Source organism: Delphinapterus leucas, unplaced genomic scaffold (genome assembly GCF_059928025.1).
Source record: "Delphinapterus leucas isolate spDelLeu-1000000601 "Yukka" unplaced genomic scaffold, BTC_Dleu_Yukka2 spDelLeu_asBTCV2_sq25, whole genome shotgun sequence".
Taxonomy (NCBI): Eukaryota; Metazoa; Chordata; class Mammalia; order Artiodactyla; family Monodontidae; genus Delphinapterus; species Delphinapterus leucas.
Window position 1 is genome coordinate 645,868 of NW_028322234.1, and position 139,933 is coordinate 785,800.

Here is a 139,933-nt window from a genome sequence, read left to right on the forward strand (position 1 = left end):
AAAATTGACCCTCCCTTTGGCTGTTAGGTCAGAACTACTTCCAGCAATAAAGAACGATGTCCTGGAATTGAACATGTTGCCAACAAGTACTCTTGTCCCCAATTAATGTTCCTGCATTTTGCCAAAAAGGTGAGAACTAGCCTCCCACTGGTGGTGCTTTGAGCCCTGACCCATGGTGGGATCAGCTTCCTCATGCCAGTCACCAGATTTTCCTTCTACACTCTAGCCACTTCTCAGTTTCTTTTTTTCCCCCATATTTTCTGTTGAGCTATAACTGGCATATCATAAATTAACCTACCCACTTACAGTGTACAATTCAATGGTTTTAGCATATTCACAGAGTTGGTCACCATAATCTCAGTTTGGAACACTTTCATCATGTAAAAAGAAACTCCTAACCTGGCCATTCCTATCCCAACCCTCCCTCCAGCTCCCACAACCACTAACCTGCTTTTGTCTCTATAGATTTGCCTGGACATTTTATATAAATGGAATCATATAAAATGTGGCTTTTTGTGTCTGGCCTCTTTCACTTAGCATAATCTTTTCAATGTTCATCCATATTATAGTGTGTATCGGTACCTCATTTCTCTTTATTGCCAAATAATTTTCCACTTCTTTTGCTGGTTCCCTGTCAGAGGCTGAATCTCAAAATGTTGAAGCACCCCAAGTCTCAGTCCTCCTCCCCTCTTCATCTCTATCTACTCAGTTCCTGGGTGATCTCATCCAGTCTCTTGACACAAAATACCGCCTATATGCAATGACTCACAAATCTATCTCTCTGTCCGGCCCTTTCCCATGAGCTCCAGACACACAGGTCCCACAACGTCTTCCACATCCCCCTCCACTTGTCCATCTCAGGCATCAGGCTTGACACAACCAGTACAAGAGAACCAGTCTGAGTTCAGTTATGGGTAGTGATGGAAGAATGCTAGTAAGTGTAAGCAAACACAATCTAACAGCACATTAATAATAATTTTAAATCAACAAGGAAGGCTTATTCCAAAAAGACAAGGATGGTTTAATATTAGGAACTCTGCTAATATAAAGCACCATATTAATAGAGAAAATGAGGGGAAAAGTCTTATCAATATATATTAACAGGGCAATTGATAAAACCCAACACATATTTTTAGTAAACATTCTTGATAAAATAGAATAAGGTAAACATTTATAAAAACAACCCAAACACCATCTTCCAGAAGCACTTTCATTAAAGTAAGAAACAACAAAAAGTTGTCTTCTTCCATCATTATTTAACCTTTTCTGGAGGTACAACCAATGCAATTGGACAAGAGAAAGAAACTAGAGGTATAAAAACAGGAAAAGAGTAGATAAAACCATCATCATTTGCAAATAATATGATTATAAACATGGAAAACCCAAAGCCCAAAACACTATTCTAAAGTATAAAAGAAGTCAGTATGGTGGCTTTTGTATATGCCAATGACAATCAGAAGATATAAAAGAAGGACCTAAAACACCTAGGAATATACTTATCAAGATAAAGATGAAGAAAATTTGAAATATTGAGCACATAAAAGATCTGAGCAAATAGGAAGATTCAACATTAGGAAGATGTCAAAACCTCTCGTAAACAGTGATAAAATAATTTGTTAATGCTATCTTAATAGAAACACCAAACATTTAATAGGAACACTCTCCTACTGAAAAAAGCAAGGTGCAGAATATTACGCATAGCATGCTACTTTTTCTATAAAAATGGGAAAAGCATTTGTATATAGACAAGATATGGTCTATCTATAGAAGGCGAGGTAGGAAATGGGTCTCATTGGTTGCTTCTGGTTAGTAAAATGGGTAACTGAAATAGGGGTGGGAGGGACACTTCTCACTGTATAACTTTTTGGTATAATTTTGAACCATGTGAATATATTACTTATTCAAAAATTTTTAAAACTGAAAACAATCATATTTCTATTTTTAAAAAATATTTTAATGGCTCTGTGTTGTCAGCAAATGATTTAGGTGTCTAAAACCTTCCATAACTGGGCTCCAAATAGTGGTATTGATGATAAAAGGGAGGTGAGGATAGGGGAAGCCGCTGCTGCCACCACCAGCACCGCCACCACCATCCAATCAAGGAATTACAGTGAGCTACATACAGCCCATGCACCAAATCTAGCCCGCTGTCTTTTTTTTTTTTATAAATAACTTTTTTTAAATTTATTTATTTATTTATTTTTGGCTGCGTTGGGTCTTCGCTGCTGCGTGTGGTCTTTCTCTAATTGCGGCGAGCAGGGGCTGCTCTTCATTGCGGCACGCAGGCTTCTCATTGCGGTGGCTTCCCTTGTTGCGGAGCACGGGCTTTAGGCGCATGGACTTAAATGTAGTTGTGGCTCGCAGGCGCTACAGCACAGGCTCAGCAGTTGTGGTGCACGGGCTTAGTTGCTCCACGGCATGTAGGATCTTCCCAGACCAGGGGTCAAACCCATGTCCCATGCATTGGCAGGCAGATTCTTAACCACTGTGCCACCAGGGAAGTCCCAGGGCATATGTTTGTTTTTTGTTTGTTTTTGGTTTTTTTTTTTGAGGTATGTGGGCCTCGCACTGTTGCGGAGTACAAGCTCCCGTTGCGGAGCACAAGCTCCGGACGCGCAGGCTCAACGGCCATGGCTCACGGGCCCAGCCGCTCCGCGGCATGTGGGATCTTCCCGGACCGGGGCACGAACCCGTGTCCCCTGCATCGGCAGGCGGACTCTCAACCACTGCGCCACCAGGGAAGCCCTCAGAGCATATGTTTTTGGTTTTTTTTTTAACATCTTTATTGGAGTATAAGTGCTTTACAATTGTGTGTTAGTTTCTGCTGCATCACAAAGTGAATCAGCTATACGTATACATATATCCCCATATCCCTTCCCTCTTGCGGCTCCCTCCCACCCTCCCTATCCCAAAGCACCGAGCTGATCTCCCTGTGTTATGCGGCTGCTTCCCACTAGCTATTTATTTTACATTTGGTAGTGTATGTATGTCCATGCCACTCTCTCACTTCGTCCCAGCTTACTCTTCCCCTCCCTATGTCCTCAAGTCCATTCTCTGTCTGTGTCTTTATTCGTGTCCTGCCCCTAGGTTCCTCAGAACCTTTTTTTTTTTTTTTAGATTCCATATATATGTGTTAGCATACGGTATTTGTTTTTCTCTTTCTTACTTACTTCACTCCTATGACAGTCTCTAGGTCCATCCACCTCACTACCAATAACTCAATTTCGTTTCTTTTTATGGCTGAGTAATATTCCGTTGTATATATGTGCCACATTTTTATCCATTCATCTGTCGATGGACACTTAGGTTGCTTCCATGTCCTGGCTATTGTAAATAGTGCTGCAATGAACATTGTGGTACATGGCTCTTTTTGAATTATGGTTTTCTCAGGGTATAAGGGCATATGTTTTTGATTCGTCTCTGGGTATGTACCTAGAATAGAATTGCTGGGTCCGTGGTAACTCTTAAGCTTTTGGGGGAACTCCCAGGCTGTTTTCCAAAATGGCTGCACCATTTCACATTCCTACCAGCAGCGTACAAGTGTTCCAATTTCTCCTCATTCTCATCAATACTGGCTGTTATCTGACTTTTTCATTATAGTTATCCTAGTGGGTGTGAAGTAATATCTCACTGTGGTTTTGATTTGCATTTGCCTGATGGCTAATGATGCTGAGCAACTTTTCATGTGCTTAATGGCTGTTTGCATACCTTAGGAGAAATGTTTACTCGCCCATTTTTAAATTAAGGATGAGTTTTTAATTGACTTTTTATTTATCAAGCTAGATGCTTACTCTAGGAGCTGAAGTTCAAATAGAAGTTCAGTTGCCTTAGCGGCAGTTGGTATCTCCCCAAAAGTGAAGCCTGAGATTTCAGAACAGAGGCTAAGGAGAGAGGGATCATCAAGTGGGATTCCAGAGGATGGAAGCTTCCTCAAACAAAACTGCTTGGGAGAAACCTTACTGTGTAAAGCTGAGGGCTTAGAAAAGTCAGCTTGGCTCTTCAGAAAGTTGGGTTTCTATAGCGTCAGGATTTTGGCTTTGGAATTTAAAATGTATTATTTTAAAGGTGATAATATTTATGTTAAAAACATTTTCAGATAGTACACAAGAGTATAAAGCAAAAGTTAAACGTCCTTCCTCCCTAACACCTCTTCCCAGATTTAAGCTCTCCAGAGATATTCACTATTAAGTTTTCATGTATATATGCAAATATATACATATATATTTGTTTGTTTATGTACATTAAATAACATATTGTTCTGGCAACTTGTTTCCACTTATCAATATAGCTGGGAAATTTTTCTACTTTCACCATAGATAGAGATAAATCTTATTCATTTAATGTGTTGTCATATCATGTTGTATGGATTTCTATAATGTATTTAACCAGCCCCTACTGAAGGACTTTAGTTTTAGTGTTTTTGCTATTTTGAGCAAGTTTGCAGTGAATCTTCTGCACTATCTTTGGTACTTTTGTGAGTCTCTCTGGGGATAAATCCCTAACATTTATGTTTTGATGGATGCAGTATGGTCCAATTGTCCTCTAAAGAGGTGCAGTTTACACTTGTTCTAACAGTGTCTCTCCATCGCTTTCAAAGACTGGGTTTTAGCAACCTTTTTTCAGGGGGAGGAGGTTGTTGTGTCTGTTTTCATTTACATTTCTTTAGTTCAGAAGGAGGCTGACATTTCATATTTTTATAGGTCATTTATGTTTCTTTTTCTGTGAACTTTCTGTTCTGTTCTTGTCCAGTTTTTCTATAGAGTTGTCTCTTAGTGCTTTGGAAAAGCTTTTTGTATTTTAAGGAAAAATTTCTAGTGCTTTTGTGGTTTTATTGTTTATATGAAAAATTTTGATCATCAGTTTTACTGGCGAGTGTGAGCGACAAGGCAGGGCTCCAGCTTTGCTTTCTTCCAGATGGCTTGCCATTGTCCTGATGCCATTTATTGAATTCTTTCCCTTTCCATCCATTTATTTAAAATGCCTTTGTGATATACTAGATTCTAATATGTGTTTGGGTCTATTTCCAGCCTCTCTATTCTTTCTCTAGTACTAAGTTACTTTGATGGCTTGTTTTTTTTTTTTAATTGTTTGTTTTTAAACTATTTTATAAGGTTTTGGCAGTTTACCAATTAAACCAGGTCTAGGGAAAAGCATGTTATATGGAGAAAGGAAGTGTCTGGGAGTCAAACAGATCAGGATTTGATCCCAGATATATAGTTTATCAGCTTTTTAGCCCTGGACAGATTCTTCAACTTTACTGTGCTTCAGTTTTTTCGCCTTTAAAACAGAATGAGGATTGAGTGAGATGCTGCCAGGAAAGCGCTCCCTGCTGCTGTTAGGTGCATGCTGGATGTGTGGCTGTTCACTTCTGGGCCTGAGCTTTAGTGGGCCGGGGTGAGGCATTTGCAAGATCAAGGGGGTGTGTCCCCCCACCCCCAATCCTCCAGGTGCAGGAATTCCCTGCCCAGTCAGCCCTGAGTCCATTACTACTGCCTGCCCAGACCTCTCCTTCGATCTGCTATTCAGAGAGAGAGCTGTCCCTGAAGGGAGGCCAAGGTGTGTGTGGGGGGGGGGGGTTCGTGGACAGAGTGTGGGTCCCTCACTATACAGAACAGGGTGGGACGGATAGATGGAAATAGAGGAGGAGGGAACAGGACTCCATCCATGTTCTTGCCCTGAACCCTTCCAATCTGAGGGGTGGGCCTGCTTCCTTTTCTGTTCCCTCATGATGATAGATTGGGGTGGGGAGGAGAGGTATTCATTTGTTCAATAAGCATATCCTGGGAACTGGCTCGGTGTGTTAGTTTCCTAGGGCTGGCTTGGCTTAAAACAATACAAACTTATTGTCTCATAATTCTAGAGGCTAGAAGTCCAAAATCAAAGTATCCGCAGGGCTGTGCTTTCTCTGCAGGTTCTAGGGGAGAATCTGTTCTGTACCTTTCTCTTAGCTTCTGGTGTCACTGCTATCCCTGGTGTTCCTTAGCTTGTAGACACATCTCTCTAATCTCTGCCTCCATTGTCACATGGCATTTTTCCTCTTCTTATAAGGACACCAGTCATATTGTATTAGGGTCCACCTTAATGAGCTCATCTTTACTTGATTACATCTACAAAACCCTATTTCCAAATAAGGTCATGTGCACAGGTACCAAGGATTAGCACTTGAACAGATAGCTTTGGGGGACACAATTTGACACTGGGAATGCTGGCCCTTAGGAGGGTTAGGGTTAGGGTTAATGTAGGGCATCAGCACTGACTCTCCCTCCTTCCCACTTTCCCAGCCAGTGACCTGGGGCGGCCAGTGGCATGTGGATTTGATTTCTGGCAGGGATAAAATTAGTGGGGAGGATGATATTTTTAGAAGTCCAAGGGACCCTAGCGACCACCTAATCCAGACATTTAACAGATGGGAAGCTGAGGCGGTTCCATGGGACACTTTGTGTTATGGTTGGGCACTTTGTGCCGAGGCAGCTGCTGTGGGCCATGGACTGTGGCTCCAGTTGGTGGTGGGGAGAGGGGGAGGGTGGCCACTGAGTCTGTTGTCAGCCCTGGATCCCCAATTGCAGCCTGAGGCAGACTCTAGTTTGGGCCACCAACACCTACTGAAAGCCCGTGCTTTTCCCAGATGGGTTTTTTGTCTGGGGCTGCCTGGAGAGAGGAGGAGGTGGTGCGGGCCGGTGCTGCCACTGTTTCAGTTCTGACTCCCACTCACACAGTCCCGGGGCCTGTGGGTGCCCTGCAAGGCAAGTTCCCTCTGCAGTGCCCCCGCCACCCCCGAAGCCTCTCCTGGGCTGCAGCTCTGCCAACCCGCTTCATCTGCTACCCTCTTCCATTGGCTTTGCATGCACTCAAAAATCAGGGAAATCTCTCCTCTGTTGGAGACTCTCCTGTTTTCTTTGCTGTTTTGGTAGAAGTTGGTGATGTGTTGATGTGAGTGTGTGTGTTTCTGTGTGCATGCACGTGCATGCAAAACCTGCCCTGTCTCCACAGTGCCAGCTGCCTCCCACTGCTTAACGGGATTCTTGAGCATAGTGCTTGATGGGCACATTTTCTGTTCTTGTGCCCAGAAAATCTCATCCTTCTCCCTTGCTCTCCTTGGACTTGACACTGGCATGCCTGCCAGACTTCGTGCCATGGAGTGAGCTCTGGTCCTGAAATAGCTGATCCCCAAGCAGCAACATCCTGGGGCTCCAGCTGCAATTTACAGCTAAGGCCAGGGCAGAGGATGCCAGCGTAGGCACCCATGGGCTAGAGCTCTGAGCGGCTGGAGTTTTTGCTGCCAGCATTTTCTGTGGAGTTCGCAGACCATCAGGAGTAGAGAAGATGCTGAGGAGGTTTGTGTCTCCACCATTGCCTATCGGACTCTCCATTCATTCCAAAAAATGTACTGAGCATCTAGTATGTGTCAAACACCGTGCCAGGCATCAGAGGGAGCTAGAGAAAGACCTTGCCTCCCCAGGGGTTCCAAATGAACTCTACTGCTGTGTTCCATGACTGGGAAGCATCAGGAACTCTAAGAACTGGAACCTAGGAAGAGACCTGGGAAAAAGCTGCTTCCTACTGAGATTTGTGGAATGGCTGGGGGGAGGGGGTGCTGGTAAAGCCTGGAGGTGAGGAAGGGGGAGGGCAGGGCTGAAGACAGCCTGGTGGCAGGGCCCAATAGAATGGCCACTCTCAGCACTTACCGCAGCCATGTTCATTGTTGGGGTCCCTCCGTCTCACAACACAGAAAGCTCCAGGAAGACAGAGACTGTCTGTGGAACTGGTACCTGGCAGGGAGTCAGTGCTCAGAAAACATCTGAATGAATGAACTTCACAGAGTTTTCTTTAGATCTTGAGGCTACTGGGGAGCAGGAGTTTAAGTTCAGGTTCACCTGGTTAGTTTTATGATTTTGGAAGATCATTCAGGCAACTGTGGGAAAACAGGGGAATGGACAGTATGCCTGAGGAGCTTCCTCTGCTGTTCGCTGAAGGGGAATCAGATTTGAACCTAGCACCTGAAGATGGAGGAGGCCACCTACAAGGACCAAAGAGCAGCTGTAAGAAGCTGAGAAGGATCCCTGGCCAATAGGAAGCTAGGATCCCAATCCTACAACCACAAGGAACAGAAACAGGCCAACAGCAGGAATGAGCTTGGAAGAGGATCCCAAGTGCCAGATGAGATCACAGCAGTTGGAAACTTTGACTTTTACCTTTGTAAGCACTGATCAAGGAACCCAGCCATGCCATCCTGGACTTCTAACCTGCAAACCTGGGAGAGAATAAAAGGATATTGTTTTAAGGCACTAAGTGGTCATATATTACAACAACAATAGAAAATGAACACACCAATTGCTGGAATCATTCACTGAATTGAAAACACAGGTAGAGGGGCAGGTCAGACAGGCTAGCTGAGAAAAGACACCCAGGAGGAGTTGGAGTTGATGATAAGCATCCCCACCTCATCAGGTTGTGGAGAGGATCAAATGCATAGAAAGTAAGTGCTGGATAAACGTTGGCCACTGTGGGTGTGGCTGGAACTGTGGGGAGACCTGGGTCCCAGATGTAGGTGGAGATCTGGGAGTTACTGCAGAAGGGCCGCTGCCTCCAGACACTGAACCTATCCCATAGTTGTTGATTCCATGGGATGTGATAGGATGGAGAAAGCAGGTGACATTGCCACTGCCCAAGCTCTGCTGTACCCCCTGGGCCTGGGGTCTGTCAAGTGGGCTGGTCCCAGCCCTGTCTGACCAGGCGCACATCTCCTCTGCTTTGAGTGTATGCCTACCCTCTGGAGAAGTGAGGAATTACCAGGATTGATTGTGGCCAGCTACGGCTTATGAACTTTTTATTACCGTGCTCTGTTGACAGCTGGTTTCTTGCTTTGCCTTCGGAGAGGGGCATGGAGGTCATGGTCCTAGTCCTAGAATGTGAGAACTGGAATCATCTTTGGGATCTGTCTATTCCCTCTCCTCTGGTAACAGGAGGGGAATGATGAGGCTTGGAGAGGCAGGGACTTCTCCCAGACCACAGAGCAAACCAGGGACCAGGCTTCCCTCTCCTTCAGTCAGTCTTTAGCTGGGGGTGGAGAGAGGTGGGATTCAGGGAGCAGCTGGTGGTCCCCTTCCTAGTCCTGTGCCCCCACTGCTGCTGAGGAGGAACAGAAACCTGACCATACTCGGTTTCATCTGGGCCTTCCTTTTCTACACATGGAAGGAGGAATCTATTTTTCTCTTTCTTCAAGAGGGACAGAGAGGAGGGCAGACAAGCTGGAGTGGAGCAGACTCAGGAGGAAACTGGGTTGAGAGTGTTTGGGGCTTGATAGGGAGAACTTGGGTGTCAGAGTCCATTTGATTTAGATGAGTCAGCAAACGTTTTCTGTTAAGGACCAGATAGTCAATATTCTAGGCTCTGTGGGCTACACAATCTCTGTTGCAACTATTCAACTCTGCTGTTACAGTATGAAAGCAGCCATGGGCAGTATGTAAACAAATGGGTGTGGAGTTTCTGATAAAACTTTATTTATAAAAAAAGACAGGGACTTTTTTTAGAAGACCCAATGCTGCCCACCAAAATTAATTAATTAAAAAAACCCACATATGCCCACATGAAAACTTGTACATGAATGCTCACAGCAGTACATGAATGTTCACAGTTTCCAAAAGGTGGAAACAACCCAGTCCATCAACTGATAAATGGATAAAATATAGTATACCCATACAATGGAATGTTATGTAGTAATGGAGCACTGACACATGCTACAACATGGACAAACCTTGAAAACATCTTAAGCAAAAGGAGTCAGACACAAGAGGCCACATACTATATGATTCCATTTCTGTGAAATGTCCAGTACAGGGACATCTATAGAGACAAAGGGGAGATTAGTAGTTACGTAGGTCTAGGGAGGATGAGGGGGTCAGAGGTGATAGCTAAAGGGTGCAGTGATGAAAATGTCCTAAAATTGACTGTGGTGATGGCTGCACAACTCGGTGAATACACTAAAACCAGTGAATCATATACTTTAAACGGGCAAATTGTATGATACGGGAATTATATCTCAATTAAAAAAAATCATCTACCCCAGTTTTCTAAAAGAAGGGACCTTAGTCCATCTAGGTCTAACTTTCTCATTTTATAGATGAGGCACTGAAGCCCAGAGAGGTTAAGTGACTTGCCCAAAGTCATTTGTCATTTAGAACCCTGATTGACTACCCATTAGCCATTACATTCTCACCCATTCTACCCTGCTTCAAGTGAGTGGGAGTGGCCATTCACACAAAATCAGTGAAGTCACACAAACCACCTTGGATCTGGCACAGATCTCTGAGACTGGTGTTAGAAATACACGGTGTGGTTTACTGAGGACAGATTTGTTCTTGGCACTTCACTGTCTTATGGCTCAAAAAATTGACACTTGTGACCTGGCCAAGCCAAGATTCCCACACTTTCACTATCCAGCCACATTTCACAAACTTTGAGCTAAAGTTGAATACCGAGTCACAGGAGATGAGCAGAGCGTGAGCTTGGACATTAGCGGACCAGGATTCAAATTCAGCTTTGTGTGAGCTGCATGAAGCTATTACCTTTATGAGCCTCAGAAAATTGTGAATAATAAAGGTATTCTTTGTGAGCACTGGATGAGATATCACATGTAATGTGCTTGGCATATAAATGTTAATTCCTTCCTCCTTCCATTTGAGAACTGAGAGGTCTTCATAACTGAGACCTTGGTGAGGTCAGTCAAGCACATTTGCTTGAATTGGGTTTCCTGGGGATGATAATTCTCTGTGGAGTTCATCATGCCCAGTGCACACATCTGGGAGCACCTTTCCCCTTTGCAACACTGACACATTGTCACCCAACCAACAAGGCTAAAAGAGGAATAGAAAACCACCCTGCACCCTCTTGCCCCGTTGGTAGGAATGTAAACTGATACAGCCACTGTGGAGAACAGTATGGAGGTTCCTTAAAAAACTAAAAATAGAATTACCATATGACCCAGCAATCCCACTACTGGACATACACCCTGAGAAAACCATAATTCAAAATGACACATGTACCCCAAAGTTCATTGCAGCACTATTTACAATAGCCAGGACATGGAACAATCTAAATGTCCAACGACAGATGAATGGATAAAGATGTGGTAAATATATACAATGGAATATTACTCAGCCATAAAAAGGAATGAAATTGGGTCATTTGTAGAGATGTGGATGTACCTAGTCTGTCATACAGAGGGAAGTAAGTCAGAAAGAGAAAAACAAATATCGTATATTAACGCATATATGTGGAATCTAGATAAATGGTACAGATGAACCTATTTCCAGGGCAGGAATAGAGACGCAGGCATAGAGAATGGACATGTGGACACAGTGGGGGAAGGGGAGGGTGGGATGAATTGGGAGATTAGGATTGACATATATACACTACCGTGTGTAAAACAGATAGCTAGTGGGAACCTGCTGTATAGCACAGGGAGCTCAGCTCGGTGCTCTGTGACGACCTAGATGGGTGGGATGGGGGTGGGTGGCAGGGAGGTCCAAGAGGGAGGGGATATATGTATACATTGTACAGCAGAAACTAACACAACATTGTAAAGCAATTATACTCCAATAAAACAAAAAAAATACTAAGATTGAAAAAGAAAAGAAAACCACCCTGCAGAGCCCTGCCAGCTGTGTGTTCAGAGGAGCTCTGCTCTCACAGCCTCACGTGCCACTTGGGGAGGGCTCCCTAGAGAGGGCCAGAACTTCTACTGCAGGACCTAGGGGGAGGGAGAAGGTGGGGAAGGGTTTGGGGTGAGAAATGGTACAGCAAAGTGGTGGACAGTAAGGCAAAGCTGACAGTAGCCACCAGTCCTAAAGCTCAGGAGGGACTATCTTTTCTCAAGAAATTCCAAAGTGCAAACATTTAAAAGGTCAATTTTTGGTTACATTGTGCAAACAAACTTTGCTTATTTTCAAATTATTTTTTGTTGCTTATATAACTATTCTCATTGTTCAACTGATATATTTTTCTATTTGTGAAATTATTTGGGGTCTAAGTTTAGTATGGATTGCATCCTACCTTTTCTTATTAAAATACTAAGTTTTTTAAAAGCTACTTGTTTTTTATGTAACGACTGCACTTGGTTACAGGGTTAAAAGGTCAGTTTTCAGCTGGCTTAACTGCTTTGTGCTGGCAAGGCCACATGCAGGCTTCTAAAGTTCCACTTTCTGGCCTGTTTGGCCACCACAAAAATGACGAGACTAATTGACAAATTAGTTGCCTTTGTCAATCCTATAATCAAAGGCAACTAATTTGTAACAATGATCTAATTAATATTCATCCAGTGTTCCAAGACAGGGTACATGAAGTAAGTCAGAGGTACAAGATCCACCCCAGTCTAGGCCTGCTCGCCTCCCCAGCGTTACAGTCCATTAATCCTCTAGAGTTAACTGCAAACCGGGCGCCTACTCAGATCTCTCCCCCACCACACCCCGAAGTCTCAACCCCAGTGTTCATGCTGTCTTCCCTCTCAGCTCCCGCCAGCTGTCTCCGCCATGCCTTGCGTGGGCGTGATGCCGTGCGGCGGTAGGAACTACAAGGAAAACAGAGGGTTAGGGGATACCGTTGGGAGATCGGCGGGAACTGCAATTTTAGATACTTTGGTCAGGAGAACCTCTCCCGTGGTAAACATCTGAGCAGATTCCTGCGGGAAGGGTGGGAGCGAGCCACCGGCTCTCTGGGGAACAGCGGTCTAGACCGAGGCAATTAGTGAGTGAGTGGGTCCATCCCTTGCCAGGAAAGAGAAAGCAGAGTGTGAAAAATCGTGCTGGAACGAAGGAATCGTTAGCAGTGTCAGGCTTTACCTTAACCTTGGCACCTAGGTTACACCAGCCAGGACCAGTTCAGGACCCGGGACCTGACCGGACTAGGCACTGCCTAAGGGATCAGATTCTAAGGAGGTTTGGAATCACACCGAGCAGACTTCCCATTCTTCCAGTCCGGTCGCAGACCCCGCGCTTTAGGCAAGGATCCTGTCGCCTTAAATGTGGTCATGACCCTACAGGTACAGCCTCCTCCTCCTCCTCTTCCTCCCGCCGCCTATTCTGCGACGCCGAACTCTCAGAAGAGCCCAAGCCTGGGTCCCAATGCCTCCTCACCTCCTCCAGGCCCCGAATCCCTCAGGGCTCCGCCCCTTGCCTCCTGAACCCTCTGATTCCGGCCCTAATCCACTCCGCCCCGCCCCGCCCCAGTTATGGGAGTGGCCCAGCCCCTACGGCCGAGACCCCGCCCCTCCGTGCTGTATATTTAAGAAGCTGAGCGTCAAGAATTGGTCAGAGTCGGAGACCTGAGTTCCTAATTGGTTATGGTGTGCTGCCTGCTTCCCGCAGAGCGGCATGACCCGGAAGTGATTCCTGAAGCGCCGCCGCGTGGATTAGTACTTTGGGCACTCGGTTGCCGCGGTCGCTGTTATGACCAAAATAAAGGCAGATCCAGACGGGCCGGAGGCTCAGGCGGACGCGTGCTGCGGAGAGCGCACTTACCATGAGCTGCTGGTGAATCTGAACCCCATCGCCCAGCCTCTGGCTTCTCGCCGCCTCACGCGGAAGCTCTACAAATGCATCAAGAAAGGTGCGGCGGGACTTTCCTGGTGGTCCAATGGTTAAGACTCTGCGCTTCCAGTGGAGGGGGCATGGGTTCGACCCCTAGGTGGGGAAGTTACGCAAGCCGCATGGCGTCTTCAAAAAAAAAAAAAAAAGGTACGGGTGGACGCCGGGGTGAGTCGGGGGACAGGGCGCGGGTGGCGGTCGGAGGTCCCCTCGACCGACTCTTCTGTCGTTGCAGCCGTAAAGCAGAAGCAGATTCGGCGCGGGGTGAAGGAAGTTCAGAAATTTATCAACAAAGGCGAGAAAGGGTAAGAACCCCCTCCCGCCAGATTTTGCATTTCTAAACGATGACGAAGGTATCCCTGCTACTTAGTAGGTAGTCGGTAAAAGAGCTATGACTCCCCCTCATGTGCAGAAGGTAAATTCCCTTCCGTACAAATGCTGATACATCACTTACACGAGCGCAAAGGGACAACATGGGGAAAGTGAATTCCAGGGGAAGCGAATCGTATAAGCCAGCTCACTTAGGGTAGATCCCAGCTTCATTCATTCAGCGACTATTTACTGACTCCTCTTTTTCAGGCACTATACTATGGCGAGACAATGACAGTAATCAAATACACACAAAATTACAAGAGTCATAGGTAACCATAAAGGAAAAGTACAGGGTGCAGTGAGAATGACTTCATTATCCTACATCTTTTCTTTCTGGCATTTATCAGAACCTGAAACTTATTTGCATTTTTATTCCCTGTATCTCCCACTAGGGCCAGAAAGTAAGCTCTTTGAGAATAGGAAAAAGCCTCTCACTGCTTTACTTTCAGAAGTGTCTGGTACATTGTAGGTGCTCCAGAGATAAATAATGCTGGGGGGATTTGATGCTCTATGGAGTCTGACCTAGGTGGGGTAGCTGAGGTCTGAAGATATAGGAATTAGTTTGTGGGCTGGGGGGGGAGGGGAGACATTCTGCCAGAAGAAAGTGGATTTCAGGGCAGAAGAGGGTAGTAGTGGACAGAAGTGCTAACTTCGCATGGGGTTTTTGTAAGCCATGGTAAGTTTAGTTTTTGTACTCAGAGCTTTGGAGGCCACTGAGGGGTAAAGCCAGGGAGTGACATAATTATGTTTACACCTTAAGATTTTTCTGGCAACTTTGGAAAGGATCAGAGGTGGAAGAATAGATGGGGAAATTGAGATAGGAGGCTACTGTGGCATAGAAGAGGCGAGGGCAATTTTTGATTGGGTTAGTGATGGCGAGATGGAAAGAATTAAAGTGGATGGATGAGAGGACTTTCCGATATGGAGTGAAGAGGTGTGGATTCCAGGCGAATGGACAGAGGGCACACTCACTGAAATAGTGAATAGTGGAGGGAGCTGGGTTTGTATGGGAAGATCATGAGTTTGGTTTTAGACAAGTTTTTGAGGTGCCTTTTAGACATATGAACCGTCTCCCTAGCAGAAATGTCAAACAGGCAGGTGGCTATAAGGGTTTGCAGTTTGGGAGAGGGTCAGGCTGGAGAGAATAGATTTGGGAGTTGTCAACACATAGTTGGTGCTTGAAGCCTTGGTTATGGATGGGGTCAGCTGGGGAGAAAGTAGTGACAGGGCAGCCAAGGACCAGGCTGTGGGAACAGCAGCATTTAAAGGCTACTGAGGAATTCCCTGGCGGTCCAGCAGTTAGGACTCCGTGCTTCCACTGCAGGGGGCCCAGGGTTCGATCCCTGGTTGGGGAACTAAGATCCCGCAAGCCGTGCGGCACGGCCAATAAAATAAAATGAAGGCTACTCAAAGGAAGAGGAGCCTGCAGAGGAGGAGAGTATATGAGGCAAAAGGAAAACTAGGAGTGTGGATGCAGTGCTTTGAACCAAGAGCTTTTTCCTTGTGTTTTCCTCTCACTCCCCACGGGAACAGACTCTTCCCTCTGTGTCATCAGGGCTGCTGAGGCCCTTGTCCCAGAACCCCAACACTTTGCCAGCTAAGAGCCCTAGCTGGGGATTCTCTGGCAAGCTTTCATTGGATCTGGTTCCCTGTCACTCTTGGGAATGATCCTGGAAGCACTCAAGGCCCTTAAATGTGACTAGTTTTTCTAGCCGTCTTGTCTGCCCCATCCCCATCCTGGACTCCAAAGCCATCCCTGGCTCCCCAGCAATAGCCAGCCCCTGTGTATCTGGTATCCTTCTGATTCTCTTGACCTTAAATGCTTTCCCTGTCTCCAGCCCCTCCACGGGCTGCCTGACATGTTCATCATTCAGCTTTCCTCTCAAGTATCATTTCCTGATTCATTTTTTGATCTTCCAAGGAGAGCTGAGCTGTTACTCCTTGGCATCTCTCTCATACCTCATCTGTCCCAGCGCGATATGCTTTGTCACACCTGGTGGCATTTACTTGTTGCCAAGCAATAGAGATTACCTCCCCAGAGGAATGCACTCACCAAACCAACCTGCATGAATTTCTAAAGGTTGGGAGACACACATTAATAATTGGACTCTTTGAGGTCATGGGGCATTTTACCCATCTCTGTACCCCCAAGGCCCAGCTCAGAGGCAACACTTACGACTGAAAGAGGGAACAAGCAAGCTGGAAATGACAGTGGTTTCTCTTATTTCAGGATCATGGTTTTGGCAGGAGACACATTACCCATTGAGGTATACTGCCATCTCCCAGTTATGTGTGAAGATCGGAATTTGCCGTACGTCTATATCCCCTCTAAGACGGTAAGGAGCACGTGTGCCCGATCTTGGTCAGCACGGGAGGGAGGGTGTCTGGGATCAGGTATGTGGCAGCAGGCCATAGTGGGAAGGAGCATGAGCTTTGGAGTTAAGACAGGCCTGGATGGATTCTTGGCTCTGCTGCTTCCTAGACGAGGGACTGCACATAAGTTACCTCTCTGCACTTCCATTTCTTTCTTGTAAAATGGGATCCCCTTCTCCATGGACTATGGGAATGAAACAGAAGGTGAACTTGGATATGTAAGTCCTATTAGGTGGGTACAGTTTCAGAGGGGATGTTCTAGGGACCTGAAGCTGTCCTTACCCTTACACAGCAGAGGCCAGGTCTGGGGTCCAGGGAGTGGGGGATGGCAGAGACCTGGAAAGCATAGGCACTGCCCAAGGGGACAGCCCCTGCTGGGCTGGAGCCCTTTCACAGTTGCCATGTGAAACTGTAGGCCCAGTGTTGCTGGACCACAACTCGAAAGTTTGCTGAGTTTAAATGGTGGCAAAATGTTAACATTGACTGACTAGCACATGTCTTAACATTGACACTAGCACTAGTCTGTGGGCTGGATTAGGCTGGTGGATCATCAGTTTGTGACTCCCTGGTATACAGGTTGTGCGGCCTTCTTTCCAAACAGCCCTTCTATTTCCTTCTCTGCAGGACCTGGGTGCAGCCGCCGGCTCTAAGCGCCCCACCTGTGTGATAATGGTCAAGCCCCATGAGGAATACCAGGAGGCCTATGACGAGTGCCTGGAGGAGGTACAGGCCCTGCCCCCGCCCATGTGAAGGACTTAGGCAGCAACCTGGGCACCTGCTCCAGAAGCTGTTGCATTGGCAGCGCACCAGCTGGCAGCCCTCCTGCTGCCCACATTCATGGCATCTCTGTGGTACCCTGAGGCACGTGTTCTTCCCAGGTGGCTCCAACAGCTACTTCACGGCAACAAAGCCAGCATCTTCTCCATCAGTGCTATTTTCTGTTGAGCTTCAGTGAAGATGACGTGGGAGAAGTAAATGCTAAAACTAAAATGTGCTGAGTCTGTGGGTGTTTTTTTAAGCAGCAGCTACTGGTGGGGCTGAGGAGTTGGTGGGGAGGAAAGAGCAGAAGCAGCCTTTCTCCTCAGAGGACCCGAGGACTTCAAGAATGTTCAGTGCTAGTGCTTGGCCACCAGAGCCAGTGCTAGACTCAAGCTGAGAACGGACCCTAGTGCCCACCCTGAGCTTTCCACTCCCGCTTCCAGAGTAGCTGGGAGCTGCAGGGCGAGCCAGCTGAGCCCAGGCCCCACTTCACCTAAGCCTGTAGCTCCTATGTCGGGGACACCCCCATTCCTCTTTTCTTTTTCCCCAAGAGACTTAAATGCCACTGGGAAGCTGACAGAAGCAATGTACCCACCCACACAGTAAATTTTAAATAGGTATATGAAGTTAATTGCAGAACCCCAGGCCATCTCTCCTGCTTGGCATAATGGCCCCATAACCTAATCCCTTCAAACATTTTAGACTTATGGTGCCTTCCTGTTTTCAAAGGCCCAGCACAGGACCCAGTACACACAGCAGCCAAGCTTCAGGCACCCCGGAATAAACTGGAAGGACCTTGGGCTTGAGGGTTGGATCTGGTTTAAACTCCAAGCTCTCTTCTTGATAAGCTGTGAGCCTTTTTGGGCAAGTCATTTCATCTTCCTACATCCCTTCACACTCATCTCTAATAAGGAGGTAATACGATTTTATATGTGTATATGTAAAAGCACCTTGCCCAGGGTCTGCCATCTCCTAGCTTTTTCTCCCAATCAGATGCAGGTTGGGTTCTTTCGACTGGGCTCTGTGGCTGCCATGCTCCCAACCAGCAGCAATAGTTAGGCCATGTCCAGTACCTGTGCGCAGTGGGCACGTGGTAATTCTTTGCCAGTGAAGCTAAAGGTGGGCAAAGTAAGGAGAAGGCCTGTGAATATATTTGCTCAAAGTTATAAAACAACGGCATTCAGTTCTGTCCCAGACTATTTACAGTGGGAAATTGATGCATACAGTTGTGAGGCTGTACAGTGGGAGGAATGGACACAAGCCTTGGTGTGGCAGTAAGAGACCTGGCTGAGGGCAGGATGGAGGACATCTGCTGTGCCCGCCAAGTCCTTTGCTTCTCTGTCAGTTGCTACTAAGTCAACAGCAAATATAATGAAGGGGAGACAGAGCAGGAGTACAGAGGCAAGAGTCTCCCTGCCCTTAGAGCCAAGGAGCCAGCTGCCAGATGTAGGCTGCTTCATCTCCCTCCTTGGTCTCTGCCACAGGGCCACTCCAGCCCCTGCCTGTGGTGGCACTCCTCAGCCAGTTGCTCTGAAATGAACCACAGTCCACAGAAGCCAACCACCCCCACGGAGACAGACCAAGGCTCATGGGTGAAAAACCTCTTTCAGCAAAGTTCCTCCCAGGCAGGAATCAGAATATGATGCGTTTCCCATCTGCTGGGTTCTGCTCCATGGGACAGTAGGGACACTTCAGCCTACAAAGGGAGGAGAACCAAGAATGTCTCAGGGGGCCAGCCAGCAGAAGGATCAAGCCAAGGTGGAGCAGAGCACATGGAACTTACTTTCCTCCGTTAATGAGCTTGTTGAGTGCATCTCGGGAGATGACATGGCCACAAATGAGCTTGATGGGAGGGTTGGAATCCGACGTCTGCTGGCGGAGGATGGGGCACGCGAACACTGAGTGGTACCAGCACTTCATACCTAGTTCGATCTCAATCTGGGGAGGCCAGCAGAGGTGTGAGTCCCACTTCCCATGGCGGCTGTCCTCCCCAGCGCCTCCTGCTGTACCTCCCCCTGCCAGGCCTCACCGGTAACTCATCCTTGTGACTCCAGACCCCAGTGCACTGCCTCTGCTCGATCACAGCTTTAATGTTCATCAGCACTGGCAGCGCCACACAGCCAGAGGCAAAGCTGCAGAACAAAGAGCAGGGGCTGGAGTGACCCTGACCAAGAACCCAGCAGACAGACAGAAGGACCAGCACATTGTTGGAATGTGACTTGGGACAAGGTTTCAAAGTGGCACTTGATCAAACCGGTACTTAAAAGTCTCTCAGGTAACACATAAAGCCACATATGTAGTCATGCGTCCAACTCTCAGAAGTCATTCTAATGCACCCCAAATTTGAGAATCTATAATAAACACAAAAGGAAAATCCAGGGGACAGATAATCTGTTCATCCCAAGCACTGATAAGTCCTTGGTGTGACAGGGACAACGATGTTTGGAAGGGCCCCATCCTGCCTGTCTACCCCATTCCGTTGTCACAGTGCACCTCTGTAACTGCAGTCAACCAGGGCACTTAGATACGGGAAAAAGCACATTCAGTCCTCACAAGGATTGGGCGGGGGGTGGGGAGCCGACTGGCTGGAGCCTTGGGTACCAAACGCCTACAACACGCAGGGCAGTTGTGCGCAACAGAACCGTCCTAAGGCACCGGTGTTCCCACTGGGAAAGACTGTTCTATAACCAGAGTCTGTGGTAACGAATTGGAGGGTGGAGCCTATCACAGTGGGGCAAGGCGTGAGATTCCACAGCCAGCCTAAATAAAATACACCACTGTGGTGCGGTATGTGGTGGGGTCAGGTCCAGGTGACCTTTAGTCCCTGTGAGGCCCTTAGGAGCCTGTTTTCTCATGTAAAATGAGGATAACAGTACCTCTAACTCCTTGGTTCGTTGTGAAGCCATGAGAAGAATATTAACTATAAAGGAGTCTTCTGAGTGAAAGCTCTCAGCACATGTGACTCAGCCACTCAAGTCTCCCTGAAGGGAAGTCGTGTTTGAGAGATGAGGTGGCAAGAAGGCCAGGCTGTCAGAGGGTCTTGTGATAATCCAGGGGTGAGGTGCAGGAGACACAGACCTCACTCAAGAGACCTTATAAAATGGGAACCTTGGGCTTCCCTGGTGGCGCAGTGGTTGGGAGTCCGCCCGCCGATGCAGGGGACACGGGTTCGTGCCCGGGTCCGGGAGGATCCCACATGCTGCGGAGCGGCTGGGCCCGTGAGCCATGGCCGCTGAGCCTGCGCGTCCGGAGCCTGTGCTCCGCAACGGGAGAGGTCACAGCAGTGAGAGACCCACGTACCACAAAAAAAAAAAAAAAAAAAAAGGGAACCTTGACCCTGCCATTGACCTTGTGGTGATCCCAGGCCACAACTCTTTCTAAATCTGTTTCTCCAACTGTAGAAAGAAAGGTAATTCCTATCTGGAAGAATGACTAAGACAGCCAGTTTAGGTCTGTGAAGGCACGAAGCACCATCCCTGGACGTGGCAGGGCCTTGGCAAATTGGGTTTCCCTCAACCCTCCCACTTGTGCTGCCCCCACAGGGCTGGCTGTACCTGACGCTGAGGGGTGACTCCACAGAAAGGCCCAACAGGGAACAAGCATCGCGCGTAAAGGTCTCACAGATCTCGGCCCAATGGCTGTTGTCCAGGAGGTGGCAGTAGGGTGACTTCTCCAAGCCCAGCCGCAGGTATACCAGACTGCCCATCATCACCTGGATCTCTACAAGGCAAGGGGGAATCAGGGTACAAGGAGGCAGCCTTTTCCCAGGGTTCCGCATCCAGCCCTGTGGTGGCAGGGCTGCAGAGGCAGTATGAGCCCCATGGCTCCCAGGCCCGAGACCTGACAAAATGGGGGTTAAAATGCCCTCTGGCAAAACCAGTTTTCCCTAAAATCCAGTGAGGAAGTGGGGTCTCAGGCCTGCTTCTGTGGCAATCATGACCCCACAGCATGAGGTAGGGAGGGGTTTCAGTTTCCTTCCCATCCTTTCAGCTGCATCAAGGAGTGAGCTCAGGCCAGCGCTCATGTCTCTATTCTCCAACACTAGCTAATCCCCCCACCCCCCGCCTTTTTTTTTTTTGGCCACACCTTGCGGCATGAGGGATCTTAGTTCCCTGACCAGGGATCAAACCCATGCCCCATGCAATGAAAGTGTGACGTCCTAACCACTGGACTCCAAGGGAATTCCCTAATCTCCCTTTTTAAAAAGCTTTCAGGAGGCAGCAGTATCTAGCTAAGATTTCATAACATTGCTGGGTTTTCATGTTGTTTATCTCTAAATAAAATGTGAAGTAATAAATGTGAGGGGAGCTAAAGAAAAAAGTTACTAGTAGTCGGGTGGTTACTAATTGTGAACATCTGGAAGGTGAGGCTCAAACAACTGAGGTTTGGAATTCCTACTGTGAGGCAGAGCAGCATGAGGGCACGCGTGTCGTGGGCAGGCCTGGTGAGCTCTGGGTGGGGGTGTGGCACGTGGCTGGGGACCAGAGGTGGTGTGAGATGAAGTTAGGAGGGTATGGCAGAGGCGGTGAGGAAGGGCCTTGAGTTTGTAGTTCACCTGGGCGACAGTTGGGGAGGGGTTCCGGTAACATGCAGCCCCACGTGGGGCAGGGACGGGCAATCCCAGACGTGATGTCCGCCAGAGCCCAGCACTGCCCACCCTGGAACTCGGGGCACGTACCCCGCTGGTGAAGCCGAGCAAAGGGCTGGAAGTGCCGGGCGTAGCTGAGGGCCTCCAGCTGCTTCTCAGGACCACCTGCCAGGAGGCGGATGAAGTGCAGTCGGTGCAGCTTGAACTCCAGGGAGCTGTTGAGCTCGAGCAGACGCTGCCTGTGGGAGACGGCCCATCTGGGAAGAAAGGGGCCAGCTGAGTGTGGAGCTGGTGGGGCGAGAGAAGGGGCCCTGGAAAAGCCTCCAAGAGCCTATGTGAGGCCCGTGAGACAGAGCTGGAGACGTGTCAAGTATGCTGAGTGAGGTGAAGAGCACAGACAAGCCCTGTCCCCCACGGGCCCACCCAAGGGCCAACGTACTCCAATGCTGGCCCCAGGTCTTGTTCATGCAGAGCTTCCAGGATTCGATTCAACTCCAGGAAAGGCTGCTTGAAATCCAAATCCACATTCAGTGTTGATTCCTAGAGGGAGAGAGAACAATTCACCACTGGAGGACAGCGTTTCCAAAATTCTCTGCTCTACACCTAATAAAACCTCATCCACCAAAGACAAGCTAGAGAGGGCCAGGTTTTACATGAGAAGCCATGGTCTCTTGCCAGGCACCTGGACCCCTCTTATTCCCAGTTCAGTTCTGGGAGGCTGAGTGCTACATGCTGGCCTCCCAGAGAGCAGACTGCAAACCCCACCCCATCTGCTGGGGTACTGGAGACCCACACTGAGTAGCGTGGAGAGAAAATTATTCCTTTTCAATCCCCCTAATTACATTAAGGGAAAGTATCCTTTATTTTCACTTCTAGTGTGTCTTTAACACCTAACAAGTGCTACTTTGTCATTTTACTAATCTTCCTTTTTAAGAAAGGGATTACCAGGCACTCAGACCTCTGGCTGGCAACCAACTCTACCTAGAAATTAATAACTTCACTTTTCATTGTATATATATATATTTTATATTTTAAAATTTATTTTATTTTATTTATTTTATTTGTGGCTGCGTTGGGTCTGTTGCTGCACATGGGCTTTTCTCTACTTGAGGCGAGCAGGGGCTACTCTTGGTTGTGGTGCGCGGGCTTCTCATTGCAGCTTCTCTTGTTGCAGAGCGCAGGCTCTAGGTGCGCGGGCTTCAGTAGTTGTGGCATGCGGGCTCAGTAGTTGTGCCTCACGGACTCTAGAGCACAGGCTCAGTAGTTGTGGCGCACGGGCTTAGTTGCTCCGCAGCATGTGGGATCTTCCCGGACCAGGGCTTGAACCCATGTCCCCTGCATTGGCAGGCGGATTCTTAACCACTGCGCCACCAGGGAAGCCCCCCATTGTGTGTGTGTGTGTGTGTGTGTGTGTGTGTGTGTGTGTGTGTGTGTGTGTGTATGTGTGTGTGTGTGTATATATATATATATATTTTTTTTTTTTTTTTTGCGGTACGCGGGCCTCTCACTGCTGTGGCCCCTCCCGCTGCGGAACACAGGCTCCGGATGCACAGGCTCAGCGGCCACGGCTCACGGGCCCAGCCGCTCTGCGGCATGTGGGATCTTCCCAGACCGGGCACAAACCCGCATCCCCTACATCGGCAGGCGGACCCTCAACCACTGCGCCACCAGGGAAGCCCCATTGTATATATTTTTATAGCTACTCTCTTTTTATATCAGGGGCACTGATTTCTAAAATTTATTTAAAGAAGCAACAAAAGCAAAAAATAAAAAGCAGGACTACATCAAACTAAATTAAAAGCTTCTGCACAGCAAAGGAAACCATCAACAAAATGAAAAGGCAACCTACCAAACGGGAGAAAATATTTGCAAATTGTGTATCTGATAAGGGACTAATATCCAAAATATATAAAAACTCATATAACTCAATAGCAAAAAAAAAACCCTTAAAAAATGGAGAGAAGATCTGAATAGACATTTTTCCAAAGGAGACATCAAAATGGCCAACAGGCACATGAAAAGATTCTCTACCTCAATCATCAGGGCAGAGCAATGCAAATCAACATCACAGTGAGCCATCACCTTGCACTTGTTAGAATGGTTATTATCAAAAAGATAAGAAATAACAAGTGTTGGCAAGGATGTGGAGAAAAAGGAAACTTCGTGCACCTTTGGTGGGAATGTAGATTGGTGCAGCCACTATGGATAACAGTATGGCTCAAAAGATTAAAAATAGAGCTACCATATGATCCAGCAATTCCACTTCTGGGTACTTATCCAAAGAAAATAAAAACACTAACTTGAAAAGATATCTGCACCCCCATATTCATCACAGCATTATTTACAATAGCCAAGATAAGGAAACAACGTAAGTGCCCATCAATGGATGAATGGATAAAGAAGATGGGGTGTGTGTGTGTGTGTGTGTGTGTGTGTAAAATGAAATATTATTCAGCCATTAAAAAAGTAGGAAAATCCTATCATTTGTGGTAACATGGATGGACCATTATGCTAAATGAAATATGTCAGACAGAGAAAGACAAATACCATATGAACTCATATGTGGAATCTAAAAAAGTTTTTTTAAGAAAACCAAGCTCATAAATACAGAGAACAGATTGGTGGTTACCAGAGGTGCAGGGTAGGGTGTGGGAGAAATGGGTGAACTGTTTTTGTTTTTTTTTAGTTTTAATAAATTAAATACAATTTTTAAAATAGCTATTAACCCATTTAAGGAAAGAATGCATCAACAGAAAGGAGCGGGTCTACAATGGAAGCAAAGTTAAGGGGCGATCTTAGAGGAAACATTGGACTTCCCATGTGCAGTCCAGAGGGGAGGATGCCCTGCCAGGCCAACTGTCCACTGGAAACAGGTCTCTGGGAAAAGGTATCCCTATCAGACAATCAGAGCTGATGACATACATATTTGAGTCATGTAAATAAGCCGACCTGTCTGGATACAAGAAAAAAATAATAACGGGGTCCTAATATAAAGAAAACTACCAAGTAGAAAGCAGAACAGGCAGGTACCAGTGCCTTCCCAGCGGGCTCGTTACCTGGCACAGCTCCTCAGCAACACTGAGCATGCCCTGCTGGTACAGGTGCTCCAAGATGGCCATCTGCAGGATCTGCTGCTGCTTCTCCCGAGAGTCCCACACTGCGTCGGAGACTACACCGCAAATCTCAGAGTCAAAGTTCTGACGAGGATAAGAGACAGGGCCCTGTGACTCAGGGTCTCACTTCTCACACTGGCTTCCTGAGAAGCCCTGCTACACACTAGCAGCAGGTGTTCCCGCCCCCAGTCCGGGGCCACCCACATGCTCACCCTGTCAATGGCTTTGCCCACTCGGGAGACACTGCTGTGAATGTCCTTGTGGTCTGAAGCCAGTTTCTGCACGGTGTCTTTTATCTTCCGGCAGCACTGAGACATCACCAGGGAGAGGGTGGCTGAGAGAGGGGTCCCTTGGAGGGCTGCAGAGAAACACTGGCAATGAGTCAGGACACAGAGGAGAAGACCTTGTCCCTGCCTCCTTATTCTAAATGCCAGCATGGAGGCCGGGAAGCAGCCCTGAACTCCAAAGTGAAAGCTTCTACTACAGGTCCTGCCACTTTTTAACTACATGACTTGGAATTGGTCAAGTGGGACAAGCCGGTTCATCTCTCAGAGTCTTCATTTCCTCATCTGCAAAATGGGGGTGATAGCACTGGCCTTGTAGGTTGCTGTGAAATGAAGATGATTTGGCACTTACTGTGGGCAAGTATTTGGTTTTAGCTCATTTAATCCTCACCACCATTCTATGCAGTGGGCACTGTTAGTATCTTGTTCTACAGCTGAGGAAGCTGAGGCAGTAACTTGCCAGATGTCACAGCAGTGATCTGAAGCCCAGGCTCCTCACCACCACCCAGATGGCTCCTTATTATCTTGAGGGAGATACCCTGTGGGAAGGCTTTGAACCGTAAAGTATTGTCCCCATGTTAATGCCTCTAACTAACCCAGAGGACACCAGGCAGGCCCGGGTCCTCCAGGGAAGCACAAGGACATTTCTGGCTCAGGATGCCTGGTTTACAGCGGTTTCCACCCCCTATGGCTGGATGAGCCACACGAACTACCAAGAGCACGTGGGGCTCAGAATAGAGAGGGCAGACAGGGCACGGGTCCCTTCTTCCAGCCCAGCATCTATGTCCCTTCTTTAGATGGCAGCACCTCGGTTCAGGGAAGAAAACACAACCCAGGGAAGGGAACGTGACCCAATAGGGCCAGGGAGTGTCTCAAGCTCCGAGACCAGAAGCCCTGGAAGAGAGAAGCATTCTGCCAGGTTGCTAAACAAACAAAAGTGAACTGGAGTTGCTGGAGCACCATGGCCACCTCAGGGGAGCACTGCTCTGAGAATGAAGCCAGTGTAGATTGAAGGTATCACATGAGCACTTAGATCCAACTGGGCTGGACCTTTCAGTTACCTGAATCTATAAATCCAGCAACCATACCCCCTTTGTTTGTTTAAGCTAGTCTGAACTAGGTTTCTGTCACCTGTAACTGAATGAGTCCTGACAAATACAAACAGGAGGTGGTGGCTGGGCCTACTCCTACTAGGATGGCTATAACCAAAAAGACAGGTGATAGTAAGTGTTGGTGAGGATGTGAGGAAATTGGAACCCTCATACATTGCTGGTGGGAATATAAAATGTTGCAGGTACTTTGGAAAACAGTGTGCCAAACAGTGTGCACACAAAACAGTGTGCCGACATTTTCTTCAAAAAGTTGAACAGAGAGTTACCATATGACCCAGCACATAAAAAAATAATGAAGTACATGGTACAATAGGGATGAACCTTGAAAACACGCTAAGTGAAAGAATATAAAAGGCCACATATTATATGATTCCGTTTATATGAACTGTCCAGAATAGGTAAGTCCATAGAGAGAAAGTAGATTAGTGGTTGCCAGGGGCTGGGGGAGAAGGAGAAATGGAGTGATTATTAATGGGTGGGGGATTCTTTTTAGAGAGATGAAAATGTTCTGTAATTGGATAGTGGTAAAGACTGTACAATTCTGGAAATATACTAAAAACCCACTAAATTGTACACTTTAAAAGGGTGAATTTTAATGTGAATTATAGCTCAATCAAAAAAAAAGGACATAGGAACTAGGGGTTACCTCTGGTCAAATCTAAGACAATTTGACCATCAAAATAAATAATAACGGTAATGGATTATAACCCATTGAATAATATAAGAATTTATGGGTTATGAACTTGGAAGGAAGGAAGGAAGGAAGGAAGGAAGGAAGGAAGGGGGGAAGGAAGGAAGAAAGAAGGAAGGGAAAGCTCCTTTCTTACAGTTAAATGCCAACTAATAAGTGTATAGGGAATGATAGACCAGGAAAAATCACCCATGTTGCAACTAACTTTGTAATGATTGGTTCACGCAAGAATAATCAATGAATGCTAAAACCAGTGGGCAGAGTCTGATAAAACACAGGAAATTTATATAGTCTCAAAGTACCTCCCCACAAATTACTTATTGATTAACTCTAAAGAAAGAAATATTAACCTTAGGGTGTAGGAACCTGGCAGACACCATCTTAACCAAAGATCTTGATCAAAGTTAACATCACCCATAATGGAACAAGCTGATACCTTGTACCTCCTGATGTGATGCACTGAGAAACACATCACTTCTGAAGTACTCTTGCCCAAAATGCAAAAAAATAATAAGGAAACAGCAAACAAATCCAAATCGAGAGACGTTCTGCAAAATCACTGGCTTTAATGTTTCCAAAATGTCAATGTCATGAAAGGCAAAGGCAGGTGGAGGAAATGTCCCAGATTTAAAAAACTAAAGATTAGACACAAGAAACTAAGTGCAATGCTTGATCTTGGATTGGATCCTGGACTGGAAAATAAAATTTAAATGTTTTACAAAAATTATTGGATAGTGGCAAATTGAAATATGAGCTATATTCATTAGGTCATAATATTAATGTCTAACTTCTTGATTTTAATAATTATACTGTACTTACGTAAAAGAATGCCCTTGATCTTAGGACATACACACCAAAGGATTAGCTGTGTGATATCTGCAGCTTACTTTCTAATGGTTTTAAAAGTAAGAATATGCAAGAAAACTGATAAAGCAAATACGGCAACATACTAGCAATTGGTGAATCTTGGTGAAGGGTATATATGAGCTCTTTATACTGCTCTTAGGACTTTTCTGTAAACTTGAAATTATCTTAAAGTGTCTTAAAGATTCAAAATAGAAAAGCAAATTGAAAACAAAACGTAAATGAAAATAATCTCAGGTAAATTAATAATTTCTGTTGGGCTTTTTGAAATAGCTCAGAGACTTCCATTGTTCCCCTTCGAAGAGGCCTAGGGATCCATGTATCAATGCCCTAACCATCGTCCTTCCAGAACCCTATTATCAAGCAGCCTTGGGGTCTCCTAGGCCCCAAGGGAGGCAGGTGTGGGGCTCTAGTGGGGGGACACCCACCTGCGCTGGCCAGCTCAGCCCGCAGCTGGCCCACGTAGTGCAGCAGCTCCTCCAGGCTCTGCTCACAGTGCTGCCCATAGGTCAGGAACTTCTGCAGGACCTTGTCCACCTCTCTCTCCACACTTGCACACTGCTCCATGGCAGCCACTGTGTCAGGCCCCACCTGGGCCAGAGGGGCACAGTGAGGAGGGCTCCCAGATCCCACCTCACCATTCCCATATCATGTATCAATGCTTAGAAATTCCCAGCTTAACATATCTGTACACAGCTTCCATCACCTCCAGCCAGGGTGCCCACTGGAGGTGCAGGTAGGCATGAGGACGGGTCTTCTGAATCATGGTGAGAAAATTACTCTGTTTTCAACTCTTCATTAGAATCCTTGTTCATCTCTTTTTTTAATTTTTTTTGGCTGTGCCACAGCATGCAGGGATCTTAGTTCCCCGACCAGGGATCGAACCCATGACCCCTGCAGTGGAATCGCGGGGTCTTAACCACTAGACCACCAGGAAATTCCCCTCATCTCTTTTTTAATCGGAAAAGAGAGCAGGCCTTGCAGAGCCCTCAGCAGGCAATACTATCTATGCTATCTAAGTAGAAATCCATACATACATCGCATATTCTAATGTTTCATGTATTTTCATATGTTCATTATGGCCACCTCTTCACTTAGTGGACTTGGTTTTCCATGTACTATAGTGATAGAAGCCATGAAGGCAGTCCTTGTATGGCTGATGCTTGAAAGCACAGCCTATGGAACAAATGCTGACCACAATGGCCTGAGAGGCCTTGCCCACCACTCCTACCTCAGCCTCCCTGCCACTTGCCCACAGACAGGCAGCTCATATTCCCTTGTTCCTTCACAGCTCCGTGCCTTGGTATGCTCTCCATCACCCCTCGCTTCCTGGACTACTTGAGAATCTGGCCCATCCTTTCCAAGGCAGCTAAGAGGTCATCTCCTTCTGCAGCTGTCCCTAGCCTGCTCTCACCTGGCTCCCTCCACTCTCACTTGGCACCCTTCTATTTCAGTTTTGATCACTGGGTAACGATCTGTTTGAGGGCTTGCCTCCCCCACTAGACTAGAACATCTCTTGTTGTAAAACTCTTCCTCCTTATGGTACCATTGAAGAAAGTTGACTTTTCTTGTCCCACCTTTCCTACCACTAAGGTCCCATTCCTAAGTCCCTTCAACACTGGGCCACTGCTCCCCTCCATTTCAGAGCAGCCTTTGACACTGAACACATGGACAATCCTTAAAATGTTGGTGATAGAGTTGATTTCGCTCCCCATCTTTCCATCTATGGGATTTAAAGTGAGAGGGCTCTGTCAAATGCATCTCTCAAACGTTCAAATCTAGCCAGTTGTTCATTCTCTCAAAGAAGGGTACAGAGTAACATCACAAAGAGAATTCTGTGTCCAAAGTGACCATCGGGATTCTCCCAGTCTCACCAGCCTCTCTTCCCATTCCAACCAGTACTGTTAGCCCTGGCCCCATCATCTTGGCCCAACCTGTAGCCACTATCTCCTTATCAGACAGGGGATGAGTAATGGAGAAATGGTACCCAGGGCCTTGAGATGTATTTATGCCCTCCCTCCTATGGTTGACACTATCACAGTAGAATTTGTTAATCATGGTATCTAGAAGACATGCCCCCCTTTTCATGCCCCCTGAGGAAATACCCTATAACTGGAATATAACAACTACAGGCAAAATATAACAGGGATACCTGTTGGAAATAATATAATAATAATTATTGCTATGAATAGTTAATATTTTATAGGGGCTTATGATGTGACAGGTGCTGTTCTAATGACTTGGCATGCATTAATTCACTTAATTCTTACAAAAGCACTATGAGGTAGGTACAATTATTAGACCTACTTTACGGATGAGAAAATGAAACTCAGATTAAATAAATTGCTCAAGGTTACATAGCTGGGAGGTAGAGGACCTGGAACCGAAGCTGGGCAGTCTGGCTCCAGGCTCCAGAGCCCTTCTCTGAAGCACAGTCCTCTCTGGACCAGCTTAACAGGCCACCATCTCACCAGGAAAGGAAAGCAGCCAATATTTGTGGTTGGAATGAGTGTACAGCAATGATTAATGATGACAAGAAACAGGAAAGTAACCACAGAGCCTGTGAGAGGATCAGCTAGGAAAGATGGCAGTACAAAAGAATGTTTGCCAAGAGTGGGAACCAGAATCACAATTTACTGAAAATAAACACAGCTCAAGAAAGGTTACAACCTCACCAAGGTCAAACACTATGGCCCTGTCAGACATCAACTAATACCAGGATTATCAAAGGGAAGCCCAAGTCAGCATCTTGAAATTGTATTAAAAAGCTGAGGGAGGAGATGGGTACAAGAATTTTCATCCCAGTGCTGTGTTGTGGCAGGGAGTTTGAGACAACCCAGGGGCCTACGGGAAGTGATAAGTCAAGTAAAATGTGGGAGATGCACCTATGGAAACCTGGGTAGCACTGAGAAACCATGTTCCAGATATACCCACAGCAACATCAGTAAGATCCCAAAACACGGTACTGAAGGGGAAAAAAAGAAACAAAATGAAGTCCAGGCAGAATACCACTTATGTTTTTAAAAAATATATGCATACAACCAAGGACACACGCAAATAAAAGGATATGTACCAAACACATCAGAGTGGTTTGCTGCAGTTGGGTGGGGGGGGAGGGAATGGGGAAAATGGGGATAAAAGGGAATATGTAAATAAATGCAAAGGAGAAAAAGGGCCTGTGTGGACCAGTTAAATGTACACTGAACTGATAAATGTGATTACCTCAATAAATTTTTTTTTTATAAAATAAACGAGATGGGAAAACAGAACTGCTTGCAGGTATTCCATCCGAAAAGCCCAAGAGGCCAATTCGGCCTGTCCAGGGTTAGCCACTCTCCCTTAATCACAGCCGGTCATCTTCACCAGGCATGAGGATGGATGAGTGTGAGTTTGTCTTCAGGATTAATCCAGGGAGTTTCATTTCCATTATCCTAAGCCCTCCTCCCCAAGGTCTCACATGGACAGAAATTATCTACCAGGGTGATCACCCCAATACAACACATCAGATCCTGTCACCCCTTTACGCATCACTGCCACGGTTTGACATAACATGCCCTTTGCAATTGTACATTCACTTCTTTGCACAAGCTATTCCTGTGTATAGAGTGCCCTCCATGCTTCTCTGCACGGAGAACACAAGATGCTGTTTAATCATGAAGCCCATGAAGCTCTCAATGAAATCTCCCTGCCTCCTCCTCTGCTTCACAAACCAAACCTCTGTGAAGGGCGCCTATACCACACACATCTGAGTTCTCAGCACTGCGGCACAGTAACCTGCCTATTCACACGTCTGTCTCCCCGCACTAGACTGAGCTGCTCAGGGCTGGAGTCCAATCTCATCCTCTGTCCCCTCAGTGCCCAGCCCAGGGCCTAGTCCACAGGGGGTACATCCATTTCCTAACTAGGGGGCCCTGAGCTCAAACTTGTCTCAGTTGGGCAGGAAGAGACATGAGTGAAATACTGAAATCCCCACCAAGGCATGCATAGGGGTTTTGTCCCCAGTCTTCAACATCCTAACACAAGAGGGCCCCTTCTGGGGCCAGGGGAGAAGAAGGGAAGTTTGCATAAATCACAGAAAGGTCCCCTTTGCCTGACACAGAACTGGACAGCCTCCACCGACCCAACACTTAATCTTTTCACCCCCCATCTCTATCCAGTCTTCACCTGACACAGCACTCCTCTGCTTAAAACCCAATAGATTTCCACATACTCAGAATAAGTATGGGAGATGGGTCTACAAGGCTCTATGTGAGTCAACTCCCAACCACCTCTCCAACTTCATCTCCTACCACTCTCTTCCTTAATGGCCATATTCCAACCACACTAGTTTTCTTAATATTTCTTGAACATCAGTTTATTTCTACCTCAGGGCTTTTTCCCTCTGCCTGAACACTCTTTCAGATCTCCCTATGACTGGGTCCTTGTTAGGGTTTCAAACGCATTTCTTCAGAGATTCTCTCCTAGACCACGGTATCTAATGCTGCCCCCTCTGCCCTACCCCGTACCTATTAGTCTATCATATCACCCTGTTCCTTTTCTTCATTGCACATCTTTATTTCAAGTTTCAAATCTTTCTTCTGTCATTAACCAAACATGGAAGGAGGAAAAAGCCCACCAATCTTCTTGGACTACAGCCCCTGCTGGGAGTTTCACCTGCATTAGCATGCATATTACTGGCAAACTCCTACTCATCCTTCAAAAGACCTTAGTCGAATGCCCTGCCTGGCTCCCACGTCCGCAACGGGTTACCTCCGGCTCGGCAGGGTCGCAATAGGATGGGACGTGTGAGTTCGAGCCACTCCCCAGGTAGGGGCGGCTCCCCGAAGGGTCTTTGAGAATGTAGGAGTCCAACTCCCGGCCCTGGCCGACGTCTGAGGAGAAAACAAACCCAAGGGCGGGCTGGTGAGGGGGCTTAGTCCCGAGGCTTTACAGAAGACCCGGGGCCTGGGAGCCTGCGTAGCCAAGCAGCCGCCCACCGCGCTCCGCCCTTTGACCGCACCTCCCGGCAGGGAAGCCACCCAGCTCTCACCTGGTACCGCAGCCCGGGCCCTGGTTTCCGGCGCCGCTGTCAACGGAACCGGAACCTGCGACAGTTGCTCCGAGGCTCCGGATTCGCCCACTCGCGGCTCCGCGGAGGGGTGGCCGAGCCTCCCCCTCCTGCGCACGAGTGGAGTCGCCCGCAGGGTCAGGGCGGCAGCTGGAAACCGCACCTCCGACCGTCGGGGGGCTGCGCCCGGGCTCCCCTGGGAGCCCGAGGCCGCCGGCCCGGCCCCGACTCTGCACGTCTGATGGGAGGAATCGGAGCGACCCACTCGCTGGCTAGCGGGGGTGCGCGCGGCGGCTCCGCGCTCAGAAGCCCTAGACCAGCAATAACTGTGCCTCCCCCGGTCCGTGCCCTCCCACCCTCATTCAAAGTAAAGACAATACCGAACAACACAATGCATGTAAGGTCCAACAGTTAGGCTTTCTCGCGATGGCTCCTTGATGCCCTTTTTGAAACATCAAATGATGTTTAAAAGAGAAGTCCCCTTTTTTCTACCCCAGCCCTGCTGCTCCCCTAAGTCCATGCTTAACACACTGGGCAATTAAATTCTGCTGCGAGGTACTCGGCCCTGCCCTGCTGCCCTAAATTGGTCGCTCTCCTTCCAGTATGGAGGGGAGACAGGGGTTGCACAACCGCCCTAAGGAGGAAGGGTAAGAGTTAGGAAGGAGGTGAGAGGAGATGGTGACCCCAAGCCCAGGCCAGGGCTGAGTTCATGACCCTCTAAGGCCCCCTTGCTCTGCAGGGAAGGGGCAGAGAAGCCTCCCGCCCCCTCCTCAGGCTTCAGGGACTTGGACTAGAAACAGCCCAAGAAAAAAGACTCGGTCTCTTTTTCCCTGACTTTAGCTTCCTTTTAGGGCCAGTCTCATTCCAGGGCATCTTACCCTACAACCCTCCATACCTCCTCCCCACCTCCACAAAACACCCTTGCACAATCCAGCCCTGTTTTCCTTATAATATTTGACTTTAAATTATCTTGAGCGTTTATTTGTTTATTCTGTCTTCCTGCCCCTAACCTCCTCCCCTCCCCCCCCTCCCTTTTAGGATAAAAGCTCCATTGGGGCCAGGAGTTTGTACTCACCGCTGCTGTAGCCCCAACACTATGTGCTTGGAACACAGTAGCTGCGCAGAAATAGTCTGAAGTAGCCGATATCCTCCGTTTATGAATGAGGAAACCCCGGTTTCAAACCTGATGAAACACGCAAGGAAGAGGGCGTTCCACAGCCCGTCCAGCAGCCCACGGGAGCGAAGAGGCCTGTCCGTGCACGGTGAGCCTGGGTGGTCCTGGCCCAGGCGGGAGTTGTGGGGGTCGGAGGGTTGAGTGAACCTTGCCTGGGGCCACAGTCCGAGGTTGAGGCTGCGTCCAAGCCAGCAGGACCTCACAGGGTTTCACGAACGCCCCAGGCTTCCCCACTTCCTCTGGGGAAGCCTGCCTCTCAGCTACACTGGGTGTGAGCAAAGCCTAGCTTCTGCCAGAACTTAGAATGCCCAGCTCATACGTCAGGCTCCTTCACCTCTGTCTGTCATTGTTTCCCCCAGTATGTGGCTCTTCTTACATCATGGTTTCGTTACTTTTCAGGTTGCACCATGTTTTCTTACATGGCTGATTTTGTCAATCTTTCCTTGTTGGGATTGTGTGGTTTTGTTTTGTTTTATTTTGTTGGAGGGTGGCTGCTTCAAAGCAGAAAAACTTAGCTATTCTCCACTAACTCAGTAACAGTCTTTTTACTTTCGCTAGTTTCCTAGGATTTGATTTTTAAAATTTAATCCCCAATGCATGTCCATTTTATTTTGCAGGGGGTGGTGTAAAATATGACTTATTTTTTTCCCATATTTTTGTCCAGTTATCCCAGAACTGCTTAAAAAATAATCTTCATTACCCTCTCATTTGGAAGCCCGTTACCATAATATTAAGATTTTTCTACAAAATGAAATCTATTTCTTGCTCTTCATTCTTCCCACTGAGGCATAGTTTTATTTTTATATGAATGTCATATTGTTTTACTCACTACTTTGTAATATGTTCTAATATGTGGTGGGATTAAACAATGCTCACAAAAAGGGCAAAAAAGAAAAACAAATACAAGGTTATTGAGAAAGCAGATCATTGGTTGCCTGAGGGTGGGGTAGAATGGCTGACTACAGAGGTACATGGGGATTTGGGGGGGATGATGGAACTATTTTGTATCTTGGCTATTCCGTAGGGCTGGTTGTACAATTCTCTGTACTATCAAAGCAGTGAATTTTCCTGTATGTAAATTATACCTTAAAAATGGCAGGGGTGGGCTTCCCTGGTGGCGCAGTGGTTGAGAGTCCGCCTGCCGATGCAGGGGACACGGGTTCGTGCCCCGGTCCGGGAAGATCCCACATGCCGCGGAGCGGCTGGGCCCGTGAGCCATGGCCGCTGAGCCTGCGCGTCCGGAGCCTGTGCTCCGCGACGGGAGAGGCCACAACAGTGAGAGGCCCGCGTACCGCAAAAAAAAAAATGGCAGGGGTTAGGGAGGCCAGTACACAAAGAGCATACTAGATAACAAAGAAGGAAGGAAGGGAGGGAGGGAGGGAGGGAAGAAAAGTTCTTGATAGAGAGGACAAGCCCTGCAGTGCTCTCCTGAAAAACAGCCTTCCTTGCCTCCCAGAGTGTGTCCAGGAAGGCCAGGCTAGGAAAAGATGAACCTCCCCTGATAGCTGGGGGGATGGGGGGGCAACAGCGGGTAGTGCAGCCACCACCTGCCTTCTGCAGAACCTGGGAGCATCAGGGCTCAACATCAGTTCAAGTTGCCCGCTCAGACTCTGCTCTTCCTTCCACCCTCCAGGTGGCTCCCAACCAGTCTCCTGTTTCTCCCTACCCGTGCCACTCCTTGCAAAGCTTTGGTTCAGGCCAGGAGCAGCTATATCATTTGCAGGTCCCAAAGCAAAATGAAAATGCGAGGCCCTTTGTTCAAACATCATTAACTTCCGGATGATGACAGCAGAGCATTGCACCAAGTCTAAGGCCCTTCTGAGTGTGGGGCCCTTGGTGACTACACAGGTCACACACACACAAAGCCGGTCCTGGTTCTGGCCCTTCCCCTTGGCTGCCTGAGGGACCCACCCACAGTCACAGGAGGTGAAGTCCTTCTGTGCCAGCTTGCCAGGCTGTCCAGCTTGCCTCCTTTCACCCCTTTCCAGACAAGATCCTCTCATAGACCTGCCACACGCTTCCCCGTGACCAAATCCAGGCCCATCCTGGAATGCCTTCATCTCACCCTACTCCAGAGGAAATACCCCCAACTTCCCCTCCTCTGAGATTACCCCTGTTAAAGAAAAAAATTACTCATGACACGTGTTAAAGAATATGGTAAGGAAGACTTTATTCAAGGGGGCTACTGGAATGGGGTCTTGTGGTAGGGGCCAGAGAGTGGCCTCAACTCCAAATATAACCAGGAAATGTTGAATTCATAGCCAAGGAGCAGGGTGGAGGTCAGCAGATGGAAAATTACTAAGAGGAAACCTCAAGGTGCAGGGGGAACTGGCTAAACGACTTCAGAGGATTCTCAATGAAGGCAGGCCAGAGTGACCAGACATAACCTGGGAGATGGTGGAGGCTGAGGAACCAGATTAGATATGGAAGGTGATCAGATATGGAGGATGGGAGAACTCTGTCTAACCTAAGTTAGCAGGATTCTCGCTAGAACTGGACTGCATAAGGAAGGACACAGGAAGGCACAGTCAAAAAGAAAGCTCGGAAGTGGCCAACCAAAGTTTGGTCAACATCTGTCCCCTTCCCCACTATGACCTGGAGTGATAAGTGAGCCAGCTCTCCTCTGAACTCCCATGGCACTCAAACTTCACCTCTCATGACCTATTCCACTTTTGTTTTTGTTTCAAGAAACAGCACATTCTTTTTCTTTCCTGAATCCAATACAGAGGGGTAAAGCCCCCACCTACTAGGGTGGTGGGTTATGCAATCTGAATTGTCACCTGCACCCTCTTGGGAAGAAGTTTCCCTAATACCTGCAGCTCCCCCAGTCTCAAAGACATTTACTCTCCACCCCCCAGATGGGCTCCCTCTGCCTTCTCCGAGATCTGCTGACTTGCTCACCACTGTGGAGGTGCCTCTGTTGTCCCCACCTCTGTATGTTTGCACTCTTCTGGCCCAGTCACTACTGTGGACCTGTGTGTGTGTTGTCTCTCTCCCCCACCCTCCGGGAAGGGCCACGGGGGCAGAGGCTTTGACCACCTTGGCTTCCTCCCCAAGTGAGGCACTCAGTACATCACTGTGCAGTGAATGGCAGTGCTTGGCACAGACCTGGTTCAGACCAGGTGGCACGAAAGGTGAATGAATGCTTGGAGCTGGAGCCTTTGCCATCTTCCCCCCGCCCCACCAGCTTGAATCCATATGCTAGTCAGGGGAGGGGTGTGGTCTCTCTTGACTCCAAAGCCCCCCAGTGTCTGCTGGGCTGGAACCAGAGCAGGCTCTGGGGATGAAAACAGAAGAGCCGGCCCTGCCCCAACCATGCCCACAGCCCAGTGGAAACAGAGGCAAACTGACAATTCCAACAGCACAGAAAAAGCTGGTGGAGAGACAGAGGGGCTGCGGGCATAGGGAATGAGGAATTGCCTAGGCAGGGTGTCAGTGCAGGTAAGGCTTTCCTAAGGAGGCAAGATCTGAGCACCGTGAGGGGGCATCTGGAGAATGAGGGCCCAGAGGGCTGCTGGCATCAGGAGGTGCACCACTATCAGTGACCCTGGAGGGAGACTGTCAGAGGCCTCAAGTGACAGGTTAAGGGGCCCAGGGAGCCACTGGAGGGTGTGAAGCTATCTGAGCTGAGAACAAGAGCGACCAAGGGCAGGGAGCCCAGTGCAGGGAGCTAGTCTCAGTCTGGAGAGAATTAGCTCTTGGGCCTAGTCTGCTGGGGGAGGGGGTCTGAGGACAGCTGGGGAGCTGAGGGGTCTACCAAGGGCAGGACAGAGGGGCTGCCCCAAGCAGTAGCCACTACAGTGGCACCTGTGATCGGCTGGCCCCAAAGCCACCCAGCCGGCTTGGGGACAGGGAACTGGTTTTCCCAGCAGGGATGAGCTCACAGGGATCTGGTTCCCTCTGAGCCACCCCAGCTTCGGCTCTCTCGTGCCCTCCCCCTACATCTGGGCCTGGCTTTGGTTTCTGGCACAGCTGCCAAGTTTTGGTACCGCCCACCCACTCCCCGCTGGCTATACTGGCCAGCCCAGCTCCCTAATTGCTGGGTGGGGAGCTGTTCTGCAGAGCTGGGACACCAAAAGGTGGACCCCAGCCACTGTGGGGCACGTGGGCACCCAGCCTGACCAGCTCCAGGCCCTGGGGGTGACTCAGTCTTCAGGCTAGCACTGAGCTCTGGAGGGCCCTTTGGAGGAACCATTGACCCAGAAATCTCGATTAGAAGGGGTGTGTGAAATGGGTATCAAGGCCTGTCATGGACAGGCCAGCCTAACCCAAGTGTCCCTGCTTTCCCTCCCCAGGCAGAGGACCTGGGCTCACGGGTGAGCCCAGATGGGTCTCAGCTAGGCCCGGGGGTCTGCCCTGGCCACAGGCTCCAGCCAAGCCTGGCCAGTGCTAAAAGGGGCTGAGACTGGTGGGAAAGAATGCAACAGAGGGAGGGACCAGGAAGCAGCCCTCCAGGCCTCCAACCCAGGAACCCCAAACACACCCCCTTAGACACACCCACCACCCACAGCACATCTCTACTATACACACCTGACACTCACACAGACATAAACACACCACCCCCACGGCAGACAACACACACCCTGCTCTCTGCCCTAAAAAGGCGGGGCACACTGGCTCACACTCCACAGCTGCATCCAAACCCCTGCACAGCGACTCCACTCCACCACCAGGACCCACTTGTTGGGGCCTGAGGGGGCCGCCAGGCGTGGCCAGGGAACGAGCTGATCACAGCCATAGGGAACAAACTGGGGGTCTCTGCAGAGATCTCAGACGTGGCCACTGCCCCACCATGACTGGGCCTGGGAGGGAGACGTCTGTGTGCTGGCTCCCCTGTGGCAGGAAGCACATCTAATTCAACCCTGACCCCCCCATGCCCTGACAGCCTAACACAGCACCAGGCAGGCAGGAAGCGCTCCATGCATGGCAGCAGTTACACGGATGCATCTGTAAGGACACCAAACTCCAGAGCAAGGGCTAGGGAGATGCCTCTTGCACAGCCAGACTGGTTCTGTGCTCCAGATCACCCACCCAGGAGGGAGCAATGGGCCAGAGGGGAAGCCAGATGTCTGAGAGGGCAAGGATGGGAGTGGGTTTTAGGGGCCAAGGACCAGCCTTGGCTAAGAGTAAGGGTCACAGAGCCAAATGCAGGGCCAGGGATGGGGGTGCTTCCTCCCAGGAAAGAACTTTCCAGAATACAAATCAGATCATATCTCACTCCTGCTCAAGAATACCCCATGGCCCCCCATGCCTACAGGGAAATGTCCACATTCCCTGCGGTTCTGTGGTAAAGGGCTGTGGTTCTGGCCCTTTACCAAGCTTTCTCTGCTCATCTCCCGTACCTTCCCAGGGCCCTCATCCCAACGGAGGGAGGGGTGCACAAGCCAGAGAGAAAGGTGGGAGGTATGTTCTGGGAGGGGCAAGGCCCCTCCTGGAGGCTTAAGGTTCTCCAGCAGAAGCTGTGTTAGGCCGGCCCCACATCCAGCTGGGCCTGGGAACCTGGGGCCCAGCCTTTCCAAAAAGAGGACGTCGTTTCATGTTATAGCAATACCTTGGCTGACTTGCCTTCTGAAAAGTCTCACTGATGCTAAAGAAAGGAATTTCATCCCACATGGCAGCTAAGGAACTCTGTGGTGCCAGGGCAAGGATTCCTCCAGTCCCCAACGTGCATGTCCAGCAGCTGCACACAGAGGCACAAGGCATACCCTCCCCACTGACCATGAACATGGTGGAGCTACAGCCTGGGACAACAGCCCTAACCCTGACCATCCACGATCCTCTGGACTCAGGTCAGGGACAGGCCCAACATCATCACCTGGTGCCTCCTCGTAGAAAATGTGATTTTATTCTGGGGAGGCCAATGTTCCCATCCCAGCCTCCCTCCCTCACACTGGCCCTTTTGCATCACAGGGCTCTTCACTCCCAAACCTCCTTTCCTGGGCCATACCTACTTCAGGGAGCAGGGCTGGGTTCTGCCTGGGCATTCCTCAGCCAGTAGGGCCTTGCCCTGGCTCCTGCTGCTGGCACCCATCCAGCCCACAGTCCCACTGGATCCCTCCTCTCAGCGAGCCTCTCCATCTTTGGCTGGTTACAGCAGATTCTGCCCCAGACCAATGTAAGGAAGGAGCTGGCCGTCTCAGTGGGCTTGTGCAAGCCATCTTCTGACAGTGCTTCTGCTGTCAGCTCACTCCGCTGGCCTCAGATCTTGGAGGACTCAAGCCGAGGGCTCCAGGGCGCGAGGGGCTCCCGCAGTGCCCGCAGCTCCTGTTCCAGCACCTGGTTGCGGCGGTACATGTCCATGTAGCCCCCCTGGATCTCCCGCTGGTAGCGCAGCACCCGCTCCTTCTCCTCCTGCCATATCCGCCGCTCCTGCTCAAAGCGCAGCGCCTGCTCCTGGCCCCGGAGCCGCTCCTTCAGCAGCTCAGCCCGCAGCTGCTCGGCACCATCGCCGGCCTCACTGCCTCCTGCCTCCCCCAGCAGCCCCCTGCTCTTGCAGTCATCGGTCTCACAGCTGCCTGGGGCCTCCTCCCGAGGGGCCTGCTCCTGCAGGCTCCGCACAGCCTCTCGCAGCTGGGCCAGCTCTGCGTCCTGGGCCTGGGCTTGCACCCGGCTGCCCCGAAGTTGCGTCTTCAGGCTGAAGATCTCAGCAAGCTTCTGTGCCAGCTCAGCCTGGGCCTCCCGCAGCTGCTGCTTCAGGAGGCTAATCTCTGCTGTCTTCTGGCACACCTGAAGGGGGACAGGGATGGGCAAGAGCCAAGCAAAGCAGGGTAAGGTGGGACCAGTTGGAAGGCAGCTAGAGGATGAGATGACAGTAATGAGGGCAGGAGTTTCTGAATGCCTAGTCTCTCACCTCCCATCGGGCTTCTTCCTCTGATCGGGCACTGGGATCGGCCTCTGGGCCCAGGCCCTGCTGTGCCTGCAGCTCCTTGCGTAGGCGCCGTTGCTCCTGCTGGGCCATGAACAGCTGTAGCTGGAGGTTGCGCTCACTACGCTCGGCCTTCTGGGTCACCTCGTGCAACTGCTCCATGTATAGGCGCTTCAGCTCAGACAGCCACAGATGCTGGCGCTCCTCCAGCACCTGCCAAGAGGAAGAGGCGCCTGCCATGCCCTGATATCCACACACGGCCCTGCCTCCCGGACACCGACTGCCTGCACTCCCATGGCTGGCCCACAGATCCAACACTCCAGCTGCCTCTAACATCCTGTGCCTCAACACCACAGGGTCCAGGGTCCAATGCTCTGGCCACACATGTGCCCTAACCCACGAGGTCCTCCAGAGGTGAAGTGTCCTCAACACATGGCCCTCCCAGGGAGTCTCCCTCCCACCCAACTCCCAGCAAGGACCACCAATGCCATGACATCCCCACCACGTGGGGCTTGGGGAGAGGAGCCAAATCACCTCTCTCTTCCTTATTCTCTTGTGCCCAGAGCCATGTGGGAGAGCTGGCTGTTGACCCTCTGTTTGCCCTGTACTCTAATGCCAAGGGACAGAACAGCACACCAAGGCAGGGGCTGCTCTCACCTGTGTGAAGGGGTTGGTGCCATTCTCATCACTGAGGCCCCTCTTGAGCTCCTCGCAGGTGTCGGGCAGCACGGCCACCATGTCCTCCACAGTGGGGCAGGAGAACTCGTAGGGGGGTGGTGGTTCGGGCAAGCAGCTCAGCACAGCCTCCTTGGGACCCCGTGAGGCCCGGTCCAGGGAGCCCCCAAGGTGGTTAATGTGGCCCAGGGAGGAGCAGAAGGGGCCGGGGCCGGTGCTGGGACTGCGGCCAAAGCTGCCTCCGCTGGAGGAGTCGGACAGACTGGGCTCGGGCTCGGGGCCACCCTCATCCAGGCTGAGGGCATGCAGCAGCTGGGCACGGGCCTGGGCCTGGCTGGCCCGGGGCCCCGGGCTCAGGGGAGGGTGGCAGGCCAGCGTGTGCAGGCTGCCATTGCTGCGCCACAGCTTCTGACCCTTGTGGGCCGCCAGGCTCTGCATGGACAGGAAGCCTTTCCCGGTGCCCACTGTCGGCTTGAATACTGATGGGCGAATGTGGCACTGCCAGGAAGAGAGGGCAGGAATGAGACCCTGGGCTGACTGCTCTGCTCTGCCCTCCGATGCTCCCTCCCGCAGCCCCTGGGAATCCTCTTTGAGAACATGGGGGACATGTCACCAGGAGGCAGTGACCAAGTCTCAAGCCTGCCCATAGCAACACTTTCATGGGACTTCCCTGGTGGCGCAGTGGTTAAGACTCTGAGCTCCGATGCAAGGGGCCCCAGTTCAATCCCTGGTCAGGGAACTAGATCCCACATGCATGCTGCAACTAAGGAGGCCACCTGCCATAACTAAGGAGCCCATGTGCCGCAACTAAGGAGCCCACTTGCCGCAACTAAGGAGCCCACTTGCCGCAACTAAGACCCAGTGCAACCAAATAAATATATATTTAAAAAAAATTTACGCATGTTATTAAAAAAAAAAAAGACTGTCACATCCCATCCCAGCATCAGGGTCTCCAAGGAAGCCCCATCCCCACACTACCACAGTAGGGAGGGGCACGGCAGAGGCACACCTTGTCAAAACGACCCCGCTCAGGCAGCGAAGTCTTGCTGAAGTCACCGGCCCGAGGATGTTCCTGGTAGTAGAGGGTGGCATAGTCGGCAGGCTCGTTCCGAGGGGCCCGCTTGGTGGTCTTGCTGTCCTTCTTGGGGAGGTGCAGGTAGCTGAAGAGCTCGCGCTGGCCCAAGCTTTTCCGGAACAGCCCATCAGGCTGGCGGGAGCCCCGAGACCCTGCGAGTGCTGCCCGTAGCTCTTCAGGGGACATGTCCTGCCGTTCCAACAGGCTGCCCACGTTGCCCATGGCAATGCCAGCAGGGCCTGGGGCTGTGGCCATGAAGTTTCACCAGGGCATAGGCGGCTGCTTCTGGGGGTCGGGAGGCTCCGTCAGAGCAGGTAGGCGCTTGCTGCCCAACTCCCCTGATGCCCTAAAACCAAGTGCTTGCTCTGTGTCAGCTCCCCACCTGGCCCACCCAGGAGTGGCAGATGTGGGTTCCAGAGAGAATCCAGGACAGGATTCCTAGAGAAAGGAGTAGAGGTCCCAAGGCCACCTGTCTAGTGCTCCAGCTCTGACTAGGGGCCAGGGTATGACTGGGGTCACGGGGGACCAGGACCTGAAGCAGCAGGATAGGGGCCCCTCCCAGGACTGGGCCAGCTAAGGACTCCATCGCTGTCTGACTCTAACTTTGTTCATTCTCTTGCCAGGCACCTAATGTTGTGGGTGGACAGAGGGCACCAGGGAACCAGGGCTGGTGGCCTCAGAATTTCCATTCCTTCTTCCCTTGGGAGGGGGAAAACCCCATTCAACCCCTCTTCCTGCAGAGGGTCAGAGTTTTCCTAAGGGAAACACCTGGCACGGGTGGGGTTGGGGGCTACCGCACGAGGGATACAAACAGGAAGGGCCCGAGGGGAAGGACGGTGGGAACAATGGCCACAAGTTCCGGAACAGGTGTCCATGTTGGGGCAGTGGTGCGAGGCAGGGGAAAGGGGCAGCTGGAGCCCCTGCCAGCCCCTGTATATGCTGCCCCTCCAAAGCCCACCACCAGGCAGCGGGACCCAAATCCTGACCCAATGTGTGGAACCAATCAGTGTGTGGGCTCTGGCTTCCTCATCTGGACAATGGCCATGACAACTCTTATCACTCAGGGATGCTGGGAGGACTGGCTAAGATTAGAGGACAAAACGCCCAGTCCAGGGCCTGGCCTACAGCCAGGATCAACACAGGCTGGCTGAAGCTGAGCTTAGCTGGTAGACACGTGAATGCCGCCAGCAAGTTCCCGAGCGACCAGGTCTCCCACCTGTGCTGGGACCACACTGTGGAGGGCAGGGCCTCTCCCTAGTGCCCCGCTGGATCCAGGCCAGCACCTGGCACACAGTAGGTGCTCAGAAAGGACTTGCCAAGTGAATGAATGCCACCTTCTCTGCCTCCCACCCAGCTGTTCCCATTCATGGACAGACACCCAGCAGGCACAATGCAGCTGCCAGTCCACCCCCTCCCCCCCGCCCTGCCCCACAACCCAATATGCTTCCGGGACACTGACTCCTGCTCCAAACAATGGTTAGGAGGTTCCATCTTCCTCAACCATTTCCAGGTTTTGTGTTTGTAGAACACAAAGCTCACAGGGAGTGGGAAGGAGGGAGGGGGGTGGAAGGGCACAGCCCTGCCCCCACACCCTGTGGCCCTCAATCTCACCCCGGGCAAAAGCAACCTTCCCAACCCTCCCCTACCAGCCCCCAGACAGCTCAACCTCTCTGGGGGTGTCACAAGCCACACAGGGTTAAGAGAGTCATCCAGATAAGGAATGACAGGTGCTGGGCACCTACAGTGACATGGCCCTGCGTAGGGGTTTCTCGGAGCCCTGGCATATGGTTAACTATCTGGTTTTTTAGGTAAGGGCACTGGGGGCTCCGAAAGGTGAAGTGGCTTGCCCAAGGTCACAGAGCTGGTCAGAGTGAGGATGCCTGTGATTCTAGTAACACGACTGCCAAATGTCTAGTGGGAACCCAGGATGTCACCCACAGCCCAAGAGTTGGAATTGAAGCATCTTGCCCCCCAATCTGACACCCCCTCACCATGACAAGCCCACCCAGCAACAGACACTGCTGTGTCGGACAGCCCACTGAACTCCTGTCACTGCTTCTTGGGGAGGTAGACAGCAGAGAATCTGGTCTCCAGCGCACTCTCACACCATCTCTCCATGGGGCACCTCCCTTCGCCATGCCTCAGTTTCCCCACCTTTCCCCAAAGTGGGAAAGACTCTACCTGCCCTGCCATCCTTATAGGGTTGCTGTGACAGTCACAGAGATGGGGAGGTGAAAGGGCTTGTGAACTGTAAACCTGGTGAGAGCATGGTGGCTGGGATGGTGGCAGTGGTGCCAAATATGCCCACTTTATCCCAAACACACAGTGCCTCACGTTCTGCTGGCCAGAGCCTCATTTCCTATCTCAGGGAGCAATAACCAACACTCCATAATCCCCACGAAGGGTCTCAGGTCCAGGGGAGAGGCAGCCATGGGCCAAAACAGCACATACACCACACACATACGGCAGTCCAGTCAGTGCCACCAGCGGCACGTAAGTTCCTCCGTTAGAGGACACAGAGAGGATCCAACAGCAGACACAGTCACGCTCAAGGTCATCCACACAGCACTGATCACCTTCCAGACACACATAACACACGAATACATATTGTCCTCCCTAGCCCCAAGGCTGCTAGATGTAGGGGAGTGTATGTGTGTGTGTGTGTGTGTGTGTGTGCGCACGCACACACACACACACACACACACACACACACACACACACAGGACCGGCTTTTCTCCACAAGTGAGTTGAGCAATTTGAAATAACTATGGAGCTAGATGGAGGGGCAAAAACAGCCCTTCCCTTTGTCTTTCCCTAAGGCCCCCACCCTCCACCCTCCACCCCTCCTAGATAACTTCTCTGGCTGTATTATTAGCTCCCCCAGTAGGGCCAAGGCCCCTGGCTTTTGGGAGGCTCCACCCTGCCCAGGTCTCACTCTGGGGACAGTCCTTTTTCCTAAAGGAGTCCATCCACCTCCCCTGCCTCCCCCACACCCCCAATACACACATGCCTTCCCATTGCTTGGAAGCCCAGGGACTGGTCCACTCAGGCCAGAGCAGCTGTGCAGGAGAGGATGTGTGGGGGGAGGAGGGAGGGAGAGACAGCAAGTGCCTTGCAGCCTCTCTGGGACCGCCAGAGTGAAAAACAGGGCCTCCTCATCCAAGTGCCTGGGCTTCCCCGCCCAGAACTCATTACGTGCCTGGGGACCAGAGCTCTGCACAGAGCTGAACCTCACCACCACCACCCCACCACCCTGCCAGCAAGGTTTCGGCTGGGCCACATAGGTCCTATTCTGCACAGGTCCCGGTTGGCCCCAACAGGGCCCCTTTACTCCTGCTTCCACCTCCCCCTCCACCCGCTCCAAGATTAGCCAGAAACACGGAGAGCCTGGACACTGGGAGCATCTCCTTTGGACGAACCCTTGGTGGAGACAGGAGAACAGGGCTGGGGGACCACCCTGGCCATGAAGCAGAAAAAGAGAGGACACTCAGGGAGGCATCCCAGTGTCCCTTGGTGGGTGCCTTGTTGAGTCAGCCTGCTGCTGGGCCTACCAAGTGCTCACAACACACATGGGAAGGGAATATTGTCATCCCCCACTTCAGAAGAGAAAACTGAGGCCCAGGAGGTAAAACATGCCTAAGGTCATGTTCAGCTGCATAGGAAAATGTACACAGGCTCCCCACGTTTAGAAGCCTGCCCTGACCCCACTGTGCATCTCCTCTGGGGTGCACCCAGAGTACTCGGGTAGGAAGCTCCCAGTCTGGCCTTGGCTGCCTTTAGCCCCTCTTGAGCCCTGGCCCCAGGGGAGGGTCCCACCACCTGCTTCGGGATCAGCTTTGCTGAGGGGCATGACTGCAGCTGCCCCTGAGGAATGGGACTGGAATGTCCCAGCTCCAAAAGAGGGGGCAGTCAGTAAGAGGGGCCCAAGGAGGGAATGGGAGAGGCTGGCATTCCCTAGTCCCACTTCGACCTGTGAAAAGGCAGAGTCCAGCGTCTAAATGCTGCAGGAGTGATTCTTAGTATCACTATATGGTCACTTACAGTTGCACGGCACTCTACAGTTTTTATCAGCCCTTTTGTTTCATCATCTCATCTCCACGACAGCCTCATGGAGGCGGGGAAGACAGTAGTTACCCTTACCCCATCTTACAGCTAGGGAAACTGAGGCCCAGAAAGAGGTGAGCTGCCTAAGATCCCACACGAAGAGCAATCCCAACTCCCCAGGCAAGGCCCTCTCTTCTGCTCCAGGCTGTCCCAGCCAGGGGTTACCAGCTGCCCTCCATGGGCACACACTGCTGTGTATTATATCTGCTCAACTCCCCACACTCGCAAGGGCCCCTGCAACCAAGTTGGTTTGGATCTCAGTCCCCTCAGCCGGTAATCCCCCCTGCTTGCCCCTGGGTCAGGAAGAAATAGTGGAAGCACGGCTGCATTTGGACTCTGAGCCCTGGAAGCTGCTAGCTCTATAGGCGGTGGCGGGAGCAGGCTGGCTGCATTCATTCAGTCTCGCACATACACACCCACACACAGCCAGCCGATAGAGAAGCCCTGCCTAAGAGGGCTCTGGGAGGAGGCCGATCACCAGGCCCAGGATAGCCTCCTGCCTCTGTCCCTCCCTAGGCCGGGCAGGGAGCACCGAGGCCGAGGGACAGGCTGAGCTCCTGGTGCAAGTGAGGAGAGCCCCGATCTGCTCGTGGAGGCGGGGAGATTGCTGGGTGGGAGATGACAGGTCCCAGTCCTTTTTCTGGACGCAGTCAGGGCCCCGATTTCCGCCCGGCCCCAGGCGGGCCCTCACTTTGGCCAAAGGTTGTGGCCAGACTGGGATGGTGCTCAAGACCTGGGAGCGTCCCCTATTCATGGGATCCCTGGCAGCAGGCTGGCAGCTGCTGCTCGTACAGGGTAGGGGGTTAGTGGAGGAAGTGGGTACCCCGGAGGGGGCGGGAGAGGGCAGGAGAGGGGTCTCGTGGGTAAGGTGGAGGGGCAGGCGAGGTTGGCATCTCCATGGAATTTCCCCGGGGAAGGCTGTGGCCGAGGCGAGGGCTCCCCCAGAACTGCGGGAGGTCCTCCAGCTACCTGAGGGGCGGAAGGGGATGTCTCTTCCAGGCTCCTCTCTAAGGCTTGCCCCGAGCGGATAGCCTGGGGGCGGGGAAGCCGAGGTCAGACTCCAGCGCCAAGGGCACCTGCCCCACCCCAGCGGTGGTGCAGGGGTCCCAGGAGCTGCCCCAAGGAAAGCGCGTTTGCAGCGTAACCTGCCGCCCGCCCTCCCAGCAGAGCGTCCCTGCTCGCGGACGGTCCCCGATCCCGCACCTCGGTGCTTCGGTATCTGGAAGCAAGGGGTACCTGGGCGCACACTGCATCTTGCCACCCTTGCTCACTTCTCAGACGTGAACCTCGGCCGGCGTAGGGCTCCGGCTTGGCCAAGGTCGCCGGGTAAGCTAGACCTCGGCGGCCGGCCCCACCCCCCCGAGTCCGGCCCCAGGCCGCTACGCGCCCCACTCACCATGCCGGCTCCGCTCTGTACCTCTCGCGCGCTGCAGCTCCCTTGCGCGGACTTGAACCTTCCCTCCAGGGCGCCGGCTCCAGCAGAGACTGCGAACCAGGATGGAGCGGCCAGGCGGCAGGCGCCGGAAAAACGCGGGCGTGCGTGCGCCGAAGCCGGATTGGCGAGGGACGGACGCCAATTCGTTCGGCAGCGCTCCCTAGCCTTCCCCAGAGGCGGAGGGAAAACCCGGCCTGACTCACTGGCTCACTGCCGGCCCACAGCCAGGCCCAGGCCCCCGGATGTGGGGGGCGGGGACACGGGCCACCCCCGCCCACTGCGTGCCAACCTGAGCCCCGCCCGGGCTCTCGGCTCCAGCCTAACCCAGCCTGCCGAGATCCCGCGCGGCGGTGGCGCCTGAGCTCCCTGCTGGTTGCGCTGTGTGCCGCGGCCGCCCGGCGTGCGCCAGCTCGGACCCGGGCCAGTCCGCAGCCCGAAACGTGGCCGATGCTCCCAGAGGGCGCCCAGCCCGTCCCGCTCCTCCGCTGCCGTCTCCTCTCCTCCTTCCTCGCTCGCCCGTCTCGGTTTCCAGAACCCGACAGCTTCGGAAGAGGCGCGTTCCGTCCATCACCTCCTTGATTCTCGCCGCCTCCTCTTAGGTAAGCAGTATTATTCCCTTTTGAAGGCTGAGCAAAACAGTACTCCGAGAGGTGTGGAGACATTTACCCAAGGTTAATGGGTAACCACAGAGTTGATGTGGTTACAATAATAAATAATAAATGCCAGCAGCCTCAGTGAAACACAAAACAAAACAAAACAACAAAAGAAGGTGGGGGCTTCCCTGGTGGCGCAGTGGTTGAAGAGTCCGCCGGCCGATGCAGGAGACACGGGTTCGTGCCCCGGTTCGGGAAGATCCCCCATGCCGCGGAGCGGCTGGGCCCGTGAGCCATGGCCGCTGAGCCTGCGCGTCCGGAGCTTGTGCTCCGCAACGGGAGAGGCCACAACAGTGAGAGGCCCGCGTACCGCAAAAAAAAAAAAAAAAAAAAGAAGGTAAGAAGGTGGGCTGGGCAGGAACCAGGCCTCTGTCCCCCTCTACCTGCTTGCCTGGACAGCGTGGGAGAGGCCAGAGTGGGCGGGGCTGGGGGTTGTATGCAGTGAACTTTGCTCACCTTCCTGGGCTCACAGGGCAGATACCTCTGCCTGGGCCACCTGCCCCCAGATTTGGCATCCCTGTGGAGTTGGCTCAGGAGCCACACTGCCCAGATGTCAAGGGGCAAGGCACTTAATGTCTGGGGCCAGGGAAGGGAAAGAAGCTCCCTGGGTGCACCCACTTCCTGAATCGGCTGGCCTTGGACAACTTCATTTCTTTCTGTACACCTTGGTCTTCTCATCTCAAAAAGGGGATCATAATTTGGCTGGGAGGATTAAATGAAGTATCATCTGTGAAGCACATGCGCAGCACAGTATCTTGGCAGATAGTAGGCATCTGTAAATGTCAGTTTGTCCTTCTCCTTTTTATGGGGAAGGTTGATCAGAAGGTCAGAATGCTTGCCACAGAGCCTGACTTAAAGTGGCTGGGAAGGCTGTTAACCCGCACCCAGCACGCGCTCACATTGTCTTGGGTCAGTTTCCCTGGGCTGGGTAGTATGTGCATCCATGCTACTTGTGAGTGGCCAAGACTGTAAAACCCTGGAGCCACCAATGGAGGCTTGGAATTTTCCCCTTCTCTCTGGCTGCCACCTCTGGCCTCATCACCTTTCTCCTTGAGTTTTGCAGCAGTCTGCCTGGGCTCCCTACTGCCTGCTCTTGGCCTTTCCCCACTCTGCCCTGGAGGGCACTTTCCAGCCTATGCATTATGTCTCCACTCTCCTCTGCTTGAGAGGTGGCGTCCCATCTTCAGGACTGGTCCGACAGCTCCTTCAGGCCCAGCTCTGGTCCCTGCCTCACAGACCTCTGTGCTGGGGACTGCCTCAGTGTCCTCATCTGTGAGTGCTTGTTGTTGGGAAAATCCATTAAGGGCATCCACTGTGCCCAAGGCCCCTCCTCCCACCGCCAAGGCAAAACCATTCCCCCATCCTCTGTCACTGGGGCAGTGCTTGATGCAGTGCATTGGCACTTGTGGGTCATCTGGCAGTCATCCCCAGGAGACAGCGAGTTCTGAGCCTCCAGTCCATGTCCCCCAGTGCCTCCCCAAACCTGACGGTTGACCATGCTCAGCTCGAACCCACCATCTGCAAAAAAGCCACTTCATGATTGCTTTCTAACCAGGAGGAAGAGGATGAAGAAAGGCAGCCCTGGCTCTAATCCTGAGTCTGTAACTTCCTGGTGACCTCTCTGAACCTCAGTTTCTTCACTTGTAAACAGGCAGAACCAGGTCATAAATGAAATGGCTTAACCCATGGGAAAGAACCTGGCACTTACAGAGGCTTCACAGCTGTGTGGCCCCCGCCCACCCGCTCTTCACTCATTGCCCTCCTTTGTCCTCTCTAGTCCACTGGGGCCAGGCCCTAGCCCGAGGGTGAAGGGAGGAGGGAGGAGAGCTGGCCATTCCTGGAGAGGCAGCAACTGAGATTTCAGACCACAGCAAGAGCAGGCTAACAGGTAACTCCTGGTACCCGCTGTAGCTTCTGCCAGGTCCAAGATTGTTCTAAACCTGAGAGCTGTGTCACGACCAGGGCATTGTGGCTGTCGGGATGGAGGGAGTAGGACCCTGCTCACCTGCCTGCACCCCACGCCCTGGGCTGAAAGTGGACTCCTGGGACCTGGACTCCCCTCCTTGAGTCACTCGTGCTGGGGAGGAGCCTGAGTTCACCTCTCTTGCCCTCCCTGCCCACCCTCCCCTGGTGACCTGGAGCAGCCTCAGGCAAACAGGAGGTGGAAGCTGAGAGCTGCCTGGGCTTGCTCTGGGGCAGAGAGCTCAGATCTGCAGGAGGCAGCAGGACTGCAGTGTGAAAGCTCCCCAGAAGTCCAGGGTGCCTGGCCAGCCCACTGGCCCCACAGCCAGGCCCAGGCCCAGCTGCCACCCAGGGTGGTAGCAGGGAACCTTGCCCTGGAACTTGTGAGACCTGGGCTCCAGTCCCTTGGTTATAGTGATTTATGGGTGGCAGGCAGTGGAGAAGTATGGAAGGGAGGGGGAAGGATTGAGAGAAGTCTGGGGAAGTCCATCGCAAGATGAAAGCATTGTGGAGATCGGTGCCCCAATATAAATGTACCTAATACTGAACTGCACACTTGAAGATAGTTAAGATGGTAAATTGTGTGACGTGTATTTTACCACAATTAGAATTTTTTTTTTTTTTTTTTTTTTGCGGTACGCAGGCCTCTCACTGTTGTGGCCTCTCCCGTTGCGGAGCACAGGCTCCGGACGCACAGGCTTAGCGGCCATGGCTCATGGGCCCAGCCGCTCCGCGGCATGTGTGATCTTCCCGGACCGGGGCACGAACCCATGTCCCCTGCATCGGCAGACGGACTCTCAACCACTGCGCCACCAGGGAAGCCCAATGAGTCTTTTCTTGCAGGGGCACATCACCTTGTCCTACCCAGTCACACCAGGCAGGCTGTGTGGCTGGGGGCCCTGGGCTGCAGTATAAAACCTTTAGCATGGAAGCAGGTTAATGGTGGGATCATGGTCTCCTAGACTGTCTCCCCACAGCAGGTGTGGGGTATGGTCAAATGCATACGTGAACAAGTGGATGAACTTACTCTTCAAAAATTGGGTTAGTGCGATTCTGGAATTTAGCATCAGGGGACCTGCACTCACCTTGAGTCTGGGCCTTTATTAACTGTATGACCTTTAACCTGCTCTAGACCTTAATTTCCTTATTTGTAACATGGTAACATCTCCGAAAGCCTGGTTTAGAATAAAACCACATGTCTGACATGATCTTATTTATGTGGAGCGTAGAACATCACCCCGTGCAAGATAAGGGACAGGCAGAAAATACACCAGAAATGTTAACAGTCAGTGTTTCTGGGTGATTTGTTTTTAGATTTAATTTTGAAATAGTTTTGGTCTTAGAGAAAAGTTACAAAAATAGTGGAGTTTGCTTATACCCTTGACTCAGCCTCCACTCATGTTAATGTCAAACATAACCAGGTACAGTGTTGACAACTGAGAAGTTAACATCAATTCGGTACTGTAAATTGTGGACTTCATTTGCATTCAACCAGTTTTTCTCCTAATGCCCCCTTTCTGGTTCAGGATCCAGCCCAGCACCCCACAAGGCATTTAGTTGTCATGTCTTCTTAGTCTCCTCCAGGCTCTGACATTTCCTTAATCCTTCCTCATCTTTTGTGACCTCACTTTTTGAAGAGCACTGGCCAGGTGTGTTGTAGAATATCCTCAGCTTGTGTTTATCTGAGGCTGAGCAGCATGGGGAAGGGTACCACAGAGATGTGTGCCTTCTCAGTGCGTGTCAGGGGCTATAAGATATTAGTGTATCTCCTTACTGGTGACTGTGCGAAGACCTTAGAACACTTAAATTCCAGTTACTACCCTTTGATTTCCGAGGTACTGTTCTCTGTATAACTGAAGACTTTTTAAAAAAAATGTATTTATTTATTTATTTATTTAGGCTGCGCCGGGTCTTAATTGCGGCATGCGGACTTCTTGGTTGCAGCATGTGGACTTCTTAGTTGCAGCATGTGGACTCTTAGTTGCGGCATGCATGTGGGATCTAGTTCCCCGATCAGGGATCAAACCCGGGGCCCCTGCATTGGGAGCATGGAGTCTTACCCACGGGACCACCAGGGAAGTCCCTCCACAGACTTTATTATTCTTTCACTCAGCCAATCTTCAGTTCGATTGACCCCCGTATTTACCATGGTCTTTGTCCTTCATTCCTTCCTGCATCCATGATCTGCCATCTCAGATAATTTTCCTTCTCTCTGCAGAACAGCCTTTAGAATTCCTTCAATGTATAATGGTCTCCTGGTGGCATACTCTCTCAGTTTTTTATGACAATGTGTATATTTAATGTTTCTTCTTAAAGGATAGTGTCTCTGTGTATAGAATTCTAAGTTGGCACTAGTTTTCTTTTTAGTACATTGAAGCTATTGTTCAGCCATCTGCTGGCTTCCATTTTTGCTCTTGAGGAGCCAGATGTAGTCGAATATTGTGAATCAGTCAGGTTTTGCTAGAGTATGATGCAGTAACAAACAGCCCCTGAATCTCCTTGGTTTGCAACAACATAGGTTTGTTTCTAGCTTCATTTCCATGTCCTGCAAGTGTTGGCTGCAGCTCCTACCTGGGACATGCTAGTCTCCTAGCAGAGGGAAAAGAACCATGGCAAAATCATGTGATGGTTTGTAAAGCTTTTGCTGAGAAGTGGTGGCACATGTCGTTTATCCACACATGTTATTGGCCAATGCCTGACTTCAGCAGGGTGGAAAAATAATAACCTCCCATGGGGATTGGTGGCAAATACAGTTGACCTTCCATATCCAAGGGTTTTGCATCTGTGGATTCAACCAACCATAGAAGAAAAATATTTGGAAAAAACTCCAGGAACTTCTACAAGCAAAACTTGAATTTGCTCTGTGCCTGCCTACTATTTACTTAGCATTTACATTGTATTAAGTACTATAAGTAATCTAAAGATGATTTAAAGTATATGGGAGGATGTGTGTAGGTTATATGCAAATTCTACACCATTTTATATAAGGGACTTGAGCATCTTAGAACCAATCCCCTGTGGATACTGAGGGATGACTGTAATTGGGGACAGTAATGCTATCTACCACACTGTGGCTTCTTTGAAGAGTTCTGTAGCACTTACGGTACACCCAGGAAAATATAAACTATGTTTGTTTTTTCAAACAAAGGGAATATAATACACAAGGTGGATTGTTTACACAGATTTTTGAAGGCTGCAAGAGCAAAAGAGGATGCTGAGTTTACCCAGATATTCGTAATTACAGGAAGCAGCTGCCACCCATTGGCCTGGGAGGATAAAAGGGAAGAGGCAGGGTTAGCAGGACCTATGGGCTTGGAGGAGGACCTGCAGCTGGGACTCTGACCATAAGAAGGGCCCTGCTGACTTGGGCTATTACCTGGGAGGGGGTTTGGTGTGGCTGGTGCTGGGAGCGTTGAAAGGAGCTGGGGCTGCTGAAGCGAAGGTACAGGAAGGAATCCCCTTCTCCCACCTGTTAATCTCCCTTTAGTGCCTCCCATTGGCCGAACGGAACAGAAAGTCAGCTGGCAAGGGGGCCTGGGAAATATGGTTTTCAGACCCTCGCCCCAACATCACAGAGGAGGTTACGGAAGGGTGGGCTGAGACCTGAGAGACAAGAGGTAAATAACCAGCATTATTACCTGTTTTCCTCTGGATTCTTTTACTATTTTTCTATTTGTCTTTGATTTTCTACATTTTCACTATGTTGGGTCAAGTCATGGATTTCTTTTTATTTATTCTGGTTGGGATCCATTTGAGTTCTCAAATCTGTAGATTAATATCTTCCATCCGTTCTGGAATATTCTCAACCCATCTTTTTTAAAAAATTTATTTATTTTATTTTTGGCTGTGTTGGGTCTTCATTGCTGCGCATGGGCTTTCTATAGTTGTGGTGAGTGGGGGCTATTCTTCGTTGCGGTGCGGGAGCTTCTCATTGAGGTGGCTTCTCTTGTTGCGGAGCACGGGCTCTAGGTGCATGGGCTTCAGTAGTTGTGGCTTGCAGGCTCTAGAGCACAGGCTCAGTAGTTGTGGCATATGGGCTGAGTTGCTCCGCAGCATGTGGGATCCTCCCGGACCAGGGATCAAACCCGTGTCCCCTGCATTGGCAGGCAGATTCTTAACCACTGAGCCACCAGGGAAGTCCCCTCAACCCATCTTTTGAACGTTGCCTCTGTTCTGGTCTCTCTTTCTTCTTTCCTTCTGGAACTGCAATTAGAAATATGTCAGATCTTGTAACTTCCGTAGCTTCTGTATTTTCCATCTTTTTGCCTTCCCATACTTCTCTCTGGTTCGTTTCTTCTGAGCAGGTTTCCTGTTCTCTAATTCATTCTTCAGCCATGTCAAATCTGCTGTTAAACCCATCCGTTCAGTTTATAATTTGAGTTTCGAGTTTTGAGTTTCTATTTATTCTGTTTTTGCATATGATACATAATTTTATGGAGTTCCCAGTTCCTTGCTGAAATTTTCAATTTTAGTATTTAATTTCTTAAACATAGTAAGTATAATTTGTTTTACAGTCTGGAGTTCCTCCAGCTCTATTTCTCTTGATTATTATTTCCAGAGGTTTTTGCTCAAGGAATCTTGCTTCCTCCTGTGTCTGGTTATTTTTGTATGTTGAATATTGTGTTTGTGAAATTATCTGTAGAGATAATTTGAAATGGGGTGATTTTGTCATTCAAGGAGAATTTGCTATTGCTTTTGCCAGGTGCCTGGAGGGATTAGCAAACTGAGATCATGTTAGTTCATACTTAGGGCATGATGTTTCCTGGGGCACCTGGATGAATCAGAGCTTGACTGCCATTCAGGGCAGGGCTGGTTTGCTTTCAGTTAACCCTTACTTCTGGGGTGCAGTCCTTTGGGGCTGAATACAGTGTCAGGCTGGTTTGTCAGTCCCCCCCACCCCCCGGCCTTGGCAGGCCCTTGACTCTGATTTTTGTCTCTAGCCATGCAAGGCCACTAGAGGTGAGCTTGACCTCTTAGCCACTTCTTTCCAATTGGCAAAAGTTTCTGGGGGCAACCACAACATCAAGTATCAGGGTCACCTCTTTGGAATCCTGTCCTCCCTGGGACCTCGGCATAGCAGTTCCTCAATATCTTGTTAGCTCTTTGATGCTTTTAAGAGTGAGTAAGTGAGTGTGTGGTGTGTGTGTGTGAATTCCCTGGCTGTCCAGTGGTTAGGATTACAGGCTTTCACTGCATGGAGCCCAGGTTCAATCCCTGGTCAGGGAACTAAGATCCTGCAAGCCGTGCTGCGGGGCCCAAAAAAAAAAAAAAAGTGTGTGTGTGTGTGTGTGTGTGTGTGTGTAAGAATTGTATGAGCATTTGCCCAGCTCCTTTAGCTGTCTTCAGCAGGAGGTTTTGTCCAAAATATCTAGACTGCCTTTACTGGAAGAAAGGTCCTGGTTTGCCTTTTTTTTTTTGGCCGCGCTGCAGGGCTTGCAGGATCTTAGTTCCCCGACCAGGGATCGAAACCGGTCCCGGCAGTGAAAGTGCCGAGTCCTAACCACTGGACCGCCTGGTTTGCCTTTTAAACTATTAAACTATCAGTGTGGAGGGTGGATCAGAAAGTACAAGAGTGGTTTTGGGAAGACAAGTCATGTTAATCCATGTGGAAGATGCTGTAAGCTTGGATGAGGGCATTGGAGGCAGAACTGGAAAGAGGACAGATTTTGAGAGCTACTCTGGATGTTGAGATGATGGGCTTGGTTTTTTGTTATGTTTGGCATGAGTAACTGAATGTAATAGTCCCAGTCTCAGAAACAGGTGTCTGAGAGGAAGAACAATTTGGGAAGAGAAGATCAACAGTTTGGCTTTGGGTATGTATATTTGATGAGGCTTTGGGATGTCCAAGAGAGAATGTTCCATGGGCAGTTGCATATTTGGGTCTGGAGTTCAGGCAGTGATATATAACATTGCGAGTCTTCAGTAGGAAGGGGGCACTTTGACCCTGTGGTTTTCTTGAATGGAAATATTTTAATTAGAATTTTTGCCAACACTGATGATTTTTTCTTGGGTCAGTAAAGCATTTTTTGAATAAATTGCATTAAAGCAAATTATTTTGATGGAAAAATTTAAATACAGAACAGTCAAACGACTTCTTATTTTTTGCATTTAAAGTTTATTTTGCAAATATTATTTTCATGGTTATCACTGCTTTTCAATTTTTTATTCAATCTAATTTTAAAATAAAATCAATTTCTTCATCAATCAGTTAGCATTTCCTTTTGCGACTGTTATGTCTATCAAGTCCAATCTCCTGGATCAGGTTTTGCAGATCTAAGCTATGTCAAGAAGATTTGAATTTTTCCAACATTTTAAAGCCAGTCATAACATTTTGCCAATGCAGTTTCAGCTGTTGTCAGTTTTATTTGGTGGTGTTCGGTGGAAGGGTGATAGTTTGTCTCTGTTTCTTAGGGAATCCAGGAGAAATTTTTGAGGAGTTTTGTGATCAAGACAGAAATGGAGAGTGAGAGAATAGAATAGTTGAGGAATACCAGGACATGGGGAGAGAGGGAAGGAAGAGAGGAGAAAGGGCAGAGCGGGGCAGAAAGAGAGGGGGAGGGAGAAACAGAGGATTTGGGGAGACGGCAGAGCATGCAGGGTACAGCAGGACAGAATACCCTTGGGGTTTAAACAGACAGGGTAAAAAATTGCCCTGCTGTCGCCCTCTGTATATCACTGAAGCCCTGAGGTTCAGATTCTCTGGAGAGAGAACGGGGCTCAAGATCAAGGCTGGTGGGACTACCAGATGTGAAGGCAAGTCAAGGAGGATGAGGAGCCAGCGAGACCCTCAGAGAGGGTGGAGGAAACCTGGCTCGGACCCCTGCCTGCCCTCCGGCTCTGGCTGGGCCCAGGTGTGCACACACTGCCCTGCCCGTCATGCAGTCCATCGGGAAGGTAGAGTGACAGGGAGCCCCGCTCAGCTGACCTGATGGGAAGACTCGTGGTGCGAGTGCTTTGCTGTGCTGAAGGGAGAGGCCCCTGCAAGGACGGAGTCCTGCTGTTCTTCCGCAACTCCAGGGGCCCCGGATCTCCTCACTGTTCATGAGCCCAGCCTGAGGGTCACCCTGCAGAGACTGGACTGGAGCAAGGAAGCAGGGGTGCAGGTGTCTGGGATTCTACCGGCTCTTTGATCCAGAATGGTGGGTCGGGTCTGGGTTCATAGGGCCGAGCCACCCTCACCAGGCCCCCCAGCCAGGTGCTGCTGCCCTGCCCTGAGCCACCTGGGACCTGTCTGTAAGGCAGCCAGGTTTAGCAAATGAAAACACAGAACTCCTAGGCAAATTGGAAATCCAGGTAAACAATGAGTTATTTTTTATACCACTTTTTAATACTAAAAAAATAATCTGTCTGAAATTGAAATTTAACTGGGGGTTTCAGTGTTTTGTCTGGCAACCTTACACTCCTCCTGCAGTTCTCCCCTCCTTTCCATCCCCACCCCTGACTCAGGCCCACCTGAACTACTGCAGCCCCCTTGAATCCTCTGCAGCTGCTTCTACTCTGGCCCTCCCTGGGCCATTTTCCACACCAGTCACCAGTTTACTCACCCAACACACATCTCTGATCTTGCCACCTAAAACCCTGCCCAGAGGCTGCAAACTCAAGACCCATAAACATGTTTGGTGGTGGTGGTGGTGTTTTCCATCATAACATTTCACTATAAAGACTGGATTTCTGGCTTCTCTTTTTTTTTTAATGTGAAGCTATGGCAGCCCTGAGCCCAGATTTCCACCTTTGCCTCTGTCACAGGGAGCCAAGAATGCCTCTCCCTTTCAGAAAGGCCCTAGTCTGCACTTCCCCTGGGTCTCGTGGGCCACATTCATTTCCTTAACCTGCTCTTGTTCCATCTGAGCTTTTGACCCCTGATCTGCTAAAGTCAGATTACCAAGCTTGACATTCAAGACCTTTCCAACTCAGAAGACATCTCCTCTCTCCCACCTTCTTTCTCCCTCCATTCCTTTTCTTACCTTCTTCTCCTGGCCCATGGAACACTGGATGGCTCCTTAGCCTGTTCCATCCTGGCCACACTGTGCCAGCACCTACTGACCCGTCTGCCTAAAAGATGATCCCCCTTCCTGTGGTCGCATCCTGGCCCAGGCAACAAGGACAGCCTCCCTGAGACGCCCTCTGTTACCTCCCCACTGAAAGGTGCTCTCTGCGTCTCTTCTCTGGCCATACACAAAACCATTTATGTTCATTGCCAGCTTCTTTCTCAACACACATACACACAAATAGATCCCCATGGCTGAGCATCCACTCTGTAGATGCTGGGGAAACAAAAGGAAAATGACCTTTGCAAGCTCCCAGGCAGGTGTGGCAGAGCTCAATGGGCAGGGCTGAGAACAGATTCCCCTACAAAGAAAACATTCAGCTGCCTCTAACTTGGAAGAGGAATTTCCCAGACTGAGGAAACAACCAGGAAACTCAGGAAACTGAGCCTGAAGGGGTGTGGCCCACCTGGAGCCAGTGGGAGCGACTTCATGGGGAAGGGGGAAGGTGCTGGAAGCAGTGGTGCCGGATGTGAGCAGTCCCAAAAGCCAAGCTCAAGACTTGACTCTAGCATAAGTAATTGAAGACCAGTGGAGCTTTTAAAGCAAAGAAATTAGGTAATGAGTTACTAGAGTTACTAGAATGTAAAACCCATGAGGTGCAGGGATTCTGGTCTGATTTACTTTCAGAAGGCTGGTAACTACTGAATAAATATTTATGTAATATGTGAATGAGTGAATGAATGTGTTGCACGAAGGTCATTCTGGCAGCAGTGAGAGGACTGACAGGAATGGGAAGAGCCTGGGAAGGGAAGTCAGGAGGTGTGGGGAATACCAGGTCCCAGGTGAGGTCTGCATGGACAGGGGGAATGTGCAGAGGGCTGGTGGGGCCACCTCTAAGGTGACTTAACTGCCTTTACTCTGAGGGTTGGGCCTTCATCTTTGCAGCAACTCTGCATGGTGTCTGGCCCAGAGTAGCTGCTCAAGAACTATTTGTTGAACTTTCAGCAAAAGAGTGTTCTATGTCTACTCAAAGACAGAGCCACGTGCTCTTGTCTCCAGCAGTATGGTGGCTGGTCTGGAATTTCCTCCTCCAGAAACGGGTCATTCTTACAACATTTCTTCTCAGTTTACTTAGAGCTTTTGCACACATTGCTTCATTTGATCCTTATCACAGCCCTGAGAAGTGGGAACCATTAGCTCCATTTCACAGTTGCAGAGACAGAGGCCAGGAGAGGTTGTATGACTTCACCAGGGTAAAACGTGGGAGAGATGGAATTCAGACCCAGGTCTGCCAGTGTCCACATCCAGGCTTCTTTCATCATTTAGCTGGAAAGATGTGAGTAGCAAATGTGAAAAGGCACACGACGGCCTGTGGATTCTGTGCTGAGCAGGTATTAATGGTCACAGGTTATGTTCATTGAACACTTCCTGAGTGCCCGTTGTAACAGGGAAGAACAAAATCTGACTCCATGTTGGATCTGTTTCTTTTACTTTGACCTTTGCTTTCTGTTACTTTTCTTCTGTCTATAGCTATAGACATACATAATGGCCTGCCTCAGGGAACCCTGCCCCTCTGCCTGAATGTTAAACCAAAGTGCCTTTGTTCAGCTCACAGGGAAACACCCTGACCCTGCCCACCTGTGAATGGCTGCAGAAAAGAACTTAACACATCCCCTCCCCCGAGGCTGGCCAAAACCAGGAGATATTTTGCAAGACTTATGGCCTTTTTACTTTACTTCCTCACCTCCTCCCCCCTCTGCTCTATAAAAGAAATTAGCATCCAGACCCCATAAGATGGTACTCTAGGACGCTAGTCTGCCATCTTCTTGGACACACAGTTTTCTGAATAAAGCCGCTATTCCTTGTCTCAACACCTCATCTCCCAACTTATTGGCCTGTCATACGGCCAGCAGAGTGAGCTTGGACTCAGTAACAAGGTGACATGAGTCACCTCATTTATTCCTCAAACACCCTCTGAGTTTGGTTTGTCACTCTCTCCATATTACAGACGTGGTAAAGTATAAGGGGTGGGGAAGGGCTGACACTGCCAGGGAAGGCCTTGGGAGGAGGTAAGCCTGTGGGTGGGGGAGGAGGAAGGCATTCCTGGAGGGAGGCCTGGCTTGAGTAAAGGTGTGGAGAATTGGGCAAAAAAGTGTGGGGCTTCCATCAGAAGAGGGGCAGAGGCTAGGGGGGCATGTTAACCAAGGCCCTGGCCTGTCGGCTCTCTGGAGGAACCAGACCTGGCTGATTGAAGTCTGGCCACAGTAGGTCCTAGGGCGGGGACTGGGGTGATGGGCGTGCACTGGGCAGTGGTGAGGAGGAGGCAGGAGAGGGAGAGATGGCTGCTGGTCAGCATACTGCAGGCCTGGTCCAGGTGAGAGATGGTGAAGACCTGAAACGGCAGACATCAAGAGGGAGGGAAGAGGCTTTCCCAAGGAAGGATGGATGGGATAGGTCAGCAACCGCCTCTGAGTGTCACATTCGGTTTTAGGTGACACATTTTTATCAATAGATGCCTGTAGACCAGAGATTACATACTGGTGTCCATAGGTTTTTTTGTTGTTTGTTTTTTGTTTTTTTTTTTTTTTTTTTTTGCGGTACGCGGGCCTCTCACCGTCGTGGCCTCTCCCGTTGCGGAGCACAGGCTCCGGACGCGCAGGCTCAGCAGCCATGGCTCACGGGCCCAGCCGCTCTGGGGCATGTGGGATCTTCCCGGACCGGGGCACAAACCCATGTCCCCTGCATCGGCAGACGGACTCTCAACCACTGCGCCACCAGGAAAGCCCCATGCCTGCACAGTATTGACTCATATAGTGTTTTGTTTTAATTAATTACCAACTTAAAAAATCAGGACATTTCAAATACAAATCCAGATTTCCTGTTTCTACTGGAAAGTGAGAGAAATGGCAATAATGGGGCCCCACTTCTGCATGGTAACAACCGGCTTGTTTCCAGTAACTGAGGTACCAATTGTTTCCAGTAACCGAGGTACATACTCTCTTTGCTGCAGTCGCTGCCACTCTCTGTTGTGCTCCATCCACCTCACACACTGATGTCACTGGCTTGGCCCCTGTAGGCACTGAGTTTGCAACACCTGATATGGATAAACTGTAGCATGTCTGGAGGAGGGGACAGATCAGTTAGTGACTTGAAACATGTTATACAAGACCAGCCAGAACAATGGGGGATATTTACCCTCTGGAGGTGTGATTGTAGCCTTCATGTTTAAAGGGCTAAGATGCAGGCGGAGGAGGCAGGTCTGTTCTGTGAAACCCTGGAAAAAACTTAGGACCAGTGAAAATGTGTGTGTGGGAAGCAATTTTCAGCTCAACCTAAGGCCGTTTTTCAGCATCACAACTGTTTCAAGATGTAACAGGTAATGTCAGGAAGTGGCCAACTCCCTGAGTGGAGGTGGGGGCAATGTACAGGCTGAGCCTGGACAACCGTTTCGCCTCAGCCATTCAGAGGGAATCCAAGTGTTGCGTGTGTAGCTGAACTGCATGCCCTCGACGGTTTCTTCAGCCCTTCATGGCTGGATTCTGTGCCCATGCCCGGGTGAGGGAGAGGGAATAGCTAAACTGGCTCCTATGTAGCTGTCCTGGAAGCCTGAATGTGGCTGCTGCTGCTGCTGGGAGAAGCGGGGAATTTAGGCTGCAGCTGAGTGGCAGGAGGGGCAGGATAGTACGTTTTCTGTGGTGCAGCATGAAAAGCTTTGGGTCAGACCATTTGGGTCTGTAAGAGGAGAGGCATGTTGGATGACCTCCAGGGACCCTGCCTGCTTAGGCCACCTGATGCCCTGATAGGAGTCTGGATGGCTAGGCCCTCTGTCCAAGAGGGACAGGGTAGGAGTCGGAGTAGTGGGTGTTGGGGGTTCCTGAAGGCAGCTGCTGTAAGCGTACTTCCTAAATAGGAAAGGTTGTGATATTGTGATTTAAAATGATAAATATATATTTGGTCTTCTTGTTTCTGGCACAGAGCTCCTAAAACCCTTGGAATTTCCTAAGCGATAAGAGAGATTTAAAGTGTCCTTTGTTATGTTAATGAGGTGACTTTTGGTCGCACCTAAGGATGAGGACTGTTTGCCTGGAGAATCAACCATGTGATTAGAGGATCGGAACTTTCAATCCCACCCCCTGACCTCTGGAGAGGGGAGAGGGGCTGGAGGTTTGGTCAGTTGCACTGGTCAGTGATTTAGTCCATCATTCCTTGGTAGTGAAGCCTCCATAAAAATCCAAAAGGATGGGATTTGGAGAGCTCCTGGGTTGGTCAACACCTGGAGATTGGGAAGAGTGGCGTGCTCGGAAAGGGTGTGGAAGCTCCGAGCTCCTTCCCCATACTTTGCCCTGTGCATCTCTTCCATGTGGCTGTTCCTGAGTTACATCCTCTTCTTTCTTTCTTTTTAATTTTTATTTTATTTTTTAATTTTTTATTTATTTTTGGCTGTGTTGGGTCTTCGTTGCTGCACGCAGGCTTTCTCTCGTTGCGGCGAGCGGGTTGGGGGGCTACTCTTCGTTGCGGTGTGCGGGCTCTAGGCGCACAGGCTTCAGTAGTTGTGGCTCATGGGCTCTAGAATGCAGGCTCAGCAGTTGTGGCACACAGGCTGAGTGGCTCTGAGGCATGTGGGATCTTCCCGGACCAGGGCTCGAACCCGTGTCCCCTGCATTGGCAGGCAGATTCTTAACCACTGCACCACCAGGGAAGTCCGTTATATCCTTTTCTAATAAAGTGGTGATCTAGTAAATGTTTTTCTGAGTTCTGTGAGCCACTCTAGCAATTAATTGAATCCAAGGAGAGGTTCTTGGGAATCTCTTGATATAGCCAGTTGGTCAGAAGTGAAACCAAATGCCCCCCAAACCAAGTTCCCCTGCTGAGTTTTTTTTTTTTTTTTTTTTTTTTTTGCGGTACGCGGGCCTCTCACTGTTGTAGCCTCTCCCGTTGCGGAGCACAGGCTCCGGACACGCAGGCTCAGCGGCCATGGCTCACGGGCCCAGCCGCTCCGCGGCATGTGGGATCTTCCCGGACCGGGGCACGAACCCATGTCCCCTGCATCGGCAGGTGGACTCTCAACCACTGCGCCACCAGGGAAACCCCCCTGCTGAGTTTATGATTAAATTCTCTTTCCAAAACTTTATTCCCATTCTTGTCTCACCCTTGTTTCCCTGGTGATTGAGGAGGATCAAAGAAATGGGGGGATCAAAACCAAGCAGGACCCTGCAGGGCCCTTCTGGATACAAAAGCCCCTCTTTGTCTCCTGTTTCTTATTTATGGAAAAAGGCTTTAGTCTCCTAGACCTTCCCTGAGTTCCAAAGAGGGGACTCAAACAGTTACTAATTAGGGAAGTGAGGGAATGCAGAAACAAAGGAAAAGCTGTCAAACAAGGAAAGTAAAGATAGCTAAAACAGTAGTTCAGCCATAAAGCAGAGTCCTAGCTCCTCCTCAAGGGATACACATAACAATCTGACACATATCTTTGAGCTCTTCTGCAGAAACTAACACCCACCCGCACCACCCAGGTGGAGGATGGTGACCACATGCTGACCACAAGCACTACACCCCAGACTAGTTAGAACCAGAAGGTTGATGATTAAGATTACAGAAACATCACCCTATTACCTTACCATGAACCAGTCAGAAGAAAGTCCATGAGCTGCCACCGTCACCCCAAATACTGCCTTTAAAAACCCTTCCCTGGGGCATTCCCTAACTGTCCAGTGGTTGGGACTCTGTGCTGTCACTGCCATGGGCCTGGGTGCAATCCCTGGTCAGGGAAGTAAGATCCCACAAGCTGTGGTGGAAAAAAAAAAGAAAAGAAAAAAAAAGAAAAGAGATTTATTTGAGCCAAACTGAGGACTATAAACCAGAAGCCAGCCTCCCAGATTACTCTGAGAAACTGCTCCAGAGAAGCATGGTTTTCAGCACAGCTTTACTTCTTGGCAGAACAAAGAACATTAAACAAGTCAGGGATACATTTCTCGAAGGTTTCAAAAAAACCAGACCAGCACATACACAGCAAGTCAGTATGGCCTTAGCACATGGGAGGGGAGTCTTATCATTGAAGGAGTACCAGCATTGGCGTCCCAGGAAGGGAGGCATTTAATCTTTATTTTTAACATGAACATTCTTTACTTCTGGTCAATGTGCCCTTTTCTTTAATAATTAAAGCAGGTGTACAGTGTATGTTTGATAGGCCACAAACAGGTTATTCTAGTTAGCATAAAATTCAAGTTAACTCATGTACAAGCCAGAATGACTTCCCCATACCTCAATATGTGAACATTTCTCTTATCAATTGGTTGGCGATGTGGGAGAAAAACCCACACGTTGGAACTGGGGTGCAGAATTGGAGGAGCATATACTTCCCTAAGTTCATCCTTTTGTTGCAGGAAGGGGGACCCCTTCCAGGGCCCTAGAGTGGCCTCTTGTCTAACACTTGGAAATGAATTGTCTGAGGAGACACGTGTGCTGACAAAGCAAGAGACTTTATTGGAAAGGGGACCAGCGTAGAGAGCAGCAGGGTAAGGGAACCCAGGAGAACTGCTCTGCCACGTTGCTCGCAGTCTCAGGTTTTATGGTAATGGGGTTAGTTTCCGAGTTCTCTCTGGCCAGTCATTTTGACTCAGGGTCCTTTCTGGTGGGGCATGCATCACTCAGCCAAGATGGATTCTAGCGAGAAGGATTCTGGGAGATTGGTAGGACACATGGACTGGCATCTCCTCTCTCCTTTTGACCTTTCCCAAATTCTTCCAGTTGGTGGTAGCTTGTTAGTTCTGTGTTCCTTACCAGGACCTCCTGTTGTAAGATAACTCATGCAGGTGGTTACTGTCGGCCTGGCCAGGGCGGGGAGTTTCGGTTAGTGGTTCCCCTGACTCCCTGCTAAGAGACTTCATACTCAAGATACTTCTTGGGAATTGGGGCGGAGGTCTCTTTCTTCTGTGACTACTTCCTGCCGAGAGTGGACATAGTCCTGCCTAGTAGAGTAGAAGTCTCTCTCTACCTGATCTAAATCGAGGTATTCTGTGTCCAAAACTGGCATTCACCCTTGTAATAACAGCAGTTTAGCCTGAGACTGTTGGACCCTGTTGGACATGTACCTTGTAAGCAGTTGAAATAGACAGGGGCCAAACAGGAGGCCTAACAGGATGGTCATTGCTGGGCCCAGAAAAGGAAGGCAAAATTTGGGGCGAGGGCTTCAGGGTATGTGACTTTCTTCTGATTGGTTGGTGGTGAGGTAACAGAGTGGTGCTCCAGGAACCTTGAATTCAGCCTTAAGTTACCATCCTCCACATGGTGGGGGCCCCAGCTCTGTGGAAGAGCTCAAAGATATTCTTATGCATACTCCTTGAAGAGGAACCAGGACCCTGCCACAAGGGTGCACCACCATTTGATTGCTCCTCCCCTGTTTCTGCATCCCCTCCCTTCCATGGTTAGCAACTGTTTGAATCTGCCCTTTGGAACTCAGGGAAGGTCAAAGAGGCTGAATGAAGCCTATATCCTACAAACAAGAAACAGGGGACACAGAAAGGATTTGTACTCCGGAGCCCCACAGAGTCCCGCTCAGTTTCAATTCAGGGAACTAGATGACAACGGCCCTGGCCACTTTCTGCTAAAATGGGGCATAGTGCTGCCTCAATTTGGAGAATAGACACTGAATTGGAAATATTTCTCAGTTCTAAGTCCTGTATCTGAGTCTTGTATGATCAAAATCTCAATCCCTTGGCCTGCCATTTTGATGTAACAGACCCTATTAAAAGTAGTTGGAGGAGTGACAACTAGAATTTTAATAGACAAAATCAATCTCATTCCCTGAGGAATTCAGAAGAATAAGTCTGAAACCCAGTCTGGACTGCACACCTTGAGGAGACTTGTAGCCAGGTAGCCAGTTGTTTGCTTTTATCTAAGTAGGTTTAACTTCCAATGTGGTATTAATATATACATAACAGGAGCTATTGGCCACTACACGTCTCCTTTTCCTACTATCTGATCAAAAGCAATTTCATTTTCTGAAAATTTAACAGTTACAAGAGGATATCTTGAAACCATAAGGTTGCAGCTACCAGCTGCCAGCAGACATTGTTTTGAGAATGGCTGGTGGCATCCCAAGTCTGACACAGCTCAGAAAACTCAAGTTCTTAGCAATACAAGGACTTGTCTGAAATCACGTCCATAATGCCACCTAGTATTACCTTGGATGTCTGAACCACAGCTACTGCATTTTGACTTTCAATTGCATTTCTCTCCTTAATGGCCAAAGCAGATGTCACCATTAATGATTTTAGTGATTTTCTAGATATGAGAAGATGCAAGAATTTGGACTCATAAAGTCTTTTCCTGAAAGTATCTAACTATCTGAAGACCTGTTCTGCCAGTTTTTCCAGAGCACAGAGTGCCTCATTCCTGATCTCCACCCTGAACTCCTTTCAGGGTGTGTTGAAGGTCAGTGGCTGCAGTGGCCATTGACCTAATCCTTGCAGAGGCAGATGGCAAGTGCCAATTTTCAGTTGGCAGGGCCCCTTCAGGGTCATAAATTTGACCATGGTTTAGGGGGCATTTCATGACCATTTCATCTCATGGTGCTAGGAATGTTCATTCCCAGGTCTGGAAAGGATCCTGCTGATAGGCCACTCAATGTGCTATTACTGGACTAGGCCTTATTAACAGTAGCCAAAAGTCTCTGGACCACCTGTCTTACTAAGTCTCTTATGGTCCAGGAAAATATTCCCTCTTGTTGCTTCTTTCCATATCTAGAGTTACACTGTTACAATCATTGATCTCATATGGAACTATATATCATCATTTTATCAGAGGCTCAGTCACACATTTGGTAATTCAAGAAACAGCAATTTTGTAAAACAGGCAATATAAATATAGTACTGTTAGCAGTATTAGTAAGGTCATAAGCAAGAGTATAAGTCAAGAACTTCCATTGGGTGCAGCCCAGTATATCCCAGGTCGTCTGACTTAGTCTGTTCTGTACCAGTCCTTATCTTTAAGGGAAGTTTTATATTGGTATTGTCCATGAGGCACCCAGCCCAATTTCCTAGTGTTACCAGGCTGGTTATCCCTAGTATGGTTTAATTGTCCCCAACCTAAGGGAGCCTTTAAGTTTAAATGACCATAGCCTGGTATTAACTTCCTGGTTGCAGATCATGGACCATTTGATCTTCAGCCAAAGACAGATTACTGAGTTAAGTTTCAAAAACAAACTTAGAGAGTGTCCTATTAATATTTCAATTTAACTTTGCAACAATATAACATAATAGCAAGGAATTATCTGAGAAGTGAGTCTTAGTGAATGTAGACCTCAATAAACAGAATTAGAATTTGATATCCATTGAAATATCTCTCTCTCTCTAAAATTACCCTCATTTTTGTCAAATATAGCCAAATTAAGATTAATTTGTTTCTAAAGTAAATCTGGTCCATCAACCACATAGGCTTTTCCACACTGACTCTGGTGTAATTTCTCAGGAGTCTCAGACTGAATTCCCCAAAAGGCCTCTCTGGGCCAGGAAATCCATGCCGAGAGTGCGTCATCAAGTTTTGCCTTGGTGAATTTCTTGCTTTTAGAGGTCCCCAAAATATCAAGATTCCTACACCTGTTAGGAGGTGGCCTTCCTAATTTATCTGATAAAGCTGCTGGGAACCTAAAAGTTTCCAGTTTCTGGAGGGAACAGATAGAGAGCAAAGATAAATATTTCAATTCTGCTTACAAAGGTATAATTTACCAAATTACTGTAAGTCATAATTAGTTTGAAGGGAAGGGTTTTTCTTACAGCTGGAAAACACAGATTTAAACCAGTAATTTTTCAGATAGAAACCATAAAAATTATATCAGTATTCACCAGTTCACTCAGTCCTATGTAACTAATCCTTTCATTAACAGTTTTATGAAGCCATCAGGTTTTTCCTTAGGATTCTTTAATATCTTACCCAGGGCTTCCCTGGTGGCACAGTGGAATCTGCCTGCCAATGCAGGGTACACGGGTTCGAGCCCTGGTCCAGGAGGATCCCACATGCCGCGGAGCGGCTGGGCCCGTGAGCCATGGCCGCTGAGCCTGCGCGTCCGGAGCCTGTGCAGCGCAACGGGAGAGGCCACAACAGTGAGAGGCCCGCGCACGGCAAAAAAAAAAAAAAAAAAAGCCATATTCAAGTTTTGTACCAGCTTACTTTTAAAATTCATTTATTCAGTTAACTTCAATCTAAACCTAGACAATCCTGACCATCCACAAACCCTCCATCCCTTTCTGTATCCATATTAATCTGTCCCCCATTCTCGTCTCCATCCAGAAACAACCAGTTCTATGGCAGACTCACTTTCTTTTCCCTTATTAAAATGCAATTCCATCCCTCATACCTTGTTCGCTGAAAACACACATCCTACTTCCCTACTGTATACTGAAATGTTTCCTTTATTATTTTTATTAGCTTTAATTACCTGTTTAGAGTCTTCAACTCTTAGAAACCGTCATTTCTAGTGAAAACTAAGTAGTAAGCAATTATGTACTGTTTTTTACATTAGCATTCCGTAGATTGGTGAACATAAATACCAGTGATAATTTCTAAAAACATTTGCTTTCTTACAGAAAACATTTCAGGGTGGCACCAAACATATTCATTAGTAGTCCTAAATACCTTTAGTTTTTCTGTTTAGTAATTGATGTCTCAGTATCTTATTTTACTTCGGAATGACCCAGTTATTCAACAAACTTTCATCATTTAACTTAATTTAATGTTACTCTAAAATTTTATGTTACCAAATATCTGGAGAGATCATTGTCAAGTAGGCATTCCAAAAACATAGTTATTCCCATAGAGTTTACCTAAAAGTTCTTATCTCGTTTACTTTCCTCAAAAGTTTTTTTTTGAGTTAACTTTTCTTGTTGACAGATTTGTAACAGATATAATAAGGTTTTATATGACTTCTATTAAACCTAGTTACAATAAAGGTATTATACTTAATGCTGATGACCCTAAAGATGTGTCTATATTAATTAAATTAACAAACTTTATAAGTTTAATACCAGATATTAATTTAATACAGAATATTTCCCAGTTCATGTGAACCTGAAATTAATTCTGGCCAGTTAACTTCTATATTTTTGAGAATTTGTATAAGCACTTAACTTCCTTTAAGCCAATTAAGTAGAGCTCATTGAATTAATTTTGATAATACCGTCCAAAGGACATATATACAATGCACACAGACATATAGACAAATACAACCAGAGATCTCATAGCTTCATTTTCTAAACTTAGTCATGAATCAGGTATTAAAATATAAAACTCACTAGCTTATAAATAATAGTTGAAATAGGCAAAATTTAAAAAGGCTTCTTACTGTTTTTTTTTTTTCCTCAGTCTCAGAAATTAGAGATGGTCTAGATAAGATAAGTGATCCTGAGAGCCCTGGTCTCAAGGCATGGATCGAGAAAAGCAAGTTCTCCTAGAAGGACTTATTCCCTCAGGGTCGGAATTCTGAAAAGACGTTTTATCAAGCTTGCCTTTTGTAACTGTATATGCAAAAAGAACCAGTTTGGGAATTTTGAAGAGTTTTACCTACACCAATTTTCTCTGGAGTCTGAACAATATGGTGGCCATACAATGTTATAATAAAATATCATCTCTTTCTTAGTCGCCGGCTCATAGCTAAAATGTTTCCAGTTAGTCAGAATTTGCCCAAGAGGGATTCACAGTGGAACAGAACCAGAATTTCCCATTTCACAAGACAGGATGTGACTCATAACAAAGAAGAGGTCCCACCAGCATCGCCATTTGTTGCAGGAAGGGGCCTAGAGTGGCTCTTGTCTAACACTTGGAAATGAATTGTCTGAGGAGACACACGTGCTCACAAAGCAAGAGACTTTATTGGAAAGGGGCGCCAGGATAGAGAGCAGCAGGGTATAAGGGAACCCAGGAGAACTGCTCTGCCACATTGCTCACGGTCTGGGTTTTATGGTAATGGGGTTAGTTTACAGGTTCTCTCTGGCCAATCGTTCTGACTCAGGGTCCTTCCTGGTGGTGTGCGCATAGCTCAGCCAAGATGGATTCCAGCGAGAAGGATTCTGGGGGTTTGGTAGGACATATGGACTGGTGTCTCCTCTCTCCTTTTGACCTTTCCTGAATTCTTCCAGTTGGTGGTAGCTTGTTAGTTTTGGGTTCCTTACCAGGATCTCCTGTTGTAAGATAACTCATGCAGTTGGTTACCATCGGGCCTGGCCAGGGCAGGTAGTTTGGGTCAGTGGCTCCCCTAACACTTTTATATAGTTTTAACTTCTGAATCATGAAAATGTTTTAGATATTCAAAAAGTAAAGTTAAACTGAAAAAGATTTAAAAAAAACAAACCTGAAACAATACGAATAAAAATTACACCCAGTTATGTATCAAATGAATAACATAACCAACCACACACACTTAAGCAACTTTGAAGCCAATAACAGGACATTTTCTAAGGCTAAAAAGAAGTGACCAGAAACTCTCACCTTTGCTTGGGAGGCTTGTTGAAGGAGTGATTTGGGGTGTATTTCTGAAAGGGTTCTGTGTGTGTGCAGGATACATGTATTATCTTGTGATTTTGAAGGAGTGTTATTTGCTTGAGCTCTCTGGGACTGTTTATAGCAAAGCAAACATTTTAATAAGTAGATACACACCAAATAACGCAGCACTTGGGTTGCCTCAGGCTGTGAAAACAACGCATACCCCACCCTCACCACCACCCTCCCACCACCCCCCCCCCCCCCCCGCCGCAAGGCGGTTGCATGTCCCTGAGTGGACAGCGCCCCCTGCAGGATGATGTTTGCTGAGCGCCTGCCTCCCCCACCCCCTCATACAGTTCTTGTGTTATTTATTACAAGTTACAGTTTTACTAACACCAAAACTCGGATCCTCCTCCTTCCCCCAGATTTTATAGGAGAAGATATCTGTACTCATAAAGTCTTTGTCTTTCTCACGATTCAGTTATGGGCCAATGGAAAGGACAGTTTCCACAGTGGGACAGAATGAGGTTAGAGGGGTAGAGTTGCCTCTTAATAGTTTACAGACAGATGTCTTAACCTGGGAGAGTCCCACCTTCATCCTGTGGAGATAATGGAAAAGTAGCTCTCCAGATGGTGGTGAGGATGAAATCAGATATGGGAAGAGGCTGTCTCAACATGAGTTGGGTTATAAAACCAAGGTGGGAGGGCATGGGGGCCACAGATCTGGAGCAGCCAGGATGAGCCAGGTGGCAGCTCTTTGTTGGGTGTCCTGCTTAATCATTGGGTCAATGGCTGTGATAATCAGACAAGGTGTGTCTAATCCCCATGTGCCAGTGCAGACCTCCGCGGCAGAGTGGTCAGTGACTGGCCTGGTCATGATGATGGGCAAGTCAGGGCCATGTGGGTGCCCAGGTCTGCCTGACTCCAGATCTTAAGTTCCTTCACCTGCTGGATGCTGGGGGTTAGCAAAGAGGTGGCCCGCTCTCCAGGGACTTCTAGCTGGATTGGGCAGAAGGGAGGTCTTCCTCTGCTCTGAACCTTTCTCTGCCTTTTCTTTAGATTTCAGCTTCCCACCTGGGAAGGAAGACTTGAGCAACCACCAAGGATGGCTGGCAGCCTCCCAGCCCACCCACCATGGACCTTCCACCTTTATCTCAGAGCCTGAAGCCACAGTGATGTCCTTGAGCAGTTAGACGACAGAACAGGCATTGGGGCTGGCCTGTGGTAGGTACACAGTTCATATCTGGGGAGAAAGGCTTTCCTTATGAGCCTTATTTTGTTAGCTCAGCAGCAGCAACTCTGCACCAAGTTCCTAAATGCCTGCAATGGCATTTGAACCTCAGAGCCAGGCTTGGACTGAGGTGCATGCATGTGAGATGTGTCTGCTTGACGCTGTCCTTTATTTACTACTTTCTACTTGTCACTCACTGCAGGAAGCACTTTACAGGTGTAATGGGGACAAGAGTTTTGAATTGTATCATTGTGATTTTTTTTCTCTTGCATTCCCTTGGATATGAACTGCCAAAGACATTTTTTGCCTTGGTCCTGCTGCTGGAATGCAAAGCTTTAAGTCCAGCCCGGAGCTGAGAGCCAGCAGGTGGAAAGGAAAAAGGATTTTGTAAATTTCTTTAGTTCCCAGGCCAGGTCGACAAGTTCAGAGGTCTTCAAACAAGGTGCACAAAACTCCTGGGGTGCACAGAGTCTTTCCAGGAGGGAGTGTGGGCAGGGAAACCAGAAAATAGTTTTCACTACTTCGACTAATACGTGGAATCTGAAAAAACTCTTGTAAAAGATATATCCATGAGTTTTTAGTCATTGTATCTTGAAAATTTGGGTAGTGCCAGAAAATGTTCCAATCACATCATATTTTATGTAACTAAATTGTATCCCAGGTACATAGATAGTTTCAAGGGAGTCAGTATTCAGAATCTCAGCTTCCATATGACTTCTTTCCTAAAGTTGATCTGCCTGTAAAAGCATCTGAGGTGAACTCCTCTCACATGTGACACCCACCCCAGATCTCCCTCTGTGGGGTTGCTCCTCTGATGATTACTCAAGGGTTCTGCAGGGCTTCTTCTCTTACACATACCTCTCTTAAATATAAAGTAAGGAATTTTGGTCATATTGGGAAGTTCTGGAGAAAGATGTATGCGAGCTTGGGGTTCAGGGAGTTGTGGCGATTTTTAATCTCTTTGATTTTTCCACCTCTCTCTCTCTCTCTTTTTTTAAATAGATTTAATTAATTAATTAATTAATTTATTTATTTATTTATTGGCTGCATTGGGTCTTCCGTTGCTGTGAGCGGGCTTTCTCTAGTTGCCGCGAGTGGGGGCTTCTCTTCGTTGCGGTATGTGGGCTTCTCATTGCGGTGGCTTCTCATTGCGGAACACAGGCTCTAGGTGCGCAGGCTTCAGTAGTTGTGGCACATGGGCTTCAGTAGTTGTGGCTCGTGGGCTCCAGAGCGCAGGCTCAGTAGTTGTGGTGCACAGGCTTAGTTGCTCCGCGGCATGTGGGATCTTCCTGGACCAGGGCTTCAAGCCGTGTCCCCTGCATTGGCAGGCGAATTCTTAACCACTGCGCCACCAGGGAAGCCCCTCTCTCTCTTTTTTTTAATTGAAATATGATTGACATAACATTATATTAGTTTCAGGTGTCAACATTTCAATATTTATATATATTACAAAATGATCACCACAAGTCTAGTTAACATCTGTCACCGTACATAGTTACAATTTCTTTTTTCTTGTGATGAGAACATTTAAGATCTCTCCATCTCTTATCCACCTCTCCTTTTGCCTAAAAATGCTTTGCACTTGAAGGAATCTCCCAGGAGCGAAGCAAAGAGAGCACAGTAGGAATTACGCCTCCCTGGGAAGCAGCTCCTGTGTTCTCAGTGCTCATCCTTAGAAGCGTCCTCAGCTGGTGGACAAGCCACTGAACAGCGGGCACAGCAGGGGGCAGTGATGCTGAGCCATGCTCATGTTCTCCGGGAATACCAACATTTTCAGGACATATTGGCTGAAACTCACGGATGATATTTCTATGATATTTCTTTCAGATTCTTTGTGTTATTAAAAAATGGAGTCAACCTGTTTGATCAAATCGTATAGAATAGCCTTATTACAGTCTTCATCTTATAAAATGTTTGGTATTTTCTATTTCTATTATAAGAAAGAATTTTAGCACCAGGTCAATTCGTTTTTTGCAGTGTAGTCAGCCCTTTGTATTCGAGGGTTGCACATCTGTAGATTCACCCAGCTACTGATCAAAAATATTCAGGGTAAAAAAAATTCCAGAAAGTTCCAGAAAGCAAAACTTGAATTTGCTGCATTGGCAACTATTTACATAGCCTTTACATTGTATTAGGTATTATAAGTAATCTAGAGATGATTTAAAGTATATGGGAGGGAGGATAGAGGGTGTGCGTAGGTTGTATGCAAATACATTTCATATAAGGGACTTGAGCACCCTCAGGTTTTGGTATCTGTGGGCATCCTAGAACCAATTTCCCACAGATACTGAGGGATGACTGTATATACATCAATAAAAGATGCTTTCTTTTTTTTTTAATAGAGGTATAGTTGATTTACAATATTATATAAGTTTCAGGTGTACAACATAGTGATTCAAAAATTTTAAAGATTATACTCCAAAAAAAAGATTATACTCCATTTATAGTTATTATAAAATATTGGCTATATTCCCTGTGCTGTACCATATGTCCTTGTAGCTTATTTATTTTACACATAGTTTGTACCTCTTAATCCCCTCCATCTATCTTGCCCCTCCCTGCTAAAAGATGCTTTCTATGTTTAAGAATTATTCATCAAAACTTATATTTATGTTGTTTTGGTCAATTTTGTATTAATTCTATTTGTAGTAATAATTCAATTCAGAAGATATGTTTAACACTTAGGATTTATGGTTGACAGGGAATAAAGTAAACTTCAAAATTTCAATTTACATGCCTTTTTTGTTATAGCTAAGTTTGATAAGGTGGTGGATAAAAGACTTTAAAGCCTAAAAATATATTGCCTTATGGTGAAGATATACAGAGGATGTGGAATGGAAACATGAATTCAAGGAGAAGAAGGAAAAAATGTAAAATTTCCAAATGCTGAAGAAGAGCTTGTTCATGGATTTAAACAACTGATGATAGTGGGTAAGAAAGTGTTTCAATATTTAGATTCCATTGGATATTTTAGAAGGCTGATGTAACAGTTTTTATTTAAAATATTAGTATTTACAATAGATGGAAATTATATCCCTTGCAACCATTTAAATGTTTAGTGAAATTTTTAGATGTCATCTTAAAAATGTGCAAGAGGGTACACACCGTTTTTAAAAACTTCTTTTAGGAGCTATATAAGTGTATCAGTCAGGATCATCTAGGCTATGCTATAATAACAATCCCAATGACTTAGTGGCTTGTAACAAAGGTTTCTCACTCACACTTGGCATCCATTATGGGCTGGTGGGTGGTTCTGAGTTGTGAGGGGAAGTGACACATGTTCGGTCTTGCTGCTGCCAGAATAGTCACATGGCCTACTCAGCACAGAGGGCAGGAAGTGTGGTCCTGGAAGGCAGAGGGCTGGGAATACTTAGTGAACAGTCTCAGTTTAGAAAACAGTGGGCCAGATCATAGAGGTTCTTCCATGGTGCACAGAGATTCCACTAAGACTCCTGGGCAGAAGGGCCTATAACCAGGGAGGTCCAGGATGTCCTTTCCTCCTGCCCCCACAGAATGAGGGACGAAGAGGGGCAGAGAGAGGCAAGGGACTTAAGAGGCATATGTTCTGTTTAATTCATTTTCAGGGTGAAACCACTATAGGGGAGCCTGATAGTCAGCAAAGTGGGTCAGCAAAGGTCTGGGGTGAGGACAGAAGGGCTGCAAGGCGCATGGCCTTCATTGTCACAGGCAAATGACTGGACACAGAGACTTCAGTAGTGGCCCAAAGATCAGATGGGACCAGTCACCCTATAGTGGTCACTTGTTCACGGCCAGACCAAACCAGATTGACTCTTTACTGCAGGAGTCAGCATGGACCCGGGGACCTCCAGTGGATCCCTGGCCCTTCTCCCACATTCATGTGTACCCAGGTGCCATTTTGGAGAGGTGCACAAGGATGGGATACAGTATCGTTTCCATCCAAGTGACAGAAAATTCATTTGAAACAGACTGTTGCTCAAAAGAGACTGTTAAATAATTCCTGATTCAAAGTTGCACTTGGAAAACAAACGAACGAACAAACAAAAAAACCCAAAGTTGTACTTGGAAAGGAACTTGGAAGAGAAGGTTTGGACCAGAGGAGATTGAGATGCCAAACTATAGTCTTGGCACCCCAACCCCCATGACTTGTGTAGAAGATGTACTTGACCACATTTTCTCTGCATGTCTAAGCAGTGGTGTGAGCAGATCTCAACCATCCTCACGTGTATCACCCCAGCACTCCTTGAGGTGGGTGCTGGTGTCCTGTCTCGTTTAGAGATGATGAAAGAGCCTTCTGAGGTTAAATTGGTTTCCCAAGGACATGGAGTTATGATCTGGGACTCTCCAGCTGCCCAGCCCGAGTGTTTCCACTTTACTGGGCTCCCTCCTGAGACTCCAGTCTCTCTAGCTTGGTCTCTCCAAGATTGCTGTGGCAGCAAGAGTCAGAAAGGCAAGCTTTCCTCCAAGTCATGGATAAGCACTGCTTACACGCACACAGTGTTCATAGTGAATATCAAGCTTAGAGAGAAGTCACCTTTGGGCAAAGCTATTGTTTTGTGCAGATCTCTGCTTCCTATCCTTAATGTGGCTGGACCAGCCCTTGTGGTTCTTATTATGAGTGCAAGACGCCCTCAGCAATAACCATCAAGAAGCTATGAAACAAGTAAACCAAGTTTATTACTTACAAGTTCTGGAGGGTACACAGCATGCCTGAGGCCACAGGAGGTCGTTGGGGGAGAGAGAGAGAAAGAGAGAGAGAATGGGCTTGTTCTGCTTTTATTGGGGTTGAAGGTGGGGGCCTAGTAGTGAATGTAAAACATAAGAGCAGGAATTAAAACTCAGGGAGAGAAAAGCAAATGGCCAAACCAAAGATCTTTAAAACAGAGGAACTTAATGGGGTCAGCCTAGATCTTTATCTAATTGTGTGGATGGCAATATGTTTGTTCACATGGCAGTCTTTGGAGTGGATGCAATCAAGAGCTTAAGTCAGGCACTTGCATTACAACTTAAAAAGAACCCAGCTGGGGGCCGCCCCCGCCCCGCCCCTTCCAGCCGGGGGTGCTGTAGATGCTGTGCGGAGACCTTCTGCACCCCTGCGAACGTGGCGCTGCGAGTGGCGCGGAGCGTGTGGGCCGCGGTCTGCAGCCTGCGCGCCATCTCTGTGCCCAACGCGCCCTGCCCGCCGCGACCCTGGGGACTGCGGGCGGGCGCCCTCCGGGCGCTGCGCACCGGTCCCGTTCTGCTGTCGGGTCGTAAATTCACAGACAAACATGAATGGGTAACAACAGAAAACGGTGCTGGAACAGTGGGAATCAGCAGTTTTGCACAGGAAGCTTTGGGAGATGTTGTTTACTGTAGTCTGCCTGAAGTTGGGACAAAATTGAACAAATGAGGAATTTGGTGCTTTGGAAAGTGTGAAAGCTGCTAGTGAACTCTATTCTCCTCTATCAGGAGAAGTAACAAATTAATGCAGCTCTAGCAGAAAATCCAGGACTTGTCAACAAATCTTGTTATGAAGATGGTTGGCTGATGAAGATGACACTCAGTAACCCTTCAGAACTAGATGAACTAATGAGTGAAAAAGCATGTGAGAAATACCTAAAATCTATTGAGGAGTGAAAATGGAACCCCTAAATAAACTAGTTTGAAACAAAAAAAATAAAATAAAATAAAAATAAAAAGAACCCAACTATCAGACACTTAAACTTACGGTTATGAAGAAGTTGGATGTGTTTCTAGTTGAGGGCCTCTGGGTGTAAATTGGAATACTTCGCAATGCTCTGGCACTTTCTGCTCAGGTGTAAGACGTATGGAATGGTCGGGGATAGTCCTGCTCTTTGATGTTCTGAGAGCCAGCCCACACAGGACAGCAAGCAGCAAGCCATAAACAGGTTTCATCAAATCATTTGTCTGTGTCCTCACCCTGGGGTCTAAAACTGAAACCATGTAACTCAGATTGGGACTTGAACCCACGGTCTTTTAACTGAGATCACACACCTGGTCTCAGGACTTAATGAAGCTCAGGTTCTCTATGTCTTGTCAGAAAGAATTCAGTGAGAGACAAAGTGATGGGTAAGAAGTGAATTTATTTAGAGAGAAACACACTCCACAGACAGAGTGTGGGCCGTCTCAGAAGGTGAGAGTGGCCCCAGGGTATGGGGTTGTCAGTTTTTATAAGGGTGGGTAATTTCATATGCTAATGAGTGGGAGGAGTATTCCAGTTATTTTGGGGAAGAGGTGGGGATTTCCAGAAATGAGGCCATTGCCTACTTTTTTTTTTTTTTAATTAATTTATTTTTGGCTGCGTTGGGTCTTCGTTGCAGTGCATGGGCTTCTCATTGCGGTGGCTTCTCTCTTTGCAGAGCACGGGCCCTAGGCACGCGGGCTTCAGTAGTTGTGATTCGCAGGCTCTAGAGCGTAGGCTCAGTAGTTGTGGTGCACGGACGGCATGTGGGATCTTCCCGGACCAGGGCTCAAACCCGTGTCCCCTGCATTGGCAGGTGGATTCTTAATCACTGTGCCACCAGGGATGTCCCCACTGCCTACTTTTTGACCTTTATGGTTGGCCTTGGAACTGTCATGTTGCCTGTGGGTGTGTCATTTAGCTTGCCGATGTGTTACAATGAGCCTATCCTGAGGCTTAAAGTCTAGTGGAAGTTGACTTGTCCGCCATCTTGGACCTATTTGGTTCTAATCAGTTTATGTCATGTCCTCTGGCAATGTCATTCTTTTAAAGGTTGTGTCCTGCCTCCTTCCCTCCTGTTTTAACCTGACATTCACCAAAGACAATCACCAACACCCGCCTGTAGTGAAGGAAAGTTCAGCATTTATTTGTAGGACACCAAGCAGGGAGAAGGGGCAGCTTGTGCTGAAAAGACCCAAACTCCCCAATGGCTTTCAGGGAAGGGTTTTTAAAGGCAACATTTGGGGTGAGGGCTATAGGGTGTATGACTTTCTTCTGATTGGTTGGTGATGAGGTAATAGGGTGATGTTTCTGGAATGTTAATCATCAACCTTCTGGTTCCGACCAGTCTGGGGTCTAGTGCTGGTGGTCAGCAAGTAGTCACTATCCTCCACTTGGGGGAGGGGTCTTAGTTTCTACAGAACAGCTCAAAGGTGTGTGTCAGATTGTTATGTATATCCCTTGAGAAGAAGCTAGGACTCTGCTTTATCACTGAACTATTGTTTCTTGACTGCTTTTCCTTTGTTTCTGCATTCCCTCACTTCCCTAATTAGTAACTGTTTGAGTCTGCTCTTTGGAACTCAGGGAAGGCGTAGGGGACTAAAGCCTTTTTCTACAAACAAGAAACGGGGGACACAGAGGGCCTTTTGTACCTGGGAGGGTCCTGCTGGGTCCTGCTCAGTTTCAGTCTCCCCTTTTCTTTGATACTCTTCAGTCCTGAGAGGAACAGGGGCAGGACAAGAAAGGGAATACTGTTTTGGATAGAGAGGTTAATCATAAACTTGACAGGGAAACTTGATTTTAGGGGGACTCAGTTTAAGTTAGATCCAGCCACGATCCTGCCAGGAACAAGCACAAGTGTCCAGAGGGGCATCATTTTTTTACAGGAATTACAGAGCTTCCTTCACCCATATGGAGGCAGGGAACATTTTCCTGATCCCCTTTCCCTATAGCCACCTCATGAGGTTTCTTTCTCCCCAAATTTTTGTTTTAAAAAATTTCAACTGTTGGGCTTCTCTGGTGGCACAGTGGTTGAGAGTCCGCCTGCCGGTGCAGGGGACGCGGGTTCGTGCCCTGGTCCGGGAGGATCCCACATGCCGCGGAGCGGCTGGGCCCTTGAGCCATGGCCGCTGAGCCTGCGCGTCTGGAGCCTGTGCTCCGCAGCGGGAGAGGCCACAGCAGTGAGAGGCCCGCGTATCACCAAAAAAAAAAAAAAAAAAAAAAATTTCAACCGTTAACGTTTTTAAAAAGCAAAGAGGGAATTCCCTGGCGGTCCAGTGGTTAAGACTCGGCGCCTTCATTGCCGTGGGCCCACGTTCGATCCCTGGTCAGGTAACAAAGATCCCAGAAGCTGCAGGGCATGGTCCCCCCAAAAAAAGAAGCAAAGAAATTGTCTGCAAAATACTCATGTACTTACTTTCTTTGGAAGAAAGTTTTCTCACTACTGAGCGAAATGTCTGACCTTTAAGGAAGACTGCCCCAACGCAAGGTTTGCAGGGGACCAACCGACTTGGCTTTGTGGGTGGGAAATCTGTAATGCAGGATTGTCTATAGGAAGCAAATGACCACAAGGGGGCAGTAAAAGCCAGTGGCTGAGTGAGGAGCTCTTGTTGGGAGGGGGAATGAACAGCCCCCATTCAGCACCTGGAGTCTCCCTGAAAGTTTCCCTTTACTTATAACACAGGGACCCAAGGGCACTTAACTTTTATCCTGGCACGTCTATAGTGAGATGTCTCCTTGTCTGTATTGGTTGGCGGAAGTAGAATAAGGGAGGAACAGGAATTATCAGGAAAAATTATCCCCACCCAGAGTCCACACCATGTCTTTCCCCTTCCCAGGAGGAGGCAGAGGCCTGGGGTTGGGTGTGAGGCGGCCAGGCTCTTGTTCTTAGCTCCAAACTCCTTCTCAAGGGATGTCAGGCTGTGCCAGAAGGAGTGGAATGAAAATGTTTGGTGTTTTTCAAGAGGAACTGAGGCAGGAGATAGATGGGCCCCAAGCTGAGCAGCTGGAGTTTGTCCCCTGTGGACAGATACTGCAAGATGAAGATAATAGCAGGAGTGAAAGAGGAGCTGAGCCCTGCCCAGAAAAAAGATAGAGAGACCACATATTTCTCATTCTCGAGGTTAAGGAGACCTCCCTGACTACACACGTACAGAAAGGCTCCTCAGGGGGCCAAAAGGGAGGGGGCGCCACCCCATAGTAGGTGATGTCAACCTACCCATAGCCCTCTTCGCTAGAATCCATCTTGGCTAAGGGATGCGCACGCACACAGGGGAGGACCCTGAGATAAACCAAATGTGGACTCAGAACCAGGCAAAGCAAGGTGATTGGCCAGAGGAAACCCAGAAGAAATGCCCCCATATAAATAGTGATTCAAACTACCACGAGGGTGCGACTGTTTCTCTGAGCCTGCATGTGTGTCTATCCACACGTACCATTTTTCCTCCTAATAAACACTTTACTTGTTTCACTACTTTCCACCTCTTTGTGGGAATTCATTTCTACAAAGCTGCCGGGCCAGGGCCTTGTCTCTGGCCACTGGCCCTGGTGGTCTGGCCAGGGAACCAAAATCCTGCTTCAAGCCGCTGCAGGTCGAGGCTACCCAAGATCAGAACTGGTTTGATCTTTCAGGAGGTTTAAAAAGGAAAGTGGCCCCACTTCTGGCGCATGGTTTCCTGGGACTGAGAAAGGCCAGGGTTGTGAAACCCACGAGGGATGGATGCCTGGGCCTGCTCAGACCCTGCATTCTGATACAGCAGCCCTTTGGGTAGGTTTTGGCCCCAACAGAATGGTGAAATTGGCATAGTGTGTGAAACCACCCTCCTCTGAAGTTCTCGTTGGCCAGTGATGTTATCTCCTGCAGGAGGGCAGCAGAAACCACTCTCAGAGCTGGACCCTTGCTCTGAGAGATACGAGGCATTGTTCCAAGGATCTTCCTTCCTTCCTGCTTCCCTCCCTCCATCCTCCTCTCCCATCTTTCCCTTCTCCCATGGAAAATTTCACACAGAATAAGAGTAGCGAAAAGAGAACAATGCACCCTTGTACCTACCAGTCAGCTACAGTGCACATCTCAGGACTGCTCTTGTTCCATCTTTATCCCTCCCCTCCTCTCCCACCACTGGGTTATTTTAAAGCAAATTGTAGCTGTTATAACATTTATCCATACATTTTAGGCTTCATGTCTAAAGGATAAGAATTTTTTTAATCCAGTCACAATACCATTATCACACTTTGGCATCTTTTAATACCCAGTCCTTATTCATGTTTTCCTCATTTTCTCAAGAGTATATTTTTATAGTTGATTGGTTCAAATCAGGATCCACCTAAAATCCACACTTTACATTTGGTGGATATGTCTCTTAGGTCTCTCTCTCTCTTTTTTAAAAAACATTTTAGTATTTTAATGTTTGATGAGAACAATGTTTCCAAAGATGTGTTCTCCTTTTTTAAAAAATAAATTTAGCTGGACAGTTCAGCCAACTGGCACATTTGGCACTCCAACTACCATGCAAGATACTTGGTTCAGGTCAAAGTGCAGATTTTCTTGATCATCTTTATGTAAGTATTTCCTGTCCATCTGGAGAGAAGGTGAATAAAGGCTTATTTTGTTTACAATTAATCTGTGTTTTAATATTCACTCTTCAAATATTTGAATTCAATTGATTTTGAATTCAAATAATTCAAATATCTTTATTCCCTTTAAGGAATAAAAAAATTGACTGATAGTGACCTATCTAAGCTTATCTTACATAGAACACATCATAATTTGAAGATACAGTTTACCACCACTTCTCCCATAATCCTCCCAACTTCCTATCCATCTTTCCTGCTTTTTCTTATCATTTTCACTATCTGACATACTATAGTATCGTATTTATTTTTCTCTTAGGTCTGTTTAAATCTCATTGCTCATAACTGTGTAAGCCTGGGACAGTCTTAGGATGATGTAGAAACAGGGTGGGGCTCCCCTCCTCCCAGGGTAATAGCAGATTCCCACCAAATGCTGGAGCTCTTCTAATGTAATTTGAAAAAGGAGATTTCCATTCCTTGCATCCTGAGCATAGATAATCTCATTTAATTCTCATGTCAACCTAACAAGGTAACGTTTATGCCCATTTTACAGATGATGAAAGTAAGTTTGAGGGAGGCTTTCCAAATAAGTAGAAGTGACTATTTAATTGGAAGGTTTTACCTACCTGATTCCACAGACCACGTTTGTTTCTCCTTAGCATTTCTGTGTATCTTGGGATAAGCAATGGTGACAGCAGCCATCACCAAGAGCACAGGGTCCTCTTGCTAGTATATCCCATCTGCAGAACTTCTGAGAGTGAAAAGCGGGTGCATGTGAGGATGCTGAGACCACAGGCATAACCGCATGTGTGTTTGCCCTGGCTCTCATGGAGCACTGACAAAAACATCTTCATTGCTCATAACTACTACACATGTCAGTAGTCTTCTTTCTGTTTTGATTAAAAATTTTTATTAGGAGATTTTATATTTTGTCAATACAAATCATATGTATGTATACATGTATATATATATATTTATATATGTATAAATGTGTATATGTGTATAAGTGTGTATTGTTATATGTATATAAAAATAATAAAATGAGCCCTCATGTGCCCAACATCCAGTCTTAAGAAATGGAACTCTAAGAATATCTTTGAAGCCTCTCCCTCCTCTCCATCCTCACCCTCCACGATAAACCTGCCCTGAATTTTTATCATTCCTTGCTTTCCTTTATATGTTACCATATATGTATGTATGTGTGTTGTTGAAGAATACATTGTTTAGTTTTGCTTGTTTTTGAACTTTATAAAAAGGTGTTATATTTTTTGTATTCTTCTGTGATTTGCCTTTTTCACTCAACCTTATGTTTGCAGGATTCATTCATGTTGATGTATGCAGTACATTTGCACTGCTTATGGCATTTCGTTGTGTATCACAGTTTACTAATCCATTGCTCCATTGGACGTTTGGCTTGTTTCCAGTTTTTGCTTTTGTTTTCTAAATTACAAGCAAGTTTACCTTAAGTCTTCTTACTCCCATGACCTGGTGCACACGTGTAAGAGTTTATACTTGGCTAAATGATGCCAAAACACAGTTGATGAATTTACACTCCTACAAGCAGTGCATGAGACTTAACAACACAGCGTATCATTGGCTTTTAATTTGTGTCAATCTGATGAAGATAAACTAGTATCTAATTGTACTTTTGATTTGCATTTTTCTGATTACTATGAAGTTAGGAATTTTTTCAGGTTTTTTGGCCTTTATATTTCCTTTTCCGAGAAGCAGATTATTTGTCTATTGTTGACATAGAGGGATTTTTTTTCTTTATATATTATGGATTCTAATCCTACATCAGTTATACACATAGCACAATTCTTATACCGGTTTGTAGCTTATGTTTTCATTTTCATTATGGTGTATGTGTGTTTACACTGAAAAAATGCTTATTATGGAGAATTTTGGACATAGGAAAACATAGACTAATACAGCCCAGTGTACCCGTCATCCAGACTTACCAAACTGTAACCCTTGGCTGATTCTGCCTCTTCCACACACATCCTTCACTTCCTGTATTATTTTGAAACAAATCACAGACATCATATATTTTCATATGTATATTTGAAAGGATGCACCCCCTGTCTGGATGCCTTCCCCACTTGCCTTGCCATCCCCCTGTCTGGATGCCGTCCCCACTTGCCTTGTACTCTAACTTGCCTTGTGCTTGCCCATTCCAGGCTTCTGCCCCTGTACAGTTCCCCTGCTTACGCTGTTCAGGCTCTGATACATCTCCTGTGCAGATGCCTCCATGCTGCTTGGACTCTGATGTCCCCTCTGTGCCACGATTGTTCTCCCTTCACCCTCCAATGTGATAAACTATCTGACTTGTCCTCACCTAACTTTTTAGTACTGAATGTTTTAGGAAGGGAAGAAGAGGGAAAGGAAGTGGTAAGAAGGAGAAAAGGAATAAAACGAAGAAGAACACATATGGAATCTTTGATGAATTAGATATTTCTAATTTTAATAGAGCCAAAGTTATCAAACTTTTCATTTGCAGTTTTTACTTTTTGTATCTTGTTTAGTGAATTATTTCCTACCCTAGGATCTTAAAGATATTTCTCCATATTGGCTTTTAAAGTTTTGCCTTTCACTTTAAATCTTTAAGCTATCTGTCATTTATTTTTTATATAGTATGTGAGATACAGATCCACTTTCATTTATTCCATATGAAAACCAGTTGTTCCAATACTTTTTACTGAATTTTCTTTCTTCATTGAACTGCAGTGCCCTTTCTGTCATATATCATATTTCCATTTATGAGTCTGTTTCTGGGTTTTCTCTTTGGTTCCATCAGTCTGTTTGTCTATCCCTGTGCCAATACTACACTGTAATACCATGGCTTATAATAAATCTTGATATCTGGTAAGCAAACTCCCCACTCTGTACTTTCTCAGGAGTGCCTTGAATATTCTTTGCCTTTTTTTTACCATGTAAATTTTAGAATTAGCTTATCAAGTTCTGTGAAAAGCCCTTTTGGAAATTTGCCTGGAATTGCACTGAATTTATAGATGAGTTTGGGAAGAACCTAATTCATTATCCTGCTGAGTTGTTAACATGGTATTATTTGAGTCATTAACATAGTTTATCTCTCCACTGATTTAGGTTTTCTTAATATTTACAATGAAGTTATGTAATTTTTGCTTGTTAGATTTATTTCTTTTTTTAAAAAAATTATTTTATTTATTTATTTTTGGCTGAGTTGGGTCTTCACTGCTGCACACGGGCTTTCTCTAAGTTGCGGTGAGTGGGCTACTCTCTGTTGCGGTGCGCAGTCTTCTCATTGCTGTGGCTTCTCTTGTTGCGGAGCACGGGCTCTAGGCGCGTGGGCTTCAGTAGTTGTGGCTCGCGGGCTCTAGAGCGCAGGCTCCGTAGTTGTGGCGAACGGGCTTAGTTGCTCTGCGGCATGTGGAATCTACCCGGACCAGGGATCGAACCCGTGTCCCCTGCATTGGCAGGCAGATTCTCAACCACTGCGCCACCAGGGAAGCCCAGTTTTTTTTTTAAAAAAGAAAAGTTCCATAACAAACTTTTGTCCAACGGTTTCCTCCACTGATGAATTTACCTTAATGAACTACTTCATGAAGAGTTGCAAAATGATTTTCTGTCATTCTTTGTAAAGATCACCTCTCCCTCATCAATTAGCATTATTTGATTACTACGTAAGACTGATCATACAAGACACACAGAATAAATGCTTAAATATTTTCCTTTACTTGCCAATTTTTTAAAGATTCAGTGCCTTCTCTGGTTATCTCCAATGGTAACCAATGATCAACTTCTCCTTCTCTCTCTCCTCCCCACTCCTCCCCACCCCCTGCACTGGAGTATGAATTCACATGTTATGTACACAGATCTTTGACTTACAATGGAGTTATGTTCTGATAAACCCATCACAAGTTGAAAATATCTTAAGTTGAAGATGCATTTAAAACACCTAACCTACTGAACATAATAGCTTAGCCTAGCCTACCTTAAATGTGCTCAGAACACGTACATTAGCCTACAATCAGCTAACACAAGGCCTATCTTATAATGAAGTGTTGAATAGCTCATGTAACTTATTGAACACTGTACTGAATGTGAAAACCAGAAGATCAAAATTCAAAACCTGAAGTACAGTTTCTACTGAATGTGTATCACTTTCACACCATCATAAAGTTGAAAAATCATAAGTTGAACCATCCTAAGTGTCAGGGATTATCTACTTGATATGTTTTATGCTGTGCATTTTTTTTTTGGGATGCTTAAATTGTGCTTTGTTTTCTAGTGGGATTTCCTGTGTCTTTTGGGGTTTTTGTTGTTTTTGTTGTTTGTTTTTGTGTGGTTTTTTTTTTTTTTTTTGGCTGCATTGGGTCTTAGCTGCGGCACACGGGATCTTTGTAGCGGCACGCAGGATCTTTCATTGTGGTGTGCGGGCTCCAGAGCATGTGGGCTGTCTAGTAGTTGCAGCACGTGGGCTGTCTAGTTGTGGCTCATGTGCTCAGTAGTTGCGGTGCATGGGCTTAGTTGTTCCACGGCATGTGGGATCTTCCCGGACCAGGGATCGGACCCGTGTCCCCTGCATTGGCAGGCAGATTCTTAACCACTGTGCCACCAGGGAAGTCCCAACACAAATATGTTTAAAAGAATAAAAGACAAGCTTGAGAATATCTGTAGGGGACAAAAAACTATTAAAATGTCCTGAGAGCCTCATAACAACACTGAGATGGTTATCATCCCAGTTTTAGATATGAGAAACTCAGGCTCAGAGGGGTTAAGTAACTTGCCCAAGGTTGTGCTCTAGTCAGTGGGTGGAGCCAGATTCAAACCCAGGTCTTTCTGACTTCCAAACCCTATTTTCTTTCTGCTGTACCACAGGTAAATAATTATTTTACTTAAGGAGTGGCTAATAATCCTATTAGAAAACACTAAGGGAGGATTTCATCTTCCTCATTGTTTTTTACCATGCTTAAGCTAATATACATCTTGTGATAATCATAAAGTTTATGAAAAATTTTACCCAAGTCAAGGTCAAAGTGAGCAGGTTATCAGTTATGGGAGGGTCTGGGCTTTATGCACAAGGGATTTGAGGTCACCACAGCAGAGATTTCAAAAGCATCCCACATAGCAACCTACATGCCCATCGACAGCTGGTGAATGGATAAAGAAGATGTGGTAGGGTATATATACAATGGAATATTACTCAGCCATATAAAAGAGTAAAATCTTGCCATTCGCAGCAACATGGATGGGCCTGGAGTGTATTATACTAAGTGAAATAAGTCAGACAGAGAAAGACAAATATGTTTTTGCTTATTTGTGGACTCTAAGAAACAAAACAAACAAACATATAACAAAATAGAAACAGACTCACAGATACAGAGAACAAACTAGTGGTTACCAGAGGGGAAGGGGGAGGGGCAAAATAGGTGAAGAGGATTAAGAGGTACAAACTGCCAATTATAAAATAATTTAAAATAAGTTACAGGGCTGTGTTGTACAGCACAAGGAATATAGTCAATATTTTATAATAACATTGTATGGTGTATAATCTACAAAAATATCAAATTACTATGTTGTACACCTGAAATTAATATAATATTGTAAGTCAACTATACTTCAGTTTCAAAAGAAAGCATCCCGGGACTTCCCTGGTGGTCCAGTGGTGAAGAATCCCACCTTCCAATGCAGGGGACATGGGTTCGATCCCTGGGCAGGGAACTAAGATCCCACATGCCGCAGGACAACCAAGCCCTCGCACTCTAGAACCCGTGCGCCACAACTAGAGAGCCTGCGTGCTGCAACTATGAGCCCTCGCGTTCTGGAGCCCACGTGCCACAATGAAAGATCCCCCATGCTGCAACGAAGATCCCACGTGCCACAACTAAGACCTGATGCAGCTAAATAAATAAATAAACAAATATATATTTAAAAATAAAAGCATCCCAACATAAATCATCTAATACATAGATTCATCATCAGTTATTGATTATTGAACATGGACGACAGAGTGTGTTAGAGGCTTTCTCAAATACACTTTCACATTTAACCTCAAAGCAACACTGCCAGGTACATGTCATTAACCTCAATTCACAAATGAGGAAACTGAGGCTCAGAGGGCCAAAGTAACCTGCCTGTCCAGGCCTCCTCACTTCCTTTCTGCTGTACCACAGCGTCACCTTTCAAAAAAACATCTCAGAGGACTAAAATCTGAATGAAAGCCACTTTCCCACACTAGGCACTTTTAGATTTCAGCCCCAGACTAATGAATTTAGGACAGAAAAGTTGAGATCAAATAAGAGCTGGGAAGGACACAGACAACCACCTGTCAAATTGTGGTTTGTGTCCTTTGTCCACCTACACTCAGGCCACTGACTTTGAGAAGTCAGTTGTGGTGGCTGCTTCTGGTGCTTCGGGACATACGCTTCCAGGGAGAGGTAAGACCCTCATGAGGAAGAGATGCGTCCCTGCATTGAGATAGGGCCTAAACATTATCTCAGCCGTGGTAGGTCCCCTCAAGCAAGAAAATGAGTCAGAGCTCCTTATCATTTATCAGGAGCTGACTCCCGGCCCAGCATGGCCTTGTCTTCCTCGCAACAGCCCTCAGAATGCGCTGCCATTACTGTCCCCATCTTACAGGCGAAGAAGTTGAGGTTGCTTGCTCCAGGTAACACAGACAGTACATGGAAGAGCCAGTGTGCAAATCCAGTGAGTCTAATCCCAGAGAATGTCATCCCTCACAAAGGAACCTGGCACAATGCCTGGCACTTACATGCTCAGTAAGCCCTTGTGATGGTGGTGATGACAGTGATGACGGCAGCATTAAACTTGCGAACAAGAAAATGGATTACGGGTCTTAGTGTAGACCTGTACTATCTAATATGGTAGCCACTAGCTGCAGGTGGCTATTGAGTGCTTGAAATGTGGCTAGTATGACTGAAGGACTGAATTTTTTTTTTTAATTTTTATTTGCATTTATTTTTTGTGGAATTTATTCCTGGGCTGTAAGTTTTTGTTTCTGCAGTTTCTTCTGGGATATCTTTTTCTTCTGTGCAACCTCCTCTCTGGTTTAGGAACAATCTGTTCTTTTTCAGTGAGGATCATCTCAACGTGGCAGGGAGAGCTCATGTATGGGTTGATCTGACTGTGAGCTCTGTAAGTCCTGTGCCACATCTTGGGGGCTTTGTTCACCTGGATGTGCTCAGTGACCAGAGGATCATCATCTAAGCCCTTAAGTTCAGCATTACTCTCTGCATTTTTGAGCATTGTCCAGTAAAAATTCAGCACTTTTTTTGTGCCACCAACCCTGTGTCCAGCACCACTGTTTGGCCTGGGACCACCTACCAACTCTACCATTGTAACGGCGGAATGGCACACATTGCTTCTGTAAAGTGATACTTGGTGGCTTTTTGGAGATGCATACCCTTAATGGCCTGGGCAGTTTCATGAGTGTTCTTGATTTGTATGCTAGGTTCTCAAGCAGTTCTCTGGTAGTTTTACCCAATTCCACAAATCCTAATGCAGAGTGTTCATTGTATACTGTTGATCACTGACCAAAATGTGGCTGCTCAGAATCGATTTATTTTCACAGAAGATCCAAAGGTGTCCTAAGAAACGCATCACTGCAGTGAATTTTTAATTTTAATATAAAAACTGAAGGAATGTACAGTTTTGGTCGGACTACATTTCACCCTAACTTTACATCCTGTTAGGCACTGTTGTATTGTGGTGCATGTGCTGGGCACGTGTGTTATTTCCAACACTGCATTAATGAAATGTATATATTGATTGTATATTGAAATGCTGTATTTTGGGTATATTGAGTTATGTAAAACATATTATTAAAATGAACTTCAACTGTGCCTTTATATATTTTTCAATGTGGCTACTAAATTTTTTTTTTAATTACATAAGTGGCTCACACTATATTTCTCTGAGAGCACACTGGCATACATTTTAAGAATTCAATTCAGAATGTTTGAGATTTTCTCAGCAATAGAAGCAATTTGTTACTTAAAAAAAAAAGAAGTGTAGTGATCATTGTAATGATCATTCTGTCCATAATCGTTTCCCCCAGAATTGTTGATAACCTCAATAGAAGCTTCCATAGGAAGTAAACACAAACCAAACACTATGATGAAAATTTCTTCTCATAGAAGAAATTTCTTCTCATTGTTCTAGCCCACTCCTTGAATTTTTTTCCTTTTCTGTAACCAATCAGCATCATTGGTCATAGAGGATTCTGAAAGAGATACTGGAACACCAGAGAAGAAGAGCTCCTTGGATTTCCAACACCCCAGCCAAGTGATATTCCAAGGTTTAAACCAACACCCCGACGACTTCTGCCAGACAACTTGGCTTTCGAAGTCCAACCCAACCTTCCCTCCTTCCCTTGCCCTGCCAACTCCCATGGAAACCCCCAGACTTGGTGAGGGGAGTGATCCCATCCCCCACAAGGACCCTAAAGTGTCCAAGGGAGAGGGAAGCCCAGGATTGGAGCTTTCCTGAGACCAAGGCAAGAAGGCAGTCCAACAGAGCATGCTGCCCAGTGCCGCTCTGACCTATTCGCTTCCTCCCTGAGATTCCCTTCTCCAGGACACCCTCTGGGACGTACGGCAGGGCATGAAAGCCACTAAGCGAATGGCAGGGCCCTCCACAATTGCTACCAGTCTTGCCCTCGCTGTTTAGGCTTTTTGTCTGGAGCTGTGACTTTAACTGAACTTGGTCACTCACATTCCTGGTAAAGACTGGCTCTTACGACCACAACTAACTTCCTGTCTTCTGAAATGTGTACTATTTCCATAGAGGAGGAAGCTTGTTCTTTCCCTGTCCAACCTTCTGCAGTCCTTTGTAAATTTATTCCAGGGACAAAGAAATAGAGGCCAAGGACATTCTGGACCTGGGGTTCTCAACCATGGCTGTTCATTGGAATTACCTGGGGAGCTTTTAAAAACTGGCGGCCCAGGCACTATGCCAAACCAACTCAGTCAGAACCTCTGGAGGTGGAACCAGGCACTATCATTTTTAGTGCTCCATAGGTGATTCTAGTGGGTGGCCAGGGTGAGAACCACTGCTGTAGTTCGGGAATCTAGAATTTGTCCCGCTAGGCCTCCAGCTCCCCTGTGATGATGATCTCTTTTGGACATTAGTCTCATGTGATTTCTCCACTTTGTGTGATTTTGACTCTAAATTTTCATACTTCCCAGAAGAACCAACAGGGCCACTGACTAGGCCTTCAGAGCTCAGGCTCTGACAGGAGGAGCTGGGAAGCAGGTGGGCACACTGACCCTCCAGGAGCGGTAGTTCTCAACTTCTACAACATAAAGATGCTCAGAGTTTACCCCCGACTAATTTACCTGGCTGGGGAAGAGTGCATGAAATCACTATTTTTTAGAGTTCTCCAGTACATTCAGATGCACAGCCAAGGTTGAGAAACACTGGCTGGTGAACTGGTAAAGCCCAGGTCATAGTTGAATTTGTTCTCAGACAGAGCTTATTTTCTTAATGCATTATTTAATTCTAAGCCCTACATTCTGCTTTTGTTCAAATCTTGCCATCAACTTTCCTTTGCACCAGAAAGCCATCCCCATGTAGACTACCTAGGAGGAGACAGACCCTGGAATCTGTATGGTTGGAACACAGCCCCCATTCTCTGTGCCACACTTGCAGAGCCCAGAAAATACCCATTTCTTTTTTTGTTGTGGGTAGTTTGCTTTTGTTTTGCTTTTGAATCTAGACCACTACAAATGTTATAGGGAACACAATCTAGCTAATAGCAATTAGTTTTAAAAGTCAGTGAGTTCAAGGTCTGAGGCCAAGTCCCTCATGTGTAGTTGTGGAAATGGTCTGTATCTCTCTGCAAGGCATATCTGTGAGGCCCTCCAAATCCTCAGCAAGCTCCAGTGGACTTTTAGGTTAGAATTGTTGACATGATGAGGTAATGTGATGCTCTCTGAAATAAGAGAAAGGTGGCCTCATTCATTGTTTTGAAGCCTTCCAGTGGTAATAAAAGCTACCATTTATTGGGTACTCCTTATGTATCAAATATCAATACCATATACTATACCAGATACTGACATTATCTTGTTTATTCTCAGCAGCCATGTAAGGCAGGCAGGTATTAAAAGTTCTACCTTAGAGATGTGCAAACCAAGACTCAGAGAGTTCAGTGACTTGCCAGTGGTCACAGTGAATTATTAATGGTGGAGATGGGACTCACACCTCGTGTGGCTGAGGCCAAAGTTCCAGTCCTGTCACCCTGGCCGACCTAGCCCCAGCAATTTCTCCTCTTCTGGGTGGAGAAAAAGGGCCCTCTCCTGGGCCCTTTTGTTTCTGCCTCCCCGCTTCCCACCTTGGCTTCATTTCCATGAAATGCAAGATGAATTAATTATATGCTAATGAGTCTTCTGCAGCAGAAAGTGAGAGGGGGATGTGACAATGTGCTAGGACAGTCTGGTCTCCCTGATCTTGGAGGAGGCAGCAGTGAGAAGTGGCGTGAAGTGAGATCTTAATTCCCTGCCCAGGAATTGAACCTGGGTAGCCTGGATGAAAACCAGGAATCCTAGCCACCAGACCCCCTGGCTCTTGCCCCCATTGAAAAATACATTTCTCACAGAGGCAAAAACTGTAAAAACAGGTACAAACTTTATTATTAGAGACATAGCACAACAAGTGGGAGAGCACACAGAGAAACAGTTTGTTTAATGAAGATGGAAGCAAGGCAGAGATACACACCTGCAGAGAAAGGGTGTGGGCATCCTCACCAGTGAGGGGGAGCGCAGTAAAGAGGCGGTGAAGTCATCTACATAGGGCAGTTCTTCTGGGTCTTTGTTTACCTTTGGCCAATTATCTCGTTTCCTTTTCCACACCTGACCTGCCCTAGGGCCCTCCCCAACATGCATGCACAACTTTTTTCCAAGATGGATTTCAGCCCAGAGGCCTGCGGGGCAGCATCACATATTCTGGGGTGGTGCCCCCTCTTTTTGACCCTCAAGGAGGCTTTCTGCGCATGTGCAGTGTCTCCCTTTCCCCAAGGATGGGAAATATGTGACCTCTTGATCCTTTCCTCAAACAAGGGTTTAGCCCCTCTCTGTTCCTGCCATAAAAGTGTCCCATGTCCAGTTATCTACCCTATTACTGTTGTTTCTTATATCGAAGTGCAGATCCCTAAATATAGAAGTCCGGTCATAAATATGTAGTCCGGAGCCCATTTGTCTCTTGCCTCAGTAAATGTAAACGGGGCTGGTAATGAATGTCCGGCCTGGAGCCCATCTTCTTCTCACCCCAGGAAGTGTGAACAGGAGGCCAGTTGTAGATGTCTCGCTTGGGGCCCACCCATCTCCTGCCTCATCCCATGCTGAGGTGAGATTCTAGAACACTACACAGAAAGGGTAGTTCTGGTTCGGCAAAAATTTATGTCAGTGAGGCCTTGTGGCTTTGCCAGCTGTCAGGGTGAAACGAAAATATTCCCTGGGACAGGGACACTGTTCCCGAACCTCCTTCTCACTCCAATTTCCCGAGAGTAGAACTGACCCTCCTCCTGTGTTGTAGCCCCCAGGACTGTCTGAGGTCTAAAGCCCCTGCAGTGAGTATATAAGGTGGGTCATAACTGTGAGGGAGGAAGAGTCACCTCAGGAGGCAGGTCAGCCCCCAAAGCACTTTGGACTTCCCGTCTCTTTACATTCAGAAGTTTCACAGAATGTTCCACCGACTGCAAGCCTGGTAGGAATTGAGCATCTCTGAGTCTCTCTAGGCTTCCTCCTGTCCTGGCAGAGAGGCTTCCCAGGAAATACCTGCTGTTGGGCCTGTGAACTGGGCTCTGCTCCAGCGATCTCCCAGAGGGGAGGGAACCGTCATTTCAGGAGAACCTTCTCTATGAGGCTCTGGGCTAATTAGGAAAAGGGAAATGGGCTGCCCAGAACAGGTGCTGCTCTTCAGGGGGCTGTGATGGTTGTTCTTAAAAAGGAAATTGGTACAAATGAGCTTAAATTAAGCAGAATTAAGGCTGGCAGGGAGCATGGCAGCTGCTGGCAGACAGGTAAAGAGGGTGGAAAGGGCCAGTGAACAAAGATGGAGCCCAGGCGTGGGGAAGGGGTGGTGCCAGTCTTCAGGGCAGGACAGAAGAGCAGGACATCAGCCTTTAGGGCAGAGGAGGCCTGAACAACAGTGGCTGAAGCTGGGGGCTGGAACCTGCACCAGAGAACTTCAATTCCATAAAAACTGAGAGCCTACAAGGCAGCAGGCACCGTCCTAGGCACTGAGGCTATAGCATTGATACCCCAGCTCTGAGGCTGGGGTATCCAGTGTTCTAGAGGGATGGGGGGAGGAGGGGGAGAGACAATAAATATGATTTCAGTTAATGGTAATAGCTGTGAGAGCAGTAAAACAGGGTGATGTGTATGTGTGTGCACATGTGTGAACTCTGGAATGGGTAGTCAGGGAGGCCCCTATGAAGTGGGGCACACTGGGGATGTCATCAAGGACAAACTTCTTCCTCCCTTCCTAGGTGAGGAAATACTCAGTGCTGCACTTTCAGACAAAAAAATACCTTTCTATTAAATAAAACAATACTTCTTTCTAATCCAGTATCACAGCCTGGGGAGTCCACAACTAAACCTTATTTGTGGGTGAGGGGGCATGGCTCATACAGATACAGTAGCAGAGGCAGTTCTCAATTCTGTCAGCCTGAAGGGCAGGGGAGGATTCTATCACTTATTGAGCAACTACTACATTGTTCATTTGTAACTTATCTTTAATTTTTTTTCCTTTGGAAATATTTTAGATTTACAGGAAAATTATAAAGATATTATAGAAAGTTCCTGTATACCCCTCACCCACCTTCCCCAAAGGTTAACATCTTACGTAACCATGGTGCATTTATCAAAACTAAGAAGTTGACAGTAGTACAATACTCATAACTAAATGCTATAGACTGAATGTTTGTGCCCCTCTCCCTGCAAATTCATATATTGAAATCCTAACCCCCAATGTGATGGTATTAGGAGATGAGGGCTTTTGAGAGGTGAATAAGTCATGAGGGTGGAACCCTGAATAATGGGATTAGTGACCTCATAAAAGAGGCCCCAGAGAGCTCCCTTGCCCCTTCTGACATGTGAGGACACAGCAAGAAGATAGCCATCTATGAAACAGGAAGAGGGCCCTCACCAGACACCAAATCTGCTGGCACCTTGATCTTGATCTTCCAGCTTCTAGAACTGTGAGAAATAAATGTTTGTTGGTTAAGCTACCTAGTTTATGATGCTTTTGTTAAAGCAGCCCAAACAGACACTAAGATACTAAATTCCTGAAAGAAATTGGATTTCATGTTACTTATCTTTTAATATGTTATCTAATCATCCAACAACTGGCCAAACTGAAGTTCAGAGACATTGTGACTTGACGAAGATGATACAGCAAGTAAGTGGGGGAAATTCAGGTTGCAGTCCAGGTCTGTCTGACTCTGAAATGTGTGCTCTCTAGATGATGCTGTCTCTTTGAAGGAGGAGGTCAGTGTGTTAGTCTAGCTCCTTGGAGAAGCGGACGCCAAGACACGATTAACCATGTGATTAACCATGCAATTATTTTACTGGGGGAAATGCCTGAAACAGGGAGGGAGCCAGAAGAGGTAGGGAGAGTTGTCAGATTTCCATGAGAGTCTGACCCTGAGTGAGAGGGAGAAAGATGTTTGGGTGCCAGCAAAGGAGTCCTTTCTGAGTGGATGACTAGAGCAACCTGTGGGAGGTGGGCTCTCAGTAAACCATGTGATGGATTTTAAGTGTGGCAGCTGGAGCCCTCAGCCAGTTAAGGATTCTGGTAGTAGGAGTTTGAGCAAAGTACAGTTTAATAGCTGCCACAGCCAGAAATGCAGAGAAATTTTGTATTTCCTTTCAGGTCTCCTCATGGAGGAGATTGCTGATCAGAAGGGTGAGATCCAAGGAGGTGGGCAAGTGAAGGATCCTTGCCCTACTGGATCTACCAGCTCCCTGGCAGAGCTGGTAGCTCAGGAATCCCAAAATGATGGTTAATTTTATGTGTCAACCTGACCTAGGCCACAGGGACCCTAGACATTCTGGTCAAACATTATTCTGGGTGTGTCTGTGAGTGTTTTTAGATGAGGTTAACAGTTGTATTGGTAGACTGAGTCAAGCAGATTGCCCTCCCTAATATGGGTGGGCCACATCCAATCAGTTGAAGGCCTGAATCTAACAAAAATTCTCCCCCTAGTAAGAGAGAATTCCTCCTGCTTGGTTGTTTTTGAATTGGGACACCTGCTTTTTCCTGCCTGCAGACTCGAACTGAAACATTGGTTCTTCCTGGGTCTTGAGCCTGCCAGCCTTTGGACTGGAACTCCAACATTGGCTTTGCTGGTTCTCAGGCCTTCAAACTCAGAACGAAACAAAAGAATTGACTCTCCTGTGTCTCCAACTTGCTGACTCACCCTTCAGATATTGGGACTTGCCCGTTTCCATAATTACATGAGTCAATTCCACATATATATATCTCCTATTGGTTCTGTTTCTCTGGATTAACCCAGACATTACACCTGGTTATTACACCTGATTTACTCACTGTCAAGGCTGACCACAGTATCTCATAGGGTTCCTTTTCCTCTTCTGCCATCAAACTCCACACTTGAACTGTAGGCTGGATGGAGAAATGTACCCAGAAGAGCATGGGAAGGTCCAGAAGAACCAGTTCAGTCCAGAGCTAAGCCTCCAATTTACCTCTGGGTGTGTAGAAGAACTACTCTCACACAGCCACGGCATGAGGTGATGGGACCTGTGACATGGCATCAGGGAGTCCCTCCAACTGGCAGCTGGCTCTCCAGTGAAAGTAACAAACCCAACCAATACTCAAGAATAGACCCACCATCTCATCTCTGTATGGTTTGTGGGTTCTGGGGGATTCTGCCATCTCAAACTTGCCTGTCTGCTCTTCCTAAAGATTCCTTAACCTCTGGGAGGACTGGTACTGGCCCTGCTCCAGACCCAGTAACAAGATTTCTTCCCAAAGTGGAGTAGGCCTGTCCTGTAGCTGGGGAGCCCTTGGATAACCTGTCAGTATCCGCAGGGCAGCCATTCCTGCTGGCCCCCAGTACTCCTTGCTTTGTATCTTGCCTGAAGCTTCTGGGCTCTCCTTCTGCAGCTTCTTTCTAGAAGCCTCCTGTGCTTGGTCCTGAAATTCTGGAACTAAACATTCACCCACATGAGTAATCCAATTAGATAGTTCTTGACTTAGCCACCTTCCCTTCCACCCTCAACCCAGGGAGGACCGCTCTGATTCAGAAGTTCCTGCACTGAGGGAGACCAGCATCCCCAGGCACCTGCTAAGTAAAGGCCTCCTCACACTGATCCCTCCACTGCCTTGCCTGCATCCCAGCATCCTCAGAAGCCCTTTCCTCAACCCAGGGTTTTCAACAGTGGCCTTATTGAACTTAAGGTTGGATAATTATTTGTTGTGGGGAGTTTCCTATGACAACATTGCTGGCCTTTTACCAACTAGATTCCAGTTGTAACCTCAGTTGTGATGACAAAAGAGGTCTTCAGACACTGCCAAACACCCCCTGCACTAAAGTCTCTCTGCTTGAACTCTAGAGCCACAGTAAAACCTGGGCTGGGGCTGGGGGCTGGGCAGACACATAGAGGAAACCAGTGGGAGGAAAGCGTGTGCCTTTGAGACCACCCCTACCCCAACCTCCATGAAACAGGGCTACTTAGACTTTTCAAAAGCTGCCTCCTCTTGGTTCCCACCATACAGTTTTGTTTCCCCCTTTTAAAAAAATAGACTATTTTTGGGACTTCCCTGGTGGTCCAGTGGTTAAGACTCCACGCTTTCAATGCAGGGGGACTGGGTTTGATCCCTGGTCAGGGAACTAGATCCCGCATACCGCAACTAAGAGCCCGCATGCTGCAACTAAAAAAGATCCTGCATGCTGCAACTAAAGATCCCGCATGCTGCAAGGAAGATCCCGCATGCTGCAACTAAAGATCCCGCATGCTGCAAAGAAGGTATGCTTCGTTCATGCAGCAACGAAGATCCCATGTGCTGCAACTAAGACCCGGTGCAGCCAAATAAATAAATAAATAAATATTTTTTAAAAAATTGACTGTTTTTAAGAACATTTTTAGATTTAGAGAAAAATTGCAAAGATATTAATCAGAGTGCCCATCTACCTGCACCTATTATCAACAACGTCAATTAGTAAGGTACATTTACTACAATTAATGAACCAATACTAACTACTAACACAGTATTTTTAACTAAAACTATATTTTATTCAGATTTCCTTTGTTTTTAGCTAATGTCCTTTTTCTGCTCCCAGATCTCATTGAAGATACCGTATTATATTTATTGCCATGTCTCTAAGGCTCCCCTTGGCTGTGACAGTTTCTCTGACTTCCCTTGTATGTGATGACCTCAACAGTTTTGACAAGCACTGGTCAGATGTTTTGTAAGATGCCCTCTATAGGAATTTGGCTGCTGTTTTTATATGATTAGACTGGGGTTATGGATTTGGGGGAAGAAGACCACAGACATAAAGTATCATTTTCATCACACCATATCAAGCGTACCTACTATCAAGATGATTTATCACTGTTGATGTTGTCCTTGATCACCTGGCTGGGGTAGTGTTTGTCACGTTTTCCCATTGTACAGTTACTCTCCCCACCTCACCCCCTTTCCACACTGTCCTCTTTGGAAGGAAGTTACTATACACAGTTGACAGGTAAGGAGTGGGGAGTTACGCTCCCCTTCCTTGAGGGCAGAGTATCGACATAAATTATCTGGAATAATTCTGCATAAGACATTTGTCTCTTCTCCTCCACTTATTTATTGATATTTATCAGTATGGATGCATGTATTTTTATTTTATGCATTGGGTTATAACCCAATATTACTTTCTTTTTTCTTTTTTTTTTTTCTCAAATTGTTCCAGTTTTGGCCATTGAGAGCTCTTTAATTTGGCTCCTGTGTTCCTTTGACAATACCCCCATCAACGTTTTTTTTTTTTCTTTTTTTGCGGTACGCGGGCCTCTCACTGTTGTGGCCTCTCCCGTTGCGGAGCACAGGCTCCGGACGTGCAGGCTCAGCGGCCATGGCTCACGGGCCCAGCCGCTCCGCGGCATGCAGGATCCTCCCAGACCGGGGCACGAACCCATGTCCCCTGCATCGGTAGGCGGACTCTCAACAACTGTGCCACTAGGGAAGCGCCACCCATCAACTTTTAAAAAACATTTCCTTACTTTCTGGAACTAAAAGATGCTCCAGACTCATCTTGTATATTTTCCACCCCAGTCCTTGACTCAACCATTTGTCTAAGGAGCTGTGGTTCCTTTCATTGGAGGATGGTATTTGAAACCAAGATCTGGGCACTAGTTGTGCTCATTGCCCTGGAGCGTCATTGCTGCTAGGTCCTCTCAGCTGACAGAACAAGGAAATATATGTGTGTGTGATACCTGTGTATACACACATATGTAAATATTTCTCTGTATAATTAAGCTTAATGTAAACTCATACTGGTTTATCCAACTCTAATCCATCATCACATTCTTCATACTAGCCTTCTGCCCTTTGCTTATTCATAAATTCCCACTCCAACAGTAAGAAACCTGGCTCCCACCATCCATTCACTTAATTGCTCAATCCTGATATACAGAATTGTTATACCACACGCCATATCCCCATGGGAAACAACTAGAGGATAGTGCATATGTGCACTTCCTTTTGACTTTAGTCTTACAGATTCCACTTGTTTCTAGTGTTACTTAGGTCAGCACCTAATCCCCCATCCCCTTCAGTGAGGTAGTTTTGTACATTGTAATGTAGTTAGATTTTCTTGTCATAGTCTGCTTTCCTTCCTGGGATCCCCTTACCTACTAAATGACTTTTTAAAATTTGCATACATTGACTCACTTTTTTTTTTTTGGCTGCGCCGTGTGGCTTGCGGGATCTTAGTTCCCCCACTAGGGGTCAAACCTATGCCCTCTGCAGTGGAAGTGCAGAGTCCTAACCACTGGACAGCCAGTGAATTCCCAAGGCTGATTCTTTATGCTAAAAGTTCGGTGGGTTTTAACAAATGCATAATGTCATGCACATCAGCTACCCTGTGCGCACCATTACACACAGAGTAGTCTCACCACCCTAAACATCTCTTGTGCTCCGTCTATTCAACATTCCTTCCCTCTTCCCAAACCTTTGGCAACCACTGTCTCTATAGTTTTACTATCTCTATAGTTTTGCCTTTTCCAGAATGTCCTATAATTGGAATCATATACTATGCAGTTTTTAGTTTGCTTTAAATTTTCTTGGCCATGTCACACATCTTATGGGATTTAAGTTCCCCGACCAGGGATTGAACCCGGGCCCTTGGCAGTGAGAGCAGAGTCCTAACCACTGGACCACCAGGGAATTCCCTATATAGCTTTTTTAGACTGGCATCTTTCACTCAGCAACATGTATTTAAGGTTCTTCCATGTCTTTTTATGACTTGGTAGTTCATTTCTTCTTAGTGCTGAATAATGTTCCATTGTATAAATGTACCACTAGTTTGTTTATCCATTCACCTGTTGAAGGTAATCTTGGTCACTTCTTGTACTTAGTGATTACGAATAAATCTGCTATAAACATTCACATGCAAGTTTTTGTGAGGACAAATTTTCAAATCGATTGGGTAAATACCTAGGAGTGAGATTGCTGAATCATGTCATGATTATGTTCAGCTTTGTATGAAACTACCATACCATCTTCCAAAGTGGATGTATCATTTTGCATTCTCACCAATGGTGAGAATGCTTCCCTTTGCTCTATATCCTCACCAGCATTTGGTATTGTCAGTTTTTCAGATTTTAGCCATTCTAGCAGGTATGTAGTGGTGTGTCATTGTTTTAATTTGCAATTCCCTAGTGACAAATCATGTTGAGCATCTTTTCATATGCTTATTTGCCATCTGTATATCTTCGTTGTTGAAGTGTCTGTTCAGATCTTTTGCGCATTTTTTCACTTGGATTTTTGTTGTCTTGTTGAATTTTAAGATTCTTTGTATATTTTGGGCACAAGTCCTTTATCAGATATATGTTTTACAAAGTTTTTTTTTCTAGTCTGTGGCTTGTCTTTTCATTCTCTTAACAGTTGCTTTCACAGAGTAGAAGTTTTAAGTTTTAATAAAGTCTAACATCAATTATTTCTTTCATGGATCTTATTTTTGGTATTGTATCTAAAAACTTACTGCCAAAGCAAACATCACCTAGATTTTCTCCTATGTTTTCTTCTGCTCAGAAGGCAGATTCTGGGGGTCCAAATCCCAAGCTCCACTACTTATCAGCTTTGTGTCCTTGGGCAAGTTTCTTACCTTTCTGTGCTTCACCGTCTTCATCTATAAAACAGGTTAATAGGACTTCCCTGGTGGTATAGTGGTTAAGAATCTGCCTGCCAATGCAGGGGACACGGGTGTGAGCCATGGTCCGGGAAGATCCCACATGCCGCGGAGCAACTAAGCCTGTGCGCCACAACTACTGTCTGTGCTCTAGAGCCCGCGAGCCACAACTACTGAGCCCACGTGCCTAGAGCCCGTGCTCCGCAACAAGAGAAGCCACTTCAATGAGGAGCATGTGCACCACAACGAAGAATAGCCCCCACTCACCGCAGCTAGAGAAAGCCCGTGGGCAGCAACAAAGACCCAACGCAGCCAAAAATAATAAATAAATTTAAAAAACAGGTCAATAAATAAGGCCTAGCTCTTAGGTGAAGGCCTACATGAAATAAAGCAATATATTACATTTTGTATATGTGAATGATCAACAAGTGCTGGTTGTTATCATTACAACCACATTGGCCAAGCGTGTGCCAGGTGCTTCTAGATCCTGGGTTCGTGTCATCCACATGCTGACCAGCAAGGCAGGGACATTTGTTCCATGCCACAGAGAAGCAGCCAGGGTGCTGAGGAGGCAGAAGAGCTGTCTGCTTCTTCCCATTACTGACCACCTCTCAGCCTTCTCCCACTCTCCCAGAGTGGCTTGGGGGAGGCCCGCGCTGGAGAGTGATGGGGGCTGAAGATTCAAGCTGCATCAGGCCTGGCCTGGGGTGCCTTCTGGTGTTTGGATGATGGAGGTCGTGGCAGCGGCCGTGGGGGAGTGTGAGAGCGTAGGGTTAGAAATGCACCCCAGCCGAGGCTGAGCTGTCTGACCCTGCTTTTCTCCTGCTCATCCCAATTCCCAGTGCAGAGGGAAAGGAAGGAATCCCCCATCTTTTTGGTCTTCATACCTACCAGGTGAGTACAGAGCTGGAGGCGTCGTCACATCTATTCCCACCAACTCCAAGAGGCTTCATGTTTTCTAAGTCCAAGATGACAGTCAGGGTTGTTCAGGAGACCAGCAAACAGAAAGTACACCATTCCCCTCTCCTGGGCCTCAAGTTGAGAAAGTCCCTTGAATACCCTTGCACTGTAATCAAGGTCTGTTTGCCCTTCACCGTAGAGAGTAAAACTGAACTGCTGGGCAAGGTCAATTTAGGATCCCAAGGACCCTCTCTTATAAGTTTGAATAGTTACATGGAACCTGAAGCTCTTCACTCCCTCCACTCATCTTTGCTTAAACCTCTTGGTTTATGCTCAGGTTGTACAGTGCACAACCCACACAACTGCACACAGCAGCCCTAAGATCATCCTTGGAGGAGTCTTTTCGGAGCAGAGCTGCTGAATTCTACCCTCCTGAAATCGGGGACCTCAGTCCTTCCTCTTGCACTTCAGGTGTCCTATTTATTGTTAAACAAACTAACCGTAACTGGTCCCAGTCTCCTCTGACTTCTGCCCCAAATCTTTGGCAGTAAAATGCCCTGAAGGAGTGATTTACCTTTCAGGGCCCATCACTTCCCTCTCTCATTGGCCCTGGGCTTACCTCCAGATGGTTCCTCCAAGATGACTCCCCAGTTCCACCAGCTCCCTTGGCTCCCCTCCCTCACCTCTCTGTGGCATTTGGTGACCACTGGTAGTCTCCCCTCGTGCTGTGGGAATACTCGAGGGGTTCTCCTACTTCTCATCTTCCTCCCGCCTCAGAAACATGGTCTTCCCTCCCTGAGCCATGACCCAGTGAGTCTTTGCAGATGCAGCCTGCCTACCCTAAGTCCAGTCCTGCAATCTATTTCTGTCCATCTCAGTGAGGCAGGATGAAGCACCCCTTCCAGTCGGAGCCCACCAGAGCCTGGCAGTGGTCAGACTGTCCAGAAGGGCAGCAAAAGCCTGGAGTGCTGAGGGAGGGAGTAGGGACCTTGTGCCTTGGGGTTCTCTCCCACCTGAGCTTCCCCTGGCCTCGTCTTCTCTAGCCCTGCCCCAACTCCTTGCCAGCTTATAACTAAGAGAAGCGTCATCTTTTGCCCCATCCCCTTCCCCTCAGCCACAGGTGACAAACTGGTGGCTCAAAACACATTTGGTTTGGCTTACCATACTTGTTAAAAGTTTGAATTAGTTGCTATCATTTTAAAATTAACCAATTTCACTCAAGAATCCAGAATTCTACTTTCTTTTGAAAAATCAGAAGATCTGGCAACACCAGGCCCACACTCCTTCAGGGTGACAACCAGCTAGAGCTGGTCTCAGCTGCTCCCTTTCTGTGGGGCTTGCACATTGGTCTCTGCAGTTTTAACCCTCCTGATGGCCCTTGCCACCCACATCAGTGGCCTGGCAGTCCAGGAGAAGCAACACAAAGGAGGGTAGGGCAGGGCAAACAGGAAGGCAGAGTGGAGAGTCTCAGTTGGAAACCATGTCCCAGCCTCTCTCCATCACTGTTTACTGCTGGCAGCGTCCCAGGTACCCTGCGTGTGTCCTCTCCTGGCTCAAGCTTGCCTCTGGGGGCCGGGCTGCTGCAAACACGTGGCTTGCTGTCCACTGCTTCAGGCCACTCCACGTCCTGTTGGAGCTGGGCCCAGGGCCTGAGGCTTTGTCCTGGGCTTGAGTAGCAGTATGGCCTGTAGGCACAGGCTTCCTTGCTGTCCAGCCAGCTCAGCTGAATGTGCACCAGGGGGTGGCAGCCTTGTCACAGTCCAACATGATGTTGAGAACAGTGCAGGGGGCCCCGCCCACAGACAGGGCTGCACGGGAATCCACGCGGTACTTCACGGTGCTCAGGCCTCCCTCCCGGTCCACCCTGAACTGCTCCTGAGAAGGAAAGGGGGAGAGCATGTACTCAGGGCTTTGCGGGTGCCAGCTGTCCACTGATCCCCCACGACCTTGTCATCAGAGGTCCTGTGATCCCCACAGAAGAGAGGGAAAAGGGACGCTCAGAGATGGGAAGTCTCTCGCCCATGGCTACACATCCTCGTCAGCAGGGGTTTTCCAGTTGAACTAATCTGGCTCCTAGAGAAGAGGCTATTGAGGGATGGGGACTCCTGTATCCCAGGTCTGCCTAGGATTCTGGCACCTTCAGCTGGGTCCCATCCCCACTCCCCCCCACACACACAGCCTGCGTGGACCCTGAGGTCTCTGCTGACCCACAGAGCCCAGGGGCCATGGCAGCCACCAGAGGAGGGCATGGTGCCCAAGCAGAATGCCAACGACTGACCTGGGCCAAGCAGGGGAGGATGGGGCCACTTGGGCCCAAGGAGAACTTGATGAAATGCTTGAGCCTGGTGGTTCCCCATATACCACCTATCCATCCCCGATCAAGGGACCAGCCAGTACCTGTTTTTGAGCCGCGATGCGCTTCTGGTCCCTCTTCCTCCAGGCTGGGTCATGTAGGTGGCGAAATGTCTTATACCCAGTTGTGATTCCCGAGGGGCGGAAAAGCTAAAGAGACCAAAGGAAGTTGGATCAGGCTGCCTCTCCTGGAGCCCTGGCCCTCACCACTAGTCCTCTGGGGTCCCACTGCCTGCCACAGCCCGCAGGCAGGGGCCTGCATTCCCATTCTTCAGGAGAGGTGTGCTAGTCGGGGGCAGGGCTGGGGTCAGAACCAGGGGTGCCATCGCCCAGCCCCAGGAACTTCAGCTGAGGGCAGAGAGGAACCTCAGGGCAGCCATGATGGCTGAAGAGGTGGGGCGGCGGGGGAGCATTACCTGGAGCCCGGCTCCTTTGATGCGCCGGTAGAACTCGTCGTCCTCACGGCCCCAGCCCCAGAAGCGGTTGGACATCCCGTTGCACTGACACAAAGACAAGCAATGTCACTTGCCCCATCCTCCCAGGGTGCTCTTTGGTCTCCTACCACTTGGGAGTCCCTAGCCCAAGCTGGGCCAGGCCAGGCCCCCTTTCCTCCTCCTCCCCAGCTTCCCACCCCACCACCCACTCCCACCCCCTACCACAGTGACTGATTCAGGGATAGACCTGTGACTCAAGCCAGGCCAATCAAGAGCCAGCATGGGGCAGCTGCGGGTCTCCTGTCTGGGCTGTTGGAAACGGGCAGCTCCATTTTCCACTGGACTTGGGCCTAGACGGATGCAGGTTGCAGCTACAACCACCACCTTGCATCCTGAACGTCTGAAAATAAAGCCAGTCTAGAGAAGGCAGAGCTGAGAGATGGAAGGTGAAATGGTGTCCTGGTGACATCATCTGAGAGGCTGGGCAAGACAGCCCCACCCAGACTTTTCCATTTTGAGAGGCAACGAACCCCAGGGCTTCTGAAGCCAGTTTGCCCAGGGGTTCTGTTGCTGTGGCAGAACCCTCCCTAACTGGCTTGTTTGGTCCTGCTCCTCTCATGCCTCTGGCTGCTCCTGGGCTCCCCAAGCAGGACCCTCCATCTGCTGGGCCCTAGAAATGCTGCTCCTCTTGCCACTGCCCCCATCCAGGTGGGTGCTCCCTGGCTCTCAGCAGAGTAGGTGCGCCAGGCCTCACCAGCTGGTAGTGCTGCTTGGAAAGCAGCAGGATGCCACCGACGTAGGTCTTGTAGTGGTAGAGTGGGTGGAGCTCCGGGGAGGCCACGTGGAAGGGCCCGGTCTCTGGGAAGCCATAGTCCAGCTCCTCATTGAGAGGGAGCAGGTCCACGTCGTGCATGGCGATGTAGTCTGTGCTGTTGCTGCTCTCCAGAAAGCCCGCGTTGATGAGTGCTGCCCGGTTGAACCTGTGCAGGGCACCGAGGCTGGGCCAGGGGCAGTGAGCTTGCTCTCCCCCAATCTCTGCATGAGAGCCCATCCTTCACAGCACCCACCCCCAGTACCCATGATGCCCTCCAGCCTGACACCGACTTCATTGTGGGTCTGCCCAGCTGCACATCTGCCCCTCCACTTATCTCACAAATGTTTACTGAGAACCTATTATGTGCCAGAAACTATTCAGAGCACTGGAGATACAGCAGTGAGAAATCAAGGCCCTCAAGGAGCTGACATTCTAATAAGAAGAGACAAAAATAAACAAGTAAGTAAATATGTAACAAGCCAGGGAGTGGTTAAGTGCTGAGAAGAATAGTAAAGCAGGGTGACGAGGATAAAGCATGCTGTGGGGTGGGGGTTGTCCTTTTAGAGGAGGTCGTCAGGGAGGGCCTGTGTAACAGGGTGACACGTGAGCAGAACCTGAAGGCCTGAGGGAATGAGCCCTATGGAAATCAGGGGAATAGGGTTCCGAGCAGAGAAAAGAGCAACTCCCAGGGCCCGAGGCAGGAGCAGATAGCAATGTGGTGAAGCAGAGTGAGTGAGAGGTCTCAGGGAATGAGGTCAGAGGGTGACAGGCCCCTGAAGGACTTGCGCTTTGACCCTGGATGAGATGGGGAGCCACTGAAGGGCTTAGAGCAGAGGCATCATGTGCTGTGGCTCAGCATTTAACAGGATCACTCTAGTTGGGGTGCTGAGAAGAGACTGGAGGGTGAGGGGTGGAAGCAGGGAGACAGGTTGGGAGGCTGTTACAATAATTTAGGCATGAGATGATGATGCCTTAACTCAGGGAGGTGGCCGTGGAGATGGTGAGAAGAGGGCAGATTCTAGATGCATTCTGCTGATGGACTAGACGTGTTGTGTGAGGGAAAAGGAGTTGAGGATGACCGGAAGGCTTTCTGGCCTGAGCAGCTGGGAGTGTGGAGTTTCCACTTCCTGGAATGAGGAAGGGGGCAGGAGAAGGTCAGGGACAGGTGGGAAATCAGGAATTCAGTTTTAATCATGTTAAGCTTGAGACGCCTCTTGAGACCACCAAACAGAGGGCTGCACAGGCAGCTGGCTGGGTATATGGGTCTGGAGTTCAGGAGGGAGGTCTGGGCTGGGAATACAGACTTGGGAGTCATCAGGGTAGAAATGAGATTTGATGTCTTGGGACTAGATGAGATCCCCTGGGGAGCGACTGGAGCCAGAAAAGACGCTGCCCAAGCACTGACCCCCAAGGAACACCAAGGCTGAGAGATCAGGGGGATGAGGCAGAACCAGCAAACGAGGTGGGGAGAGGTGGCCAGAGAGGAAAGAGAAGCAGAGCACTGTCCCAAAGGTCAAACTGAGGTGTTTTAAGAAGGAAGAAGTAATCCACTTGGCAAATGCTGCTGGGAAGTCGATAGGATGAAGGTTGGGAACTGGGCTTTGGATTATCAAGGTGGGCTCATTGGTGATGTCAACAACAGCTGTTTCAATGTCATGATGAGGGTAAATGTCTGAGTGGAATAGGTTCAAGAGACAGCGAGGGGGGAGAAAGGGAAGGAGTTTTGCTAGAAAGGGGAGCAAAGAAAAGAGGCAATAGATGTGGGCGATAGGGGATCAAGCGGGGTTCTCTTTTTTTCTGTTTAGATGGGGGCTATTTCAGTATGTTTGTTGATTTGAATACTCCAGGAGGGGGAAAATTGATCATGCAGGAGAGAAGAGAGCCAATGGCTGGAGTGATGTCCTTGAGTAGAAGAGCAGAAAAGGGACCCAGTGCCTGAGTAGGAGAGCTGGCCCTGGAGGGGCATCCTCGGGAAAGGCGGTGGGAAACTGAGGACACCTGCACAGAAGCTGTGAAAGGAGTCCGGGCGTGGGGACCTGGGTTAGTTCTCTTCCAATTGATTCTGTTTTCTCAAATAGGAAGCAAAGTAATTGGCTGAAGGTGAAGATAGGGAGGAGCGAGGAGAGGAGCGGGTGTGCAAGGCTGCCGTGGAGGGGAGAGGCAGCAGACCAGAGGAATGAGAGCCCTCCTGGGCCAGGGCTCATTGTTAGGGAGATGAACAGTGTCTCCAGCTACATCCAGCTGCCAGGTGCAGGTGTGTAGCAGGCAGAGTCGAGTTTCATCCGGTAGGAATTGTGCCAGGGAGAAAGTGGAAGGGAGTTGAGGTGCATGTGAGGGAGTGACTTCCACCAAGGACCATGGAATCCAAGTTAGATCAGGAGAAAGTAAGGACAAGGAGGATGGAGAACACTGGGAGGATCGTGGACTAAAGGGCCTGGCAGGGTCCAAGAATTGTCGGGTCCACGTCTCCCAGTGGGAGCGAGCTGGAGGGAAAGGAGGTGGGGGTGAAGTGTGAGATGCTTGGATTGTGATCATGGAGGGGAGCAGTTTTTGGTGAGGGCAAGGATTTTAGGTTAATGCCAGAACAAGTTAAGCCGTGGCTTTGACCCTCCCTTTCCCTAATTTCCGCGGCCAATCCACCAGCAAGCCCTGTCTGCGCTTCCTCCACATCACTTCTCTCCACCCCTTCTGCCACACTGCCCGAGCCCCCATCAGCTCAGGTGACTGCAATGACTGCCCAACAGGTCTCCCTGCTTCCCCTCTTGTCCTGGTATGGCCCAGACACATACAGCAGCCATAGGGACCTTTGTGAAATGGAAACAAGATCAGGGGCCTCCCCAGCCCCAAACCCTCCCCCCAAATTCCTGTCACACCCAGTGAGAGGGGTCTAGCACCTCCCACCCTCTCACTGCTGCCCTGGCTGGCCTTTCATGGGCCTGGGCCACCTGGTACTGGATTGCTGTCAGGAAAGGGAGCAGGCCCCAAGAGACCAGGGCAGGCCCAGGTGAGTGGGTGCTGGCTCAGGAGGTGGTCCTTACCTGAAATGATCCACCTGGTTGAGCACATAGATGTGGTGCTGGATCTTCTTCCTGCTCAGGAAGCGGTGCATGTGGGGCACAAAGACCAGGAGCTCCTCGAAGCGTTCTCGAAAGGGCACCAGCACTGCCAGGCGGTGGGGGCCCCATGATTCATCTTCTTCCCAGTGCTCAGGGGGTGGCTCTGGTGGGCAGGCCCGGGATGGGCCCGGGGTCTCCTGTCCTTGTCCCCTGGCTGCCCGGGCCACGTCCCCAGAGCAGCTGAGCTGCAGCCAGAGCAGGGAGAGGAAGCCCAGTAAGAGACAGGCAACAAAGAGGTGGAAGACGGAGCATTTCCGGGGGAGGCCGCTGGGGATCAGCCTGGACCTGGGACAAGAACAGGGAGCAGGTCAGAAGGGCAAGGCTGAGCCGAGGTCCTGCGACAGACCCCTTCTCTGGCTTCCCAACAAGTAAGGCGCACGTGGCTGGTCTGCCCCAAGCGCCCGGGAATTAGTGCAGAAGCAACTTTAGTGCTTTTGTTCGTGCTGCCACCATGCATCAGAATTCTGCTTAGAGCCCTAGGCTCAGCCTGAGCCCCCCTACCTCCAGGAGGCCCTCCAAACACTCCCAGGTCTCGGAGCTGCCCCACTTCCTCGATGCTCTCTTACCTTCTGTGCCTGAGTCCCAGCCAGACCAAGAGCTGCTGAAGGGCAGAGACAAGACTCCTTGTCTTTTGCGCTTGCCCCTCCCCAAGACAATGGCTCATGTCCAGAGCTGATGGCAGAAGCCCGCCTTAGAGACCCCACCTACTGCCTTCCACCTGCTCCCCTGCAGGTTCACCCTCATCAGAAAGCTTGGCTTCATCCTGTTTCTCAGACCAGAAAGCTCCCCAAACAGGGGCATGTGCCTGTTTCAGCCCCAGTGAAAAGACCACTCTTTACTCTGAGAAGATTAGGTCTGCCCCCAAACCAATGTGAGGCCCAAACCAACAAAGGCAGTTTACTGAATGCATGTCAAAGCTTCAGTCCAGGGCAGCCCATGTGACAAGGGATGAGAGACAGAGAGGGAAGGAAAGACGAGGGCTGGGAACAGCACCCAGGCTCACTTCAGAAGCTGGAAAAACAGCGGAATATCTTAGACTTTGAGGTAGTGCTGGGAGAGGCTGCCTTTCAGGTTATGAAATACAAAGAAATGGTGGAATTCACTTGGTTTCTTTGCCCCTCTCTCTGGAAGTTCCTGAGGGCAGTGAAGGAGGAACTAAGGAATCCAAGAAAATGGAAGCTTCCTCTATTCTAGAATAATCAGCAAAGCAATCTACTTTATAACCTCTGAGAGTCACCAATTAGCTACAAGGTCATACAGATTCTACCTCCTAAGTGCCCTTTGATCCTTCCTCACCCACTGCCTGTCTTTTGGCCCAAGTCTCATCTGGTCCTTGCCCTGCTCAGACCCATTCAATCTCATGGATGATCCTCCTGTTTATAAGATAATGGCCAAATTCCTTGGCCTGACAGTCAAGCCCCTCTGTGACCTGGTCCCATCTCCAGTTGCTCCCTGCTACTCACCCAGTGCTACACATTGGGCAACTCAGAGTTTCTCCACTCACCATATTCCTTCCTGCTCTAGCCCTCACACAGTCCACTGCTTCTGCCTAAAATGCCTTTCCTTATTTTATCTGCCTGGAAGCACCCCACTGATCCTTCAAGGCCAAACGCCAATGTCATGGCTAGCACTGCCACACCCCACCCCCACGTGCACACAAACGGAGATACATACTCCCTCCCTCCTTTGTGTTCCTATGGTATCTGGTACTGCCCTTTTTGAAGCACTTAAGAGTTTTGTAATCACCTGTGTCCGTGCTTGTCTTCTTCACAGGTCATCAGATTCACAGCTGTGGCTCTAGCACAAATCATACAGCAGAGGGCTTGCTAAGTGAGTTAAAGGAAGGGTTCAAGCATTCAGGGCATGCTTGTCACACACTAAAGCCAGACCAACTCCTGCCTCTCTCTAGAGGAACAACTGCCAATCTGGTAGCCAGAAGGCCTGAAGCCAGGCTCAGGCCCCACACACAGCAGAAAGGGAGACTGATAGGACACCCTTGCAGGGCTTCTGACTTACCCCCCCTTGTCCTGTGGTGGGGGTTTCCGCGGGGGAGGAGCAGAGGCCAATACTCCTAGTGGCCTGGGAAGGCTGGAACCTCTACAGATTCTCCCTCTAGGTTCTTTCTTGGGGTAGGGTAGAGACTGGGGAGATGGACATGGGGAAACATCCCACCTTCAGGGGAAGAAGCAGTGACAATTATCCAGGGGTATGGCATGGATTGGGCACTCCATGCACTTTCACGTGCTGTTCCCTCGGTCCAGCTTTCCCTTCCTACCAGGATCACGTCCCCATGGGCACTCTCTTCCTGTGCTGCAAGGGCCCAGTCACTGAACAACTGAATTCAGAGCTGAAATCCCAGTTCCTCAGGACAGTGGACACTGAGAAGTTGCTTCTGGTGCCACCTGCTGGCAAACTCCAGATCTGCAGTCTCAGCTGCTACCAGGCCCAGGCCATCGTTGTTTCTGGGATGGGGAGGCAGACCAGATGAGGTTTTCTCTCATTCATCAATCTGTGTCCAAGGCTAGTAAGATTCAAACCCAGACAGGCTGTTTCCAGAGCCAGCACTCTTTAATTGCTACCTTATCTGCATCTGTTGCATGGATCTCTGTACCCCTGTGTCAAAAGCATGAAATGATACAAGTTTTGTGGGATCATGGTTGTGTTCCAAAAGTTTATGGAAAGGAATTAGGAAATGGAAATTCTCCTCCATAACCTTCCCCTTCTTCCCTCACACAAAGCTTAGTGATACAGGTTTGAATACTCAGCTGCTCTGGTTACAGCACCTCCAAACTGCAAAAGTAACTGGAAGAAAACTGGCACCTTCTTTATGCCAAGCACAGTGTCAACAGTTTTATATATGTGATCTCCTTTAATCCTCATACAGACCTGCAGAGTAGATATGATCCCTGTTTCAGAGATGGAAAAGCTGAGGAGAAAGAATTAAGTATGCTTCTGGTCACATGGCTATTAAAGAGGATTCCTGTCCAGGCCTAAATCCACAGTCCAGGCTTTCTACTATATTTCTGTCTTCTTACTTCAGCACCAAGTCTGAAAAATTCCCAACGATAAAGAGTTGTGCCCACTATATTCCAAAGTCTTTTGGCACCTGGCAAACTTAACAGAGAAAAGGGAAAGAGGTTTCATTCACTAGGTGTAGATCCACTATCAAGTGTTCTGGGTAAGAAGAGTTTTGGGGATACATCTCAAGACTGAAGTGTGGGAGTCCTTTCCAATCTAAACGGCCAACTAGCTCTCCCCCACCCCCCATCCCCATTCTGCTCTAGTGGTAATCACTAGCTAAGGTCTGGGTCAACCTCACACCTAACACGTGGGGCAGGCCACATTCAAGTACAGCTGCACCGGAAATGAACTGTTACGCTGGGAGTACTTAGTCCCGGCGAGGCAGTGGCCAGCCAGGCAGAGCATAGAGCTTCTGTCTGGTGTATTCTTCTGGGCGATCTGCAGAGAAGGGGGAAGCACGAGGGAGGGAGGGAGGGTAGCTTCTGAGGCTACAGGGATGTGATGGGGGAGGCAGAGATCAGAGAGACAGAAGACAGACCCTCTGAAACCAGGGACAGACAGAAAGACAGAGATCCACTGAGAGAGGTCAACGGAGTCAGAGGCCGGCATGAAAATAGAGGCCAGTGGAAAAACACAGAGACCCATAATGAGAGAGACTCGCATAGAGGGACAGAAACTCACAAAGGGAAGTCAACGGAGAAATACAGACCTGCTGAGTGACGGAGACTGGTAGAGACGGAGACCCACATAGAGACAAACAGAGACCCAAATACAGAGAGAGACCCACAAGGAGAACCACAGACCCTCAGAGAGCCCCGCAGAGACGAAGACGCGACGGCCTCGGGCTCCTAGATTCCGCGGGGCGGCCCGGAAAGGATCGGCACCCGGGAGGACGGCGCCCGGGCCGGCCGCCGCCGCTCACCTGCCGTCCTCCCAGGGCAGCTGTGTCGTTTTCCTCCGGGAGGGGAACATCGTCGGGGGAGGCGGCGGCTCATGGGGCTCGAGCTCCCTGCCGGGCCGGCCCGGCCTCCCCGGCCTACGCGGCGCCTCCGCCTCCCGCCCCGCCCAAGCCAGTCCGCCCCGCCCCTCGGTCCACAGGGTCCGCCGCTCCGGCCGCGCCGTCTGCTCCCCGGAGCTGCGGCGTCAAAGGTTCCGCATCCAGAGGAACACGTGAGCGCTCCAAACGCCTGAACTGCTAACTGCTTTCCGGGGTCCGCTGAACATCCCGAGAAATTGAGGCCCCGGAGAGGGCTCAAGTCAGTGGACTTGGACTGGATTTATAGACTCCAGACTTCCAAACCAGCGCTCTGGGATAATCTGCATCTTCCTCCTCTTCCCAAGGGAAGGCGTCCAAGTAGTCCTGCCGTCAACTCAAGTGCATTCTTTCTCCGCAGCGAGCTTGGAGGGCGGCAGGGCCAAGCTCAGGGCTCAGTCTTGCGTTCAGCCTGACACCTCAAGTGACACCCCAAGTAGTAGTTAGGAGACAGGCACTAAAGGCAGATTGGCTGGATTTGAAACCTGACTCTGCCAGTTCGGCTGTGTTTTGGGGAACAGCCTGCTTCTGTTTCCTCATCTGAGTATATAAATGGTTCCTGATTTATATGGTTGCTGTGAGGATTAAAGGAGAAAATGCAAAAACTTGGTACAGTGATGGGCACAATAGTCAACGCTATATAAATGGCAGGTATCATCCAGGAGAGGAGTACTTTGGTGGAGCTGAGAACTGAAGAAGGGAATAAGATTGACTTCCCATATCTGCCCTGTCACTGTGAGAACTTAGGCCCCAGCTGGGCCAGCTTCCTACCTGGGAAAAGAGAGTGGCAAAGTTATTAGACTTGATCTCCTCTGTTCTTCCAGGCACATTTTAAGTTTCCTAATAAATAACATCCATTGAGTTCTTACTATGTGCCAGTCATTTTTCTAAATTCTTTACTACTGTTATCTCAATCTGTCCTTATGAGTATTGTACTTATTATGCCCACTTTAAAGATGAGGGAACTGAAGCACAGAGAAGTAATTCAGAATGTAAGCCCAGGTAGTTTGGTTGCACAATCTATGGTCTCAACCACTCTGCTTCTGGGAGGACTTCACTATAGTAGGTAGGAAATTAATCATTCCCAGGAGCCCCCTTTCACCCAGCATACAACCCACCAGTCCCCTTACTTCTAAGCTCTCCCAGGGCAGTGTACCTTATACCAGAACCTCGAAAAATCCAGCCTAGATTTGGCTGATGACAAAGTCAAGGCTGACCCCTGCAGAGACAGTCAGGTAAGGCCAAAGATGGAAACTGGGAGATGGGCCTGACCTGGAAAGCACAAGCCCATCTTAAGGGGATAGCTCCCATTCAGTCCAGCTAATTGTTGTCGCATCAGGATGAAGCCCCACTAGTATCAGATCTAAGTCAGGTTTCATGTAAAAATCCAAATTAACTTATTTTAAACTGTGACATCCACAATCATGTTGATAATTAGTACCTTTAATATGATGGGATGAGAATGGCACTTCCCTTTTGTGGTCTTTCAAAAACCCAGGACCCCAGTCTAATCATGAGAAAAACATCAGACCAATTGCAATTGAGGGAAATCTACAAAATGCCTGACCAGTATCCCTGAAAACTGTCAAGGTAATAAAGGAGGAAAGTCTGAGAAACTGTCACAGCCAAGAGGAGCCCAAGGAGACAACTAAATGTAACAATGGTATCTTCTAGATGGGCTCCTGGAACAAAAAAGACACTATGTAACAACTAAGGAAATCTGCATAAAGCATGGACTATCACTATTGATTCATTCATTTTAACATTAACAAATATACCATACTACTGCATGATGTAAACTATCTTCACAATTTTTCCGCAATTCTAAAGCTGTTCTTAAAAGTTTTTTTTTTTTTCCCTAAATGTGGAGGTCTAAGTGGCTATATGAGCTCAGACTACATTCTCCTGACAGTTCAAGTAGTCCCCAAACTTGCCTCCCCACCCCATCTCCTTCTCACACACTGTTGGATTAACCTTCCTCAGTTTATATTCAGGGTGTTCTAATACTCAAAACTTTGTTGAACACTGGGTTATATCCAAATCTCTTACCTGGCGTTCAAGGCTCTTCTAACTCTAACCAACTTTTCTTTCCAGCTTTCTTACAACCCCGCCCCCTCAACTCCAGCTGAAACAATGCCCATCTATCTGCATACCAGCTGTTTGCCTGTTTTCCTCAACCACCCCTGTCCTGCCTTCTTTCATCAGAATCCTTCCTCTCCTTCAAGGTCACTGCTGAGATCCCATGCTATTGGTTAAGTCCATCAGTATCCCCCTCCTGCCCCCAACTCAGGGATTCCTGTCCTTTCCACACCTGCAGCATTCCTCTGTTCAATGTGCAGTACCTTCACTAACTAGGCACTTCCTTGAAGCACCACAACAATTCTGTCCACCTACTTTTCACTTGTTAGATGGTCTTGGGCAAAACCACCACCTACTGTCACTGGAGGGTATGGAGAGGATGAAAAGTATGAAGTTCACAGGTGGGTACACAGAATGTGAAGTGCTTTGCCCATTGGAAAAACTGACACTCCCTCAAGCACATTGCAGTGCTATGCCCACTGACAGTAGAGTAACTTTACACTGGACAAGAAGTTAATTTTTTTTATTGGGAAACCAATGTAACAAACCTAAACTTATTGAAAATGAAATCAGTAACTAAGACTCTGCCCCATCCCCAACCAGCACCAAGGCCTCTATTTGGCCTAACCCCAGTTTCTCTAGTCCCCAAAAGAACCACCACGTGAAGAACCTGGGGTCCACCTCAGGCTACCTTCCCACAACTCCCTCTACCCCACCCTCAATGGACACACACACCCCGGATCAGCAGGCTGGGTCTAGGCCCAAGGAGGGAATAGTGAGGTTTCCTGGGTGGCAGGGAATCACGCCCCAACTTGGTCAAAATTCCAAGTTAGGAAAGGAAGACAGAAGGAAGACTTGGCTTGCCCACCCACTCCCCTCCCCCCAGTCATCCCAGACAATAGGCTCACATCCCTGATCAGTAACACTGTGATTCTGAGGTGTCAGTAGGGCTCTCAGTGGCTTCAGATTACAGCAAAGGGCCCAGGGGAGGGGGCAGGCATTTACCCTACCACCTGCTCAGTATTAGCCAGCCAAGCTGCTACCCTCAGCTTGTGCTGTGGCCCCTCTCCCCTGCAGACACCCATGGCTGGGGACCAGGCCTCCTGCCGGAGAGAAGTCAGTCCAGGAGGCCCTTGCTTCCCCAGCCAGGGAGGAAGGATGGCCTGGGAAGCCTGGGACGGCTACACCAGCTTCTTGGCTTCAAAGAAGCTCTTGAGGTGTCGCATCTGCCAGACGCCGATGGCTACGAGAATGAGGGTCTGCAGGATAGACCACCACAGCACCCTCTGGTTGGTGCTCTCGCTGGTCTGCCGGAAGCGTTCCTCTCGCCACTGTGGGAGGGGAGAAAGGAAGACGAGCCTGAGTTGGCTGAGCCCCACCTGGGGCCACTAGAACTGCTGGGTTCCCTCCCCAGAGGATGTCCCAGGGCCAACTAACTTTGCCCAGGTTCCAGTCAAGTGCCCAAAAAAAGCCACCCCACCTGGGAACTGTCTTCACCCTCACCAGCCAGATGACCTCAGGCAACCCACTCATTTCTCCTAGGTCTATTTGCTCATCTGTAAGGTACAGCCTTACCTGGTCCTACCCTGATGCCTGTGGGAGTGGTAAAGTGGCTGTGGTATCACCCTATCAGACAGAGCTGTCCTGGAACGCTCAGAAGTGGACTTGCTCTGAGCCCTCTGCCTGGGTCTCCCAAACTGCTCCTTGAATATTGTGTGCACAGGTTGCAAATTGGTGGTCCAGGGGCTGGATGGAGCCCATACACGTTTTTGTTGGCTCACACAGTGGTTTGACAACATTTAAAACCCAGAATTTTTTACATAAAAAACCGGGACCTCTAAGTGCCTCTTAAAACCCTGGGCTAGCAATTCTGCAATGCTGCCCTCAGCTGACCACAGTAGCTGTTTCCATTTAGATAGGTCACTATTCTACCCGTCATTATGGTCACAGATCCATTCATAGTACCTGCCTGCCTCCTGGACACAGGAGAGATTAAAACCCTTGATCCTGGGAGCACTGAGAACCATGGAAATAACACCCAAGGTGTTGGTATCAATTCCTGCTCTGTCATTTTGTGTGTCTCCCAATAAGATAATGACGGCCCCTTAAGAGACTGCCTCCTCAATTAAAAGTAGTTAGTAATACCCATCCCACCTTTTAGACTTGCAATGCAGCACAGACATGTAAATCCCTTGGGTTCATAATAAATCTGACATGTGACTCCTGGCTAAGTCAGTGTGCAGCTTCTGGGAGGAAGCTCACTGCTCCTGGCTCAGCCACTCACCCGCTGGTAGTTCTGCTCTTTCTGGATCTGCTCTACTTGCTCCACCAGCTGTCGCACTCGTAGCTGCAACTCACTCAACTTGTCTTTCGCAGCAATTTCTGCATAGTCGTTGGCATGTTCACCTACCTGGATGTCCAGATGAACTCTCTGGAGACAGACAGACAAGGAAGATAGGAGAATCAGGTAGCCCTGCTCTGTCTTCCTGCCAGGGCCTAACAGCTGGTCCTCCCACCTTTCTTCATTTGTTCATTTAGCCAACACTGACTAAGGCCTCCTTAGTGTCTGGCCCTATGGGGCTCTAGGCCCAAGGGCAAGAATAAACCTTGGCTGATACTCTAACCAAAGCATATACAAAGAGCTCCGTAACCACACCCTGAATGTTCACTGGAAACCCAGCTGTATTGAGACACAAAATCTGACATAGTCATCTCACACCTACAGTAGCACCAGTCCCCAGTCTTGACCAGGGGCTAGAGGCCGAAAGAGTCCAACATGGGTCCACTTACCAGCATGCCTCCAGCAAAAAGGGAGAACTTGGTGGAATTGGAGTGAAGACAGATCTGGTGCTCACCAGGGGTATGGGAGGTAAAGGTGAACCTGCCTTCAGAGCCATACTGCCGGGCCAGGATGACCTGGAGAGAAGGGACTTCAGTGAGTATTCCATATTATGGTAGGAATAGGGCTGATGGTGCGTAAGGCTCTAAGTGCCTCAAAAGTTGACAAGCAGAGCCCTAGGCATCCCACAAAACTAAAAGCTCCAATGCTGCTTAGCAGCAGTTGCCAAAAACTTGCCTTCGAACTATCTGGAGAAGGGGCGAAGAGTCTGACATTAGGTTGGCATGTGACCACTCTTGGAAAGGGCTTTACTTTATTCATAGCTCATGCTCTTTCAACTCTTTTGCTGTCATTCTTTCAAATGAAAGGTGACAGTTGAACGGTTTTGAAGTTTTTTTGTTTGTTTGTTTTAATATCCTTATTTGTCAAATTAAAAGCTGCTCATTCTTTTTGGAAAATACCCTGTTCCGTGAAATCCTAAAGTCTATATGTCATGGCTTTAGAGTCGACAAAACTCTTTGGTTTCTAGCACCACAATTAATCCACTCATAACATCTATAAGACAGATGAATTTCTATTTCACAGACCAAAGAAATGGCTCAGAGAAGGCAGCTGATTTGGCGGGTTCATGCAGCGGTCAGTAACAAGTTAAGAGAAGCAGCCAGCACTGAAAAAGCCCAAGGTTAGCCCGGAGTGAAAACCCAGGATCTTCCCACAACACCAACTGTTTTTACCAGTCTAGCAGATGCGCAAATTAGGAGGGGAAGTACCGGCGCCTGCTTGGTCTGGCGCTCAAGTTCAGAGCGGAGGGCTCAGCGGGGCTAAGGAGCCGACTCACCTTGTCCTCTGGGTCCTTAACCTCCACGAACATGCCAAGCCCGGGGGTGGCCGGTTGGTATTCCTCTCGCTGCTTGTCATACAACTGCGTCCGGTAGTTTCCTGGAAGCAAGCAGGGCGAGCCCAGTCAGAGGAACGCGAGGTGGCGCTGAGTCCGCTGTCGCCAGGGCACGCCGACGCCGCCTGCTCCCAGCTCTGAGGAGATGACCCTCCCGCAACCCCGCCCCAAGACGGCGGTCTTGTTGAAAACTCTCTCCCTTCCCTCGTACCTATAACCATGGTCTCGTCCGGAATCTCCTCAATAAAGCACTTCTTTTCCGTCTCCCCGATGTGGAAGTAAAGCGCGCCTCCGCGGGCCGCAAACCACAGCAGTAGCAAGAGGGCCCGAACGACCCTACCCAACCGGGCTCCGGGGCAGAGCCCAACAACCCGCACGCCCCGCTGTGCAGCCATCTTACCCCACTTGCCCGCGCAGCAGCAGACAGTCCTGCCACGTAGCCCTGCCGCCGCCGCGCAGCCTGCCGGGACAGCGAGTTCCGCCGGGAGGACTACAAGTCCCAGATGCCCCGAGGCCGTGGCGCGGCGGTACCTGATTGGGGCGCCGCTTCTACCTAGGAGCGAATTGGGGACGCAGAATTGAGAAATTCTTTCCGTTGACCCTCGTCGCGGCCCAGTGAATGGTGTTGATTATCAATTTTTTACAGATCATGAAACACGCAGTTTGAGTCGCGAAGCGAATTATGATCAGGGACAGGATTCGAACCTAGGATCCTTGACTTCCCTGGGCATAGCATCTGCCCCTCCGTTTGCTTCTGTTTTTAAAAATAGAATTTTGAAAGAAATGACACAAACAATTCATGAATTTATCTTCGAAAATGTTTCAAATACTGAAGAAGAAGAAAAAACAAGAAACAGCAGCGGTAGCAGCCGCCGCCGCCACGGAACCCCTTTGCCATGTCTTTGTCCCCGAAACGCCGTCCACTTGTCTGTGTGCTTCCAGGCATCCTACCTCCGCCCCTCGTCCCCCCTCCAACTCCCCCCCCTACTCATCCACGCCAGCTTTGCTGTCAGATACCAGCCTTGATGGCTCGTCTCTGAACCGGGGTTCAGTGCCCCATTGGCAGGCTGGTAAAGGAGTATTGGTGGGGGTCTTGGGGCGGAACTGCGCGTTTTGGAGAGCTCAGGTTGTATCCAAATTTCAGTGTATTTTGGCAGCTCTCCTTCGGAGTTAGCAGTTTATGATTGTGCTACCTCAAGACTTCATAGAAGCTTCCGTTTTCTCTTTATTTTGAGTTCTCTTTGTTGTTTCATTTGTCCCTAGGGAGGGAGGGTTAGTGGGAATGTGTTTAGCTTTCTCCCTCATTAGAAAGTCTTTACCTTATTTTTCTTAACAGTAATAAAATTCCATAAAATGAATGTACCTTATTTTTTTAACCATAACTCTGATGAAAGTGGTTAAGATTTCTATCTCCCTAATTATTTGCTCTTACAAATAACGCCGCAGTAAAATTTCTTGTTCATTTTCTAAAAACCATTGCTGTAGGACATAGTTTTGTTGATAAGAGATCACAAAATTGTCCTCCCAAAAACTGTACCATATTACAACCTCACCAACAGTGTGTTGGAGTGCTTACTTCCTCACACCCTGGTCAAATGTTCTTAACCTTTTAAATATTTGCAATATCAGTGGATGAAAAATAGTATTTCACTATCCTTTAATTTCTATTTCCTTGAGGACTGAACATTTTTTTATTGGTCATTTGTTTTCTTCTATGAATTGCTGGTTGTGTTCTTCTTTGTGCTATTATAACTACATACTATATTACTGCTGTTGTAACCACCACTCAGAATTAACAAATAATTACAGAATTAATAAATGATAACATTTTATGATACTACTTTCAGGTATTTTTAAAATTAAACATTTTATACTGAGATAATTGTCGTGGTCCAAACGCGGGTTGGAAAAGAATTTCCAGACACAAGGCAGAATGTAAAGAACATAGAATTTATTAGAGGGAAGGGTCACTGCCAGAAGAATGGGCCGACTTCCTAGTAGTCTGGGAGAGTTGAGCCCGAACATGATATTGATCAGTTTTTATAGCCAGAAAACAAAGGAATGGTCCAAGGTGAAAATTTCATTTACTGATTGGTCGAGGCACATATACCTTCCACCTATAGAGTGGGAGTGGGACAGGGCATATGCCTTTCCTTATTTGGGACAGGTCCCATTGCCCAGGTGGGCGTCACCCAGGTGGGCTCAGGAATTTCGTAACCATCGCAACATAGTGGGGAGGGCGATTAAGAGTCCGGTAGGGGGTGTAACCCTGAAACTTTTTCAGGCAAGGTTGTCCTTGAAGCACCATTGTCCTTGGAGCACCACAATAATTATAGATTAACATGAAGCTGTAAGAAATAACTAAAGGAGATCCACAGTGCCCATTATTCAGTTTCCCCCAATGGTACCATCTTGCCCAAGTATAATACAATATCACAACCAGAATATTGACATTGATACAGTTAAGACACAGAACACTTCCATCACCACAAGGATACTTCATGTTGTCCTATTATAGCCACACCCACTTCCCTACTCCCTTACCCCCTCTGTAACCCCAGACAACCACTAATCTGTGTTTTCCATTTCTATAACTTTGTCATTTCAAGAATGTTATATAAACGGAATCATACAGTATGTAACCTTCTGCAATTGGCTTTTTTCACTCAGCATAATTCTCTGGAGATTTATTCATTTTATTGTCTATTCCAACTGTTAGTTTCTTTTTATAGTAAAAAAATAACCATTACACATAATGTATAGAGATATAATTTTGTAACATCAACAATTGAAAGGGGTGAGAACAAATCTGTGAAAGGAGCAGAGTTTTTATGTGTTATTGAAGGTAAGCTGATATAAATTCAAATTAGAGTGTTTTAACTTTAGGATGTTAAATGTAATCTCCATGGTAACCACAAAAAAATTAGCTAAAGAATATACACAAGGGACTACCCTGGCCGTCCAGTGGTTAAGACTCTGTGCTGCCACTGTAGGGGGCACGGGTTCGATCCCTGGTCGGGTAACTAAGATCCTGCATGCCGTGAGGCATGGCTAAAAATAATAATAATAATAATATACACAAAAGGAAATGAGAAAGGAATTTAAATGTTTCACTACAAAAACGAATGCAAAAGAAATAAATGCAGGAAATTAGGGACAAAAACCTATAAGGGAAATGGAAAAAAATAGCAAAATGACAGAAGTAAGTTCCTCCTTATAAGTAATTATTTTAAATATAATTTATTAAATGTAAATAGATTAAATTCTCCAGTCAAAAGACAAAGATTGGGGCTTCCCTGGTGGCGCAGTGGTTGAGGGTCCGCCTGCTGATGCAGGGGACACGGGTTCATGCCCTGGTCCAGGAAGATCCCACATGCCATGGAGCGGCTGGGCCCGTGAGCCATGGCCGTTGAGCCTGCGTGTCCAGAGCCTGTGTGTCCAGAGCCTGTGCTCCGCAACGGGAGAGGCCACAACAGTGAGAGGCCCGCATATTGCAAAAAACCCCAAAAAAGATAAAGATTGGCAAATTGGGTAAAACCCACAATCCAACTATATGCAATCTGCGAGAGACTCATTTTACTTTATTTTATTTTACTTTTTTATTTTATTGGAAACATATTATATTTTGGAAGAACTCACTACTTAAGGTGACAGAATTCCACAATCAAATTACATGAAAATATACATCGCAATTTCTTTGTACAATAGGTGAGAAAAATCTGCAGTATAGAAGAATAGAGGCAAAGAAATACGAAGGGCTAAGGAGAAGGCTATGAGGGTAAACAGCATTTTTAATAGCAAACCCAGAAGTTAAGTAGAAAGCCTGTAGTTGTGCATGCTTTATTCATCCAAACTTCACATTAGGTAACTGAAGGACAAAAATAAAACCAAATTTTGTATTGTTTGGGGTAAATTTCAATAATTTTAATCTGAATTGAATTCAGAACCAACTCTTTTTAGTTCTTGGGGATCATGACTGAATTCAAGAGCTCTCAACAATGAAAAAATGTTATTGCTACATCCAATCCAAGAGATGAGCGCAAGTATAATACAAAAGAAACAAAGCACCTAGTGATGACCATTCCTCTGAAGTCATCATTAAAAATCAAGTAGTTGCTTATTGAGTATTTTGGTATTTGAACTAAATGATTTGAAAACTTCCTGGCAGACAGAAGAGATAAAAGCAAAGGGGAGGGGACTTCTCTGGTGGCGCAGTGGTTAAGAATCCACCTGCTAATGCAGGGGACACGGGTTCAATTCCTGGTCCAGGAAGATCCCACATATCACAGAGCAACTAAGCCCCTGCACCACAACTACTGAGCCTGCGCTCTAGAGCCTGTGAGTCACAACTACTGAGCCCGCATGCCACAACTACTGAGCCCATGTGCCGCAACTATTGAAGCCCTCACACCTAGAGCCTGTGCTCTGCAACAAGAGAAGACAGCACAATGAGAAGCCCACACACCACAACGAAGAGTAGCCCCACTCACCACAACTAGACAAAGCCCATGCACAGCAATGAAGACCCAATGCAGGCAAAAACTAAATTAATTAATTAATAATAAATTCCATTTACAATAGTATTAAAAAAAAAGCCTTAGGAATAAACTTAACCGAGGAGGTGAAAGACTTGTACTATGAAAACTGCAAAAAATTTCTGAAAGAAATTGTAGAAGACACAAATAAATAGAAAGACATCCTATGTTCATGGATTGGAAGAATAAATATTTTTATGATGTTGTTACTACCCAAAGCAAGCTACAGATTTAATGCAATCCCTATCAAAATCCCAATGATTTATTTTTGCACAAATAGAGAAACCCATCCTAAAATTCATATGGAATATCAAGGGACCCAAAATAGGCAAAACAATCTTGAAAAAGAAGAATCAAGTTCTTGATTTCAAAACTTACTACAAAGCTACAGTAATCAAAACAGTGTGGTACTGGCATAAGGTACAGACATGTAGGTCAATGGAACCAAATAGAGAGTGCAGAAATAAACCCTCACATATATGGTCAAATGATTTTCAACAAGGGTGCCAAGACCATTCAGTCTTCAAAAAATGGTGGGAAAATTGGTTATCCACATACAAAAGAATGAAGTTTAACCCTTGCCACCATATACAAAATTAGTTCAAAATGGACTCATGACCTAAATATAAGGCCTAAAACTATAAAACCCTTAGAAGAAAACATAGGGCAAAAACTTCATGACATTGGATTTGGCAATGGTGTTTTGGATATGACACCTAAGGCACAAGAAACAAAAGAAAAAATAGACAAATTGGACTTTATGAATAAATTTTTTAAATGTGCATCAAAGGAAACGATCAGCAAAGTAAAAAGGCAACCCACGGAATGGGAGAAAATATTTGCAAATGATATATTAGACAAGGGATTAATATCTAGAAAATATAGAGAACCCCTAAAACTTAACAACAACAAAAAAACAAACAACTCAATTCGAAAATAGTAAAGGACTTGAATAGACATTTCTCCAAAAAGATATACAAACAGTCAATAAGCATATGAAAAGATTCTCAACATAACTAATTAACAAGGAAATGCAAATCAAAACTACAGTGAGATAGTACCTCACATCCATTAGGATGACTAGTACCAAAAAGCAGAAAACAAATGTTGAAAGGATGTAGAGAAATTGGAACCCTTGTGCACTGCTGATGGGAATGTAAAATGGTACAGCTGTTGTGGAGAACAGTATGGTGGTTACTCAAAAAACTAAAAACCAGAACTACCATATGATCCAGCAATTCCACTTCTGGGTATATACTCAAAAGAATTGAAGGCAGGGTCTTAAAAAGATATTTTTTACACTCATATTCATAACAGCAATAGCTTTAATGCGGAAATTCAAGTATCCATTGACGGATGGATAAGCAAAATGTGGTATATATATACAATGAAATAATCAGCCTTTAAGAGGAAGGAAATTCTGACATATGCTACAACATGGACAGACCTTGAGGATGTTATGCTAAGTGAAATAAACCAATCACAAAGACAAATACTGTATTATGTCATTAACATAAGATTCTTAGAGTAGTCAAATTCATAGAGACAGAAAGTAGAATGGAAACCCTGAAGGGTTATGGGGGGCAGGGAGTGGAAAGCTGTTATTTAATGGGTATAGGGTTTCAGTTTTGCAAGATGAAAAGAGTTCTGGAGATAGTGATTATAGTTTCATAACAATATGAATGTACTTAAACACTACTAAACTGTACACCTTGAAATGGGTGAGACTAACTTTTATGTTATGTGTATTTTACCATACTATATTGGGGGAAAAAAGGGGGGCTTCCACTGTCCCTGTCCTCACAGTGAGCCACAGCCACCCCCGGCCTCTGCAGGAGACCCTCCAACACTAGCAGAAGAAATAAATCTTGGATTTTAAAAATCAATGCTGAGCAGAAGCAAGAAGAACTACAATTCTGCAGCCTGTGGAACAAAAACCACATTCACAGAAAGATAGACAAGATGAAAAGGCTATGTACCAAATGAAGGAACAAGATAAAACCTGAGTAAAACAACTAAATGAAGTGGAGATAGGCAACCTTCCAGAAAAAGAATTCAGAATAATGATAGTGAAGATGATCCAGGGCCTCGGAAAAAGAATGGAGGCAAAGATCGAGTAGACACAAGAAATGTTTAAAAAAGACCAAGAAGGGCTTCCCTGGTGGCGCAGTGGTTGAGAGTCCACCTGCCAATGCAGAGGACACAGGTTCGTGCCCCGGTCCAGGAAGATCCCACATGCCGTGGAGTGGCTGGGCCCGTGAGCCATGGCCGCTGAGCCTGCGCGTCCGGAGCCTGTGCTCCGCGACGGGAGAGGCCCGTGTACCGCAAAAAACAAAATCAAAAACAACAACAAAAAAAACTACAATGAGGTATCACCTCACACCAGTTAGAATGGGCATCATCAGAAAATCTACAAACAACAAATGCTGGAGAGGGTGTGGAGAAAAGGGAACCCTCTCTCACTGTTGGAGGGAATGTAAATTGATACAGCCACTATGGAGAACAGTATGGAGGTTCCTTAAAAAACTAAAAATAGAATTACCATATGATCCAGCAATCCCACTACTGGGCATATACCCAGAGAAAACCATAATTCAAAAAGACACATGCACCCCAATGTTCATTGCAGCACTATTTACAATAGCCAAGTCATGGAAGCAACCTAAATGCCCATCGACAGATGTATGGGTAAAGAAGATGTGGTACATATATAAAATAGAATATTACTCAGCCATAAAAAGGAACAAAATTGGGTCATTTGTTGAGACGTGGATGGATCTAGAGACTGTCATACAGAGTGAAGTAAGTCAGAAAGAGAAAAAAAATATCATATATTAATGCATACATGTGGAACCTAGAAAAATGGTACAGATGAACCGGTTTGCAGGGCAGAAACTGAGACACAGATGTAGAGAGCAAACATATGGACACCAAGGGGGCAAAGCAGCGGGGGCGTTGGTGTGGTGGTGTGATGAATTGGGCGATTGGGATTCACACGTATACACTGATGTGTATAAAATTGATGACTAATAAGAACCTGCTGTATAAAAAAATAAACAAAATAAAATTCAATTTTTTTTCCTAACTTTGATACACAATGTAGGTTGTCTCTCTTCTGCAATGTTCTTTTCCCAGATCCTGACGTGATGAATTCTTCCTGATGTTCAAAGCTCAGCTTAAATGCCATCTCAGAGAGGCTTTCCCAACCCAGAGACCCCCCCATGCCAGTCACTCTCAGTCACAACATTCTGTTTTATTTTTACTAAAGCAAGTATTTCCCCCTGATATTTTCTTATTTTATTCATGTACTTGTTCATCAGTTATCTTCCCCCACTCTAGCGGTAAAATATAAGTCCATGGGTACAGAGTTTGTCTTCTTAGTGCTGTGTATCCTGCTATGAAACAATGTCTAGTACCTAATAGATGATCAATAAGTATTTATTACATGAATGTATGAAAAGTATTCTCATTTCATTATTTTAAAAATAGCATAATGTCATGTTATATGTCAATTATACCCCAATTTGACTTTTAGTTAAAAATAATAAATTTTTTTTAAAAAGGGAAGGAAAAAGTAACCATTAAGTAGTAGCCATCCTATGATGCTCCACAGTTTAGCCACTGACGAACATTTGGGTTGTTTCCAGCTTACTTTTATTTCCATTACAAATAAAGACGCAATAAACATTTATGTACAGGTTTTTTTTCTAACTTTATTTATTTGTTTATATTTTATTTTTGGCTGTGTTGGGACTTCGTTGCTGCGGGCGGGTTTCTCTAGTTGGGCGAGCGGGGGCTACTGTTTGTTGCGGTGAGTGGGCTACTCAGTGCAGCGGCTTCTCTTGTTGCAGAGCACAGGCTCTAGGCCACAAGGGCTTCAGTAGTTGCAGCACATGGCCTCATTAGTTGTGGCTCGTGGGCTCCAGAACGCAGGCTCAGTAGTTGTGGCGCACTGGCTTAGTTGCTCCACGGCATGTGGGATCTTCCCGGACCAGGGTTCGAACCCGTGTCCCCTGCATTGGCAGGCGGTTTCTTAACCACTGCACCACCACGGAAATCTGATGTACAGGTTTTTGTATGAACATAAGTCTTCATTTCTCTGGAACAAATGCCTAGGTGAGCAATTGCTGGGTTTTATGGTAGTTGAATGCTAAGTTTTTAAAGAAACTGATAAACTCTTTTCCAGAGTGACTACTATTTTACATTCCCACCAGCAATGTATAAGTGATCCAGTTTTTCCACATTGTCACCGACATTTGTTGTTGTCACTATTTTTTACTTTAGCCATTCTGATATGTTTGTAATGATACTTAGATAAGGATAGAGAAGGATAATTAAATAGTTTAGAAATTCCACTGGGGGATTAAAGACAGAAAAGGAATTTTAAGGGTGTTTGGGAGACTGTTGTAAGCTAATGAGCACTCAAGAAAAGAATCAAGTAACCCAGTAATAATCTACTCTACCTTGAAGGAAGACCAGGTGCATTCAAGCCCCAGACCCACTCAAGCCACAAATACTCATAGTTAAAATACAAGACAATAGTTATGGAGTCTGAATCTTGTTCAATAGTTATGGAGTCTGAATCTTGTTACATGAAGTCAGGGAGTTAATGGTCCTTGAAGAGTAGCATTTCTGCACATAGCTACTACAGCAATATAGGTGAGAGGTGAAAAACTAGGGGAAAGGGAAAGTTATGCCGAGACCTGAGATGAATTACCATATTTTAGTATGTCACCACCCTTTTGCTAATATACATAAGATTTAAATAGCACCATGACAGTCCCAGTTAGACGATAGAGGGTTAAAGGAAGAACTCATAATGTAAGCCTTGACGTCTACCCAAAAATGAGGAAGAAGGTGGTCTTCTCCCCTCCCCACTTTTCCTTTCATTATAAAAATGTAGCCCTCTTTGTTCTCAGGGCTGCGTTCCCTTGCCTGCCAGCTTGTAGCTCTCACAAGCATCCTATGCTAATAAACTCACTCTTTGCCTGTTTCTTTGCCTCCTGCTGAATTCTTTCTGTGCCGAGACAAAACAACCTGAGCTTCAATAAGTCCTGAGACTAGATGTGTGGTTTCATTTAAAAGACAGTGGGTTTGAGTCCCCTCCTAAGTCAGTGATTGTGGATTCAAGTCCCAATCTGAGGTGCAGCTGGGTTTGAGTCTCATCTTCATTGTGGTTTTAATTTGCATTTCTCTAATGGCTGATGTTGAAAACCTTTCCATGGATTCATTTGCATCTTTATATCCTCTTTAATTAGATGTCTCTTCATGTCTTTTGCCCATTTTCTATTTGAATTTTTACTTTTGTTTGTTTGTTTTTTGCGGTACGCGGGCCTCTCACTGTTGTGGCCTCTCCCGTTGCGGAGCACAGGCTCCGGACGCGCAGGCTCAGTGGCCATGGCTCACGGGCCCAGCCACTCCGCGGCATGTGGGATCCTCCCCGAACGGGGCACGAACCCGTGTCCCCTGCATCAGCAGGCGGACTCTCAACCACTGCGCCACCAGGGAAGCCCTGAATTTTTACTTTCGAGTGATGGAAGTTCTTTATAGTAGACCTTTGTCAACCATGTGGTTTGCAAATATTTTCTGCCAGTTTGTAGCTTGTCTTTTCATTCTGTTAACAAGGTTTTTTACAGAGCAAAATTTCAAAATTTTGACGAAGTTCAAGTTATCAGTTTTTTCTTTTATGAGTTTGGTGTCAAGTCTAAGAACTCTTTACCCCTAACACTAGACCCCAAAGATTTTCTCCTATTCTTTTTTTCTAAAAAGTCTATGGTTTTATATTTAAATCTGTGGTCTATTTTAAGTTAATTTTTAAAATAAATTTATTTATTTATTTGTTTTTATTTTTGGCTGTGTTGGGTCTTTGTTGCTTTACGCGGGCTTTCTCTAGTTGTAGCGAGCACGTTGCGGTGCGCGGGCTTCTCATTGTGGTGGTTTCTCTTGTTGCAGAGCACGGGCTCTAGGTGCGTGGGTTTCAGTAGTTGTAGCTCTTGGGTTCTAGAGCACAGGCTCAGCATTTGTAGCACATGGGCTCAGTTGCTCTGCTGCATGTGGGATCTTTCTGGGCCAGGGATCGAACCCATGTCCCTTGCATTGGCAGGCAGATTCTTAACCACTGCGCCAACAGAGAAGTCCTATTTTAAGTTAATTTTTCTGTAAGGTGTGAGACAGGTCAAGGCTTTTTTCTTTTCTTTTCTTTTCTTTCTTTTTCTTTTTTGTCTATGGGTGGCAAATTGCTGTAGCATCACTTGTTGAACAGGCTATCTTCAAGAGAATGAGAAGTCAAGCCACATATTGGGAGAAAATCTTTGCCAAAGACATCTGAGAAAGGGCTGTTATCCAAAATAAACACAAAAGTCTTGAAATCCAACAATAAGAAAATGAACCACCCAATTTAAAAATGGGCAAAAGTCCTGGACAGACACCTTGACAAAGAAGATATACAGATGACAAATAAACACATGAAAACACACGCATTGTCATAAGTCATTAGGGAATTTCAAATTAAAACAACGAAATACCACCACACACCTATTAGAATGGCCAAAATCTAGAACTCCGACAACACCAAATGCAGATGAGGATGTTGTGCAACAGGAACTCTCATTCACTGCTGATAGGAATGCAAAGTGGTACAGCCACTTTGGAATACAGCTTGGCAGTGCCTTACAAAACGAAACATACTCTTACCATATGATCCAGCAATCATGTTCCTTGGTATTTACCCAAAGGAGGTGAAAACTTATGTCCACACAAAACATGCACACAGATGTTTATAGTGGCTTTATTCAAAATTGCCCAAACTTGGAAGCAACCAAGTTGTCCTTCAGTAGATAAATGGATAAGGTATGGTACATGCAGACAATATAATATTATTCAGCACTAAAAGAAAATGAGCTATCAAGCCATGAAAAGACATGAAGGAACTTAAATGCATATTACTAAGTGAAAGAAGCCAAACTGAAAAGGCCACACACTGTACGATACTAACTATTTGCCATTCTGGAAAAGGGAAAACTGTGGAGACAATGAAAAGATCAGTGGTTGCTAGGAGTGAGCTTGGGGGCACGGGGGAGGGAGGAATAAATAGGCAAAGCACAGAGGATTCTTGGGGCATTGAAACTATTCTGCATGATACTATAATGGTGGATACATGTCATCATACATTTGTCCAAAACTATAAAATGTATAACACCAATAGTGATGTATAATGTAAACTATGGACTGTAGGTGATAATGGTGTATCAATGTAGGTTAGTTGATTTTAACAAATGTGCTACTTTTGTGCAGGATGTTGATAGTAGGGAGACTGTGCTTGTGCTGGGCAAGCGGTATACAGGAACTCTCTGTACTTTCAGTTCAATTTTGTTGTGATCCTAAAACTGCTCTAAAAATAATGTCCTTTTTTAAAAAAAGATATCTTTCTTCCATCGAATTGCTTTGCATCTTTGTCAGAAATCAGATTGTCTTGTATTGGTCTATTTCTGGGTTCTCTATTCTGCCCCACTGAGCTATTTGTCTATCCTTTTACCAATACCACACAGCCTTGATTACTATAATCTTGATTACTTGATTACTATGTATAATGTCTTGAAATTGGGCAGACTTATTTCTGCCACTTTATTCTTCGTCCTCAAAAATGTTTTAGTTATGCTAGTTCCTTTGCCTCTCCGTATAAATTTTAGAATAATCTTGCCTATATTTATAAAAATTCTTGCTGGGATATTGATAGGAATTGTGTTAAACCTGAATATTAATTTGGAGAGAATTGCCATCTTTACTATGTTGAGTGTTCCAATACATAAACACAGTATGTCCCTACATTTATTTGAGTCGTCTTTGATTCCTTTCATCAGGATTTGTAGTTTTTGGCAAACAGATTCTGTACATGCTTTGTTTACATCTTACCTGAGTAATTCGTTTTCTTTGGCATGACTGTAAATGGTATTACATTTTAAATTTTGGTTTCTTTATGTTTATTATTAATACATAGGAATGTGCTTGATTTGTATGTGTTGCTCATATATCCTGCAAATTGCTAAACTCATTTATTAGTTCTAGGAGGTTTCTGTAGATTCCTTGAGATTTTCTATATAGACAATCATATTATCTACAAATAGGAACAGTTTTACTTTTTTCCTTTCCAATCTGCATGCTTTTTATTTCTTCTTCCAGCCTTATTGCAGTTGTTACATCTTCTGGTGTTGTTGAATAGGAGTGGTGAGAGTAGACAAAACAAGGTTTTGCCTTGTTCTTGATTTTTTTTTTAATATTTATTTATTTGGCTGCATTGGGTCTTAGCTGCGGCATGCAGGATCTTTGTTGCCACGTGTGGGATCTTTTCGTTGCGGCATGCAAACTCTTAGTTGCAGAATGTGAACTTTTACTTGAGGCATGTGGGATCTAGTTCCCTGACCAGGGATCAAACCTGGGCCCCCTGCATTGGGAGCACAGAGTCTTAGTCACTGGACCACCAGGGAAGTCCCGTTCCTGATGTTAGAAAGAAAGCTTTCAGTCTTTTTCCATGGTTAGATGGGTTTTTTTGTTGTTGTGGTGGTTTTTGCGGTATGCGGGCCTCTCACTGTTGTGGCCTTTCCTGTTGTGGAGCACAGGCTCCGGACGCACAGGCTCAGCGGCCATGGCTCACGGGCCTAGCTGCTCCGCGGCATGTGGGATCCTCCTGGACCGGGGCACGAACCCGTGTCCCCTGCATCAGCAGGCGGACTCTAACCACTGCACCACCAGGGAAGCCCAGTTAGATGTTTTTAAATGGTGTCATTGCCTTAAAATTTGGGTTTTGCTAAAGCCCTTTTACAGGAAGTTCTTTGCTTTCCTATATCTTGTGAGATGAGGAAAGGGATATCTCTACATCTCACACATGTCATATTTCCCAAGCTATGCTGACACCAGGCTGTGTGCTTTTTGTCTGACACACTGTCTTGTCTGTTCCATTCGTTTCCTCTGAGTTCTTTAAGTCAGAATCTCCACATTGAGAACTGGAATGGTAAGAAGTAGACAACTGTTGGCCCATTCTCTTTCTGTGGCAGTGGAGAAAGAGAGAATAATTTCTATCTAGACCTTTACCAGTCTTGTTGGAAATCTCCCCCACTGAGCATTGGACATAGTCAAAGCAGAAGATGGGTTCCATGTCCCAAACAGTTTTCCTAAATCCAGGGCCACAGCTTTGAGAACACTCAGAGATGGGAGTCTGAACAGTAACAGGGGAAAATTTCATGGGGGATTAAATAATACAGGGAAAGGAAAGAAGGCAGCAGTAGGAGAATATGAATGTATACCCAATGTGTGTGTGTTTGTGTGTAATTTGGGACACAGGTATGGAGTTTATTCTTTTTTTTTAATTAATTAATTTATTTTTGTATATTTTTTTGGCTGTGTTGGGTCTTCATTTCTGTGCGAGGGCTTTCTCTAGTTGCGGCAAGCGGGGGCCACTCTTCATCGCGGTGCGCAGGGCTCTCACTATCGCGGCCTCTCTTGTTGCAGAACACAGGCTCCAGACACGCAGGATCAGTAGTTGCGGCTCACGGGCCTAGTTGCTCCGCGGCATGTGGGATCTTCCCAGACCAGGGCTCGAACCCGTGTCCCCTGCAATGGCAGGCAGATTCTCAACCACCGTGCCACCAGGGAAGCCCTGGAGTTTATTCTTGACATACATTCAGGGGAACAGGGAAATTGGAGATCAAATAACATCACAGTGTTGATGGTAACTGAAGAACTTACTTCACTTTGATTCCATCCACATATCCTTAATTCAGAAGCTCCCTCATGAAGAGACTCCAATCTCAGGAAGCAAACACCAGCGCCACCTCTCCCACACTCAGGGAGCAGTCCTGGTGTTCTCTTCCTCCTCTCCAGTGGTGGCAGTGCCCATTCAACCAACAAATATTCACACAGTTGGCACCTGTAAGCTGGAGTGATTGACACAACCCCCTGAGAGGCAGAGAGTTCAGCAACATGGACCAGGAGCAAGGGGGCTGAGCCCTCATCTGGAGCAGCTGTAGGGGCAGGAAAACATGAGGACCGGAGAAGGGAAGTAAGGTACAAGGTCATACAGTCAACTAATGACAGAGCCAGTACAGAATCCTGAATCTTAGTTTTGGGGATGTGGATGGGGAAGGATGGAGACCAGGACATACCTTAGGTCATTTGAACCTGTTCTTCAAAGCCAGAAACATGGCTGGGACTTGCCAGATTGAGTGCAGCAGTATCCTGGCAGTGGCAGCAGTAGAAACCTAATTGTCTTACTTTCCTCTTAACCTTGGCCCCAATCTGCTCCGCCCCAGTCCAAGAGAAGGCAGGGCTGTGACCCACCTTTCTCCTCACCTGCTCCACCCTGTTCCCCATCTCCTGACTTGTAAAACCCTCAGTGTAGGTGGGATGAGAATGCTGCCATGATCTTTTGGAGACCCAGTGGTGCAGACTCTGGTTGAGGAGTGTATTAACTATATTTTCTTATATTCTGTGTTCCTGATGCTCCGGCATCTGGGGCCTCACTACCCCTCCCAGGGTTAGTTCTTAGAGATAGCAAAGGACTCACCTGAGAGGGTACCTTTCATATGTAAACCAACCAATCCAAAGCCCATACCCCCCTGCCCCCAACCACCATCTTTATTGAACTCTCATGCAACAAGCCAGTATTCCTCCTGCCCTAACCACCTCAGGGTCAGGTACCAGATAACCCATGACAGCCCCAACACCACAGAGCCTGCTGAAATTATTCAAACTAACCAATCACCCACTCCTTCCCATGAACACCATAATAAAGGCTTTTATCCATGCTTTCCCCTCACTCCTCTGCCTCCTGACCAACACTGGTGTTTCCCCATGTGGCCCTGCATGACTTGGTGTACCCAGTCTGCTTGGGAACTGTGAGTAAAAAACTATCTTTTCTTTCTTTCATTTTTGGCCATGCCCTGCGGCATGTGGGATCTTAGTTCCCCAACCAGGGATCAAACTTGCACCCCCTGCGGTGGAAGTGCAGAGTATTAACCACTGGACCACCAGGGAAGTCCCCAAACTACCTATTCAATAGTAATCATCTCCTGATCTGTTGGCCTCACCATGCCTGAATAACAGTAAAAGTTACCTTTTAAAATCAGAGAGAAAAAAGGGAGGAGGGAGGCGCTATGGAAAAGAAGGGAGGAAATAGTGGAGAGGAAAGGGGAAGAAAGGGGAAGTAAGGAAGTGTCACAGTCTGGATTTGCCATCTTCCTCTTCTCTCTTCCCTCCACCTTGGTCTCCCCATCATGTCCCCTACCCTCCTTCTTCCCTGGGTTCTATCTCATTCTATACAATGAATGATCTTTGAACCAAAAGAATGAGGTTTCCCATTTGCATGGAAGACTGGAGAGAAAGTCTTCATTCAAGGGCAGAAGTGGTTACCAGTTCGGGAACTTGATAGAAAGGGTGATGATAAATAGAAGATGTCTGAGAAAGCTGCATCCCTTGTCCAGGTTCATCTATACAACCTCAGGCATGAGGGGAGAGGATTCACCTTTGGTGAAAACTGAGCCCAGAGAGGAGTCCTGGTGCCTCAACCAAGTCTGTGCACTTCTTTACTCATCCAGAAAAGATGTTTGGAAGACAGTGGAGACCTTTGAGGGTGCTGCAAACATTTTACTGTGGGAAAGTATAACGGTATTTTGGCTGGGGTAGAGCTGAGTCTTAAGTGCACTGGTATGTTGCATTTGGCCACATTACCCCTAGAGGTCCTCTGAGTCCTGGGATCAATGGCTTCCTGATTCTCAGGGACTGAGGAACAGCCCAGCCATTCCCTTTGATTTGCCCTCCTTATGGGAACCCCTGCAGTGAAGGAGGGTTGGAGGACCAAGCCAGGCACAGACCTGTGGGATGGACTGCCTGAAGCCCTGAAGAGGGATGGACTGGAAAGAGAGACAGTGAGAAAACTCTGAGAAAACTCACCAGGAGTGGAAGAATTCTGTCAGAGGGATAAGTGTGAGCCTGTGTGGGGGTGGGTGGTGGGGGTGGTGCATGAAGCAGGAACAGTGGTTGGTTCCAGGTCCAGCGTGATACTGTTCTTGATATCCCTGGATTCAGCACATACACACCCTTCAGTGCCTAGGTGTCCTGGGAAAGAAAGCACAGGGAAAAGAACTTTCATAGGAAATTCCTTTGTGGAGATGGTCACAAGGAATATTTTTCTACATGCCAGGGAGGAAGAAGAATGCAGAGACCAGTGGACCAGAGGAAGGAACACTGGCATGGTGGTGTCCTGGGGATGATGTGGAGGTCACCAGCACACCAACAGAATCCGCCCAGCACCAGAGCAGAATTGCGCATGGAAGCTCTGATTTTATGTGCAAGAACATTCTAACCATGAGGTATCTCCACCCCCACCATCCCTAGTTCGAGATGCCTAATGGGAATAATGAGGAGGGGACATCATAAGAAAGGCCAGGCACAAGGTATGGAGATTTTGGCTTATGACTCACCATTACTCTTCTTCCTTCTTTCTCTCCAACCTCCTTCATCCTTGCTTTCTTCTTTCTCTCTCTTTTTTCTTCCAACTTCTTTCTTTTTCCTCTCTCTATCCCCCCTTTCCCTCCATACTCCCCTCTACTTTTTCTCCTTCCTCTCTCTTCCCTTTCTCTAACCAAACATCCACTGCACAATCATACTGTTCCTAGATTTTCGCTAGGCTTTGGGGAGCACAGAGATAAATACATGTGGCAGAAACCTGTCTTAATCTCTTCCAGCTATCAGCCCCAAGAGACTTGCATGTGAATGGACAATTATAATTCAACATGGTTAACGCAAGGTCCCAAGGAGCCCAGGGCAGGAAACACCTAAAAGAGGGATGCTGCACTTGAGTCTTGAAAGGGTGAATAGGAATTAGGCAAGTGGAAAAGAGGGCAGCAATGGGGGCTCAGGACATCCCTTAGAAAGGGAACAGCATGTAGTAGAGGCCTGACAGAGTCTTCGATCTTAGGGGAACCTCAGATAGGGCAAGTAGATGCAGTTCCCCAATGTCTTCTTTAAATCTCACAAATGGCACCCAGGTTCAGTGGTCTTGGCAGACAGTGTGGAATGAGATCACTGTCAAGTGGGAGAATCCCAGAATGGTGGGCTCTCTGCTCTTATATTCTCAGCCCTGTCATCACTCAGAATCAGATTTTATCATCAACACAGTACTTTTTCTACTTGGGAACCATCTCATCCTTCCCAACATCTGGGTTCTTGGCTTTGAAATTTTGCTGTAAAGTCACTGCTGCACTATCTCCTTACATGCATGTCACTGCAGGCCCTAATAATTTTCCACTTTTGTCCCTTTAGGGGATTTCTGTGGGCAGTCTGATCACTGGCTATGAAACAGTGCTACTCACTGTGGGCCAGTGCTGGTCCATGAGTGTTTGTTATAGGTCTGCAATGAGATAAGCACAGAAATTGAGCACTTAGAAACTTTTATAGAAATTTAACATTGATGTGACATTCAAGCCCATAATCAGTTTCATATTTTATTCTTTTTTACAAAAGTATTGGTTCATGAGGGATTGGAAAATTTATATATAAAACAACAACAAGGGCTTCCCTGGTGGCGCAGTGGTTGAGAGTCTGCCTGCCGATGCAGGGGACGCGGGTTCGTGCCCCGGTCCAGGAAGATCCCACATGCCGCGGAGCGGCTGGGCCCGTGAGCCATGGCCGCTGAGCCTGTGCGTCCGGAGCCTGTGCTCCACAATGGGAGAAGCCACAACAGTGAGAGGCCCGCGTACCGCAAAACAACAACAACAACAAAACCAGTCCCTTATTGCAGGCGGTGGTACAGGCAATCACGATTCAGGACCGTGGACAGCACCTCATCCTGCCTCCCAAACCCTGAGTCATCACCCCTGCTCCCAGCTCCTGGTGAATGCCCTTGATGAACAGCTAGTTCCCAAATCCAACAGATGCTTTTCAGCTGTTGTCTTAATTGACCTTTCTAAAGTGTCTGCCTTTGTTAACACCTGCATCTGCCATTTTCGTTTAAAGACCATTCCCAGTGAAGGAATAAAAACGTTCCCCTAGAATTATCAATGGGCCACACTGATAAAGTGAGGGGACAATTTCTGGTAGCTAAAACATATTATTAATCTTAAAACACTGTATTGACATTGCTCCTTTGCTCTTCAGTGGGCTCTTAGAGGACAGGAGGCAGGTTTTACTCATATTCATGTCCAACATGTATCGTAAAGTCATGCCCAGAGTTTGTGTGAGCAAATGCCTGCCGCTTATCACTGGATGACCTTGGGCAAGTTATTACTCAACCTCTCTTTGCCACTGCTTCCCCAACTGTTAAACTGGAATCCTATTAGAGTCTACCTTATAGAGTTTTTAAAATATTAATTTAGTTAATACATTTAAAAGTGCTTAGAACGGTGGCTGGCACAGAAGAATAAAAAGTATTATTATTTTCATCATCATTTTATATTACTGAATAAACCAATGAGCATCTATTATCATCAGGCTCTAGATGGTGGAGGACTTCATCCCACCACCTGGGAAGGTCTACTGCTTTATATTGACGTTTGAGTATATACACTGCCCTACTCAGAGCACCGTGAGCTTCGGAATTCCTGAGATTTGCTATTCCTGGGTCCCTGTCTTGTCATGTTGGCCCCACCCTCCCACACCTTTCAGTTGTGTATTCCCTTTCCTTTTCCAGTTGCATTCCTGCCGACTTCTTTCACCCTCCAGGCTCACTCACAGTCTTTTCTTTTGGTCCCACTGGATGAAGAGTCCCACCTGTGCAAGTTGGCCTGGCAGCTCCTGCCCCCTCAGTGATTCGGCCCAACTTACCTCCTCCCTCCATGTGCCCATAAACTTTCTTCCCCTAGTCCCTTAACTGGCCTACTGCTGTTAGGCAATTCTAGGTCTCTCTACCTAAATTGTTCTTGCTCCGTCACTGCTCAGGGAGATTTTAACCATCCTTCAAAGCTTGGGTCAAACTTACCCCTTCCATAAAAGGGACATTTCTCCGTTCCTTTCCTGAACTACTACGTCAGCCTCTGAACCCCACAGGGCTTCTCTGCAGTTCTCATTCTGTCTCACCACCACTTCTAACCTCCTCGAGGTTCAGATCCAGGTCATGCCTGGATCTGCCCACACTCTCAACACCCGTCTCAGGCAGCCGCTCCTGCAAGTTTCAGAGGGCTAGTCCCTTCCTTCTCTCTGAGGCTGTTACCACATCAGCAAGATGGGGCTAAGAGTACCCGCCTCCTTGGGTTTCTGCGCGCATTAAGCGAGGCGGGGCAAGGAAAGCGCTGGGCAGCGCCTCGCTAGTGGGGTGGGAGCTCGCGTGGCCCCTCCGCAACGCGAGTCCGCGCGGGGGCTCCTGGGATTTGTAGTCTGTGCCCGAGTTTGCAGTCTCGCAGGCCCAGCAAAGACACCCTAGGACTTGGCTGGGAAGGTGGCGGGGGCCTGCGGGACGCAAGGCGCTGGGCCCGGGGCCGGCCCCGGGCGGGGATGGGGCCGAGCGAGGGCAGCCGAACTGGCCCTGCCGCTGCTGCTGGGGCAGCTGCTGGCGCTCACAGGAGGCGGAGGCGCGTTCTACCTCGAGGTCAGCGAGCTGGAGGAGAAGTGCTTCATCCAGGAGATCCCCGATGGCACAGTAGTCATAGGTGCGCCCGAGCCATGCCCTCCCCGCACCCAGAGTCCCGGCCTTGCCCTCCCCGCACCCATAGTCCTGAGAGGGAATGGGGATGAGGCCCCGCGGGATCAGCTCAGGCCCATACCTCCCCTCTGCTGCCGGGGGTAGGCACGGGTGGGAAATGGGTGGACAGCAGTGTGGGCAAATCATGCTCTCCGTTGCCTGTGCCGGAGTTGGGGGGCGCCGAGGAGGCAACTCTGATCCAGACCCGGATGACAGCAGAAAAGCCGGGCAGGAGAGGGAAGGA

General features: G+C 47.6%; 5 protein-coding genes, 1 non-coding gene and 1 pseudogene across 32 annotated transcripts; 2 read left to right on the plus strand and 5 right to left on the minus strand.

Annotated features, from left to right (window-relative positions):
* Positions 1-2,516: 2,516 nt before the first annotated feature.
* On the minus strand, positions 2,517-34,303 carry RMND5B (required for meiotic nuclear division 5 homolog B). 8 transcript variants are annotated; one of them, XM_089905045.1, is made up of 13 exons: positions 33,859-34,303; positions 32,766-33,417; positions 32,486-32,607; positions 28,165-28,327; positions 24,998-25,143; positions 24,729-24,869; positions 22,112-22,212; positions 21,763-21,929; positions 20,639-20,804; positions 19,114-19,216; positions 18,868-19,022; positions 18,686-18,780; positions 2,517-8,251 (listed from the first exon to the last, which is right to left on the minus strand). In XM_089905045.1, exons 4-12 carry the CDS (start codon positions 28,301-28,303, stop codon positions 18,717-18,719), a joined length of 1,182 nt encoding a protein of 393 aa, XP_089761171.1. In that variant the 5' UTR covers positions 28,304-28,327; positions 32,486-32,607; positions 32,766-33,417; positions 33,859-34,303; the 3' UTR covers positions 2,517-8,251; positions 18,686-18,716. The 8 variants fall into 8 exon arrangements, with proteins under 8 accessions (XP_089761171.1, XP_089761170.1, XP_089761169.1 ...); XM_089905044.1 differs by lacking the exon at positions 2,517-8,251 and adding an exon at positions 9,479-18,197; XM_089905043.1 differs by lacking the exon at positions 2,517-8,251 and having other exon boundaries at positions 18,214-18,780; positions 28,165-28,311; positions 33,859-34,302.
* On the plus strand, positions 13,292-17,315 carry NHP2 (NHP2 ribonucleoprotein). 2 transcript variants are annotated; one of them, XM_022564322.3, is made up of 4 exons: positions 13,292-13,602; positions 13,816-13,885; positions 16,183-16,288; positions 16,950-17,315. In XM_022564322.3, the coding sequence occupies exons 1-4, from the start codon at positions 13,443-13,445 to the stop codon at positions 17,073-17,075; spliced, it is 462 nt and encodes a 153-aa protein (XP_022420030.1). In that variant the 5' UTR covers positions 13,292-13,442; the 3' UTR covers positions 17,076-17,315. The 2 variants fall into 2 exon arrangements, with proteins under 2 accessions (XP_022420030.1, XP_089761195.1); XM_089905069.1 differs by having other exon boundaries at positions 13,589-13,730.
* Positions 34,304-39,783: 5,480 nt separating the features above from the next.
* On the minus strand, positions 39,784-48,333 carry N4BP3 (NEDD4 binding protein 3). 4 transcript variants are annotated; one of them, XM_022564319.3, is made up of 5 exons: positions 48,073-48,333; positions 42,507-42,854; positions 41,480-41,995; positions 40,808-41,035; positions 39,784-40,683 (listed from the first exon to the last, which is right to left on the minus strand). In XM_022564319.3, exons 2-5 carry the CDS (start codon positions 42,825-42,827, stop codon positions 40,156-40,158), a joined length of 1,593 nt encoding a protein of 530 aa, XP_022420027.1. In that variant the 5' UTR covers positions 42,828-42,854; positions 48,073-48,333; the 3' UTR covers positions 39,784-40,155. The 4 variants fall into 4 exon arrangements, with proteins under 4 accessions (XP_022420027.1, XP_022420024.1, XP_022420026.1 ...); XM_022564316.3 differs by having other exon boundaries at positions 42,507-42,857; positions 48,073-48,332; XM_022564318.3 differs by having other exon boundaries at positions 42,507-42,918; positions 48,073-48,332.
* Positions 47,112-104,263, plus strand: LOC149743995 (glycine cleavage system H protein, mitochondrial pseudogene; annotated as a pseudogene). Its single transcript, XR_016391453.1, has 3 exons — positions 47,112-48,710; positions 72,248-72,412; positions 75,171-104,263. The product of XR_016391453.1 is annotated as a glycine cleavage system H protein, mitochondrial pseudogene (transcript).
* LOC115802281 (small nucleolar RNA SNORD58) lies at positions 90,196-90,260 on the minus strand. Its single transcript, XR_004022710.1, has one exon. It is a non-coding gene; the product is annotated as a small nucleolar RNA SNORD58 (small nucleolar RNA).
* On the minus strand, positions 103,813-113,712 carry LOC149743996 (beta-1,4-galactosyltransferase 7). Of its 13 annotated transcripts, XM_089905054.1 has the most exons (8): positions 113,564-113,633; positions 112,507-112,734; positions 110,187-111,446; positions 109,543-109,905; positions 106,445-106,688; positions 105,673-105,756; positions 105,302-105,406; positions 103,813-104,779 (listed from the first exon to the last, which is right to left on the minus strand). In XM_089905054.1, exons 3-8 carry the CDS (start codon positions 110,282-110,284, stop codon positions 104,624-104,626), a joined length of 1,050 nt encoding a protein of 349 aa, XP_089761180.1. In that variant the 5' UTR covers positions 110,285-111,446; positions 112,507-112,734; positions 113,564-113,633; the 3' UTR covers positions 103,813-104,623. The 13 variants fall into 13 exon arrangements, 12 of the variants coding, with proteins under 12 accessions (XP_089761180.1, XP_089761177.1, XP_089761182.1 ...); XM_089905051.1 differs by lacking the exon at positions 112,507-112,734 and having other exon boundaries at positions 111,367-111,417; positions 113,564-113,711; XM_089905056.1 differs by lacking the exon at positions 112,507-112,734 and having other exon boundaries at positions 106,445-106,670; positions 111,367-111,417; positions 113,564-113,710.
* A 2,548-nt stretch (positions 113,713-116,260) lies between these two features.
* On the minus strand, positions 116,261-119,906 carry LOC149743997 (transmembrane emp24 domain-containing protein 9). Of its 3 annotated transcripts, XM_089905068.1 has the most exons (6): positions 119,699-119,906; positions 119,431-119,531; positions 118,544-118,669; positions 118,034-118,184; positions 117,727-117,833; positions 116,261-117,084 (listed from the first exon to the last, which is right to left on the minus strand). In XM_089905068.1, exons 1-6 carry the CDS (start codon positions 119,880-119,882, stop codon positions 116,935-116,937), a joined length of 819 nt encoding a protein of 272 aa, XP_089761194.1. In that variant the 5' UTR covers positions 119,883-119,906; the 3' UTR covers positions 116,261-116,934. The 3 variants fall into 3 exon arrangements, with proteins under 3 accessions (XP_089761194.1, XP_089761192.1, XP_089761193.1); XM_089905066.1 differs by lacking the exon at positions 117,727-117,833 and having other exon boundaries at positions 118,038-118,184; positions 119,699-119,904; XM_089905067.1 differs by lacking the exons at positions 117,727-117,833; positions 118,034-118,184.
* Between the last annotated feature and the right edge of the window lie 20,027 nt (positions 119,907-139,933).

Coding starts and splice junctions, on each gene's coding strand:
- RMND5B (XM_089905050.1), bottom strand. CDS start 28,242: ATGGGCAGCACTGTGAGCAGAGCCTGGAGGAGCTGCTGCACTACGTGG. Junction 22,213..24,728: donor TTGCTGAGGAGCTGTGCCAG/GTAACGAGCCCG, acceptor CTCTCCCTCTAG/GAATCAACACTGAATGTGGA. Junction 21,930..22,111: donor GACCTGGGGCCAGCATTGGA/GTACGTTGGCCC, acceptor CTTTCTTCCCAG/ATGGGCCGTCTCCCACAGGC.
- N4BP3 (XM_022564319.3), bottom strand. CDS start 42,827: ATGGCCACAGCCCCAGGCCCTGCTGGCATTGCCATGGGCAACGTGGGC. Junction 41,996..42,506: donor AGCGGGGTCGTTTTGACAAG/GTGTGCCTCTGC, acceptor TCTTCCTGGCAG/TGCCACATTCGCCCATCAGT. Junction 40,684..40,807: donor AGGAAGAAGCCCGATGGGAG/GTGAGAGACTAG, acceptor GTCCCCCTTCAG/GTGTGCCAGAAGACAGCAGA.
- NHP2 (XM_022564322.3), top strand. CDS start 13,443: ATGACCAAAATAAAGGCAGATCCAGACGGGCCGGAGGCTCAGGCGGAC. Junction 13,886..16,182: donor ATCAACAAAGGCGAGAAAGG/GTAAGAACCCCC, acceptor CTCTTATTTCAG/GATCATGGTTTTGGCAGGAG. Junction 16,289..16,949: donor TCTATATCCCCTCTAAGACG/GTAAGGAGCACG, acceptor CCTTCTCTGCAG/GACCTGGGTGCAGCCGCCGG.
- LOC149743996 (XM_089905051.1), bottom strand. CDS start 113,613: ATGTTCCCCTCCCGGAGGAAAACGACACAGCTGCCCTGGGAGGACGGC. Junction 109,906..111,366: donor GAAGACAAGCACGGACACAG/GTGATTACAAAA, acceptor TTCTTGTCCCAG/GTCCAGGCTGATCCCCAGCG. Junction 104,780..105,301: donor GCATCGCGGCTCAAAAACAG/GTACTGGCTGGT, acceptor TTTCCTTCTCAG/GAGCAGTTCAGGGTGGACCG.
- LOC149743997 (XM_089905068.1), bottom strand. CDS start 119,882: ATGGCTGCACAGCGGGGCGTGCGGGTTGTTGGGCTCTGCCCCGGAGCC. Junction 118,185..118,543: donor TTTTTGCTGGAGGCATGCTG/GTAAGTGGACCC, acceptor GTCTGTCTCCAG/AGAGTTCATCTGGACATCCA. Junction 117,085..117,726: donor ATCTCTCCTGTGTCCAGGAG/GCAGGCAGGTAC, acceptor CCCCTCCCACAG/TGGCGAGAGGAACGCTTCCG.